The 136,127-nt window shown below is 50.4% G+C and overlaps 9 protein-coding genes, 2 long non-coding RNA genes, 1 other non-coding gene and 1 pseudogene across 20 annotated transcripts; 5 read left to right on the plus strand and 8 right to left on the minus strand.

Annotated features, from left to right (window-relative positions):
• Positions 1-13,053: 13,053 nt before the first annotated feature.
• On the minus strand, positions 13,054-26,295 carry LOC124100389 (uncharacterized). Its single transcript, XR_006854270.2, has 2 exons — positions 25,334-26,295; positions 13,054-20,329 (listed from the first exon to the last, which is right to left on the minus strand). It is a non-coding gene; the product is annotated as an uncharacterized LOC124100389 (long non-coding RNA).
• On the minus strand, positions 16,409-16,483 carry Trnaa-ggc (transfer RNA alanine (anticodon GGC)). Its single transcript has one exon. It is a non-coding gene; the product is annotated as a tRNA-Ala (tRNA).
• On the plus strand, positions 26,292-32,965 carry Mat2a (methionine adenosyltransferase 2A). The gene is made up of 9 exons (XM_046455886.1): positions 26,292-26,610; positions 28,058-28,135; positions 28,239-28,361; positions 29,157-29,269; positions 29,347-29,490; positions 29,859-30,077; positions 30,265-30,447; positions 30,594-30,727; positions 31,366-32,965. Exons 1-9 carry the CDS (start codon positions 26,307-26,309, stop codon positions 31,466-31,468), a joined length of 1,401 nt encoding a protein of 466 aa, XP_046311842.1. The 5' UTR covers positions 26,292-26,306; the 3' UTR covers positions 31,469-32,965.
• Positions 29,826-44,030, minus strand: Ggcx (gamma-glutamyl carboxylase). 2 transcript variants are annotated; one of them, XM_046455885.2, is made up of 15 exons: positions 43,905-44,030; positions 43,617-43,787; positions 42,446-42,604; positions 41,976-42,141; positions 39,909-39,987; positions 39,147-39,253; positions 38,274-38,437; positions 37,581-37,846; positions 37,271-37,402; positions 36,757-36,908; positions 36,202-36,371; positions 35,936-36,066; positions 35,511-35,658; positions 34,943-35,138; positions 29,826-29,972 (listed from the first exon to the last, which is right to left on the minus strand). In XM_046455885.2, exons 1-15 carry the CDS (start codon positions 43,945-43,947, stop codon positions 29,930-29,932), a joined length of 2,127 nt encoding a protein of 708 aa, XP_046311841.1. In that variant the 5' UTR covers positions 43,948-44,030; the 3' UTR covers positions 29,826-29,929. The 2 variants fall into 2 exon arrangements, with proteins under 2 accessions (XP_046311841.1, XP_046311840.1); XM_046455884.2 differs by lacking the exon at positions 29,826-29,972 and adding an exon at positions 33,924-34,690.
• An 8,563-nt stretch (positions 44,031-52,593) lies between these two features.
• Vamp8 (vesicle associated membrane protein 8) lies at positions 52,594-55,440 on the plus strand. Its single transcript, XM_046455920.1, has 3 exons — positions 52,594-52,724; positions 53,972-54,130; positions 55,111-55,440. The coding sequence occupies exons 1-3, from the start codon at positions 52,722-52,724 to the stop codon at positions 55,252-55,254; spliced, it is 306 nt and encodes a 101-aa protein (XP_046311876.1). The 5' UTR covers positions 52,594-52,721; the 3' UTR covers positions 55,255-55,440.
• Positions 55,441-57,404: 1,964 nt separating this feature from the next.
• Positions 57,405-64,290, plus strand: Vamp5 (vesicle associated membrane protein 5). Of its 3 annotated transcripts, none has more exons than XM_046455991.2 (3): positions 57,405-57,550; positions 63,346-63,483; positions 63,848-64,290. In XM_046455991.2, the coding sequence occupies exons 1-3, from the start codon at positions 57,548-57,550 to the stop codon at positions 64,055-64,057; spliced, it is 351 nt and encodes a 116-aa protein (XP_046311947.1). In that variant the 5' UTR covers positions 57,405-57,547; the 3' UTR covers positions 64,058-64,290. The 3 variants fall into 3 exon arrangements, with proteins under 3 accessions (XP_046311947.1, XP_046311946.1, XP_046311948.1); XM_046455990.2 differs by having other exon boundaries at positions 57,445-57,550; positions 63,283-63,483; XM_046455992.2 differs by lacking the exon at positions 57,405-57,550 and adding an exon at positions 60,517-60,741.
• Positions 64,291-64,604: 314 nt separating this feature from the next.
• LOC124100448 (uncharacterized) lies at positions 64,605-67,035 on the minus strand. Its single transcript, XR_006854295.2, has 3 exons — positions 65,723-67,035; positions 65,462-65,598; positions 64,605-65,069 (listed from the first exon to the last, which is right to left on the minus strand). It is a non-coding gene; the product is annotated as an uncharacterized LOC124100448 (long non-coding RNA).
• On the plus strand, positions 67,022-68,945 carry Rnf181 (ring finger protein 181). Its single transcript, XM_046455969.2, has 5 exons — positions 67,022-67,171; positions 67,942-68,072; positions 68,232-68,341; positions 68,487-68,561; positions 68,810-68,945. Exons 1-5 carry the CDS (start codon positions 67,086-67,088, stop codon positions 68,867-68,869), a joined length of 462 nt encoding a protein of 153 aa, XP_046311925.1. The 5' UTR covers positions 67,022-67,085; the 3' UTR covers positions 68,870-68,945.
• A 665-nt stretch (positions 68,946-69,610) lies between these two features.
• Tmem150a (transmembrane protein 150A) lies at positions 69,611-73,345 on the minus strand. 4 transcript variants are annotated; one of them, XM_046455965.1, is made up of 8 exons: positions 73,240-73,345; positions 72,808-72,962; positions 72,347-72,394; positions 71,968-72,054; positions 71,385-71,452; positions 70,981-71,108; positions 70,490-70,667; positions 69,611-70,286 (listed from the first exon to the last, which is right to left on the minus strand). In XM_046455965.1, exons 2-8 carry the CDS (start codon positions 72,870-72,872, stop codon positions 70,045-70,047), a joined length of 816 nt encoding a protein of 271 aa, XP_046311921.1. In that variant the 5' UTR covers positions 72,873-72,962; positions 73,240-73,345; the 3' UTR covers positions 69,611-70,044. The 4 variants fall into 4 exon arrangements, with proteins under 4 accessions (XP_046311921.1, XP_046311920.1, XP_046311922.1 ...); XM_046455964.2 differs by lacking the exon at positions 73,240-73,345 and having other exon boundaries at positions 72,808-73,176; XM_046455967.2 differs by lacking the exon at positions 73,240-73,345 and having other exon boundaries at positions 70,067-70,297.
• A 1,750-nt stretch (positions 73,346-75,095) lies between these two features.
• CUNH2orf68 (chromosome unknown C2orf68 homolog) lies at positions 75,096-81,773 on the minus strand. The gene is made up of 4 exons (XM_046455971.2): positions 80,185-81,773; positions 79,990-80,105; positions 79,132-79,283; positions 75,096-78,771 (listed from the first exon to the last, which is right to left on the minus strand). The coding sequence occupies exons 1-4, from the start codon at positions 80,289-80,291 to the stop codon at positions 78,649-78,651; spliced, it is 498 nt and encodes a 165-aa protein (XP_046311927.1). The 5' UTR covers positions 80,292-81,773; the 3' UTR covers positions 75,096-78,648.
• A 154-nt stretch (positions 81,774-81,927) lies between these two features.
• On the plus strand, positions 81,928-116,892 carry Usp39 (ubiquitin specific peptidase 39). Of its 2 annotated transcripts, none has more exons than XM_046455960.1 (13): positions 81,928-82,210; positions 83,158-83,227; positions 85,154-85,248; positions 86,821-86,957; positions 87,772-87,924; positions 95,330-95,555; positions 96,761-96,838; positions 98,928-98,995; positions 99,536-99,724; positions 103,308-103,450; positions 114,173-114,308; positions 115,692-115,778; positions 116,472-116,892. In XM_046455960.1, the coding sequence occupies exons 1-13, from the start codon at positions 81,943-81,945 to the stop codon at positions 116,517-116,519; spliced, it is 1,698 nt and encodes a 565-aa protein (XP_046311916.1). In that variant the 5' UTR covers positions 81,928-81,942; the 3' UTR covers positions 116,520-116,892. The 2 variants fall into 2 exon arrangements, with proteins under 2 accessions (XP_046311916.1, XP_046311917.1); XM_046455961.2 differs by having other exon boundaries at positions 99,536-99,676.
• LOC124100445 (large ribosomal subunit protein eL20-like) lies at positions 107,478-108,126 on the minus strand (annotated as a pseudogene).
• Positions 116,893-119,980: 3,088 nt separating the features above from the next.
• Sftpb (surfactant protein B) lies at positions 119,981-127,214 on the minus strand. 2 transcript variants are annotated; one of them, XM_046455962.2, is made up of 11 exons: positions 127,082-127,214; positions 126,656-126,783; positions 125,691-125,762; positions 125,251-125,376; positions 124,552-124,722; positions 124,262-124,351; positions 122,948-123,131; positions 122,670-122,830; positions 121,820-121,900; positions 121,321-121,398; positions 119,981-120,227 (listed from the first exon to the last, which is right to left on the minus strand). In XM_046455962.2, the coding sequence occupies exons 1-10, from the start codon at positions 127,140-127,142 to the stop codon at positions 121,336-121,338; spliced, it is 1,137 nt and encodes a 378-aa protein (XP_046311918.1). In that variant the 5' UTR covers positions 127,143-127,214; the 3' UTR covers positions 119,981-120,227; positions 121,321-121,335. The 2 variants fall into 2 exon arrangements, with proteins under 2 accessions (XP_046311918.1, XP_046311919.1); XM_046455963.2 differs by having other exon boundaries at positions 119,981-120,290.
• Between the last annotated feature and the right edge of the window lie 8,913 nt (positions 127,215-136,127).

The raw sequence follows: 136,127 nt of genomic DNA on the forward strand, positions 1-136,127 counted from the left end.
CTGTGATTCCTTCCATTGATTCTGGGGGCACCACACTGCTTTCAGAGCTTTGAGGTATGTTAGGACATCTGGAAGGACATCCTCTCCTTTTTCTTAATTTCCCAGTTTTGGGACTCTGGTCGTCCTTCCTTGGGTTCACAGCCCTGACAGTTACACAAGTCTGCATTGCTGTTCTGTCACATGAGATGTGCGAGGTCCACCCAGGAAGGCAGCCTTCAGGGCGCGTCTCCAGTGCAGGCACTTGGCAGATGGAAGGGGCTCAGGAGGAGGATGTCCAGGTATAGGGCCAGAGCGAGGCTGGTGGGACAGCTGCCTGAGGGGAGGGCCTGTGGGCAGGCGAAGGGGCAGATGCAGAAGCAGAGAGACCAGGGCTTCCCTCCCATGCCACTCTCTCCAGGGCTTCACTGGAACTTACCACTGATTCCCACCTAGAACCCGGAGAGTAAGGGAGCCTGGGAGCTGAGGTCCTCTGGGGGGCGGCACAGGGGTCAGGGAAGGCAGGGGATTTGCCTGAGGGGAAAAGCACTGAGGCTGCGGTGGGTGGCTTCGTGTAGCGCCCGGCACCACCAGCCCCCCCCCTCCCCGCTTTGGGGTGGGGGCAGTTAACAGGCAGTCTGGGGCTGTCGCTCAGCTGGTACAGTGCTTGCCTCACATGCTCAGGGCCCTAGGTTCAGTCCCCAGCCAGCCAGGCAAGGGTGGCACACACCTGTAATCCCAGCAACTTGAGAGGCTGAGACATCGCAAGTTCAAGACCAGCCTGGACAAATCAGTGAAACCTGTCCCAGCCCCCAGCCCCCACCCTTGCCCTCAGAAGTAAAGGTCTGGGGATGGTAGCTCAGTGGCAGTCCCCCCTGGGTTCAATCCCTAGTGCCTAAATAAACAAACAGACCTTTAAAACCAGCCCCAGGGAGATCACTTAAGCTCCGTCAGCCTCAGTTCCCTCCTGCAAGTTGGGGGCTTACTTCCTCAGGCTCCTGTGAGGAGTTACACCCCAGGCATGGTAAACACCTCCTAAGCACTCAGAGGTTTTATTTATTGTTAATGCTTCTGTAAGATGAGGGCAACATCCAAACCACAGCCACAGCGTTAATTTAAGGTCAACGAGCCAGTGATGATGCCTGTGCACTGTGGGCCTGCACACACAGGGCAAGGCCTGACCGCTGCTTGTTCCCCTCACACCCCCAGGTCCACCCCACCCCCAGTGTGCTCAACACTGTCTGGAGCTCATGAGCAGGTCAGCCTGGCTGGGCAGGAGCAGCCTCAGGAGACGCCAGCAGACACGGGTGGACACTCCTCTGCTGGGGTCGCATGCAGCATGCCCGGCAGGACACAGCCTACGCTGACCAGCACGTCCACCCCCAGGGATGTTTTTGGACCAGATCTGTGTCCTTTCCAGGGGCTCCTCTGCTCCCTTGTGCCCTTCCTGGTTTAGCTTGATCTTTGGGCTTCTGCGTTTGCATCTCTGCTCTCAGCAGAAAAGACCAGGCCTTCCGTGTCAAGCCCTTTACACCTGCAGGCCTTGCCCCCAGCACCCTGGGCCTGTGGATTAGCAGTGGGAGCCAAGGATCCACCAAGCAGGCCACCTGAAGGTCCTCAGGGAGTGGGTCATCCAGGACTTGGGGCGAGGCCATTGCAGTCCAGCTCAAGACCCTTCCTACTAACGCCCCAGGTTGCCTCTCTACAAGCCCCTGGAGTTAACACACACACACACACACACAAGCGTGTGCGCTGGACCCTAATACACGTAGTGCATCCAAACCCCTCTGGACCATAGCAAGAGCCTGAGGCCACGTCCAACTTCACTGAACTCTGACAAAGTTCTTGCCCTGGAGTCTCCCTCTACTCAGGTCCTTCTCACCTATGGAACAGAAGGGCCTGGCTACCGGGAGAGGCCATGGTGCCCAGGAAACAGATCTGCCCACCGGGTTTGGCCCTGGGCACCATACGCCTCCTCTGGGTGGGCCCTGGCTGGCACAAGCTTGTGCAAGGCTCCAGGCTAACCACCGACCACTCCAGGCTAATCAGCGCCCACTCAGGCCTGGCGTCCACACTGTCCTGGCAGGAGTCCGAGCACAGGCCCTCGCTCGCATGGGCATGGAACGCTGGCAGGAAGCAGGGACAGGAGAACTGGAGCCTGGGCTGATAAGCAGGTCACCCTGAGGCTCTGTCTGTCAGTGCACGTAGTTGGCTGCCCGGCAGGGTGCCCGGCCTGGCTGTGCTCACAGGCCTCAGATGGACCTGCTCCCTTCTATGCGGAGTCCGCTGGGATGGTTTGACTGAACTTCACATCTCTGCTCCTTCTCCCTGTCCTGAAATGGAAGGCCACCGAGTCCACCTGCCTAAGGGACCAGCCTGGGGTGCAGGCAGCCTCTGTACCACTGCTGAGCACTGCCTGGCTCTGCCCTCTGCCCACAGGGTCCCCATGCCCTGAGAGTCAGCAGGAAAGCTGGGTCATGAACTTGAGCCCTGTGCAGAACCTGGGAAGAGGGACATCAGGCTGGGGTTGTGGCTCAGTGGTAGAGCACTCACCTCGCATGTGAGAGACCCTGGGTTCGATCCTCAGCATCACACAAAAATAAATAAACAAAATAAAGATATTGTGTCTATGTATAAATAAAAAAATTATTTAAAAAAAAGGCCTCTCATAGCTGAGGCCCCCCGATCCTGCCCTTGTTGCCCACCAGCTCACCTCCCCCTCCTTCGTCCCTGGTGCTGTGAGGACATGCCGGGGCTGGGCTATGGCTCATTGGTGGAGCACTTGCCTCCTCATATGAGGCACTGGGTTCACCCTGGGCCTTCCCGCCTCCCAGAACCTCCAGCGGATCTTTCCCATCTCCACCTGGTTCCACCATCCCTGGCAAATCCCCTTCCGTACCTGCTGGGCTGGCCATCCTAGGGGCCCCCAAGCCAGTTGTGTGTCCCCTTTACGCAGCACCCTCAGCGGCTCTCTCGTCCCCTCTCATGGGCCAAGCCCCATCTTGAGGGAGGGGCTTCCTCTCAGTCCCCCGCCCTGGGGGGCTCTCCCGCCTCACCAGTTCATCATCCAGGCAGCTCCCTCACACTGCTGTCTGCAGTGTCCCTGTGTCACTGCAGTAAAACCAGGAGTGGCTGGTGAAAATGAAGCGCTGTGCTGGAGCTGTCGCGCTGTGCTGGGGCTGTCATGCTCTGTGGCTGAGCTCCGGCCTGTGTGTTGAAGTAGGATGAGAATAATGTCAGAGCATCGGGCATTGGAAAGATTTTAAAAATACATGGAGGGCTTTAAACTCCCACTCTCAGGTGTAAACTTCTCAAGTCTTTCTTAGTCAGAGACCAAGACGGGCGGTATGGACAGAGGGCCTTGCGATCCTCTGCAGACTTTGCCCGAGCCATATTTATACACAAATAGCTGAGCAATGGGGGCACCCAAAGCCCATTTTTGGCCTGTAATCATGAATTCCCTGGAGAATGGGCAGAAAGATAAACAGTTTAAAATAAGCAAATGACCCATGTGGGCTACAAGGACCTTTTCCCCTCTTAACAAGGACAGGAAGCCGCGCAGCCTCCCAAGCTCTCCCAGTGCTGCTCTGAAGCTCCGGCAGTGGGGAGGGAGGCTGGTGTCCTTAACCTCTCTGTGCGTGTTTCTTTTATCCCTATCCCACTGGGGGAGCCCACAGTTGAGGAACAGTGTCCCTGCCAGCGGTGTCTTGGAGCCCACGCACCGTTTCTGAGGATCCGACACGTCACACTGTGACCTATGCATCAGACCCAGGAGGGCCAGGCTTGAGGAACCAGCTGTGTGCCAAGGCCATACCAACAGGGACTCCATGGGGGACTGGCTCCAGAGAGTCCCCACGGTGCCCCCGCTTAGCTGGGTTTTAGAACATCAGCTGGAGATAGGGAATTAGGATGAGAGAGAGACTGGTCTTCAAGGAAGCACCAGGAGCCACTGGGATGCAGCATATGCATGCCCTTGGCTGTGCCCTTGTAAAATGCGGGGAATACTCAAGCGCAGGGAAAACTGCTGGAAGGAGTGCGACTCCACCCTGGCTCCAGTCCTGCCCTGATATAGCCCTCTATGAATATGGGAGCCCCAGCCTAGGTAGGTGGAGATGGCCTGCATTCTCTCTTGAATGCCTATCTATTTCCTAAATTACCTCTGTCCATGCCTTTTTCTGGCGGATGCTGGAATTCATTTTGGTAGGTGTGCCAAGACCCCCTGACTCAAGTTCCCCCTTCTCTCTGGGAGCCTTTCGGACCCTTCTCCAAAGACAGCTCTTCTCTGGAGACACTGATTAATGTGACTGTCCCTGGGCTAGAAAGGTGGCAAAAACAAAGATGCAAGGAGGCCAGCAATCAATAAGCCAGTTTCTTGGTTTGTCATCCTGAACTGTGCCCAGTTACGGAGCCCAGGGTGTGGCTCAGTGGTGGAGTGCTGCCTCCCAGGCTTGAGGCCCTGAGTTGATCCCCAGCCCCTGAGATAGAGAGAGACAGAGAGGGATATGGTTGTAAAGCAGACAGGGGCAGAGTTGCCAGGCTTGCCCAAGGTGGGCAGGAGCTCTGTGAGGCGGACAGGCTCCTGGCCTCCAGCTAGCCATGAAGGGTTTCAGATGATGCCAACGAGCTGGAGGAACTGATCAGTTAGTTCATTTAACAAACACCAATCACGTGCCAAGAAAGGTTCTGGGTACTCAGGAAGCTAATCTCCACCCTGGCAAGCATTGCAGTTGGACACTAAACAAAATACAGAAGAAAACTAGGTTCTGTGGGCAGGGAGGTGAAACGGTGCAGCCATTGTGGAAGACGGCATAGCGATTCCTCAAAGGATTGAACACACAACTGCCATTGGATCCAGCAACTCTAACTCTGAGCACAAACACTAAGGATTTGAAAGCAGAAGAATTTGAAAACATATTTGTACACCCATGTTCATAGTCTCACATTCACAATAGCAAACTGTGGAAGCAACTCAAGTGTCCGTTGACAGGGGATAGATGAACTCTCTCTCTCTCTCTCTCTCACACACACACACACACACACACCCCAGAGTATCATTCAGTCTTCAAAGGAATACGATACTGGTAGCTGCTACAATGTGGATTACACCCCCGAAGACTCCATGCTAGTGAAATTGACACTCAAGGACAAATATTAGCCAGGCGTGGTGGCATTCATTTGTGATCCCAGCAGCTGGGGAGGCTGAGGCAAGAAAATCAGGAGTTCAAAGCCAGCCTCAGCAACTTAGCGAGGACCTAAGCAACTTAGGAAGACCCTGTCTCTAAATAAAATATAGAAAAGGGCTGGGGATGGGGCTCAGTGATTAAGTGCCCCTGGGTTCAATGCCCAGTACAAAAAAAAAAGACAAATACTGTCTGACTCCACTTCAAAGAGCCCCCTAGTGTAGTCACATTTGTAGAGACCAAGGGGAATGTGGGGCCTTGGCTGGAGGGAGGGTGGTGGCCAGCAGCGGTCCATGGGCAGAGTTCTACCTGGGGAAGGGGCAACAATTCTAGAGATCAGAAAGGGCATGGCTGCCCCACACTGCGCCTGTTCTGGGAATAGGGGTGACGTGGTAAATTTCATGCCACATGTGTTTTACCCCCCAAAATTGAGTAAATAAACCTGGGAAGAAAGTAGGCTAGATGGTGTAGATGCTACGGAGAAATGAGTCTGGGTGAGGTGCCAGCCAGGTGTCAGAGGGAGTCCCACTGAGAGCCCACAGGTGAATCAGGGGCGGGGGACTGGGAGGGTAGTCCACATAAGGAAGTGGGTGCAAAGTTCAAGACAGGAACAGCTGCTGGGCCACTGCCCAGTTGGTCACGAGGACCTGCTGGCTTAACTTGGTGGCTCGTAGGTCAGTTCTGGTGGTACCAAGGACCCTGCTGAGCAGAGCTGGGAAGACCCTCTGGGCCTGGGGAAAGTCCGTGTGGAGGGGCTGATCTGGGTGGAGGTGCGGGGACAGTCTGGCTATGTCACTGTGGAAGGGTTCAGCTTCTTTCAGGAGCATGACCTGCCAGGCCACAAGGGCTGCATGTGACCATAGCTTCATTTATCTGGAAATAAAGTCCTGCTGGGACAGGAACTAAGAATTCTTTCTCCATGACCTCGGGGTGAGCTCTGAGAACACTGGGTCTTGATTTCTCATTACACTGCACTCCCAGCTGCTGGGTTTGGAAGAGGTCACTGTCATTAAACTTTTACAACTTTCGCCCCCAGAGGAGCCAGGAGAAAGGTGAATGAGAACTCCTCCCAGGCAGAAGGTGCCAAACCCCACGGAGCTTCCTCTTCATAAAACCTGTAGCCTCATGCCAGGGCATTGCAGGCCAACACAGCCAGGCGGCCAAATGCAGATCAGGCCGTGGAGTCCTCTTTACTGGGGGTTGGGGCTGGGGCTCAGTGGTGGAGCACTCGCCTAGCATGCAGAGGCACTGGGTTCCATCTTCAGCACCACATAAATGTAAAATGAAGATACTGTGTCCACCTGAAACTAAGAAATAAACATTAAAAAAAAAAAGAAGAAGAAGCTTTAATGGCTAGATGTGAAAAGATAGTGAAATGGAGTCTCTTCTTCTTGAAGCCCAGCCAGCCTGTGGCCAGTGCCCACAGAGCCATCGACAAGGCTCCAGGATACCTCTGCCAAGCTGTGCCGAGAGAACTCCTCTGGAAGGTCCTGCTAGGACTTGGTGTGTCTAAGCCACTGTGTTATGGAAAACAGCATAGGAAGTGGGGACAGGAGGTCTGAGGGTGGGACAGGAGGTCTAAGAACAGGATAGGGCGCTTTCCGCTTTGCTGCAGCATCACTAACAGCACCGACATACTCAAGGTGTACATCGTGACATCTGAAATAGGCTTCAGTGGTGAGGCGGTGGCCACGGTCAGGGTCACGGTCATGGCCATCTACCCAGCCTCGCGTGCTGTCTGCTATTTACCAAAGGTCTAGGGTCTCAGAGGCGCGCCCGTGGGTCCACCTCTGTGCAGGACACCCGTGTTGCCTGCCCCACCCAGAGCCACGCCCTGCCCTCTGTCCCTTGCTCTATGCCCCAGGAGACGCACCTGCTCATGGACTTTGACACCCTCCCTACCATCTGGAGGCCCAAGAGGAGCTCCCCACCGAGGGTCTGAGGGAGGGTGGAGGCTGACAGGTCTTCCCGCGTCAGCTCTGCAGCCTCCTGGTCCTGCCTCTCCCGGGGAGACCCAGACAGCTCTCCACAGCCCCACACCAGCCCAGCCCTCACTCTGTAGAGCTCCTGTAGTGAGTCCTGCGGAGGTTACCAACTGCAGAGTGCCTGTGTCTCCTGCCAGGACCCGACTGACACAGCCACTGACAAGCCGGTGACCCTGGGCAGGTCACGGGGGCCACACAGCCTGGATCTCTTCCACATCAGGGAGGAGATGAAGATGATGTTGGTTCTCACACACAGCTCCACAGGGGCTCATAATGGACACAAAGCACGATACAAACATAAGGTTGTTTTTAAAAATAAATGTGCTTTCTGAGTCTCACCGTTCCAGGAATGACTAAAAATGACAGTCTATCTTTTTATGTCAAGGCAGTGCTACAGTGTACAGGAACCTTGAGTTCATTTTCCAAAGTGCATGTGTGTTCGTTTGTTTTCCCCAGAAATATAGATTTATTTAGGAGCCAGGCCCGGTGGTGCACCTCAGCTCAGGAGGCTGAGGCAGGAGGATGGCAAGTTCAAGGCCAGCCTCAGCAACTTAGAAAGGCCCTAAGCAACTCAGTGAGACCCCCATCTCTAAATAAAATATTAAAAACGGCTGGGAATGTGCCTCAGTGGAAAATCACCCCTTCATTCAATCCCTGGTACAAAAAAAAAAAGGTTTATTTAGGAAAGCAGATACTCATTCATGGGAGAATGCAGGCCATCTTGAGAACGAGAGCAAGCCAGGCCTGCATGTGGTGTTTATTGAGCACCCAAAGGCTGACTGGATTTCACTGTGATAAGTGTGAATACAACAAGTGACAGGTGGCCCAGTAACACTTCAATCCTAGAATCTCTCCCAAATCCAGGAGGATAAGACAAGAACAGCTTTAATATTTTGTGCCCAACAAAACAAATGACAATGAAAAAAATTTATATTTTTTTCATTTTAGAGAAATAAAAATGGCTTTCTCACCACTATTGGTACCAAGAGGCAACTGGTACAGGAAAAAGGGCATCAGGGGATCAGCAGACCCAGGGGCCGGGGTGCAGCTCAGGCGGAGCAAGTGCTCCGCATGCGGGAGGCCAGTTCCATCCCCAGCACCAAAAAACGAGACAGAAAGGCACACGCTCATTTTAAGTGCCAGTTCTGACACACCCTGTACGTGTGACCTTCAACACAGCGGTGAACCTCTGCGGTGCCTCTTACAGGCCTGCGTGGGAGGACGGTCCTCCTCTTAGTTACACCTGCATTCAAAGTGTAGGATTTTGTGAATGAAAGAGCGCTATTTTTACTTTTTCTTCCTAACGGGGCACAGCGATAATTTGAAGCATGTACACAATGTGTAGCGATCAGATCAGGGTCATCAGCAGTTCCATCTCCTTTCCATTTCTTGTGTTGATCCTTCCAACTCCTCTCTTTTAACTCTATGTAAAATATGCAAGTTGCTGTGAACTGTAGTTGGAATTGGGATATTGGCTTTTCCACATCCTGTCTCTGATTATTCTTCCTGGCTAACGTGTGGGTGGGCCAGGCATGGAGGGCTGCCCCGATTTGGGACTCAGTGGGGATACACTCATTCTCAGGGGAAAGACCCCCCTGGTGCAGGGGCCAGGCAGGGGCCCAGGGGTCCAATTCAACCACAAGCAAGAGGCTTAGTCATGTGTGCTGGCTGCAGACCAGTGGTCCACCTGAGGTCAGGGGGAGTGAGGTGCATCTGGCCTGTGAGGTCTTGACCCTCCGGCCAGAGGGGCCCTGACCTGCAAAGAACGATCACAGAGAGTTGTACTTGCCAAACTGTACAGCTCACACGGGGCTGTTCACCACGGAGCATCTGCCTGGGCAGCACAGCAGGGAAGAGCCAGCCCTGGGAGAGCTGGGCAGGGTGGGGCCTGGCACAGGCACGCTGCAGAGAGGGCACATGGCGTCGGGCAAGCAGGACTGTGTCAGCTGACCGTGGCTGGATGGCCGGGTGCCATGCAGTTTGCATTCAACACATCAGGAAATAGAAAATCAAGAGTCAGGTCAAAGTGGACACGCAGAAAGGGGCAGAATAAAGTGACTTAAACAAAAGTCAGACTCTTTTCACCTTTTTTTTTTTAGAGAGAATTTTTTATATTTATTTATTTTAGTTCTCGGCGGACACAACATCTTTGTTTGTATGTGGTGCTGAGGATCGAACCTGGGCCGCACACATGCCAGGCGAGCATGCTACCGATTGAGCCACATCCCCAGCCCCTCTTTTCACCCTTTTAAGGAATATAGGCATGTGCAACTTGAGTTAAGATGGTGGCTTTACTTCCTTTCAAAGAAAAGTCCTTCCAGGAGTAAAACTTGTCCTCTCTTTAAATGAGGTTTACTTACCCTTTGGAACACTTTTGTTAGGTGGCTGTCCTGACCCTGCCTGTCCCAGATCCCACAGGGCCTCTGTGTGGCACCTTAAGAGTCTGCCACCACGAATCCCTTACTCCTCGTATTCTAGTCAGGAAACTTTGTGTACAAACACACGTGTGTGTGTGTGCACTTCCAAAACTCATCTGTGCTTACACGGTGTTAGCCCCAGAGTTTCAGAGAGGGTCAGCAAGGTGGCCAGCAGTAGGAAGCTCTGCAGCCCAGGCGTGGCCTGCTGGGTGTCCAGAGCCCCTGCACCACCTCCTGCCACACCAGGGGCTGTTTGTCTCAGGTCCAGGTTCTTGTTTGCCTTCCGCAGCTGTCTGAGCCAGTAAAAGAAATGTATTAGTTTGTTTTTCCGACTTCTCTCTTCTCTAGAATCTTGCTTCTGTACTTGTCAGGATGAAGAAGTCATGCTGGCCATTCTCTCACAGACATGTGTGTGTGTGTGTGTGTGTGTGTGTGTTTGGGGGCGTGGGTAGGAAGGAAGGTGTAATCTGAGATAGAAAACCAATTATTCTTCCTTTTTCATTTTGTATGTTCCCCTGCCTGACCATTCACTGAGATGTCCTAAAAGAGACATTTATTGGCACAAAGCTGGAAGGCCCTTCCCTGGGTGGGTGTCCTTCTCCTCCGTGCCTGGGAGTGCCTGTGGAGGTGAGACTCTGGGTCAGCACAGAAGTCTAGAAGAGGGGAGATGGTCAAAGGCCAAGAAGCTGGTCAGGGAAGGTGGGAGAGAAGACAGGTGGAGCCTGCAGGGTAGATGGGGGCTGGGAAGCAGCTTATAGTGGGGGTTCCAGGCAGGGGAGGCCCCAGGCAGAGCAGAAGGCTCTTGGTGTGAGGAGCTGCTGGAGAGGAAATGGGTGGATGCCGGTGAAGATAATGAAGGCAGGTCCCCTCGAGGTCCTGAGCCCTGAAACCCTGCTTCCCTCCAGCTGTGTAACGGCCAGGGGGAGCTGAGGAGGACTTGGCCACCACGACTGAGGTTCTGGACCTTATTCTACCGAAGCCAGTGAGTTTGGAGTGGGAAGAGGAGAGTTCTGTACGTGATTAGCTCTTGTTGAGGCTTCAGCAAGAAGCCCAAGATCACACAGCTTGTAAGTGCCGAGCTGGGACTCAACCCTGGCATGCCAGTGTTCTGAAGCACCACGCTCTGCTCTGCTGTCCCTCCTTCTTCCCCGAGAAAGCGACATTCTGGCTGGGACCTGAAAACTGAAGAGCGGTCAGCAGGAACAGGAAGGAGATGAGAGCTGGGGGAAGAGGCCTCTGTGTGGTTCATCTGAAGATGACACAGAGTTAAACCTAAATATTCAGCCACAGAAAAGTGTGGCTGAAAGTGACTATTCTGAGCCCCTCCTGCTAAGAACAGCCCTGCTTCCTTTCTTTGAGGTGAGATCTGGGGGAGGCTGCCCACTGGCCATTTCCCCTGGGCAATACAGACCTTGCTGCCAGGGATCTGAGGTTTCTGAGGGCCCATGGCAACGACTGCCTGGGAAAGTCCACAGGCGTCCAGGGCACTTCAGCCTTGGCTGACCCTCATCCCCCCTTGGCCTTGTTTCCCAAATGGACCCAACATCAATCAAGGACAAGAACTTAAACTAGGACCCAGCAAACAGCTGGCAAACTATTTTTAAAATCCAATTTAAAGTTGTCTATGTGTAAGCCCCAGCAGGTTTCTCTGGGGTTCTTTCAAATGGAAAAAAAAATTTAAGTCAAATAAGGTAATGTCTATTTTGATTCCCATCAGCAGAGTGCAGGGCCCTGCAGCTGTGATGAGCACTAATCCACTTAAGCACAAGCGAGTCAGAGCCTGGGAGTCAGGGCGACTCCAGAACCCCAGGGGAAAGGTCAGGCCTGCTGATATTTATCATGTTAACAGGTTAGCGTCTGGCTCTGTCCAGCACAGGAGAAGGAATCAGAGGCCCAAGTTAGTTACCAGTGGGGCATCTGGGATCTATGCATGCGTCATTCAGCTCCTAAGACCTCGAATTCCCTGCAGCCCTTTCCAAAAAAACAAAACTAAATAAAATTAGAGGACTCAGAAGAAACAAGAGGGATGGGGTTCAGGGCAGAGGAGACCAGTGAGGGCGCAGGGAGGGTGGGCGGCGGGCCAGGCCCAGCTCTCCAGGCCTGCTGCTCGGCCACGGCCTCCTCTTGTGATTCTGCAGTTGCCTGGATTTGGCCTCCAGCGCCAGCGAGAGAGAGATAAAGCCTCCTGTTCTGGGGCCAGCAGCACCACAGACCCCATAAGAACCGCAGTTTTGCTTCTCCTAACAAACACCCTTTCCGTACCCAGCAACCCTGAGGCCTAAAGTTAGAAATTGAACAGACACGTCTGGAGAAAGATTTCTGGTGTTATCCACAGGGCACCCTGCAAATGTCGAGCTTGTGCCTCACACGGTTTGTCTAAAGTAAACAAAAACAAAAACAAGCTTGAGGCTAGTCCAAAAGGACCCCTGGCTACTTGGTAGGGCAGACAGCCCCCAGCCCAGCCCACTGTCCTCACACTGTCCCTGCCAGTCATGCTCCAACCAGGCTCAGACTGGAGGATGCAGATGCAGGGGCCGGGCTGGGCCAGTGTCCGCGGGCATCCTAGGGTGTGCGGAGAGGGTCCTAGAGGGGAGCTTCTGACAGGGACTCTGTGACCTGTCGCTGGGATGGCATGGGACCCGAGGAGACGCTGCAGGAGGCTACCTCTGGAAAGGAGGCAGGAGCTGGGTCTAGGAGGGGACCTGTCTGCAGCCATACATGAGACAGGGCAGGATAGCCTGCCAGAAGGACGTGGAGCTGGGCGTGGCCATAAAGGTAGGCAAGACGGAGATGAAGGTGGATGAGAGGAGGGAAGGGAGCACGTGGCATCTAGGACACACAGGAATCAGAGCCACGGAGAAGGAGGTAGAAGCTTAGGGGTATACGGTGTCAGCCCTCAGGGGAGGTGGATCTGTCCCATTGGCTGGAGGGCCTCTTTCAGGAGCAGAAACAAAACCTATGAGAGGGACCTTGCTGGGCAGATGTTGCCAGGGCAGCTGGGCTGCGAGGGCTGGCTGAAGTCAGCAGCAGTAATGACTCGTGCCCCCAGGCCCTCCTGGCTTCTTTTGGTCACTCTCAGCTCCCGGTCACTTCCCCAGCTCAACCCTGAGGGTTAGGCTGTCCCTGGCACAGGAGCAGCCTCTTAGCTCACAATCTCCTTATGCTGAGCTCCCTTGACCACCTTCACTGGTGCTGCGTCTTGCAAGGCCACCTAATACACGTCAGACCCAGGCTCTGTCCTCCACCCAGGATCCGGTGATCAGCTGTGCACAGGGCTTCCTCAGCCCCTCCCTTCAAAACTGAGCTTGTGGTTTTCTGCCACCCTCTTCCAGTGGCTGACCCTGTCCTCCCTTCTGAGTCCCTCCTTGGGCCAAACCCGCCACCCAGGTGCCCACTAGTGTGGCTTTACAAGGCTGTCCAGGTCATGACAACCGACTCTCCCTGATGCCAGGGCCCCTTCTCCCCCTCCTTTCTCTCTCCACAAGCCTTGTCTACTTGCAAAGCTTTCTGTATTTTAATGTAGTCTCACATTCATCCGGAATAAACATTTCAACGGCAGAAAAGTGTCACAGTGAGAACATCACCTTCTCCCTGCCCCAGAACCACTCTGCAAAAGTCACAGTCCCTGGTTTTGTGGCCCTCCTGGGAAAGGTCTGTGTCTACTGTTTCAGTCTAACACAAATGGGGCTGCCGGCAGTGCCGGTCTTTTCTCAAAGCGCACAGTTCTACCCTGTCTGTGAGCCCGACCTTGCCCCCCAGGTCCAGGTCCGCTGGCTGAGGGAGCTGCCCCGAGCTCCAGCACTTTCTGTTCCTTGTTGTAACAATGTTGCAGGGGACAGCTTTGCACATGATTGGGGCCTATTTTGTCTGTATCTCCCTGGGGCAGATTCCCAGTGCAGAAGTGATGAGTCAAGAGCACAAATATTCAAATGTTGACAGACCTTGCCGATTGCCCTCTGGAAATGAGAAACTGTTTACACTCCGGGCAACAATGACCAGGAGCATCGGATTTCTGTTTCATCCTGCAAACATGGATGTTACCAAACTTTTGTTTGTCTTCCAATCTGACACAAAATGGAACCTCCTTTGGCCTGGCCCTCTTTGGACCCGGTGCTGGGACTGCATCTTCTTCCTCCAGTGGCTGTGCTTATTCTTGCTAACTCTTCCGATCTCTGCCTGCATGGCATGGTGGTTGCCGGCCAAGTCTGGGCGTGTAGTCCATTTCCCAGGCTCCCAGGGAGTTAAGAGTTTCACCTTTCTTTACCCAAGTTTGGAGACTCCGCTATCAAAGAGGATTGAAGAGTCCCAGAAAGCCCCAGGAAGGGGCTATAGTGGCATGCTTCTGTCCACTGGTATCTGGCCACTTGCTGGTTGCTCTTTGGTATCAAGATGGGGCAGCCACCACCTTCCTCCTGCCATTCTGTGATGACATCAGGAACAGGTGGCCAGGGACCCGGCCAGACCCTCGGCCACTCAACTCCAACCCAGAAGCTCTGGCCCAGGACGGCTGCTTCAACCTGACTATGCTGGGACGCTCTTCCAGAAAGAATTCCAAACCGAAGAGGACTGTGGCCTCCAAGGAGCTCACTCACAGAGTGCTGGGCTAGAGGGACTGGCCAACCCTCTGTACTGACCACTGTGGGTGCTCTGTGGTCATGATTACAGAGACTGTGTGAAGACATGGAAAATGCCAACGATGAGATGGTCTAAGTTTGGCTGGGACAGGCTTGCCTAGCATGCACGAGGCCTGGGTCTGATTTCCCTGCACCATCACCACCAACAACAAAGAGTTGCAACTACTATATGACTTACATTCACATACTCGTGTGTGTAGATGACAGGTGTGCACCACCACACCCAGCTTCCAAACTTGAAACAAGATTTTTATTGAGATAGAGTCCACAGACTTTTGTGGTGCTCAGAACTGCATAACCAGCAGCACTAACTTCACAACATTTCATTACCCCTCAAAGAAGCCTTGTACCATTAGTAGCTACTCTCCACTCCCTACTCCCTATCCCCAGCTCCACTCTTCTAACTTCCGAATGTGTGGATTTGCGTCCCCTGCACATGTTACACAGGAAGCTCTGGTCAGCATATGGTCTCCTGTCACCTGGCGTAATGTCTTCGAGGTTTATCCCTATGTGTGCATGTATCAGTACATCATTTCCTTTTTTTTTTTTTTAAGAGAGAGAGAATTTTTTCAATATTCATTTTTTAGTTTTCGACGAACACAACATCTTTGTATGTGGTGCTGAGGATTGAACCCGGGCTGCATGCATGCCAGGTGAGCACACTACTGCTTGAGCCACATCCGCAGCCCTACATCATTCCCTTTTTATGGCCAAATAATGTTCCATCGTAGGGATGGATTATCACATTTTGTTTATACGTACATCAGTTCATAGACATCGATTGTTCCCACCTCTAACTACTATGTAAAGCTTGGTATGAACATTTGTGCACAGGAGTTTCTGTAGACACGTTGTACCTCTCCCGGATGCAGGAGTGGAATTGTTGTGGGAAACAGACCCGTCCAGCAGCAGCAAGCAGCACTCAGAAGGAGAACTCCAAACTTTATTTTACACTAGTGGGCCCAGAGGAAAACAAAAACTCCCGATTCTGAGTAGTTTCTCACAACATTTATAGGTTATTGACGTCATCTTAGACCAATCCTATCCTTGGGGCTTTTTCCTCTTTTTAAAAAAATTCCTGGGTCTGAGGATGTAGCTCAGTTGGTAGAGTGCTTGCACAAAGCCCTGGGTTCAGTCCCCAGCACCACAAAAAAACAACAAAATCCTAATCTAGCCAGGGGTGGTAGTGCACGCCAGTAATCCCAGCAGCTTGGAGCCTGAGGCAGGAGGATCGTGAGTTCAAAGCCAGCCTCAGCAACAGCGAGGCCCTAAGCAACCCAGTGAGACCCTGTCTCTAAATAAAATACAAAACAGGGCTGGGGTGTGGCTCAGTGGTCAAGTGCCCCTGAGTTCAATCCCCTAAACCACCACCATCCCCCCTAAAATTCCTAAGTGGCTGAAGGCCTGTTTGGGTCTCTAACGTGAAGCACCCTCACAGAAACAGACAGGAAATGGCTTTTTCTTACAGGCCTCTGTTACATTTAAGAGGGACTGGCCAGACTAGGGCAGTTATTTACAATCCATAAAGTAGGGACTCCTGGTTAATTAGGCTTCCTGGAGAAAGGCTGAGAGAGGTGGGCAAAACTGACCCCTCCCCAGGCCTTGGTTTCTTACCATAATGTTTTGTAATTTCATTTCACAACCAGGTCTGGTTTTGCCACCACAGAATTGCTGGCTCATGGAACAACTCTGCCTAACTGAGAAACTCCCAAACTCTGCCCATTTCCACTTCCCCAGCAGAGTGCGGACGCTCAGATTTCTCCACATCCTCTTCAATGCGGGTTATGGTCCATCCTGTGGGTTATGGTCCATCTTTTTTATTTTAGCCATCTTCATGGGTGTGAGGTGGTATCTCACTGTGGTTTTGATTTGCATTTCCCCAGTAACCAATAATGTTGAGCATCTTTGAGTACTTACAGGACATTTGTCTGTCTTCTTTACAGACATGTCAGTTCAAATCCTTAGTTCATTCTTTAACTGGGTTATTTGTCTTTTAATTGTTGAATTGTGAGAGTTCTTTATATATTCTGGACATTAGATCCTTGTCTGACATAGGATTTGTATATTTTCTATGAGTCTGTGGATTGTCTTTTTACTTAGTTGTTGGTATCCTTTAGTGAGAGACACCTAATTTTTCTGGTTTTTTTTTATATGTGCTTTTCTATTTTTAATACTTATTTTTTAGTTGTACACAATACCTTTATTTTGTTTATTTTTATTGGTGCTGAGGATCGAACTCAGGGCCTCGTGCATGCCAGGCTAGCGCTCTACCGCTGAGCCACAACCCCAGCCCCTGTTTTTTTACATGTGCTTTTGGTGTTATATCTAAGAAATTAATGGCTACTCCAAAATCGTTAACATTTTCTGCTATTTTCTTCTGGGACTTGTACAGTTTTAGTTTTTAGACCTGAATCTTCATTCATTTTGAGTTGATTTTTCTTTCATGTTGGTGACAGAGCCCAGGACCTTTCATGTGGTACGCATGCCCTCTACCACAGAGCTATGCGCCCCCACTCTTGAGCTGATCTTTACATATGGTGTGAGGCAGGTCGAAACCCCTCTGTCACACCACAGTCCAGTTGTCCAGCACCACTTTGGGGGCCAGGTACCAGGAATTAAACCCAGGGGTCCTCAATCAAGGAGCCACATCCCCAGCCCTTTTTTATGTTTTATTTGGAGAAAGGGTCTCTCTAGGTTGCTTAGGGCCCTGCTAAGTTGCTGAGGCTGGCTTTGAACTCACAATCCTCACAATACTCATATCCTCCTGCCTCAGTCTCCTGAGCCGCTGGAATTATAGGTGTATACCACCTGGCCCAGCACTATATGTATTTTTTTGGGGGGTAACAGGGATTGAACTCAGGGGAACTTGACCACTGAGCCACATCCCCAGCCCTGTTTGTATTTTATTTAGAGACAGGGTCTCACTGAGTTACTTAGCACCTCGCCATTGCTGAGGCTGGCTTTGAACTCACAATATTCCTGCCTCAGCCTCCTGAGCTGCTGCGATTACAGGTATGCACCACTATACCTGGCTTCCAAAAATAATTTTTAAAAATCATGTTACCTGGGCTGGGGCTGGGGCTCAGCAGTAGAGCATTCACTTAACATGTGTGAGGGCTTGGGTTCGATCCTCAGCACCACATAAAATATATAAAATAAAGGTATTTTGTCCAACTACAACTAGAAATGAATATTGGGAAAAAATCATGTTACCAACACATTTTGAGTAGATATCTAAAAATTTTATTTTGTGTGCGTGTGTGTGTGTGTGTGTGTGAGAGAGAGAGAGAGAGAGAGAGACAGAGAGAGAGAGAGAGATATGCTGGGGATTGAACCCAGATACTTGTGAAGTTTTTCATTTTAAGTGTAATTGAAGTAGTTTTAATTTTCAGCATATTATCAATACTGGCATTTTAGGGCTGGGGATGTGGCTCAAGCGGTAGCGCGCTCACCTGGCATGCGTGCGGCCCGGGTTCGATCCCCAGCACCACAAACAAAGATGTTGGGTCTGCCAAATACTAAAAAATAAATATTAAAAAAAAAAAGACAAAATACTGGCATTTTAAATATTATAAACTATCACTTTTAATATAAATACCATAGAAATTTAATACTCACAAATTTTTTAGACTTTTAAAAAAAAATTTGGTACTGGAGGGTGAACCCACGGACACTTTAACCACTAAGCCACATCACCTGTCCTTTTTATTTTTTGAGACAGGACCTCACTGAGTTGCTGAGGCTGGCTTGGAACTTGCCATCCTCCTGTGTCAGCCTCTGGGCTGCTGGAATCACAGGCATGCACTACCGCCCCTGGCATCACCAATTATTTTTAAAATTTCTTTGAGTTAAAGACCAACAAACAAAAGTCACACAGCAGGCCATGCACGGTGGCACATGCCTATAATCCCAGCAGCTTGGGAGGCTGAGGCAGGAGGATCATGAGTTCAAAGTCAGCCTCAGCAAAACTGAGGTGCTAAGCAACTCTGAGAGACCCTGCCTCTAAATGAAATATAAAATAGGGCTGGGGATGTGATTCAGTGGTCGAGTGCTCCTGAGTTCAATCCCCTGTACTTAAAACAACAACAACAAAAAACAACCTCACACAGCAATCCAGCCCCTGAAATTGTTTTTTAAGCCAGGGGTGGCAGCAGTGCCTGTAGTCCCAGCTTTGAAGGCTGAGGCAGGTGGATTGCACAAGCCCAAATATCCTGGCAGCCTGGGCAAGACAGCAAGACCCCAAGAAAAATAAAAATAAAAATAAATCATGTTTGCTTTATTGTTAAGTGGTCTGAGTAGTAAACAGAGAGCCAGGTAAGACTTTTGTTTGCTTTAAAAGAGTTCCAACTTCAGAAAATGTTATTCAAGAAAACAGCTTTTTAAGTGAGGGTGGAGGAGGAGGGAGGGGCAGGGTCATCACCTGACAATGTCAGCAGACCTCCACCTGCAAGCCCTCTCCGCTGCCGTACTGTGGCCCACTGTGCTTCAGAATTGGTAAGCGGGAGGCCAGAGATGGGCGATCCGTAGGCCCTGCATGGCCCTTGCCTGGGCAGCTCCACCTCGCCAAGACACCTGTTGTCCTTGTCCAGTGTGTCCATGCCGTATACAATGCCCACCTGTTGGTCACTTAGCAGCAATACAGCTATATCCTTGAATAACATTTTCTGAAATTGGAACTACTGTATACTGTATACTGTACATTTTAAGATGGATTTTGGGGGATACTGGGGTGTGAACCCGGGGCCTTGTGCAGGATTGGTACATGCTATGCCGCCTAGCTAAGCCCTGGCCACTAAAGTCCACTTTTTTTCTATGGTCTGGTTTGTTATACAAGTTTTCAAGGCCAAAGCCTGATCAAGAGCCCAAGCTCCCTCTTCACAGAGAGGAGCTGGGCAACCTGGCAGGCCAGCTGACAAGCTTGGCCTCCGCCCAGAGCAGCAGGCCAGGCAGAGTGAGAGCAGAGTCCTCCCATCTCCTGCAGATTTACTATGGCCACAGCCCTGGCCTCACCAGAGAGAGGTGCACACCACCTTCCTTTCTGAGTACAGAGTCCTGCTTGCCCAGGGGTCCTAGGTGATGGCAGTTACGTCCTTGTCCTGAAGCAGAGCCTTGGTTTGAGGGATGATGTGTCAGAGGTCGTCAGGCACGGGCAAAAGAGCTGCCCTGATGGCCAGGGGCCATCTGCATCACTGCTGCCCCAGCTGAGGCCAAAGTTGCCCATCTCTAACTTATCTGGGTCATTCCAATCCCTGGTCCAGCGACATTAACAATCCTTTCCTGGTTAGAAGCTATTCAGGTCAAGATGCCGTTTATACTTTCCCAGGAATTGTAGATGTTTGTAGAATTTCTCCAGTAATTACAGTGCTGTCAGATTTCTGTGTAATTGGGACCATGACAGGGTACAGTGTAAAGGGGCCACTCACAGGCGCATACGATGCTTTTGCTGGTCCCATTCAGAGCCAGTGACCTGCTTCTGACCATCTGCCAAATGTCTCCCACAGTCACGTGACAGCAGCGGCACTTCTGCAGATCTGCTCCCAGTCAGCCAAGGACTGGGCATCATGTCACAGTGTCCAAGCTCCCAGGAAACCCTTGCAGGTTACATTTCCAACATCTGCATCGATCCCTGGCTTCGGCCCTTTGCCATGGACATAATCAGCCTGGCGGCAGCTCCCACCACAAATGCACTGAGGGTCTCCCTGAAGTGTGCCTTTTCAGTCTCTTTGGGGAGCTATCCAGAGTGGCCAGTGCAGAGGTCCTCAGAACCTGTGTTCTTCCAGCCGTGGGAGGCCATGACCTCTGCCGTCTGCATGAAGAGGTGCTCACTGGTGCAGGAATCAGGCTCCTCCTGGAAGTCAAGGTCACACAGGAAGTGCCCCCAGTGCAAGTCTGTCCAGGTAGAGGGTCCTTCTACCACGCATTCTACGGGGCTGCCTTCCTTGGGAAGTGCCATGGTCCCTCAGGACTGCACATAAAGGATTGCTACAGGCTAAATTTAGGGATAAGGCTTGTACTCTGCTCCCAGCAGAGAGGGTCTCGGCTTCTGTGGTCACCATGTCTGGCTGGCCCCCAGTCAGCATCCTCTGACTTATGCCTTTTCTGTCCTGGGTGCGGCCCCATCCTCCCTCAGGGCGAACCTGGGCAAGATGAAAAATAGGGATTAGATAAAGGAATTCCTTACTGTTTCTGCCCCAACATCCTCAGTTACCAGGGCACAGAGCATGGTCATCCTGTGGCTGCTGGACGGAGGTGAGGACAGTTTACAGTGGGAGGATCCTGAGATCAAGTCAGATATCAGTTACAGGGAGGTCTGTCCAAATACACTGATCCAAACACAAGGGAAAAGAGTCAACAGATGAGAAGGCAGGTCAGGGGGCCCAGGAGCACAGCAAGCAAAGCTGGGTATGGGAATGAAAGCAATAAACGGTCTTAGTGGGGCACAGCTGCAGGCAGACAGGGGAGCCAGAGCTGAGGGCAGGTCTAAAACCAAGTCCTCTCTCCAGAGGGGGTAGGTGTTCTCCTGAAGGGTCCCCAGATGACACATTGATTGTTGGGATCAGAAGGCTGGAAGAGAAGCTGCAGGCTGGCTGGGAAGTGCACCACAGCAGAGATGAGCCACCCCCCTGACACGGGACCCTGAACCAGGAGCAGAGCCATGCTCTCAGCAGCAGACAGGGTGCTGGACAGGCTGGGGCAGAAACAGTGCCAGAAAGTCCCTAAGCGGGGAGCAGCAGCCTTTGCCACAAGCAGACCTGGCTCCATCCAGAGGACTGTCTCCCGTGGAGGCAAGGAGACTGGAATCCTGGGAGATTCCAGTTCCTGCGTATCCCAGGAATGGCACCCCTCTGGAAGGCGCCATCTGCATCATGCAGCTCCCCAGAGGCCACACTCTGGGGAGCACAGCATCCTGTTCCCTGGATTTCTCCTCCGTCCACCCCTCCCCACCTCCATGGCCGTGGCTTTTCCCAAACTCACTATGCAAATGAATTTTGAGGCTGAACATCTTTTCATGTTTATTGGTAATTTCCACTTTCATCTTGGTAAACTATCTACTTGCAATCTTTCCACTAGTTTTCATTATATTTATTTATATTTTGGTACTGGGGATTGAACCCAGAGGCTCTTTACCATTGAGCTACATTCTTAGCTTCTTTATCTTTTTATTTATTTATTTATTTATTTATTTATTTATTTATTTTTTAAAGAGAGAGTGAGGGAGAGAGAGAGAGAGAGAGAATTTTTTTAATATCTATTTTTCAGTTATCAGTGGACACAACATCTTTGTTTTGTATGTGGTACTGAGGATTGAACCCGGGCCGCACGCATGCCAGGCGAGCGCGCTACCCCTTGAGCCACATCCCCAACCTATCTTTTTATTTTGAGACAGGGTCTCACTAAGTTGCTGAGGCTGGCCTTGAACAGAAATCCTCCTGCCTCAGCCTCCTGAGTAGCTGGGATGACAGGCTGCGCAGCTGCACAGTTCTTCCTTTTTCACTAATTGGTATTAACCCTTTGTCTGTCTTATATGTTGAAAACGTTTTCCCAAGTTGTCTGTCTTTGGATTTTATTTATAAAGTGAGTTTTCATTTTTATGTTGTTAAATCTTATCAGTCTTTTGTGGTTTCTATCTTACTTGCAAAAGTCTGCCAAGGTTATAAAAATATTCTTTTACCATTTTTCATACTTACAAAAATTTTAAAAAGCAATAACATCCAGCATTTGGTGAATTAGAAAATGATACTCACTCCCTACTGAGAATGTGAGTTCTGACAGCCATCTGGAAAGTTCTCTGGCTGCAATTACTAACAGGTAAGAATGTACATATCTGTGTCTCATCTATCCCATCTTGGAAATATTTTATTTATTTATTTAGTACTGGGGTTTGAACCCAGGGGCACGTAACCACTGAGCCACATCCCCAGCCTTTTTCTTTGTTTAACATATTTTATTTAGAGACAGGGTCTCACTGAGTTGCTTAGGGCCTTGCTAAGTTGCAAGGCCCTAAGCTTTGAAATTGTGATCCTCCTGCCTCAGCCTCTGGAGCTGCTGGGATTACAGGCATGCGCCACCAAGCTCAGCTACAGTCGAATACTTTACACACACACACAGAACATTGCTTCACAAAAGTACATGTGCAAAGATGGCAGGCAAGAAACAACGTGAACATCAACCAACGAAGCAACAGTTAAACCCATTGATGGGCGTCCACTAAGCACACCTAACTGCTAATAAAAAGAGTACACAGGCACAATGAGGCCGATTGCCACAGAGCTGTAAACAGTTACAATGGCAAACTTTATATTCTGTGTATTTTCCCACAATAAAAATAGAAGGAAAATGATTTAATATCCACAGTATCCCAGAGAGATGGTCATAAAAATTGTTAGGAGAAAACCCACATTTCTCTGAATTGTTTAGTGTGTGTTAAAAGGAAAAGGTGTGGGGGATGGACACCACTTCTCACTGCCTTGGGCAGTGCTGCTTGGTGTCTGCACAGGGACCTGGGCTTAGATCCAGGTTCCAGTCCCAGCTGCACCACGACTCCACAGTGACTTGGGTGGAGCACATGGGGGTTCTCATCTAAGACAAAGAAGGAACTAGTGCTGTGATGAGGGCACTAGACCTCACAACAGGGCCCCTCAAAAAGGTACCACTGTGTCTCCACTGCCCCCCATGCACTTCTCCATCCTGCGCTTCTTGACTGAGATGCAAAAGGGTTTGATTGTGATGAGAGAAAAATCACAGAAATATAAACAAAATACAAACAGCCTAAAGATGAAGGCTGCATACAGTCATTGCTTCTGATTCACTGGACTTGGCCTTCTCCTAAGGCCATCTGACACTCCGGACTTTGCCCCTAAAGGGCTGGCCGAACCTTGGAGACTTTTCTCCCTGCTCACCTTCACCTGGCAGCTGCTCTGAGACTCATAGCCCATCGCCTCCTTCTCCAGGCCTCCCACTGTGGCTATGCTCTTGGCTGTCCGCGGCACCATCTTCCTCTTCCTCTCTGGCCACACCAACAGCTTCTTGGCCTGCAAATGCTCTGTCTTCCTGAACTCTCTCCTTGACAGGCAGACAGGTAAGACTGTCTGAGCCCTGAAAACCACTTTATGCAGGCCCAGCTCTGCACTCTCAGGGAAGACTGCTCCCTGAGTGTTCTCTGGGTTGAAAAGGCTAGAGCCCAAAGAAGACAGGGAATAGATTTCCCCATGTGCTTTACACCATCCCACATTCAACAAGTTCATTAATGCTCACTATGGAACCAACGAAGGACCTCTACCAGTCTGTCTGGCCCTCGGGGCAGTAACCTGTGAAGTCAGAACAGGTGGCCTGCACTTTCTCCAAGAGGGCAGCTCTTAATACTGTTGATCACAGTGCCTTGCTAGAGACCAGCCGGCCTCCTCTCCTGGACCTCCCGGGTCACCGGGCCTCTTCCCTGCCCCACTTTCTTCTGCCATTTTTCTGCTTCCTTTCCTTCCTCTCCTTTTTTTTTTTTTTTTTTTTTTTAGTTACAGGGGACTGAACCCAGGGGCACTTGACCACTGAGCCACATCCCAGCCTTATTTTGTATTTCATTTAGAGACAGGGTCTTACTGAGTTGCTTAGCACCTCGCCATTGCTGAGGCTGACTTTGAACTCATGATCTTCCTGCCTCAGCCTCCAGAGTCACTGGAATTATTGGTGAGCCCCACCACGCCCAGCTGTCTTACTTTATTTTATTTTTTATTTTTGTAGTTGTAGGTGGACAGAATGCCTTTATTTATTTTTATGTGGTGCTAAGAATGGAAACCAGTGCCTCACACATGCTAGGCAAGCATTCTGCCACTGAGTTATAGGCCCAGCCCATGTCTCACTTTATTTTGATGGGAATCAATAACTTGAACTGTTGCTAACTATAAGAAATTCAAGGTAGACAACAGAAAGATAAACTTGAAGCAGCAGCCAAGCCACACTCAGGCCTTTAGAGTATGTAGGTTTTTTGTTTTTGTACTGAGGATTGAACCCAGGGGTGTTTAACCACTGAGTCACATCCCCAGCCCTTTTCAGTTTTTATTTTGAGACAGGTTTTCACTAAATTGCTCAGGACCTCACTAACTTGCTGAGACAGGCCTTGAACTCATGATCCTCCTGCCTCAGCCTCCTGGGTTGCTGAGAGTATAGTTGTGAACCACCACACCCAGCATATGTAGGGATTTTAACCTTTCTCCTAAGAGCACTTGAAAGCCAGTGAAAAGTTATTTGCAGGAAGAGCTAATTTTTTACAGCATATATTTTAAAAATACCTATTATGGGCTAGACATTGTGCTAAAGAATGTACTTCTATCATTTCATTTAATCCTTTAAACAAACCTATGATGACTATTATTGTCCCAATTTTACAGACAGGTCTGTATGAAGAGGGTCTTGGCAGAGGCCTAACTTCAGCTCCAGCTGGTAACTACCAATTACCCTTGCTAAGAGAAAGAGAAGTAGGTAAGTAAGTGGTGCAGCTGACTCTAATCTCCCCGGCAGGATCAGCCCAACAGTGAGGTTGGTAGCAAAGGGGTATCAGGAGCTAATGAGCTAATCATTGAATTTAATCCTTTTCTTCTTCCTCCCTATTAATAAAATAACCTTCTAATTACATTCTGGCTTCCCATATAGATTTTTCTGCAGGGAGATAATGCACTGACACTGACTAGTCTACACATGCACTTTATTGCTGTTGACAATGTTTATACTCATTGTTAATAAACTGGCTTTCTACTTTTTAAAAATGACGTTGAAACAAAGAAATTATCAAGTAGTTTTATAGTTATTTTTCTATGAAGGGTTAGTTTGAAAAATAAAAACCAAGTAAAGGGGCTGGAATTGTGGCTCAGTGGTAGAGCACTTGCCTAGCATGTGGGAGGCCCTGGGTTGGATCTTCAGCACCACGTAAAAATAAATAAAATAAAGGTATTGTGTCCAACTACAAGTACAAAGTAAATAAAAAAAAAAAAAAGTAAAAATACCATGTCTTTTGTGACTTAATCTTTTCTGGCTGCCCGCTTTGACCCTGATGATCTTAAGTCTGGGGAGCGCCCTTTCTTTTTTGTAAAAGCCCCTAGCACAGCCCACAAACCCTCATTTCCCTCCGCTCCCCACTCTCCAGAATTTACCTACTTCTCTGGTAGCAGGAGCTGGAGCCTGTCAGAGGTCTGTTCAGTTCATGAGGTGAAGTGCATCCTCCCATGATGGGAGCAAACTGTTCCGGACACCAGGGCCTGGTGTCCTTGTCACCAACGTGGGCCACTGTACCCTCTGCCCCTGCAGGGATGAGTGACCTTGCCTGGCCATGGCTCCGCGAGGTCCACATGACCCTGAATGAGTGAGTCCCACTCCCCACGGCTCCTTGGGGTCATTTAGACACCTGCCCCAGTGCCGCATGAGCAGCTCCGCCTACTTGTGGCTCCCTGGCAGAAACGACCTACCCCGCCTGTGTTCCCCGGGGCCACAATGACCCCTGCCCAGGTTGAGTGACCCTGCCTGGCCATGACTCTCCGGGGGCGACTCCTGCTCCTGCTGGCTCGGTCTGTTTTCTTTCTCCTTCCCTGTAATTCCGTTCATGGACAAGACCGGGACCAGCCAAGTGGGCACTGCAAAGCTAGAGCTTCGTGGAACGGCCGAGCGCGGTCGCGGGCCTGGGCGGCTTCTGGGAAAACTCAGGCCTGCGTTCCCAGCCGCTCCGAGCACGCGACCGAAGTGCCCAGCACGGTCCGCCGTCCCCTCGCCCACCGGCGGCCGCCATCTTCCCCCAGGCCGTTAGCCACAGCCCTCGGGCCTCGGGCGGGCACCCGCCTCGGTCCCGGCCGCTGGGGCGCGCGGCGCGGAGCCCCGCACTGCCAATACAAAAGCCGCGCTTCCAGCCACCGCCGCTGGGGGCGGTCGCGGACTCTGGCCTGCAACGGCCGGAAGGGCGGTGCCATGTCACGGCGCGGGGGACGGCCCCTGGAGCCCTGTCGCCGTTCGTCCCTCGTCGACAGGGAGCGAACGTCGAAGCAGTCCTCTCGCGTCTCTCTCCACCGGTCGTGACGGCCCCGGATGGCTGACGCCCGCCGGGGACCAACGCTCGCAGGATCCCCCCACCCCGCGATGGTTCTGCCCTGCGCGGCCGCACCTCCCCGCGCGCATGGGCGGGACCTGGGGCGGGGCCTGCGGGCTCCGCGCTATAAATATCGGACCGCGCTGCCCGCCGTCCTGCTCGCCTCGCCGCCGCTGACCGAGTGTTCTTCCTCGTCCGTGTGTTGCGCCTCCGCCGCCGGTCTGTCCGCTCCTCAGTGCCGCTCTTCTGCCGCCATCGCCGACATGAACGGTCAGCTCAACGGCTTCCACGAGGCGTTCATCGAGGAGGGCACGTTCCTCTTCACCTCGGAGTCTGTGGGGGAAGGCCACCCAGGTGAGGCGGGGGCGCGCCCCTCCCCCACCCGGTCGCGCGCCCGGCCCGCGGAAGATTCCAGAAGGGGGGTGGCGGGCTCTGCGGGAGGGCGGCTCCGCGGGCCCGCGGCGGGAGCCCTCCGTAGGCGGCCCGCCCCGCGCGCGCCCGCGGTGGGTGCGCGCTCCGCATTGCAGCCCGGCGGCGGCACGTGGCGAGGCCTGCGCGGGCGCGCGGGCAGCGCTGCGGGGGGACCTCCGCCAGGCCGGCGCCCCCGCCGCTTCCCGGCTTTGTGTGTGGCCGCCATAGTGAGCCGGGCCCGCGCCTCAGGAGGGCATCGTGTCCGCGGGGTGGGCTGGGCTGGGCGCGCCGCCCTTAAGCGCGACGCGCGGGGCCACCTGGGCCTGGCCGGTGGCGCGTTTTTCGGGCTGTCTGGAAAATTCGAGCGTGTTGGAGGTTACTCCCCCTTCCTAGAACGGGTGACGTAGGTGGGGGCCGAGGGACTGGCGCCGCCGAGCCTATTCCGGAGCCGCTCTGATGACACAGCCGGATGGCCGCTGGGTCACTCCTTTTGTTCGTGGCTGTTTCCTTTCATGGCTTAATTCTTTGAGTGTCCCTTGACACCAGGAGCCTGATGACACTGGCCAGATTGTCCTGCCACATCGTGTGCACGTGCCAGTGCGCAGCCACGAGTTCACCGGTGTGCGGTTGTGCTGCACCGATTAAAGGCTGTGGTGCCTGCCAGGGTTTGTTCTCCCAGGGCCCCCGGGACCAGGGTCTGGTAGGTGACAGTGGCGATGGACGAGAACATTGGAATGGTTAGGCTTGGAACTGTATTTCAGAACCTCTGGCTTTTTAGAGGTGGCCCCGAAGTCCTTGGGAGGTGTCAAGTGCACACATCATAATGGGTGGATGTGTATTGGATATCTCGAGGGTTCTGCTGGCTGACTGAGTCAGTGAGCTTGTGCGACTATATTAAGACCGCTGTGTCAAGTTTTTAAGTAACACGGACTCCTGTGTCCAGCATTTATTATTCAGGCAGACTGCTTCTGGTAAAGCAGTGCTTTACAAAAAGCAGCAGTTACGATCATACTTAATGCACTGAATGATTCACTTCAAAGTTTTTATGATGTTTCAAAATAAAAAAGTAAAATCTCAGTATTTTTTTTTCCTCTCCTAGCTGGGCACAGTGGTAAATGCATGCAGTCCCAGCGATCAGGAGGCCAAGGCAGCAGGAGGAGCACAAGTTGGAGGCATCAGCCTCCACAATTTAGGCCTTAGCAACCTTTTGAAACTCTGTCTCAAAATAAATGGAAATGGGGTGGGGCACAGCTGAGTGTAGATGTGGTAAAGCACCTCTTAAACCCCCCTTCCTTTTTTTTTCCTCAACAAAGTTTTTTTTTTCCAGTTCATAGAGAAAGGGGCATCCCATACTTCAATAGTAAAAGAAATTGATTTTTTTCCCCCACAGATAAGATTTGTGACCAAATCAGTGATGCTGTCCTTGATGCCCATCTTCAACAGGACCCTGATGCCAAAGTGGCTTGTGGTAGGTTCAGAACATGTGCTTGTTTATTGCCTGATTATAAAGGTAAAGTTGGGAGAACTAATTTATAAAAATGTTTTTTGTGTGTGAATCTCTCCTTTATTAGAAACTGTTGCTAAAACTGGGATGATTCTTCTTGCTGGGGAAATTACATCAAGAGCTGCCATTGACTACCAGAAAGTGGTTCGGGAAGCCATTAAGCACATTGGATATGATGATTCTTCCAAAGGTGTGTTTTCATTTTGCTTTTTTTCTAAGCTTATGTTTAGATGTAATGGTTGAAACTGTCTTCTAGAATGTTCCTAGTAATCCTTAACTCTGGTTATATAGATATAGTATGACGTTTTGGTATTATAGTCTCACTTTGCCGTGGAGGACAATGTTCTAAGACTAGCAGATGGCTGAAACTGACGAATATTTTTTCCCCGTAGATACTTGGCTACAGTTATGCTAACATAAATGAGGTACATTAGATTTGCAAAAATAAGATGGAAGTTAGTGTACAAGTTATAAATGTGATCTGACAAAATGTCTATTGTACCATAGATCTTAGCAATCCTGGCCATCTTTTCCCCTTCAGAACTTGCACTTGTTTGCTTTGAGACACACTATTGCTTTTCTTGGCATATTCAAAGTATTAGCATTATTCTTATGCTTTTGGGCTATTAAGTTTATTTGAACATAAAGCCACTGTTATGCCAAGACATTTCAATAGTTAAGTGATTTAGCCAGTGGGTAGCATGTATCTGGATGATGATTTATGTCCTGGGAAGGGAAGAGTTCATCACACTCAGGGCAATTTTTTTTTTTTTTTTTTTTTTTTTTTTTAGAAAATCACAAATTTCTGGAATTTTCCATTTACAATTTTGAGGTAACTGAAAGTGTGAGTGGAAGGTGAAACCATGGCTAAGGAGTTGCTACTGTATCTGATTTCTTCAGCAGTAGCAGTATTTAGAATTCCAAGTAATTGTGAACAGAGTGGGTATTGTGGCCTTTTGTTCTTAAAAGACATTTTTGTTTATAGGGTTTGACTATAAGACTTGTAATGTGCTGGTGGCCTTGGAGCAACAGTCACCAGATATTGCTCAAGGTGTTCATCTTGACCGAAATGAGGAAGACATTGGTGCAGGAGACCAGGTATTGTGAAAGGCTATTTATGTCTCTTCTAACATTAAATTAAGCTTTAGTGTTACATCACTGGCTCTTTTTTTCAGGGCTTGATGTTTGGTTATGCCACCGATGAAACTGAGGAGTGTATGCCTTTAACCATTGTCTTAGCACACAAGCTAAATGCCAAACTGGCAGAACTACGCCGCAACGGCACTTTGCCTTGGTTACGCCCAGATTCAAAAACTCAAGTAAGTGATCTTAAAGCTATATTGCCTAAAATTACTTTGTAGGAAAATCCATGAATTTGAGGACTGCCAAGAATAACATATTTGCTCATTATAATTTTCTTTTTTTGGTACTGGGGATCGAATTCAGGGGCACTCTGCCACTTCCCAGCCTTGTTTGTATTTTATTTATAGAGACAGGGTCTCACTGAGTTTTCCTTAGTGCCTCACTATTGCTGAGGCTAGCTTTAAACTCAGTCCTTGGCCTCAGCCTCCTGAGCCACCGAGATTAGACATATACCACCATGCCCAGCACTGTATTGTAACTTGATAGAGAACCAAGTACAAAACTGGTGGAATTAAGTGTTCTGATAACCTGTGTTTACTTCAAGGTGACTGTGCAGTATATGCAAGATCGAGGTGCTGTGCTTCCCATCAGAGTCCACACAATCGTTATATCTGTTCAGCATGATGAAGAGGTTTGTCTTGATGAGATGAGGGATGCCCTGAAAGAGAAGGTCATCAAAGCTGTTGTACCTCCAAAATATCTTGATGAGGATACCATCTACCATCTGCAGCCAAGTGGCAGATTTGTTATTGGTGGGCCTCAGGTAATGTCAGTTCAGCATACTCTTACTATTTTGAGTCTTTGGTTACTTGAAAAGTTTGGGTCACTATCACCTCTTAAGATTCTGGAATTTGCTTGTGAATCTTTAGTGGCATGGAATAGGCATTCTAATCTAGAACCACTTACTGGGAACGATTAGGCATAAAGTGACTTAAATCCTATAATTTCAGGGTGATGCTGGTTTGACTGGCCGGAAAATAATTGTGGACACCTATGGCGGTTGGGGAGCTCATGGAGGAGGTGCCTTTTCAGGAAAGGATTATACTAAGGTGGACCGCTCAGCTGCTTATGCTGCCCGTTGGGTGGCAAAATCCCTTGTTAAAGGAGGTCTGTGCAGGAGGGTTCTTGTTCAGGTATATATTCTTTTTATGTAATTGGAGTGGTAAACAGCCATGTAAGCGGGAGGGATATAACAGTAATAAGCTTCTTGCCCATTTTATACCAATGTGTACAAGTATGCATTTGAATTACTGACTGTTAACATTTGAATCCTTTTTAGGTCTCTTATGCTATTGGAGTTTCTCATCCATTGTCCATCTCCATTTTCCATTATGGTACCTCTCAGAAGACTGAGAGAGAGCTGTTAGAGATTGTGAAGAAGAACTTTGATCTTCGCCCTGGGGTCATTGTCAGGTAAAGATGGTAAAGCCTATTGCTAGTGAGAAGTAGAGGGTGTGGGTATGTGTGTGATACATACTACTTAGATATGAGGAGGTAAAGGTAGACTCCTCAAATGGGGAAACATTTTAATTCCAGAACATGCTGATGTTTTAAAATTGCCTTCAGGGAGCGTTTAATTGAGAAATACAAGTCACAGTGCTCCGTGGCTTATATTTATCACCCTAGAAAGTCTTTCACATTTAATATTGGGCTTTGTGCTCATCATACCTAAGGGTGTTTAAGAAATTAATACAGACAAGTGGGATGTTCAAGGTTCTACAAAGAAAAGAACCATAGTGGGCAGTGAGACCTTGGTAAGTATCCATGATCCTCAGATGAGCTTTTGACAATTGGAATTCCTCAGAATAATGACAAGTTTTCATATTTGTTGAGCCAGGGCCGGAAAAACAAGAACTGTAGTTACTAATAAGGACTGTACAAGGACTTTGGACACCAGGGAAGTAACAAACACTTTTGCCACAAACTTTTTTCCTAGCATACCCCAGAGAACTGAACTCATTTGCCAGAGCTCTTGAAAATGAGTCTTGCTGATTGTTTTGCTTTATTTTAATCCAATGCTACATATTAAGTTATGGACTTGTATATTCCAGGGATCTGGATCTGAAGAAGCCAATTTATCAGAGGACTGCAGCCTATGGCCACTTTGGTAGGGACAGCTTCCCATGGGAAGTGCCCAAAAAGCTTAAATACTGAAAGTGTTAGCCTTTTTTCCCCAGACTTGTTGGCGTAGGCTACAGAGAAGCCTTCAAGCTCTGAGGGAAAGGGCCCTTCTTCCTAAATTTTCTTGTCCTCTTTCAGCTCATCAGTTGCAGTCACTCTCTAGTCAATGACATGAATTTTAGCTTTTGTGGGGGACTGTAAGTTGGGCTTGCTATTCTGTCCCTAGAAGTTTTGTTCACCATTATAATGAATTTAGTGAGCATAGGTGATCCATGTAACTGCCTAGAAACAACACTTGTAGTGAATAATGCTTTGGAACTGAACCTTTGTGCCCTATCACCCAACCCTCCAGAGTCCTAAACACATTGACTTTCCTACCAAATGCTGAAAATATCCTTGTAATGTGCACGTAAAAAGTACTTGTAGTTCCACTATAGCCTGTCTGGCAGTGCCACAGCTCTCAGCATGAATTTGTAATGTCTTGAGCTCTATTATGAATGTGAAGCCTCCCTTATCCTCCCTGTAACTTGATCCATTTCTAATTATGTAGTTCTTTGTCAGGGAGTGTTCCCTACCCAATCTATCTTGCATGTAACGCAAGTTCCAGTCGGAGCTCCAGCCTGACATGAAAAATCAAAAAGGCAGTTACCATTAAACCATCTCCCTGGTGCTTATGCTCTTAATTGCCACCTCTTTAATAGCACCAAATCAAAATTTCTCCACCTTCAGCTGTCTTTTGGAGGACGTACGTAATAAGGTTTTCATTTATTAAACCAATCCTATGCATGGTTTCAGCACTAGCCAAACCTCACCAACTCCTAGTCTAGAAAAACAGGCACTTGGCACCCTTGTGATGTCATACAGAGAAGTCACAGGGCAGTACCTGAGGGTCTGTAGGTTGCACACTTTGGTACCAGATAACGTTTTTTTTTTCTTTATAAGAAAGATGAGTACTCCACACTGCACAATAATTCCTCCCAGGGTTTTAACTTTGTTTTATTTTCAAAACCAGGTCCAATGAGCTTTCTGAACAGCTGGTGTAGCTACAGAGAAACCAGCTTCCTTCAGAGAGCAGTGCTTTTGGCGGGGAGGAGGAAATCCCTTCATACTTGAACATTTTCTAATTGCTTATTTATTGTATTCTGGGGTATGGCGTAAGTACAGAGAAGCCATCACCTCAGATGGCAGCTTTTAAAAGATTTTTTTTTCCTCAACACCATGATTCCTTTAACAACATGTTTCCAGCATTCCCAGGTAGGCCAAGGTGTCCTACAGAAAAACCTTGGGTTAGACCTACAGGGGGTCTGGCTGGTGTTAAGTGAAGGGAGGGCAGAGCTGGTGCGGCTGACCGTGGAGAGAGCGGACTTGGCTGGCGTGGTACAGAGAAGCCAGCTTGTTTACATGCTACTCCATGACTGCTTGCCCGAAGCAGAAAGTGCCTTCCAGGGTCTATTTTTGGAGGTTTATTACGTATGTCTGGTTCTCAATTCCAACAGTTTAATGAAGATCTAAATAAAATGCTAGGTTCTACCCTGTGTTACTGTTCTTTAATTAAGTGCTGTGGCTACAAATAACCTGAAAATTGTATACATACATCTTGGGGCCCACTGGGAATCAACAAGTCTATAGATTACCATCTGGTTTGTCCACTATTGCCATCTAGACTGAAATGTGTCCTTGTTACAGCAGCCACCCACTATCATTTTTTCCCTTCTCCACATATTGGTGATGAATCCAGAACCTTTGCAGTAGGCTTTCCAAAACCTAAAGTTGAGAACAAAATCCAAATGCTGGGATCAGAAGAAGGATCAATCTAAAGCCAATTGACTAAAAGGCCAATTCTCAGAACAAACTAGACCTCATTATTCTTGGGACGTGGATAATTATACTGAACACTTTATGCCATTCTTGGTGGGGGAAATAGGTCAGGGACGTGGTGGTATACTGGCATGAAGGCAGCATCCTTGCCCATGTAGAGTACTTTTATTAGAAGTCTTCCAAAACATAAGGAAGATAGCTGAACTTTCTAAGGTTAAGGTATGAAGAATTAGAAAACCAGTTATCAAGTCAAATACCCCCCAACTCTTAAACCATTCAAGGAACCCTAAGTAAGACCAAGTGTTTAAATAGCTTGCACGACATTTTCTGCCTATCCTATGGGTCCAACCTGCACAATAAAACGTCTCCTGGCCTCAATTGAATTCCAGTGGAAAAAATTGACGGGACTTGATCTTAAAAAGCAGGCACATGCAATCCTAGCCATGCAGGAGAATCTCAACTTCAAGGTCAGCCTGGGCAACCTGTAAAAAGGTGGTATGGCTTGCCTAATTTGCTAAGCTCCAAGTGTGATTGCTGATACTTGGGTGTGTGGGGGGGAAGGGGGACAATAACTTCACTGGCTAATGGAAACCACTGTCTAGGCAACTGGAAAAAAGAAACCAGAATAAGGTAAAACCACTATACATTAACATTTCAGGCTTACTCGCAATGAATCTGGAACTACCAATCTACCCTTTATTTTTTGGATGTCTCGGGCAAATTACTTTGTTCACAGTTTGTATGGGGATAAGGGATACTACAGATTAAATATAACAACATAGGTACGTGTGTAACAGCATTTAGGAACATTAACCATTGCAGGGTTTTTTTGGGGGGAGGGGCAGATAACTGGGGATTGATCACTGAGCCACATCCCCAGATTTATTTAGAGACAGGGTCTACTGAGTTGTTTAGAGTCTCCTTTGCTGAGGCTGGTTTTGAATTACAAGATCCTCCTCCCAACTTCCTGAGGCACTGGATTACAGGTGTATACACCAGCATACCCAGCTGAGCTGGTCAGTTTTAACTCTTCCCCCTTTATTCTCAAAGGACATTTGACAACCTCCTCATGGCTCCTCAATCTTGGATTGAAATATATTAATTCCAAGCTGTAGGTCTGAATTAAAAAGAATTCCGGAGGGAAATAATGTAAAACAAATCTAAAAATGTTCTCAAACGTCCATTGCATAGATGCTGTGTCTGTGACTGGCTGCTCCCATATCTCCATCAAACATCCGGGTGCCCTAAAACTCTGAGTGCATAGGATCAGGATTTGTCTCAGGAGGATTGGAATTTGAAGACTCCCTGTTTGAAGGACTTGATTCACCATCTGTTTCAAAAGGGCGCCAGTTTGCATAAGTCACCTCTTGGGCCAGCTGCTCCAGGGGAGGGCGGCCTAATAGCAGATTTCTAAGTGAAATTCGAGTCATCAAGAAGCTGAAAAACAGGAGAAAAGCCACCCAGTCCAAACTTCTGTTCAACATATAAGTTCCAGCCAAAGCCCTTAGGGAACACCTAGCCCCTCTCCCCCAGCTATCTGAGAATCTCTCTGCAGTCCTTATATAGCCTGGCAGATACCAGGATAGGGGCATTGGCCATCAGACACAGGCTACTTCCTCTGTCTTTCAGGAGTCTAGTGTTACCCTCATGAAAGAAGTCACCAAGCTTGCAACTGTAGGTAGAACTCACCTGCGACGAAAGATGTACAGTTTTCGCAGCAAGAAGCGAAAGAGTCGCTCGTGGAAGGGGGTATTTCGCCGGCGTTGGATCTCCTGGAGCCTTTGCTGGCGTCTAAGAAAGGTCTGAACCAGAGGTGTTGGCTCAGGGCCCCCTTTCACTTCCCCTTCCAAAAGAGGCTGCAGCTCTGGAGGTAGAGGCCCCGTTTCTGCCCAGAAGACAACAAAAGAGGAATCACTGAGATGGATCCTGTCCCTGAGAACTCTTCACCACGGAGAGTTTTTTTTTTTTTTTGGTACCGGGAATTGAACTCAGGGGCACTCAACCATTGAGCCACATCCCCATCCTATTTTGTATTTTATTTAGAGATGGGGTCTCACTGAGTTGCTTAGCACCTCGCTTTTGCTGAGGCTGGCTTTGAACTTGAGATCCTCCTGCCTTATCTTCCCCAGCCACTGGGATTACAGGTGTGTGCCACTGTGCCCAGCCCAAATTCATTCTTTAATGGCTAGATCCTTACTCATGACCTTGATTTCTTGAAACCCAGGGGTCATATCCATCTGACCCTTCATACACTCACCACTTCCATTTTCCACCTTTTCCTTTAATTCTTGTAGATAAGCCAGGTCTTGCTCCAGTGCAAGCTCTGTAGTGTTGACATAAACGTACATGTAGCAGGAAGGGTCAGGTGATGTCGTGTGCACCTTATGGTACTCGCCAGCAGGCAGCTGAGGAGGAGAAAAAACCCGGCTTAGCCAGCCTGGTACACTGTCCACTGTCTCCTCATTCTTTTGGAGTCTAAAGTAACTGACCTCTGGGATCCTGGAGGAGGCTACTCAGAGCCAGAGACTGCGCCTGTGTGCACTCTGCCACTCTTAAGCCCCAGCGGAACCCCCTACTGAATTCCTGCAGCACCACTGCTGTGAAGCGTTTTCTGGTCTAATAAACCCTACTCGCCTAAACTGTCTAAAAGTGTCTTTGCCACTGTTAATCCCAGCAAAATACCTGCATTTTTTCTCCCTCCCGAAGAGTCTGGTTCTTCTCTTCTGCCACCAACTCCACAGTCACCTCCCCCTGCAGCAGCTGGATGCTAGTGTTGCCCAGGTCTTCACTCACAAAATTCTCCAGATGCAGCCCTGCCAAGGAAACACCCCACAGTAGAATGAACTCACTCCCTGCCAGAGCAGAGGTGCAGTTCATCCCCGTGGAGGGCCTTCCCACTGACAGAGGACCAGGGAAGGTAGCAAGGCCTCCCCCGGCAGGCTCCTTACCAGGGAAGTCTGCAATGAAGACCACCTCTGTGTGGTTGTCCAGGCTGCTCTTGATTTCCTGCAGCTTGGTTCTCCAGGGAGATAGGTCCATCAACAGTGGCTGCACCCAAGGTGTGCGCTGGAAGGGGGACCAGTCGGCCTGCACGATGTCCACACGAGGGTCAAAAAGCCTTAGGAAAGAAAGAAAGCTTGTTCCAAGGAGGCCATGACTGCCCACCCACTGCCACTTCTACTTCTGTTCCTTTCATCACTCCCAGGGAGAGGGGACAGGGTTTCCAGATAGAAGAAACAGCTGATGTCAGCATGCTATTGCCAGCCCAGGGCAGAGGGAAGAGTCTGCAGCACTGGAAGGAGGGGCTGGGGCTGCCTGTGGAAAAGGCACTGTAAGGGACCAGCAGCTCACTCCTCTCCAGGACGATGGCGCCCCCTGCTGGAAGCCACCACCAATGCCCACAACCAGACTGACCAGGATGTGCATATGGCAAGACAAGGCCGCCGTTCACCTCACTTCAAAGAGCTGTGTGCAATTTCCCCTTTCCTGCTCCCCTTGCCCACCTCTGCTGGAAGCGGTCATTGATGGAGACCCATATATCAAAGTAGATCTGGGGCTCAGTGACATTGTACTTGGGAAGCAGGCGGCTCAGGCAAGTGGCATACTGCTTCAGCATATCTGCGTGATCCTTCCATCGCCGGCTCTGTGTGAATACCTGACCCAAACCCCACATTAGTCCCACCTCACATCTTCAGCCTCCTGACAGGCATGCACTGCCCACGGCATGAAGAGACCCAGCCTGCTGCCCCTTTCTGCCAGAAAAAGGTCAGCACTTGCCTCTGGGGATGAACTTTTCATTGCTGGGCTAATGGTACTTACCTTGCCTAAATCTAGTCACAGTATAAAGAAGTGGCTGGCATTCTACCTCTACCCACCTAAGAAAAGGTTCAATCTGACTCCTGAGAAAGAGCAGAGACCCAAATTTGTTTTACATTTTGATGTGTGTAGAACCAAACCAGGCCCGAAAGATCAAGAGGACTCTGAAGAACAGACCGTCATTAGTGTCAGATGCCTCACCCCAGGGTTGAGGTAGCCCAGCTCGCCAGTAAGGCCATCACGGTAGGTGATCTTCACATGCTGGTGGGAGCGGGAGTGCACCATCATGTCCCAGGAGTAGCCATACAGCCCATTTGTCCAGTTGTTATAGCCCTAGGATGGCAGGGCCGGGAGGGGTGGGGGTCGGGTCAGATCAACTTGTCTCATGCCAATTCTTTCCTCTATTGAGAGAGGCCTACAAAACCAGTTCATTCTTTCCCACTTTATGATTTATGTCACCTCTGCCAGTTTCCAAGCCCAGCCCCTGCTACACGCACACTGCATCACTAACCTGGGTGAGGAAATGGGAATAGGGCAGAAAGAGCTGCTCCAGGAGGTAGAGCAGAGTGAAGGCAGCTCCCAGCTGGTGGCGCAGCCCTGGCTTCTGGGCTCCTTTGGCTCGGCTCCTCTTAGAGATGCAGGAAGCACTGGGCTGAGGGGCTGCCTTGAGAGGCAGCAGCTCTTGGAGCCTTTTGGGGCAGTGGGATATCAGCTTCCGAGGCCACTCAGGGGAGCAGAAGAGAGGACTGGTAGCCAGCATGACATAAGGGAACATACCTAGAAAAGCAGGGAGAAAGGATGCAGGATTGGCCTGAACCACACCCCTCCCTCAGGAAGCCTGTCCCAGATGCTCTACTTAAATCAAGCATTAAGCAGAACACCTGCCTAGCTTGTACAGGCCCTGAGTTAGACTCCTGCACCACACCCCCCATGCACACACACACACACACAAAAAAAAAAAAAAAAAAAAAAACGGAAAAGAGTTCTCAGCTACAGGATACTGGATGCTTACTCTTCCCAGAGACTCCTTACACAGCACACTGAGCCCAAAGCCCCAATGCTCATCCCATCCACTCCCCAATTCACAGTGACTGCACTGGGCACTGCTCAGCTCCTGGTCCCACCACTATTTCCCAAAGGATGCCTCTTCCTAGTCTCTCCCTACAGCCTCTGGCTCCTGTTCATCCAAGCTACAGATACTGACCAATGCTGAAGAGCTGGGAATTCATGCAGTGGAAGTAGGACACAAAGAAGAGGCCAATGGATCTTGAGGCATCAAAGAAGAGCAGGAAACCAGCAGAGAGGTCCAGCAGCAGCCCACACCAGTGCACCACCAGGAGGCTGGTCAGCTCTTCAGACAACACCAATCTGCAGGCAGGCACAGGGACCCACGTCACAGAATACTCACACACGAGATGCCTCACGGCCCTGTCCTTGCTGACACACACTCACTGGCGAGGCAGACCACCGAAGGGCCCGAGCCACCCCCAGATGCTACAACAGAGTTCTCCAACTCCTTCACAGGTTCGGGTGTCCCATTTTTTTCAGCATACACTATGTAAAAGACAAGGGCAGATTTCCTAGCACAAGATAGGCCTGAGAAATGTGTACTGTGGGGACAGGAGGTTCCTCGTGGATGTCATGAATGAAAAAAAACTTCAGGAAGTGGAAGAGGGAAAAATAAAGTAAAACAAGAAGAGGGGAGAGGAGAGAAATCAGAGGCGAACCTGTTTGGGACAGTTGGTAACAATGGTTTGCTTGAAGCTGGAGCAGTGGCTGTCCATCTTGGTGAGAGCTGGGGCAAAGGCGGGCATACTGCACCTGGTTCTGGCCCTTTCCTGTCTATTTCTTTTCCCTTCTTGCCCAACTGTAGCACAAGTCTCCCAGGAGCAGCTGGGACTTAATCTTTTAATATAATTGACTCTCCTCTGTCAAGCAGGGAGATGAGTGGACAAAGGAAGTCAAGAGGGGTGAACTTGGGCACAGTGGGAAAAGCACCCATTACTGCAGACCACAGGAGCCAAGTGCCTGCTCTGCTCCAGGCTCCAGCAAGGCCTCTACTCTGCCTGCCACTCACTTGAAGGGACTGAAGAGCCAGTGCCGAGACAGGTGCTCCATGGAGTAGCCTTCCACCCAGTCTGCATCCAGTTTCTTCACACCAGCAATGAAGTACACAATGAAGATCTGCATACACAACATGCAACACTCAAACAAAAAAGAACCTTGGTTTTCAGGGTTTTTTGCAGTGCTGGTGATTAAACCCAGGGCCTTGCACGTGCTAGGCAAGTCCTCCACCACTGAGTACACTGCAAGGCCTAAGAATGTTGTTGACTATTTAGTCATGAACAAAGTAAGGCCTGTACTCCCAAGTATCTGGGAGGTTGAGGCAGGAAGATCCCAAGTTACAGCTGGCCTAGAAAACTTAGCAAGACCATCTCAAAATAAAATTAAAAAGGACTGGGGGTGTAACTTGGAGGTGGAGCATCCCTAGGTTCAATCCCCAGCACCAACAGAAATAAGTTCTGATCTCAGTCCAGGACGCAAGGTACAGCAGATCCACTCCTCCACTGTAGACATTCACTCACCCAACAAGCAGCAGACCCCGAGGGAGAGGACAAGACCCATCCTCTCAAGAGGGCTCCTCAGCCCACACAAACAATACTCTTCCCTGAACAGGGTGAGAGAACTCCCAGAGTAAGGACTGGAGAAAATGGAAAGCCAGCCTGGCTTCCCACAAAGGGAAAGAGTCAACCCAGGAAGGCAGAGTATACACAAGCTGGCATGGGAAGGCAGGCTGCCCACAGTGGCTATCAGGAGCATCTGTCCTGAAGTCCTGTACCTGGCCACGTAGCACTGTATAGTTCCAAAGGGGCACGTGGGCATTCCTCTTACGGGCATTCAGAAGGCCGTCCACAGACCTGTACCAAGGAGTCGACATGAGGGAGGCCTCCTGGTCCAGCCCTGTCTCTCCCTCTCCTTTCCATGCTGACAAGCCCATCTACCACAGGAATACCTCCATGGCCTCCCTGGTTCTCTGGGCTATTCTTGAGACCCTTTAGAAATGTATGAGAAAATTCTGAATTTTTGGTTTTTTGCAGTGCTGGAGGTTGATCCCAGAGCCTCACACATGCTAGGCAAGCACTGTACCACTGAGCAACATCTCCAGCCTATTGTAACAGGTTTCTTTTAAGTCATAAAAGAAGTATTACTATAGCCAGCAATGCTCGCCTGTACTCCTAACAACACAGGAGGCTGGGGCAGAAGGATTGCAAGTTCTAGGCCAGCCTGGGCAACTTAGCAAGACCCAATCTAGGATGTAGCACACTGGTAGAGCACTTGCTTAGCACATGAGATCTTGGTTCAATCCTCAGTATTTCTAAACAAAAAAAAAGAAAGAAATATTACTATAGATTTTTTATTTATAATAAAGGTACATCCCAGTAAACTTACCATAACTTGAAAATATTATTAAGTTGAAAATGGATTTTACACACACACAACTTACTGAATGGTCTAGAGTAGCCTAGCCTGCCATAAATGTGCTCCAAACACTTCCATTAGCATACAGTCAGGCGAAACCATCTAGCCCAAAGCATGCTTCATAATCAAGTATTTTATCTCATGTCATGTAGTTCATTAATAGTGTACCAAAAGTAAAAAACAGGGCCGGGGACAAAGCTCTGTGGTACGGAACTTGCTCAGCGTGCATGAGGCCCTGTGTTCCAGCCCCAGTATGGAGAAAAAAAAAAAGTGAAAACCAGAATGGCTTTATGGGGATGCTTTTGTACTGCCACAAAGTAAAATACAGATACATAAAACAATAAAAAGTTTATTGCTTACTACTAGCTCATAACTGATTCTGTATTAATGGATCAAATTGGGGAAAAAGGCTAGGCTAGAAAATGACTGAAAAGGGAAGAATCTGAGAAGTGTTTGAAAAGTTAATGAGGAAAAATTTTAAATGTGCCTGCCATGCAGAAAACCCTCAGTAAATGATAGCAATTTTTTCAAAACGTATAAAAGTCATAAAAATGGCATTTCTCAGGGATATTCTGCCAAAACTGTGTCTTCATTCTCTGTGATCAGAGATAGACATTCTGAATGAATTTAAAGTTTTACAAAAATATCCTGGAGATGCAGCTCAGTGGTAGATCAAGTGCTTAGCATGTACAAGACCCTGGGTTCAATCCCAGGACTGGAAAAAGTTTTTTTTACAAAAGAAGAATTTGCATATGTCCATCAATGGATGTAACTTCATGGTTGTTCATGAGTTCAGTGTTTGCGATTTTGTTCATATACCCATCCTACTGACATTTCACGTTTGCTTTTCACTTAGCAAAGGGAAGACTCTGTAAGGCATCCACCCTGCCACCCTGACTCCAAATCCTTTCCCCCACCTCCCCAAGAGATGGTCACCTAAGCCAGAGATGGGAAGGGCTACTTCCTCCCAGGACAGCAGCCCTAGTGGACCCTCTCCTCCTGACATGATCTCTGCCTCACAGCAACGTCTATTTTTGGTTCTAACCCTCCCCTCTGGGCTCACACAGAGAAAGTCTGCTCTCTGTTTCACATGAGCACCCTTGAAGTATCTGAAAACAGCTAGGTCTGGTTTTGGTCTTCTCTTCTTCTAAGAGGGTTACAGGAAGTAGAAAGGTCAAGGCACCTGGGGAGATATGGAAAAAGTGAGGATGGGATGGAGGCATTGGGCCTTTTGTCAACCCCACTGCCCCAAATGGCTGGCCGTTGCCCCTCCCAAATTCACCCTAAAGTGTAACCTTGCAACCATGCTTTGCAAAACATGGTTAAAAAATATGCCTGTTGGGGCAATTTCTAGGACTCTGATGAGTCCTCATCTCTGGTACGCATCCTGATCCACTGACCCTGCCCCTATATTCCCAACTCATACCAATAGTGGTGAGCATCCATGAACGTCAGCTGGAAGGCCACCAAACCATACAGGTAAGAATGGTTGTTCCACGACGTCTTGTCCAAGAGAAACACATACCAGTATGGCAGCAAGAACAGCACACAACTCAGCCGGTAGCACAGCCCGAGCATCATGCCTAGCGCCCCTGGGATGCACAGGGAGCAGAAGTAAGGCCCCGGGGTCACCACAGGCCCAGCCATGACTGGGATTAAACAAAGTCATCAGACATCTTGTGATCAGGCAAAACTAAATGAAAATTACACACTATTTCAATATTTTGAAAAGAGAAGGTATGGATTCACACGAGATGACCTACAGATGTGCAGCATGAAAACTAATCATGCAGAAGTGAAACAGGCACCCAAGACTTGGACATTCACCAGTATGCTCCTTATTCTTTGTTTCTGGCAGGTCAGTCAATATTCCCATCTCTCCCAAGTTCCCCTCACCCAGAAACATGATGGTGTAGACAAGATACATCCAGTCAAGTGGCAGCGGGCGCAAGGTATCCAGCAAGGGGAAGCGGCAAACGTCCAGTCCATCCAGGTATTTGCGATCCAGTGAGCTGAGCCCCCGCTCCTGGGGAATGTCCAGCACCATCAAGAATGCTGTAGAGGCAGCAGGAGAAGGGACTGTGAAGCTTCAGCTAGGGTAGCAGTGGAATACAGGAGGACAGCTAAGTATACCCAGCCCCAGGGCCAGCTTTTCTTACCTTGGTTCTACCATTCACTCAACAACGATCACTGAGCCCTGTCTGTGTTGGGTGACATTCCAGCTGTGTGACCTCAGACAGCCCCGCAGCTCAGAAAGTCAATGCCCCATTTGTGAAAGAGGGCTCATAATACTTCATAGTGTTAGAGATGATTGAATGAGAGAAATGTACAGAATGCTATCAAAACCGATAGGTTCCAACAGTTATAAGGATCTATCCTACAGAGCTACAGAAAATGCTCTGGGGGTCCTTTGCTGGGGTACTTAGCAAACAAACAGGTAAACAGAAAAGACTGATCAGATTAGGAAGCCATTTGGATTAAGGCAGAGTTTCTAACCCTTAAGGCCAGTCCTATTTTGGTCTGGGTATCTGCTGGGATGGCTGCCCTGTGCATTACAGAACATCCAGGAGCAGCCCTGGTGCCTGCAGAGATACATGCTACCTATTGCTCTGGCTCCAGGTTGTGACACATCTCAGACATTGCCAAGTCTTCCTGGGGAGCAAAACTTTCCCCAGTTGAAAGCTACCAGACTTGGGAACCTTGGCACCTGTGTAGCCTATTCCAAGGACATGTGCTGTCACTCATTCCAAGTCCTGGGTCAGACAAAATGTTCGTTTCTTGTTGTCACTCTTGCTTTCTGTTACTCTAAAGTTAGTTTTTGGGCAACTTAATGCCACAAACAAAATGGGTCCCTACTCCTCTGCCTCTATTTCATCTAGCCGCATATGAAAGCTCCTCTGGCCACCAATCCTACCTAGAGGGGGCAAAGCCAGCCAGGTTCGACCCTAACTTCACGGAGACCTCCCACTCGCCACCGTCCTCTGCTCTCAAAAAGCGAGCTAGGTATGCAAGCAACCCAGGGAGGCAGCGCTGTCCTTCCCGCTTCGCACCCGCAGCGTGGCCTCACCAAAGAGAACCCGGAAGACCGCCAGGCTGGCCGGATCCGTCGGTCGATTGAGCAGGGTCACCAGCCTCTGCCAGCTGGACAGGTCCGTCCACTCGAAGCCCAGGAGCGCCGCCATGCGGCAGGCCTGCGCGGGCGCCGCGGCCTGCGGGGGACCGTCCTTCTGCACTTGGTCTGCAGCCGTGAGCGCACGAGTGAGCGAGGGGCGTCGGCCTCTCCCCGCCGCCCCGGGCCAGCGCCCGGCTCCCGCGGGCCCTCCCGCCCTGCCCGCACGGGGGACCCCGAGCCTACCCGAGCCGGCCGGCGCCCGCGCGGACCGGGCGCGCACTGCCATGACCAGCCCGCCTGGAGCCGTCCGACACGTCGGCACCGCGCGGCGGCCGGAAAGCGTCGCGCTGTCGTGAGGGGTCCACGCCGGCGCTACCGGGCGGCCGTTCCTCTGGGCGGGCTTGTGGGAGGGGAGAGGGCCCGGCGGGCGTGAGGGCGGGGCCAAGGCGTCCGGAGGCCCCGCCCGCTCCCGGGGCCCTTCCCACCGGCCGGCGGCCCCAGCCTCTACGGACTACTGCGCGGCTCAGCGCTCGCGGTGGGGGGCGGCGGCCCCCACCGCTGACCCCGGCCCGAGGGCGGGACGGCGGGCGCTGCGGGCCTGAGCGCTGCGGCCCTGGGCTAGGCGGGCTGCCCGCCTCGGGCTACCGCGGCCCCTTTGCACCGTCAGAAGTCGGGGCCCCAGAGGCTGTTGACCTGATGGTGCGCAGCGATACTGCGGGCTGGAATTTCGTCTGTCGAGTTGCCGGTGCTGGGACAGGGAGTGTTCCGCCAATGAGCTACCCACACCCCTGGGCGTTTTTAAATAGAGAACTTTGTTAAAGGAGTGATTTTTTTTTTTTTTTTTTGAGATTTTTTTACTTATAGGTGAACACGATATATTTTATTTTTATTTGGTGCTGAGGATGGAACCCAGTGCCTCACGCATACTAGGCGAGCGCTCTACCCCCAGCCCCTAAACGAGTGATTTTCAAAACATCAATTTATTAAAATACAATGAGATTATTAAGGGTTTACGCAAATTTTATTGAAAAATAAGTATATCTTCCATAACAATTTAGATTACTTTCGTTTTGCATTCGGATCTCTTTAACGTTCGGTTTCGTTGAAGAAAAACTACATTCTCTCTCGTATCTGCTGCATTTTGTCTCTTGTGAAATAACTGAAGATTATGAAGGAAACCTGGCCTTGCCGGCATTTAATTGAAAAGGGAAGATCATTTTAATAGCCTTTTAAAGTAATTGTGAATATTCTTTGATATCGCACCTAAATGTACAAGCACTATTTTTTTGTTTGTTTGTTTGAGTACTGGGGATGACACCCAGCCTCCTGCATGCCAGGCAAGCCATCTACACAGACCTATATCACAGCCCCTTGGGTTTTGTTTTGGGTTTTGTTCTGATGCTGCGGATGAGCTCAGGGCTTCAGCATGCTAAGCCTGAGCCTTACCATAGAACTCCAGCTGCATCACACAGATGGTAATCTTTTAAAGATCACTTGGAATATGGAATCTGAAGCCATGTCTATAAACTTTAGGCTCCATTACATTAACATCTTTGGATGGACATTTTACTCACAGGTGATATTTGTAACAGCATATGTATTGTCATTTGCAAAACATTGATTCACTGGATTATACAAATTGTCCAAATGTTGACACATTTGGTTGATACCAAAATTAATATGAGCAGCCAGTTGTGGTGGCTCATGCTTGTAATCCCAGTTTACTCTGGAGTCTGACCAGGAGGGATCACAAGTTTGAGGCCAGCTTCAGCAACATAAGAGTCTGTCACAAAATTAAAAAAAAAAAAGGCAGGAGAGGCAAGGCTGGGGATGTAGCTCAGAGCTGCTTCGCTAGCTTGCTCAGTTGCCTGGGTTCCTCCCCAGTACTGCAAAAAAGAAATAAAGAAAAAGCAGTAGCAGTGGGAACACAATGACTATCACTGCTGCTACCAGTCTTCATTCCTTCCAAATTACCCACCATTACCCACTGTTACTTTTGCATCAGTACAAATGTCAATTTAATTAAAAAGGCAAATATGTCAGTATTATAGTGGCTTTGTCTTTGGAGATCACAGGGGTCCTGGGCCACACTAAGCACCATTGACCACTGTCTTAAAAAATGGCAGGGGTAGACATAAAAGTAGGAGTTGCTAGGGCCAGATGTGTTTGGCAGCTGGAATCCTGCTGTTGATAGAGCCTACTACCAGTTCATCATGACAGGCAAGGCAGACCAAGTCACTTCAGAAGCCATACACCTTAGGAAAATGGTTGCTCTCTCTCTCTCCCTCTCTCTCTCCCTCTCTCTCTCTCTCTCTCTCTCTCTCTCTCTCTCTCTCTCCCCCCCTCCCTCCCTCCCTCTTCCTCTCTCTCTCTTTCTTGACAGTGCTGGGGATTGCACCCAGAACCTTGCATATGCCAGGCAAGTGCTCTACCACTGAGATCACTGAGCTACATCTCTAACTCCTCTTTGTTTCTTTTCTTTCTTTCTTTTTTTGGACCAGGATTGAACCTAAGGGACCTTAACCACTGAGCAACTCCCCAGCCCTTTTTTATGTTGTATTTAGAGTCCAGGTCTCACTGGTTGCTTAGGGCCTCAATAAATTGCTGAGGCTGACCTTGAACTCATGATTCTCCTGCCTCAGCTTTCCAAGCCTCTGGGATTACAAGTGTGTGCCACTGCACCCAGCCTCTTTTTCTTTTATTTTGATTTATTCATTTATTTATTTATTTGGTACTGGGGATTTAATCCAGGGGTTCTTTACCACTGATCCACATCCCCAAATCCTCTTTATTTTGAGACAGGATCTTGCTGAGTTACCCAGGACCTCACTAAATTGCTGAGGTTAGCTTTGAATTTGTGATCCTTCCGCCTCAGCCTCCTGAGTATCTGGGATTACAGGCATGCAGCAACATGCCCAGCCTTTCTTTTATTTTGAGATAGGATCTCCCTTAATTGCCCAGGCTTGCCTTGAACTTGAGATCCTCCTTCCTCAGCCTCCCCAGTAGCTAGGATTATATCTGAGGCCACAGGTTCCACCACCAGCATCACAAAAAAATTCCATTAAGTTTAGTGCTTTGATCTGTTATGTGCTAAGGACTGGACAAGTTACACAGGGCGAAAAATGACTAAATTGTGGCCTCTATCCTTAAACTAGGAGTTTAAGGGCAAAGGAACAGGACAATGATAAGAAAATATAGAGGGGCCAGAAAAACTAGCTGAGTAGTTGGGTCCTGGACAAGTGTGGGATCCAACACCGAACACGGTGCTACAGAAACAGTCGGTGCTAACTGAGTGTAGGAAGTCAGAGATACTAAGCGAGGTGAGGGCAGCATGGAGGAAGGAAGGAATGAGGACTGGGGAAATCAGGAACGCTTGTTCTGAAGTAGCAGTGCTGGCACTGTCTTTGAAGGTAGGTAAAATTTTGAGAGGGAAGTCAAGTCCTTCATAGTCCTGGATGAACTAAGCGCTGTGGGTACAAGAAGTACAAGGCTGTTCAGCCCCTCTCCCCTCATGTGCACTCTTTACTTAGCGGGTGCCTGGACTCCTGCTCATCCCCCAGATCCACTGAACAAAGCCTTGTTGCATTAGTGTTCATTTATCCATCAAGTGGTCCCAAGTTAGGAAAGAAATTTCTTGGTGATTTTTCTAATAAAAATTATCCGTCTGCAACAATTTTTTTCTCTGTGGCAAATACTTGCATCAGTATCCAAACCGTTGAGTAAGTTGTCAACCCTGTGTACGGCTTATGTCATGGGCCACAAGGTGAGGGCATAGCCCCTGCCTGCTGTGAGGGGAAGCCCTTAAGGCTGACTCTACTTCTCTGAGACAGAGTCTTGCTCTGTTGCCCAGGCTGGCTGCAGCCATCTTCCCACCTCAGCCTCCCAAGTACCTGGGACAGCATGCCCAAGGCCGACTGTATGAAGTGGGAGACGACAGGGAGACTGCGCACCTGCTAAGGCTGAACCACAGAATGTCCCAGTAGACTTGGATGACACCTCAGGGGTACACCGCCAACCTGGGCCATAGGGAAGAAGACTGGGGTGGATGCCAAAAGCCACACACCCCAAAATTTGGGTCATTGCCTTTTCAGGCTATAATATTCCCTCCCATTTCTCATTCCATTTTCTCTGTAAGCCTCCTTTTTCATTTGTAAAGTACTTCAGCAGAAATATGGATTATGTAGTGTACTCATCTACATGACTTTTTTTTCCCCCCCTTTCCGTTTTTGAAGTTCTGGAGATGGAACCCAGGGCCTTTGAAAGTTGTTTTCTTTTTTGGTACTGGGGATTGAGCCCAGGGGCACTTAAGCTCTGAGCCACATCCCCAGCCCTTCTTATAGTTTGTTTTGAGACAGGGCCTCACTGGGTTGCTGAGACTTTGAATTTACAGTCCTGCCTTGGGCTCCTGAGTCCCTGGGATCACAGATATGGCCACCATTCCTGGCAAGAATGACTCTTAAGGCATCTTTCATTCTCATTCCTGTTTGCATACCAGGAAAGAGAAGCTCCCAGCAGGAAATGGAGTGCCCAGGACAACACAGCAGCCTAGATCCAAAGGTACCCAGCTTTCTGGCCACCAAGGCATTGCTTCTGTGGCCACAACAGACCACCTAGCATTTTTTTCCTTACAAAGCAGATGAAACCATTCTTTCTGGAGTAGAGCTCTCCTGGCCTCTAAGGGAGTCCATGGCCATTTCTGGTCGTCACAGAGGCTGGCTCAGTGCCTTATTGAATGTGTCACCTTAGGGGTCACATCAAGGTGGCCTCCTGATAAGGCGAGCTCTGTAGTGTCTGCACAGGTGAGAACAGACCTGCAAGGTCCTACTCTGTGAAGACAATAGGCTGCAGGCCCAATTGGGGCACTCTGGACAGTTTCTGCTGCAGGTGGATGGGTCCAGGACAAGAGTCAGCTCCCTCAAGGACATCCTGTCTGTCCGAAGCTGGCTATGGGGCCCACGCTCTGGGGACTCCTTAGCTCTTGATTTGGACTCCCACCCTGGAGGCTCATCCTCCATTTCTTTCTGTTCCCCTCATCCACGCTTTTCTGGTCCTTAATTTCTTGGCACTTTTCATGTCCCCAGCCTGCCATCTTACACTCAGCAGTTGGAATTGTTTCTCGTTTTTCTTTTTGTGTGCTGGGGGTTGACCTCGGGCATGCTAGCCACACAGTCTGTCACTGTGGCCCTAGCCCCTTGGAACTCTGTGTATGGGGGTGGGGGCAGATACTGAGGATAATCCCAGGAGTGCTGTGCCTCCAAGTTACATCCCCAACCTTTTCTCTCTTTTTAATATTTATTTTTTAGATGTAGATGGACACGACACAATGCCTTTATTTTTATGTGGTGCTGAGGATGGGACCCAGGTCCTGCCCATGCTAGGCCAGTGCTCTATCACTGAGCCACAATCCCAGCCCCTCCCAACCTTTTCTATTGTGTTTTGAGATAGGGTCTTGCTAAGTTACCCAAGCTGGCCTCAAACTGGTAATCCTCCTGCTTCAGTCTCCCAAGTCTCTGGAATTATGGAATTCTTAATAGTAACCACAATAGCCAACATCTACTATACTACTTTTTTTTTTTTTAAGCATCAGGCACAGATGATGAGGTATCTGAGGCTTAGAGTTATTATACAAGTTTGTCTATGGCCAAGTAAATACTAATCATAGATCAGCATGTCCAATAGAAATATGATTAGAACTACAATATAATGTATAACTTTAAATATTTTATTAGAGAACATAGCTTGCCTGGTATTTGAGAGACCCTGGGTTCAATCCCCATCCAGTACGGTAAAAATAAATAAATAAAAAATAAATTTTTTTGCCGGGTGCAGTGGCACATGCCTATAATCCCAGCAGCTTGGGAGGCTGAGACAGGAGGATCAAGAGTTTAAAACCAGCCTCAGCAAAAGCAAGGTGAAGCAACTCAGTGAGATCCTGTCTCTAAATAAAAATACAAAATAGGGCTGGGGATGTGGCTCAGTGGTCAAGTGCTCCTGGGTTCAATATCCAGTAGCAAAAAAATAAATGAATAAACTAAGAATAAACAAGTATTTTTTATTTATTTTTTTTTTTTACTATTCATGTAATTTAAACATTTCTACAAGCCAAATTAAAAAGTTAAAGCTGGGCTCAGGGGTGCACTCCTATAATCCCAATGACTGAGGAGGCTAAGGCAGGAGGATTGCAGGTTCTAGGCCAGGGCAATTGAGCAAGACCCTGTCTCAAAATAAAATTAACAAAGGGGCTGGAAGTATAGCTCAGAGTTAGAGCACCCCTGGATTCAGTGCCCAGTACCAAAGAAAAGAAACAGGTGAAATTTATTTTATTATCTTTTACTTAATTCATTATATCCAAAACATTTCAATAGGCCAATCAATATATAAATTATTGAGGTTTACATTTTTTTTTTCATACTAAGCCTTTGAAATCCGGTGCATATTTTACACTTACAATACACCTTAATTTAGACTGGCCACATTGCAGATGTTCAACAGCCACATGTGGTTGGTGACTACTGCTATATTGGACAGCAGCAGTGTGGAGATTAAGGATTCTAACCAGGGCTGGGGATGTGGCTCAAGCGGTAGCGCGCTCGCCTGGCATGCAAACGGCCTGAGTTCGATCCTCAGCACCACATACAAACAAAGATGTTGTGTCTGCCGAAAACTAAAAAATAAATATTAAAAAAATTCTTTCTTTAAAAAAAAAAAAAAAAAAAGGATTATAACCATCTCCACCTGGCCATGCTGCAGGCTTCCTAAGGATAGTGAAGTAGGCAGCCACAATCTCTGCGGAAGTAGGATGTCCTGGCCACCAAAGTTCATGTCTGGATAATCCAGTAGCCTTATAATTCAATGGGGACTACATTATAAATTTGAACTTATTGATTGATTGATTAGTATCAGGTATTAAACTCAGTGGCACTCAACCACTGAGCCACATCCCCAGCCCTATTTTGTATTTTATTTAGAGTCGGGTCTCACTGAGTTACTTGAGTGCCTTGCCATTGCTGAGGCTGGCTTTGAACTCTCAATCCTCCTGTCTCAGTCTCCTGAGCCGCGCCCCCGACTGTGTAAATTTGAATTTATTAAAGCGTCTCATGTTAGATGTACAGCTCAGTGGTAGAGTGTGTGCTTAGTAGGCACCAGGCCACTTTAATCCCAGTGCCAAAAAACTATTCTTGATGTTTAAGGGGGTTAGAAGGCATCTGGATGACATGGCTTCTCCTTTGGCAGGGTCAGTCAGTTGTCATTTTGGTGGACATACTTGTAGTATAAAATGACTCTTTCAGGCCCTGGATGGTGGCGCATGTCCATAATCCCAGCAACCCTGGGGGGATAAGACAGGAGGATTGCAAGTTCCAAGCCAAGCCAGGCAACTTAGTCAAACCTTGTCTCTGAATAAAAAATAAAAAGGACTCAGTGGTAAAGCACATCTACGATTAATCTCCACTACCATGAAAATAAATAGTTAGATAGATAGGGCGAGGATGTTGCTCAATGAGGATGTAGCTAAATGGGTTGTTATGGGTTCAATCTTCAATGCTGCAAATAGAAACAAAAACAAAAACCCTCTCTCCCCATGAGCACTTGAGTCTTGCCACTTGATGGGAAAATCAATCTGTAGAATGTTCCCTGCCCCACCCAGTACTGGGACTGTTTTGCCACTTGAGGTACATTCCCATTCTTTATTTATCGTGAGAGTCTCACTAAATTTCTGAGGCTGAACTCCAACTTGCTATCCTCCTACCTCAGCCTCCTGAGTAGCTGAGATTACATAGTACAATCTTATTTAGAAGTGAAATTCCCTAGTGTAATCTTGTTCCTGTTTGTTTGTTTATTTGTTTGTTTATTGATTGATTGATTGATTGATTGTGCTGGGGATTGAACCCAGGGCCTTGTGCATGTGAGGCAAGCACTCTACCAACTGAGCTATATCCCCAGCCCCTTTTTCCTGTTTATTTTTAAATTTTCTTTGGTTTCACTTGAAAGGGAGGGTGATGCTCAGTTTTAAATGTTAAAAGTGTACAAGTTGCTCTGTTACAGTTAAAACTGAGCGGGCAGTGGTTGGGATATATAGTTCATTCATGAGGGCCTGGGTTCAATCATTAACACCTCAAAATAAATGTACACAAAGGAAAAAAAATGTCTTGAAATGGGTCCAAAACTTATAAAGGCCTTTAAAAAAAAGTATTTGTTGGAGAAGCTGACATCCCCTCTCAGAATTGGGATTTCTTTTGGGAAGGACAAGAATATTGGTTCCCTCCTATGTGGCCCTGTTCTTGTTCTTCTGTCTTGATAAACACCATCCAGGAAAAGTGGATTTTCTCTGGCCCAGAGCCAGGTCGGTGGAAAATTCCTTTGCCCTGGGCCCCCTCTGTGGTCCACAGGGCAGTCATCTGACCACTGCCTGGAGATCAGTGACCCTGCAGGGAAATGCACCCGGCAAGGCTTTTGAGGGGTGACAAGCCCCCATTTCCTGAGCGTCTCCTCCTTTCTCCCGCAGCGGTGCTAGGCACCCCCACATGCCTCTTTCTGCTCCTGCCACCACTGTTTGAGCTCAGCCTCGGCACCTGCAAAGGCCGAGGTGGCCGTGCTCTGTCGCACAGCTAGTCGCCCCGGCTTGCTGGCCTCAAAGCCCTAACTGACAATCCAAAGAAGTGTGGGGATTTTAGAGCTTTCGGTCCAGGGAACCGGGAACAGGGTCGTCCAGCAAGAAAGCTTCACACCTCCATTCTCTTTCCAGCTGACCCCAGGGTGCTCACGCGGATCCGGGTGTCCAGCGCTGGCATTAGTATCCCCGACGCCAAGGGAGACGTGGACCTGGGAGGTTGGCCAGACCCTTCCTTTCTCCCGCGGGAGTCGGAAAACCCCGGGCGCCGGGGAGCCTGGGCTCGGGAGGAGCCGCGGCCGCCGCCTACCTGGGGACCTGCCTAGGTGTGGCCTCGCCGGGATGCAGGGGGCGGGGGCGGGCGGGCTGCAGCAGCAGGAAGTGAGAGACGGCCGCGGGCAGCAGGAAGCCGACGGGCGAGTTCTGCTGCCGACAGACGCGGCCGCCCAGACATGGTGAGCGGGCTGGGGGCCGGGCCGGGGCGCGGGCCCGGGGCTGGCCGGGGCGCGAAGGGCGAGCTGGTGGCAGCCAGAGGCTGGGCCCGCGCCGCCCGAGGCCTCCCGGCGATGACAGCTTGGCCGCCAATGCCCTGCGTCGCCTGGGCGGGGGCTCCTGCTGCTCGGCTGACCTCGGCTGGACCCGAGCAGGGCTCGGTGGGGGTGGGGGTCGGAATTCCTCGGAGTCCGCCAGCGCCCTCCCCCCTCCCGCTCCAGCTGGGCCTGGCCGGTGTTGTGACACCAGGCAGCCAGCGCCTCTGCCACTCCGGCTCAGATTCCAGGGCAGGCAGGGGTAGTTTCTCCCTTTGGCCTTTCACCATGACCCTGTGCAGACGCCCAGTGGATTCGTCGGTCCCCTGAATCGAAGGATCAGCCCCTTCTCTTTGAATAGGAGGACAGCCGAGCGTCAGGACAAGAACCAGTTGGTTCTCCTGATAATCTGGCCCAACCCTCACCCTGGCATGTTTCTGGAGGCCCACGGGACAGACCATCAAGGGGAGAGCCTAATACTGTTTTTCCTCCTTGTTCAAAACCCTGATCTGAGGCCTCAGCACAAGCAGGCCTGCGCCAGGGAGGCCTGCTCCCCACTTCCCCAGTGCCCCGTGACAGGCACTGTTTTCCTTAGTATCTGCATGAGCAGAAGGCGCCTGTACAGCCTCCCTAGTGGTGGGGACGCTGAAGTGTGGGCAACTGCAGCGGCAGTCCCTGATGGGGCCTTGCTGGGTCTCAGCCATGGAGCTAGGCTCCCTGCCCCAGGGTCCAGGAGCAGAACAGCTCTCCCACTGCTGCCTGGAGAGGGAGAAGGGCTGGACCAGGGAGGGCTCCTACGCCAGAGCCCACTCTAGTGAGAACCTGTGAAATGGAGGAAAGGGGTGACTCTGGGAACTGGAAAGTGGCATTTGGCTGTGCACTGGAGGGTGACACTGTACACCAGCTCTAGGGCCCCAGAGTCCTCACCAAGCACCCGGGGAACGAGTCAGTGGCCCTGAAACTGAAAAAGAAGGTTGGTCCTCTTTGTCTAGCTTCAGCTCACTTTCTGGGGCTTAAAAATGCACTTGTGTTTGATGACGCAAGCGATACATGAAAACATTCTCTCTGTAATCATCTCAAGCATTGCAAAAAACTGGAATCCACCCTGCACTGTACCTCCTTGGCCACTTGGATCCTCCTCCTCTGGTCTCACTAACCCCTATGTTGCCCTCCAGGAGGAGGCCGGTGGAGGTAGGGGACATGACCAGGTGCGGAACCTGCAGAGTGAGGTGGAGGGAGTCAAGAATATCATGACCCAGAATGTGGAGCGGATCCTGGCCCGTGGGGAAAACCTGGACCATCTCCGCAACAAGACGGAGGATTTGGAAGCCACCGTGAGACGGGGAGCCTGCTGGGGAGGGAGGTTCTTTACTGTTCTGGGAATTGACATGAGTCCCCAATTCTGGTTCAGCACCACTCCAGATTGGTTTGGAGTCCAGGAAATGGTCCAGTAACTGGGCTTGGGGAGGAGACATTTTTTGCCACAGCTCAGTCTTTCCTCTGAAACCGATTCTCCCTTTGATGCCTGCCTTTGAGTCATTTTGGCCTGGAAAAAGTATCAGCTTTGGGAAAATCCTCTGGCCTTTGGCCTTCCCAGGAGTTATTAGGTGGGGGTGAAAACCTCCTAGAGTCTTGCTGAGTCAGCCTTAAAGAGAATCTGGGAAGAGCAGTGAAACCCTTTGAAGCTAGGATCCTTTGTCTGCAAAGGCTGGAATACCTCCACTCATCTTGTTAGGCCTTTCCTTTCCAACTAGGGGCCCAGGCCAATGGCTTAGGGAGAAAGTCATTTCCAAGTTCAGATGAGGCTGCAGCCTCAGGCCCCATGACTCTGGCTTTTCAAGCTTGTGTGTGGGATGTTTATCGCTCCTTGGTCTCTGGAGACTGAGTGCCCCTCTGCAGCCTCATCTAGATACAAGTGTGCAGGTGCAGCTGGGGGAAGAGGAGCGCCCCCTACTTCCAACCCTCTGTACTGCTCTGGTCCTCCTTCCAGCTTCCACAGCTCCCAGGGGACAAGGAGTCCTGGAGCAGGGGGTGTACTCACCTGGAACCTGCAGCCCTCAGCCCCAAGGTCTGCCTTCCCAGAGACAGACTGCTGCTAGGTTCACATCAAGAGCAGGGGGACTCCTAGTCCCTGACACATTCAGATGGAGGGTCCCTGGAGCCCAGGAACCTCAGCTTGAGCCTGGCTGTGACCCTGCTATCAGTGGGTCTGTGAAGGTGGGAGGGGAGGGCAACTTCTGCTTCACAGCTGGTTGCCTCTGAGTATGCCCAGTGGGCAGGCCCCAGGCCCCTCACCTGGCCTTGTCCCTGACAGTCAGAACACTTCAAGACCACGTCGCAGAAGGTGGCACGCAAGTTCTGGTGGAAGAATGTGAAGATGATCGTGCTCATCTGCGTGGTCGTGTTCATCTTCATCCTCCTCATCGTGCTCTTCAGCACGGGTGCCATCCCCACCTAGGCTGCCCTGCCCCGCTACTCCAAGGAACGCTACCCGGTGAGGCCCCTGCCACGCCCCAGGAGCAACTTGATGCCCAGAAGGCGAGAGCTGGACTGGTCCCTAGAGCTGCTTGGGAAGACCCAGAGGACCCTGTGTGTGGCTGGGAAACTGTTGGTGGCTGGTGGGCAATAAAGACCTTTCAGTGTCCCTGTGTGTGAGGTGTCCTCCCTCCACAGTTAGCCCTGGGCCTTGCATTCCTTCCTCCTGGGCTGCCCTCTGGCCAAGGCTCTGCTGTCCAGGCCCAAGCTGCTGGAGGGGTGGAAAGCATGTTTGCAGAAGGAAGGGGGGGTCCCTGTCTTTTTTTGTTTTATTTATAGTGCTGGGGACTGGACTCAGGGCCTCCGTGTGCTAGGCAGGCACTTTACCACTGAACGACACCCTCAGTCCTTTATATTTTTTATTTTGAGACAGGGTCTTTCTAGGTTGCCCAGGCTGGCCTCATCCTTGCACTCCTCCTGAGTCGCTGGGATATTGGCATGGCCACCACATCAACTTTCTTCATTCCACCCTGTTCTATATTGTCACAGTTCTCAAGAACAAGAATTTTCTTGAGGATCTTGACATAAGGAAAATGCAAACCCTTCACAATATCTTAGAGTGACCTGTGAGACTCAGTGTCCCCCTTGGGCCCTGCCACGTCCCTTCGTTCCTCTCCTTGGAAGCGCTGGCTGAGTCATGAAGCGCTCCTGAGCAATGTTAGGCCGGGTGGAGGGCCTCCTGGCTCTGCTGCCATTGCCATCTATCTCCCTTCTATGGCCCTGTTGTAATCCAGAGCCAAAAGTTGAAGGAATTAGCCTGTTTTCATTTTCTGGAAGTTGAGCATTCTGTTTGTCTTTTGTCTGTCCCTTCCCTGAGGTTGAGCAGGCCCTGGGTCTTGGCTGTTCTGAGGGGGTGAGCATCTCTCCCCCACACCCCAGGCTGGGCACAGTCAGGGTCACAGGACAGGCCTGTGGCCCTCCTTTCCCTGCATGCACAATGAGCTTTCTGTCTTCTGATCTTCCGTCTCCCCACCAGGTCCCACTGTCCCTGGGGCTCTATCCGGTGCCCAGTCGCCTGGTGGGTGGTAGGGTTCCTGTCCTGTTTCCTCCATAGCCTTCACAGCACTGGAAGCAGCTTGTTAGGAAGAGTGGGGAAGGGGTTGGATTGAGAGGATTGGGACTGATTGGAAGTCATATTCTGGAACATTCTCTGAACTCTGGGAAGGCAGGCTTCCGGAGACTGCAGTCCTTACTCTCCTCAGTGCACTCCTGGATGCACCATCTAAGCTTGGGACGCAGGCCCTGCACAGTGGAGTGCAGATCTGTGCTCACTGAGGCTCGGAGTGGGGATGTTGGGACTGGCCAGTTATGGGTCAGTTACTTACCAAGCTGGCAAATCCCCTCCTGTCCTGTGGGGATGTCTCCAGGGCCCAGCAAGGAATGGATAGGGGCAGGCACATATGTGTGATGAGTGAGTGAATGACACCTCCCCGTTAAGCCCATGAACCCACTTCCTATGCCTCCTGGGAGGGCCACAGTGCTGCTATGACCACTGTGCCACTTCCTATAGTGGGCTTCAGAGGGGTGGCCAGCATGCAGATTCACCTAGTGCAGGCTGACTAGAGATAACCTAATCCACCAGGAATAGCTTTACCACCAGGAATAGTCCAATCTACCAGAGACACAGCCCCACTCACCAGGCACAGCCCACCCATCTAGTATAGCCCCACCCACCATGTATAACATACCCACCAGGAATAGTCCCACCCACCAGGTATAGCCCATCCACCAGGAATAACCCTTACACCAGGTATACCTCCTTCCACCAGGCATAGCCCACCCACCTAGTATAGCCCCACCCACCAGGTATAGCCCTTCCACCAGGCATAGCCCACCCACCAGGTATACCTCTGTCCACCAGGCATAGCCCACCCACCAGGTATCTCTGTCCACCAGGCATAGCCCCACCCACCCGGCATACCTCCACCTACCAGGTATACCTCCACCCACCGGGCATAGCCCACCCGCTGGGCATTAGCCCCACACAGCAGGCTCACCCCTATCCACCAAACTAGCTCCCTCCGCCAAGCACAGACCCGTCCATCAGGTGGCATCCATATTCCGGCGCCGGCAGCCCGGCAGGAGGCGCCCCGCGGACCTTTGGTTGTCGCCTGCCGCTTTGGATTCTACCAGGTCTGGGTCGCGCCTCTCGGAAGGTCCAGCGCCGGCCCCGCCCTCGGCTTCCTCCGGGGCAGCGGGCGCGGAGCAGCGCGGCGATGGTGAGGGTCCAGGCGGGCCAGGCGGGCCGGGCGGGCCAGAGTCCCGGGCGGGGGCGGGGGCGGCGGGACGGTGCCCTGGGCTGCGCTGCCCATCTGCCTGGGCGGCGCGGGCGGACAGGGTGACCCGGGCTGGGATCCCGGCGGCTCGACCCGGAGAGTCACTTAACCTCAGAACCTCCTTTTCCGCACTGTGAAGTGGGGTCGGCAATACCCGCCTTATTGGGACCTTTGGCTGTTAAAGACGGTCCCCTGGTCGACCGGGAGCTGGGAGCCACCGCGGGTGGAAGGTGGTGGCACTCCAGCCCGATGGCACTCCAGCCATCCAGGAGAGGAGCCAGGCCTGGCCCCCCCGGGGGTGGGAACCTGAGAGGCCGAGGTGGTAGAGGCTGTTCCAGCCCCTTGGCTAGTGCTGGAGGACACATCCCTTGGGAGAGAGAAGAGAACTTGTTTACTGTAGAAGTTCCACCAACGTTATCGGGTGGCCCAGGCCTGACTCCTCCTAGCCTCCATTCAGTGACATCCCTGAGTTGTCACCCCACTCCTGCTGCAGACTCTGGGCTGTCCTCACTTGCTTCTCCAAGGCAAGGGTGTCAGGGAGGGCAGGTCCCAGGCTCCCACCTCCCCTGGGGCTCCTGGGAAGATGGAGTCTTGGGAAGCTGGCAGAGGTGTGATGGAGGTGGCCCGGGCAGGGTCAGGATGCTGGATGGCTTAGTCTCCAGGGACCTGGAGGCAGGAAGGGGAAGTGGGGCAGGAAGGTTAGACTGAGCTCTGGGGCCACCAGGAAACTGGTGCTCTAAGCGCCGGGACAGAGCCAGAGCCCATTCCTGAGCTCACAGGGCAAGAGAGCAGTCAGGGCCAGAGGAAGCTTCTGGCTGCCCTTAGCCTCGGGGAAGAAGGCAGGGCCAGGGCAACTTACTGGGGGCACTGGGGGACCTCGGGACTCTCCCAGGTCCCTCTGTGTCAGAGGTGTCAGAGCCGGGGCAGGCTTACTCTCCTCCACCAGCCACCTCCAGCCCCATTCTTCTTCCACTCTTGCCCTCTCTGTCCCTAGCTCTTCCTTTTCTTCTTTCCATCCCTTTCCCTGGCCTTTCCTCCTTTCCCTTTTCTGCTCCTCTTCTCCGTGCCTCATTCGATCAACACAAAATTTTTCGGGCAGTTCCTCTGTGCCAGATGTGGTGACAGTAAAGGGATTAAAGCAGGAACAAAGCCAAGATGGGAAAGGTGGGAGCTGAAAAGCGATTGCCTGCAGCCAGTCACCTTGGACAGGCCCCAGAGCGTCTGGGTGCCGAGCCACAGGCCCCTCAGAGACACACAGATTGGGCTGGCTGGGGCAGGTAGGCCCTGGACCTCCTTCACCTGATCGGTGTAGCAGGGGTTATGCATGTGATCCCCAGGGGCAGGGGTGTGCTCAGTGGTGGAACCCTTGCCTATCAGGGTGAGGTTCTAGGGCTATGCGCACACACATACACACACCCCTGGGTCCCAGTTGGTTCAACTCCCAGACTTTCTACCTACTGGCTTGTGACCTTCCACAGGTGATTTAACACCTTTGGCCAAAGTCCTCATAAAACTGGGATAGTAAAACTGCATTCAGTGGGTTTTCGTGAAGATGGAATGAAATAGAGTGAATGAGCAGCTGGCAGCCTGGTGCCTAGGCCAGGGCACATGTGCTCTGAAAGGCGGCCACGTTCCTGCTCAAGACTCAAGGGCCCATGACACCGGAGGTGATAGCTAGATGCTAGTTCTCATGAAAAATTCCCTATTTAGGTTAGGTACAACCAGGCATGGTGATACACTCCTGTAATCCCAGTGGGTCAAGAGGCTGAGGGAGGAGAGTCGAAAGTTAGTTCAAGGTCAGCCTGGGCAACCCACAGAGATCCTGTCTCTAAGTATTAATTAATAGGACTGGCACATGCCTGTAATCTCAGTAACTTGGGAGGCCAAATCAGGAGGATTGCAAGTTTGAGGCTAGCCTAAACAATTTAGCCAGATACTGTCTCAAAAATTAAAAATACAAAGGGTTGAGGAGTAAGTTCAGTGGTAGAGAACTCATCTAGCATGTGTAAAGCCCTGAGTTCAAACCCCAGCACTGCGAAAAGAAAGGGAGAGTGGGAAGAAGAAAAGAGAAAGAAGGAAGGAGTGTCCAACAGAGAAGAGTTTTATTGCTTGTGCATTTTGTGAAAACTAAGAGGATTTAATTGATTGATTGATTAGTACCAGGGACTGAACCCAGGGATGCTTAATCACTTAGCCGCATCCCCATCCCTTTTACAAAAAAATTATAGTTGTAGATGGACAATAGACTTTATTTTGTTTATTTATTTGTTTTATGTGGTGCTAAGGCTCTCTGCCACTGAAGTATAGCCCCAGCCACTGCCACCAGCCCCTTTTTATATTTTACTTTGAGGCAGGGACTTGCTAAGTTTTTTAGGGCCTCACTAAATTGCTAAGGCTGGTTTTGAACTCATGATCCTCCTGGCTCAGCCTCCTGAGCTGCTGGGATTACAGGTGTGTGCTACCATGTCCAGCAAGAGGTTTTATTATTTATTTATTTATTGTTTTGGTAATGGGAGTTGAACCCAGGAACACTTTTTATTTTTATTTACATATTTTTACATACATGTATTTAAATTCCCTTTTTATTTTTTATTTTGAGAAGGGTCTCCCTAAATTGCCCAGGCTGGCCTCCAACTTGCAATTCTCTTGCTTCAGCCTCCAAAGTCCCTGGGATTTCAGACATGCACCACCACAAGTGTAGTGCAGTTCTTAAGATCTGACTGCTAGACAACATGTGAAGGAAAGCTAGGGAAATTGGGGATACATTAATTTTAATGATAGTCATTTATTGAGCATTTGGTATGTGTCAGGCATTGTGCTAAGCTTTTTGTTTGGAATATATCACACAATCTTCAACTAATATTGTGAGGTAGGTATTGTTATTACCACCACTTTATAGATGAGGAAGCAGAGGATCAGCAAGGTCATATCCTCCGTTTTTGGTCACTGGGCTGGTGAGTGGCAGAGGCAGGATTTGAACAGGATACAGAAAGACCCTGCTCTTTGTGACTGAGCTCAGCGCTGAGCCAGGGAAATCACAAGACAGAACTTGCACCCGCCCATCCCCAGCAGATGGGAACAGGACTTCTTGGATACTCAACAAGATACAGGAGACAAGAGAGTTGGAGAAGGAGGTTGGTTGATTTGTCTCTCTGTGTTGTCCAACCTGATCCCAAGCTCTGGCCTCCAGCCTCAGCCTCCCCAGCAGCTGGGTTCACAGGTGCATGCCCCTGCACCTGGCAATAAGCCCAGTTTTTGTTTTTGTTTTTGCAGTGCTGGGGTCCAGCTCAGGGCCTGGGTGCTGGGCAAGTAATAGACTCCCCTAGGCCAGCAGGGAGGTTTGGGGGAGCTGCATTTTCAGAGGAGAAACTAAGGGTATGGGGCCTGGAAACGCCTGAAAGGGGATTTGAAGGTGGGGAATGTAGCTTGGGGGTAGAGCACTTGCCTAGCATGTGTGGTCTTGGGTTCTGTCCCCAGTGTGGAGGTGGGGTTGAGTGACAGACAGGAACATCTGTCAAGAACATTTCCTGCGTAACTGCCACCCTGTCTGGCAACAACTGCTACCCCTCCCCCTGGCTCCAAACCCCATGTCCTGCAGGCCCCTGGCAGGTTTCAGAAGTGCCTCTCCAAACTGCCCTTCCTCTCTGCACTCCTGCCCCTCCTCACCCCCAGCCTGGCAGGCCTCTCCTCACACTCCGCTGATTGCCCCTGTACCCCGCTGGCCCACCTCTCTGACCTCTCTGCCCAACTTCCCTCACTTTGATCCGTGGCTGTGGAGTCAGAGGGCTTCCTGACCTCCAGCGGCTCTCCTCTCTGACACTCGCTTTCTCCAGCCCACTCGGCCCCTCTGTCCTGCTCTGGTTCTTCACTGTCTGGGTGGTGTCCCTGCAAAAACAGGCTCAGTCCATTCAGAAAACACGTATCACGTGCTGTGTCTGCCCTTTGCCAGGCACTGGGTTGAGTCACAAATGAGGCAGGGCAGCCTGGACCCTGCCCTCCGGGTCCTCTCCAGTGCTTTCTCTCTCACATGCCAACAGAGACTGTGCACCTGGTGTCCTTTTACCCAGGGCTGAGCAGGACCAAAGAGCGATGAGCCCTGAGTCTCTGTTTTCTCTCAGGATAGATAGAGCAGGAAGGGGCCTCTCTGGGCTCGGAGAGGGAGACTGCTGCTGACTGCATCTGGGGGCACAGCCAGCTCTTAGGAGAACTGACCTGGTGTCACCCTGTACTGGAGCAGGATAGCCACAGCTGTAGAGTTCATCACACAAAAGATAACACCCAGTATCTTCCTGTCTCTAGCCATGTTTCTCATTTTTGAATCTTTGTCCATTCCCGAGCATTTGCCTTGGACTTCTGGAATGTGGAATAAGACTGCCTGGGAAGATGTGGCAATAGAGGGGAGGGGGACTTGGGAGAGGACACAAGCAAGCAGCCATTACTCTCCCAGTTTCCCCAGCCTGTGAGTGCACCCCACCACCTGTGGTTGCCAGACCCTTCTAAAGAAGGAGGTTGTTTGTCTAGTTCCTGGGTAAATATTTGACCTGTTTTGGTTTCAGATGCTTGTCTCTTGAAACTCCCGAAACTCCCACCGGGCTTTATAAGCGCACCAGGAGAACATCTCTGACCATCAGAGTTGTTTTTGGATAGGCTGTAAAGAACTGGCCAGCTCACCAGACCTGCAAGGGTCAGCGCTGTGCTTGTGGTGCAGAAGGAGGGCATGTCCCTGCTGTCTCCCTGGGAGCCTGTGGTCCCACTGGGGAGCTTCAGGGGTCCTGAAGGAAGAGGGGGAGGAAGTCCCCTGGGACCACCAGATCCTTTCCAATGCCAGAATGCCTGCTGAGGGCAATGGCCACAGAGCAGGCAGGAATGGGAGCTTGGTGACATTCTGAGGAGGAGACAGAAGAGGGACAGGGTTGTGGGGATGAGGGTTAGGAGGGGAGGGAGCTGAACCATCCCTGGACCTGCTCCTGGGCCTGGAGCTGATGGGGGATGGGGGTGGGGGTAGGGGGGGTGGAGGCTTCCTGTCCTGGTCCTTAGTCATGTGTGTCTAGTGCCCAGCTGGCTCAGAACCTGCACTTCCCTTCCCAGTCCTACAGAGTAGGCTGGGTTGGTTCAGGTGAGAGCTGCTGCCCGGGCTGGGAAATTCAGGGGTTGGTCTCACCTCTGTGCTGACTGGAAGGCTGGAGGCCAGAGGCTGAGGTTCCTCAGCAGGAAGGGGACTGATGTGGGCACTAACATGATGGGGGATGGGCAGGAGGCAGAACAGGCCTGACCAGCCAGAGGCCCAAGGAGGGGACCTGGGAGTCACTCTGGGAAAGCTTAGGCAGACACTGTGACATGAGCTGGTCCAGAACCATTTTTCTAGCCCTGTGAAGTGGCTCTCCTCCCTGTCTGGCTTGCCACCAAGTCACTTGTTTCTTTAGGGCCACCTTAGCCTGAGTTCAGTGGGAAGCCGTAGGAGAATGTGCACTGGGTAGATGCCACTTACAGGTCTGGGGTCCTGGGAAGCTCCCCACCTGGGGCAGCTCAGAGGAAGTGAGGCTCTGGAAGCCAGGCCTGATTTAGGCTTGGCCTTGATGGACCAGGGAGGAGCCCCACCCACCCGGAAGGTCAGCCCTTCTCTGCCCACATCTTGCCTTACGCGAAAGATGCTGTTACACCTTCCATGGGGGAAGGAGGTTTCCATCTTAGGGCCAGATGGAGCCTCATACAGCCCTGACCTTGGGCTTGGTGCCCAGGCAGGGAACGAGTTGGAGCGATGCCAGAGGCAGGCGGACGAGGTGACGGAAATCATGCTCAACAACTTCGACAAGGTCCTGGAGCGTGACGGGAAGCTGGCAGAGCTGGAGCAGCGTTCAGACCAACTCCTGGACATGGTGTGAGGCCCGGGCAAGCACAGATGGGAGGGAGAGCCTCTCAGGCTGTTCTCAAGGCCTCCAGGCCCTTGGTGGAGGCCTCTGGGTCTCCTGAGGCACCCTAGCCTAGATGTGCAATGGGTAGGCCTCACACAGTAAGAAGGCCTGGGTCTGAAGGTCGGGGGCTGGCATTGCTAACCGGGGTGAGCCGGGAGGGCTAATAGCCAAGGGCTACCTAGTGTCTGAGACCAGAAGCAGACCAGGAGAGTCCCAGGGCAGTGTGTGAGGAGGACCAGGGGACCAGGCTCTGCTGGGATGGACGGGAGGAGTTGGCTCAGAGGCCCCATGGGAGCCACTAATTCCCATGTGTCTGGGGTATCCACAGAGTTCAGCCTTCAGCAAGACAACCAAGACCCTCGCCCAGAAGAAGCGCTGGGAGAATATCCGCTGTAGGATCTACGTGGGGCTGGCGGTGGCAGGTGGCCTACTCATACTTTTGATTGTACTGCTGGCCATCTTTCTCCCTCAGAGCAGTGGGGACAGCAGTGCCCCACAGGCCCAGGACACAGGCATTGCCTCAGGGCCTGGGGACTGACACAGCAGGCCTGGGGGAGAGGCTGAAGGGCTTCAGTGGTCAGCTCTGGTCTCCAGAGAACCCTGGTGTTTGTCCCCTTCTGAGCCACCCCAGTGACACCAAAGGGCAACCCTGAGACGTGCACCACTGCACCTCCCATCTTGCCACAGACTGGTCCTCAGTGGCAGCTTGCCGCACCAGCAATACCAGGCCAGCCCCACTGGAGCTCAGTAAAAGCCACTGTCTGGCTAAAAGCTGGTGTGAGTGTGTGTGTTTCTGAAGCTCCTCTGCCGCCACCCTGGGGCTGTTTAGCCTTCCACCTGAGGGGCTGCATCCCTCTTTTATCTTCCCTGCTTCTTCCTTGATCCAACCCTGTTCACCTTTCTGGAGTGAGAGTGCAAGGACACAGTGTTATCCGGTGTCCTAGGCCAGGGCCTAACTCTGGGAATACAACGAACCAGCTCCGGCCACCTAACCCGGAAACCAAACAGAAACAGGACGGGGAACGGTGAAGAGCAGGAAAGGAACTGTAAGGGGACCCATGTCCTTAGCCCTGTCTTTGAGGGGACAACTGTGACTCTGAGGTTTTATCAAAAGGGGAATGAGAGCAAGGGTTTGGGGTCTGCACAGCTGGAGGCTTTTCATAGCTGCCAAAGCAGTGATCTCTTTCCTTTTTTGGCATGAGGAATTGAACCCAGAGGGGCTTAACCACTAAGCCACATCCCCAGCCTTTCTTAAAAAAATTTTATTTTGAGACGGTCTCACTAAGTTGCCTAGGGCATAACCAAGTTGCTGAGGCTGGCTTTGAACTTGTGATCCTCCTACCTCAGCCTCCTGAGCTGCTGGGATTACAGGTGTGTGCCACTATGCACAAGCCCAAAGCAGGTGATCTTGATCAGGTGTGGTCTGTCCATCATTATCTCAGGATTGGTCAGGCAGGCCTTGTTGAGATAAGGAAGGTACTGTTGCCTGTGGGTAGGGGAGTGAGGAGCTTGGATTCATCACAAGATGCTCATCAGATCACACTTTGTTCCTGGAATCGAAGGTGACATGGAATAAAGGAGATGGATATAAAATGTAGGCAGAGATGCAAAGTCTTCAATCCTGCTTTTAGGAACCCTTTGGACATTTGCAGTCTCTCTCTCTCTCTCTCTCTCTCTCTCTCTCTCTCTCTCTCTCTCTATATATATATATATATATATATATATATATATATATATATATCTTTGTTTTATTTTTTTAATGTGGTGCTGAGGATTGAACCCAGCGCCTCACGCATGCCAGGTGAGCACACTACCACTTGAACCACATCCCCAGCCCCTGGACATTTGCAGTCTTAAGACTTAAGAGTCTTAAGTCCTTGTTATAACAACAGTCGTCAAACCAGAACCTTGAGCCTGCTTTCCTGAACATCAAATCTATTACCTTTGACATCTTGGGAAACTCAGAGGGACTCTAGGTGGGAGGACAGTACTTCAGAGATGTTTTCATGAGGTCATCACCTGCAGCAGTGGGGTCCCAGGAAGCTCCCCACCTGGGGCAGCTCAGAGGAAGCTGAGGTTCTAGAATCCAGGCCCAATGGACCAGGGAAGAGAAAAGAGGGATGCAGAGTCAGATAGACATTTCCCCTCTTAATACTCCCCCTCCCCAATTTCACTGCCTATGTTCCTTCTTAAACTTTAACACCTGCAGGAAGGCTCCTGTGGTACTGCAGTGTAGGGTCACAAAGAAGTTCGTCCTGTAGGAAAGAATCCAGACATTTCAACGTTCCAGAGACACATGTGGCCACAGGCATGGAAGAAGGAAAGAAGGTCCCACACACTGTGGAAGCAGGGCAGCCTCTGCATGGGCTACTTAACTGCAGCTCAAACTCAAAAGTGAGTGGCAAGGGAATTAGAGGTAAAGTGTGTAAAATTAGCAGTTCCTTGTTAGATAGACTGCTACTGACAAAAGAAGAAAAAACTCAGAGTTTTGTGACCTTTACTCACAGTGTGACACAGTGAAAGTACACTTTCACTGGACTTATCACCGTCTTCCTCTTCTGGGAAAGATGGAAGCACCATTTACAGACTGTGTCATTTTGAGTGAACCCTTTTTTGGCACTGGGGATTTGGTCCCAATTGTGATTTACCACTGAGCTACAACTCCAGCCATTTTATTCTTTTTTAGTTTGAGACAGGGTCTCACTAGGTTTCTGAGGGACTCCCTAAATTGCTGAGGCCGGGCCAGTCACTTCTGAAACTTGCGTTTTACGTAATTAAAAGGGCAGAAGAGAGGCTGAGGGAGTAGCTCAGGGGAAAGCACGCACTTAGAGGCCCTGAGTTCAAACCCCAGCAGCTAAAATCAATACTGCATGATTGTGTTTAGCTCCCAGGACTATTGCAAGGATCACTGATACTATTTGTAAAACATCCATCAATGCAAATAATCCAGTGCAATGATTCTCAGCACTGCCTCGCCTTAGAATCACCTGCAGAACGGACACACGCCCCTCCGCAGACAGGCTAGTTTTAAATCTTCCCGAAAAGAGCGCTACCCGCTCTTCTGGGGGGGGGGGGGAAATGATATGCAGCCAGGGATACAAACTAGTAACTTAGCTCAAGAAGCTGCGCATGGGGCTAAGGTAAACAGCCCCGAGCAAAGGTGAGGCTGCCCGCGTTCATCGCCAAGCAAATATATCGGAAGCGCAGGAGCTCTTCCTCGCGCAGCGAGGAGGTGCAGATTCCAGCACCCGCACGTTGAGACGGCGAGGCCACGAGCGGTGGAAGACCGCAACCGCCCTTTCGCCTCCACGACTGAGACCACACCAGAAATTCCCGGGAATTCCTTCTTCCTCCGATCCCATTGGTCGCAGTCTTTGGTCACCTGACTCGTCCTACCAACCAGAGACGGCAGAATCAGTACTTCCGCTTTCTGTATGTTAACCAACCACTACGCCCGCCCTTCCAGTATCCTGATTGGCTGGCTCCTCCCAAGTCGCCAGTTTATTGGCCAGCGCCTCGGGGCCGCGATCCAGCGGGTACGAGGGCTGTGTCAGACCGCAGCGGCCATGGCGTCCTATTTCGACGAGCACGACTGCGAGCCGTTGGACCGCGAGCAGGATGCCCGAACCAACATGCTGCTGGAGCTCGCAAGGTGGGCGCGGGCCGGCCGGGGCGGGGCCTGGGGGGCGGGGCGCCGAGGGGAAGCGGCCCAGCCCACCGCGGCTCGGGCCCAGGCGCTCCCGGAGGGCCGTGCGTGGCCTGGGCTACTCCCCCGAAGTGCCGGGGTGTTCGGATCAGCTGCAAGCCAGTCCCATGTGCTTTTTATCTATAATGAGCGCCAACTGTGTACAGGGTAGCTGTTATTACTGCTAGTTGGGAATTGAATCCAGGGTCGCTCAACCACTAGCTACGCTCCTAGCCCGTTTTAGTTTTTATTTTGAGTCAAGGTCTTGCTAAGTTGCCTAGGACCTCACTAAGTTGCTGAAGCCGGCATTGAACTTACATCCTCCTACCTCAGCCTCTCTGGTCGCTGGGATTACAGGCGTGCAACACTGCACCTGGCCCTTTTTATTTTTAAAATTTTGTGTGTGTACACACACACATCACACACATTTTTTGGTACTGGGCACATTTTTTGGGGATATATTTTTGGTAGTGGGGATAGATCCTGGGGTCTCAGGGGGATGCTGGAAAACACTCTACCACCCAGCTATACCCCGAGTCCCTCTCTCTTGATACAAGGTCTTGGTAAGTTACTGAGGCTGGCCTTGAAAGTGTCATCCTCCTGAGTTTTGGGATTACAGGATTGCTAGTGTCTGGGTACCAGGCTGGGCAGGGTATTTGTGTGTTTGTCCTCAGTTACTTTGGGGGCAAAGAGGAAGTGTGGCTTTTCTTGGTTCTGACCTTGCAGCCTCCTCCCAGGTCTCTCTTCAATAGGATGGATCTTGAAGACTTGGGACTGGTCGTAGACTGGGATCACCACCTGCCTCCACCAGCTGCCAAGGCTGTGGTGGAGAGCCTCCCCAGGACAGTCATCAGTGGCTCTCAGGCTGGTGAGAACATCACATCCTTCTGCTGTCGGGGCAGGTCTGCAGACTGTGGTCTGGCCCTTCAGAGTTCCAGACCCCCACTGGGGCAAGCCTGCCCTTCGGGAGTGGGAGCTGGGTGGGGAAGCCTGCAGCCGCTCTCCTGATCAGCACTCCCTCCTCAAGAGCTCAAGTGCCCCGTGTGTCTTTTGGAATTTGAGGAGCAGGAGACTGTCATTGAGATGCCTTGCCATCACCTCTTCCATTCCAACTGCATTCTGCCCTGGCTGAGCAAGGTACTGCTTCCTTCCTTCCTATCATCAGTTCTTAGGGTTTTTTCTGGGATCAAAGAACAGTGGAGTAGGGGTTGGGGAGCTGGGGAGGGTGATTAGCTTGTGAATGAGACCAGACTTGGGCTGAAACATAACCTACTTTTCCCAGACAAATTCCTGCCCCCTGTGCCGCCACGAGCTGCCCACTGATGATGATACATACGAGGAGCATAGACGAGATAAGGTAGGAGCTGGTGAGGGCTATCATGGGTCCTTGGCCTGGCCCCGCTGTGCTCATTCTCCTCCTCAGCAGGCTGGGCTAGGCCTTTGGATTCCCTGGCTTTGGCCACCTTTCCAGTGATCACTAAAGGAACAGAAATCTCAAGAATGCAGAAGCTAGGGGCCCAACATGAGATCCAGTCCTGTGGTTGCTGCCCATCCCTCCCCGTGGGTCTTCAGGCTGGCCCTGCCTGTGTTCCCTCTGTCTTTCAGGCTCGAAAGCAGCAGCAGCAGCACCGCCTGGAGAACCTCCATGGGGCCATGTACACGTGAGGCAGCTGGGCTGAGTGCCCACCCTCCACAGCGTCTCCCTCCACACCTGAACCCTCATTAAACGTGTCTTTGCCCACCTGCGACTGCATTGTTCACAGGCTGGGGCAGGGGCTGGTGTCCTCTACCAGGTCCCTGTTGCTCTTGGGTGAGGTGGTGTTGAACAGCAGAAGGTGCCAGGCTGCATTTCCCTCCCCAGCGGCCTGTCTGGACTCAGGGTGGTGGAGCTCAGGTAAAGAGCCTGCCACCGGGCAGCCAAGGTTTGGCCTGTACGGGTGGTTGGAAGGCACAGTCTGCCAGGGCCTGTACCCCGCAGCTATTTAAAGCTGATAAACTAACCTGCACTTCCCTCCCCCCACTGCAATTTCTAGTTAACCTTGGAACCTTCAGTTAACCTTGGAATCCTAGAGTGTTCTTTAGCACCAGAGAGAAAATTGCTTTTAACATTTTAAAAGTTGCTCTGTATCCTTCCCTCCCCATATCCCCCTACCTTAGAATCAAAGTTCAAACCAGACTGAGTGGGGGAAGGAAGTGAGGCTGTCAGGCCAGGTCAGGACTTTAGACAGTTTAGAGGCCCAGGAAGGGTTTCAAGCTCTGATGGGTCTTTGGATAGTGTCTGGCATCCTTGGTTCCTGACAGCCCTGCTCTTAAAGAGCTGTGTATATTCTGGGCTCTCTCTGGGGGCAGGGGTTAGGGAAAGCCATCCGGATTACGCTCCCCCTTATTCCAGAAGAGACTACAACATGCAAATTAGAATTCTTTTAATAGATATAAAAAAAGTACTAAAATACCCATGTGGTTCTGCTGTGTTATTTGCCCTAAAGGAAGTGAGGGGCAGAGTGAAGATCCAGTGCAGCTCAGGGGCCCAGGGCGGGCCTTCCTGTAGGCTAAGGCGTGCTCTTCCCATCCCTAGACTCATCCTCCCTGCTGTCCCCAGCCCCCAATTCCTGCAGCAGGAAGCCCCAGTGGTCTGGCTGTGGCACTGGGAGAAGGCACCTGAGGGCTGGCTGGAGGGGAGGACTGGCTGAGCACAAAGCAGCTCTGCGGCACACGCATGGCCACTTCTCCCAGGCGAGGACGCCCAGATCCCAACAGAATACTTTCTAAAAATGGTTTTTGGTACAAAGTAAATGCAAAGATGAGGGGTGCTGCAGAGCTGGCCAGCCCCCCTCCAGGACTCAGATCATGGCGATGCTCTCGGGGGCACAGTTGAGGTGTGTGGAGGTGCTGCTGCTGCCCGAGGACTTGCAGGCCCGGCCAGGGACAGGCTGCAGAGCGGCCACCAGAGTGTCTGAGGACACTGCCCCAAACTCATAGCTGAAGGTGCCATAGAAAATGAGGATATCTATGACGAACACCCACTCACACAGGGCTGCCCCATGCTGTAACTGGGAGCTCTCGTGGACAAAGAAGACGCCACCTGGAACACCGCTAAGGAAGGGCTCAGGAGGCTGTGCGGGGACCTGGCAGCACCCCTTCTGCAGTCCCACACATTGATCAGGCTGGGACAAGGGTCAGGCCTCCCCATGGACAGTGTGGACTGGAATCTACTAGGCCCACCCCATCTAGGAGGAGAAAGGAACTAATGGGTGAGTTCCTGGCCACACCGTCTTAGAAGGATACTGAGGACCAGGGTGACGAAGGCGATGGCAGCCAGCACACTGCGCAGGTAGGCCACCACCAGGTCCAGGGGGGTGGTGGCTCCATGGTAGGACAGGGCACAGTGCAGGCAGACAAAGAGCAGTCCTGCAGGGAAGGCCACACCAGCTCCCACGTAGTGCAGAGGCTTGGCATGGTCCACCTGACAAGGCAGAGGCCCATCGTAAGGTCCCCCCACATCCATAGAGCTGGCGCCTGAGTCCAGGAGTGCTCTACCAGGGAGCCATATCCCCAGCCCTTATTTTTTGAGATGGGATCTTGCTAAGTTGCTGAGGCTGGCCTCAAACTTGAAATCTTCTTGCCTCTGCCTCCCAAGCTGCTGAGATTACAAGTATGTGCTAACGTGCAGGCCCTCCTGTCCCTCCCAGCCCCTCTCCTCCACCTCCACCTTGAGGTGGTGCCCCTGCAGGCAGTCAGGCCCTACTAGGGGAAGTCCATAGGGTGTTGGGGGGCACCTGAAAGTTGCCAACCACCACGAGGCCCGCGGCGTTGGTGCAGCCTGTGATGAGCGCTGTGGTGTTAACCCAAGAGTGCCGGCTCTGCTCCAGGAGCTGCCCATACCGCAGGAGGCAGATGAGGGCCACTGGGAGAGGAGACACTGCTGGGGCCAGCCTGGCACTTCCCGCCAGTCCTGCCCCTTCCAAGGCCCTTCTGAGGGCCCAAAGGGGACAGACAAGGCTGGGACTGGCAAGTAGCTGGGGTGGCAGTGTGGGAGCTGGCCTTTGGTCCTCAAGAACAGGAGAGCTGCTGCCCCTATGGTCTCCCCTTGGAGGATGGCTGAGGAGCAAGGGCTTCTGGGCCTTCCTGAAGAGTGTAGGGGCTGACTGGACTGGTGAGGTGGGGCTGAGGTACCACTCACCCATGAAAGCTCCCACGTTCCCAATGAGGCTGAAGAGGCAGCTCTCGGGGGGGTAGGTGCCGCATTTGCTGTGGAGGGAAGGATGGCATGAGGCAGCAGCACTGGCCAGCCCCTCTGTCCCCTGCTTCCTTGGTCTGCCTGCTCCTCAGTGGGCAAAGCACTGAGTGATGAGGAGGGCTAGTGAGCCCCATAAACACTGGCCCCAGACTGAGCCCCCAGCAGAGCCCTGTGTGGAGCAATTAAGGGGTTCCCTGGGGTACCCTGGAGTGCTGGTGAGCTGAGTCCCTGCTAAGGCCTCTGGCTGGGCAACCAAGGATGTCAGCTTAAATCCAGCTGCCTACTTACTGTCTCTGACCTGCCCAATAACTCTGAGCCTCAGTTTCCTCACCTATAACAGAAAACAGCAGCCTCCCTGCTGGGAGAATTAAGGGGCATCACACACAACGCCCTCAGCAGAGCCAGCTCCTAGCAACCAAATGGTATTAAGTAGTTCTTAGTATGATGATTATTCCTGTGACCCAGGGACAGGCCTTGGTCTAAGGGCTTTCTGGAAGTCTGGGAGGATTTTGTCTCCCTGACTTACCTGATGAGGGGGACATCGTCCAAAGTACAGCAGGTCTTGGGGCCCCCTTGCTCAGCAGGGTCAGGAGAGCAGGACTCGTTGTAGGACCTGGCAGGCAGGACACTGAGTAGACTGGGGGAGGGGGTGCCCTAGGCCTCGAGGAGGACCCGCTCCCAGACCTCCCCAGCAAGGAACCAGAGCCTGCTTCCCAGAGCCTGCCTGAAGCAGAAGCCAGAGGGGTGAAGGGATGGTGGAAGGTGGGCAGACAGGCAGGAAGCTGTGCCTGGGACCAACGTCAGAGAGCGAGGCCCAGGGCCTGCGCCCAGCTGTGCAGCAGAGGGCCCAGGAGGGGACAGATGAAGGGAGCTCTAGAGCGAGCTGCCTGCGGAGCACTGCATACCAGTTCTCCACGGGACACACGTGGCGGTTCATCACGGCCATGGCATACCTGTGGGAGGAGAACCGTCACCCTGTGGACAGTCCCTCCTGGCCCAGCCACCCCCTGCCTCTCCATCTTGACTGCTGGCCCCATCCAGGCTGTCGGCCTTGCTGGGGACTTGGGCCGGGATCGCGGCTGGGCTGAGGCTGGGCTGAGCGTTGACTACACCAGAGCTGCGTCAGGGCCCCAGCTGGAAACCCTCTGGAAACTGCCCTGGCTACAGCCTGTCAGTCGGTTCTTGCGCTGCCCGGCAGTGGTGCCAGCTTGTCCAAGGGGCTGTGTGCCCAGGCACCAGGCCAGGCTTTGGAGGCAGCCAAAGTGACCCTGGGCACCACCCTGGAGCCTACTACAGGACAAGGGACATTGTGTGTGCCATCAAGCATCAGGTCGCTGTCCCCCGCCCCCCAGCCCCTCTTACTTACACAGTCCATATGCCAGTGATGGAGAACGCTGACAGGCTGACAGGAAGGAGGATCCAGGCGGTCATGAGGGAGGGGAGCCAGGGTGGTGGAGGTGAGGGGCGGACAGGAGGCAGGTGGGGAAGAGGGGGCGGGCCACAACCATCAGCTGCCCCGGCCTGGTGGGGAGAGAGATCGAAGTCCAGGGTCCCCTGCCAAAGCAGGGGAGGGGCGGGGGAAGGGAGGCGGTCCACACCTCGCCCCGGCCCGGTGGGCGTGCAAACTTTGGGCTGCGCTCACGCCTCAACCTGCAGCTCTCGGTACCCGCAGGGCCCCGGCGTGCCGCGCGACTCCGCGGGCAGCGGCTTCGGCAAGGGACCCCTCCCTCGCCCGAGGGCCGCGGGGCGCCCAGGGCGCGCGGGGAGAGTGCGGGGGCGCCGGGAGGGGGTTACGCACCGCGCGAGCGCCGGCCGCCGCGCCCCGCTAGGCCCTCGTGGCGCGGTCCTGGGCTGCGGCCCCCGGAGCAGCCCCGCGCGTTTAAAGGGCCGGCGGCCCCGCCCCACCGCCCCTCCGCGCCGCGCCGCCCGCCGGGACCTGCAGTCCGCGCCGCCGGGACTACAACTCCCGAGCCGCCGCGCGCCGCCGAGGCGCGTCCGCACCGGCCGCCGACCCTGCCGACCCCGCGCGGCTTTCCTCACGCGCTCTCTTCGCACGCATGAGAACACCGAAAGCCGGCCAGAGGTCGCTGCGTCCAGGCGCTCCCCGACTGGTCAGCACCAGGGGGTGTGCGCTCTGAGCGATCCACCAGGTGCAGGGTGGTAGGGGTTCTGGTGGCCAGGTGTGGGAGTCAGGAGAGGAGGGCCAGCCCCAGGCCCCGGGAGGAGGAGGCAGGGTTGTGCGGGCTAAGCTATCCACTAGCGTCACCGTAACGTAGAGGCCAAGGACATTCTTTTCATGACTGAAAGGCAGGAATGCTTGCTTTCACATACCGCAAGTGTGCCTGGGTCTGCCTGAAGGCAGCCCGGCCTGCGATGGCACTGCTGGGCGGCCATGGAGTCAGGTCACTAGCCGGTCCAACAGGGACGGCCAGCGCTCAGGGGCAAGAGGCGGCCACATAGGTGAGGCAAAGGTTATGTGCACAAACAGGGCCCCAGAATGCAAGGAAACAGCAGAAGAAACTGCAATGGCGAAGAGAAACCTTTTTGGACCCCACTGGGGGTAGAAATGGAACCTACACCCAAAGAAGGTGGACATGGGGAGTCCTTTTCCGGCTCACATCAGGAGTAGGAGTTAAAGCAGGGTCAAGAAATAAGGCTGCATGGTGGCCTAAGCCTGAAATCCCAGCGCTAGGGAGGCTAAGGCAGGAGGATGGCAAGTTCAAAGCCAGCCTCAGCAATTTAGTGAGGCCCTAAGCAACTTAGTGAAATCCTGTATCAAAATAAAATACAAAAGGGGATGTGGCTCAGTGGTTAAGTGCCCCTGGGTTCAATCCCTGGTATTAAAAAAAAAAAAAAAAAAGTATGGCTATAATGTGAAATAAAAACTAGTGTGGCTGTGGCAGATGTAGTGGTGCCTGGCCTGTGACCCTCCTGACTCTGGAGGCTGAAGCCAGCTTGGCCAACTTAGGAGACTCTTGTTTCAAAAAACAAAAACAACTCAAAAACCTGGCTGAACTAGGGGACATACAATCAGACTACCTTTGGCTGGTCCCAAGGTCAAAGGGGTGCCTGTTTGTCTTTATTTATTTAGCAGCACTGGGGATTATAGCCAGTCCTTCATTTTTGAGACAGGGTCTCACTAAGCTGCCCAGGCTGGCCTTGAACTTGTGATCCTCCTGCTTCAGCCTCCTAGGTTGCTGGGTTACAGGTGTGGCCACCATCCCTGCCAAGCTTCGTGGTTTTCAACACTTACTGTGCTCCTGTTGAGCTGGGTCTGCACCACTGTCCAATCACCAGGCTGAGAGGACTCCTCAGATTCAACTGGCTGTTCTAATATGACGTGGGGTATAAGGCATTAGCATTCTGGAGCTGTGACACTGGAGGCACTTTTAGGCTTAATATGACAATCCCAATGCTCCTAAACTAGAATAAGTCCAAGCTAGAGCTCCCTACTACAAAGGGTCTCCTTCTGAGTACCTGGTGGGGCAAATCAGATGTTTCCAAAACTCTCTTCTACTGCTAATGCTGAGTAGGCCTAGCTGTTGTGCTCTTAAAACAGGCAAAACAAGAGGAGATGCTAGAGTGACTTCAGGGCAGGAACTAATCTCCTCTGCCCACATAACACAAATGATTTCACAACTCTTGACAAAACAGTGCTGTAAACATAGTTTATTGGTTTAACAAAATACTGCTTTTGAAAAGTGTCTCCCATCTGGGACTTTCAAATAGTCTGTACACTGTTTTATTTACCCACAACAGCAGATACACTGGGAGCCAGAAAACACAACCAAAGCCTTTTCACACCTGGCACCTCAAAGCAGCCAGTGCAACCTGCCAGGCGGAGGAGCCCTTCACTCAGCAGGTCCTCACTTCTACCTCACTCCAACTCCTGGGGAAACTTGGGGTGGGTACCTATGGCTTCTTGGTCATGTGATTCCTGGAGGACAGGACAGGAATTTAGAGGAGTTAAAGTATGTCAAATACTGGTCAGCATCCCATGGTGATTTTCCCAAAGGCTGAGACAAGAGGGGACTCCATTCTCATTCCTCATTTAAATTGTGAACCATCAGGGAACCCAGCACCCTGAGTTCATGGATCTTGCCAAATTCACAGCAGGTTGGGCACTCACCACCCAAGGGCTTCCTCCTATCCTGTGGACTCATCTCCGATTGGCAGTCTCCTGTCCAGAGAGGCTCTTCCTGTGAGTGTTAGCCTACTGGCTGGTGGGGCTTGGGGTTCCCACCTCACACAGCTTTCCTTTCCTTTCCCTGTGCTGCACTCCAAGGCCTCCTGCTTGCCAGTGGGCTGCAACTCCGGCTTCACAGCTCACTGAAGCACAGTTCCAAGACCTTGCATGATGGCTACCTCCTCTTGGTAATCACCCTTTGTGGCCCAGGAAACAAAAGCTTTAAAATTCGGGCTTAACCTCAGTTAAGAACAGAGGGAGGAACACTCCATACCCAATGGACATGCCTATCAGACTTTTCTTTAAGACAGCTGAGAACATATCTACTCAAGTGAGTGTTGCTTCACTCAGGCTAAGATTGCTGCCTCAGCACTGACCGGCAGAAGGTACTCCTCTTGTGGACAGCTCTAGAACCTGTGAGAAATGCTGTGGACATGCTCCTTCAGGCAAAGCATGAGTTTCTGAAACAGGTGCAAGCTGTCTGGAGGCAGGTTTACATAAGGTGGATAGCACCATCCTGGCCCCAGATGGACCATGGTGGCAAGCAGTGGGGCCGAGCTCTGGGGCAGACAGCAGTATCTGCTCCAGCAGGGCAGCTCTGAAGGACCACCTCTCACTGAAGTACAGGCCTCAGCGCTTTATTTAGTCACTGCAAAAGTCATACATGCATTAGAATGCTGTCATGGGTAGAAAATATATGTCCTTGATAAACAAAAGTTCCTAAAGAAAAAAAGGGTAAAAGTAAGGACTTTCTATCCTCCTCTGCCTTAAGGGGCCTTTGTGAGACCCACATGACAAACACACAAAGGGACCCAACAGGCAATCACTAAACACTGCCTTCTTTTACCTCTTCCCTCTTCAAGAGACAGGAATGGTGCCGTGCCCCCCGACTCCTTTTGGGGCCTTCTTTCTCTATGTTCTATCATAAAACCAGGAAACAGGCAATCAAGCTGCGAGAAGACAGATACCGCCTCCCTCCCAGGGAGGCAGACTTCCAGTGAGAGCCCATGTTTCAAGTCACATATCACTTGGAGAGTTGGAAGACTAAAAAGACTGGTCCTTTCCCTGCAGGAAGAAGTGGGTAGAGTCTGGAAGGGCCCCCTTGGCCCAGGTGCTGGATGGTAGCTGACATTCTAGGTCCAAAGGCACTTTATAGCTAGATGCATAAGTAGAGGTCAGAGACTTTCTCCTCTAAAAGCAGAACTGAGTCTGGGACTAAGGTTTAAGGCACTTGGGCTAGCAATGTAGGTCTGGAGCACAGGCCCCTCTAACTTACCACCGTACTCACTTCCCAGTGTTTCTCTGATACTGCAAGTTGTGGCTCATAGTGTTTAATGTTGTAATAGTGCAGTTGAAGTAGCTGCCTCGCCCCATTCTCCAGGGGTCAGTTTTCAGGGGTGCAGGACACAAACCAACAGTGCCCTTAGGTGTTCTTTAAGAGATGGAACAGTCAGACTGATCTTGAGATCCTGTTTGTATACAGAAACCCCTGGGGATGGGTATTTTGGTTTCAGGGACTCAGTGCTCACAGGCTCACTTACAGTCCACATTTGGAGTCACTGATGTTAGTTTGATTTGCTGGGAAACCGAGGTGCTTTGGAGCTTCAGTGCACAGGATGTCTTGTAGACTTTAGACCTTAGCCTCCCCACCTCCTCCCCACCTCCCAAAGTGGTGCTGGGGACTGAACCCAGAGCCGGGTGCATGCTAGGCAGGTACTCTACCACTGAGCTGCACCCCTCAGTCCTCTTGTCTAACCCTGTGTTAGAATGGAGCTCAGTAGCAGTGTGCTTGCCTAGCATGCAAGAGGCCCTGGGTTTGATTCCTGGGACCATTCCAAAAAATAAAAATTCTCTACATACAGCATATTGGCAGAAGGCTTTATAAACCCTGGCTCTCCCTAAGGTCTCTGCTACTAGAGCACAAGGTTCTCTAATCAAAATTCTCAAAAAATTTCAAGATAATAGGCCAGCCAAATGGGCCAACATACTATCACTGGGGCTCTACAAGACTCTTAGTTGTATATTTTTTGGAGGTAGGAAAGGAAAACATGTGGGGCAGATAAGGGGCTAATTTTACTTTTTCTAGTATGGGCTTTCTTCAGGACTTTTTTTTTTTTTTTCTGGCTACTGGGGCTCTAAACTTATGCTGATTTCCACTTTGCACATACATTCAAAACTGTTCTGGACTTTAATACCTTGTTTTGACAATTCCCCTTTAGTCTGAACAGAGAATAGTCTATTCACAACTGGGGATGGGATCAAAAGCTGGAATTGCTTAACTCTAACTAAAGCAGGATTCACTGAGATCCCCAGATTTTACAACAGCATCTTTTTCCTAGGTGGCCTATCTAAACAGCACAAAGCAGTGGAGCATGGGAAGAAGTCATGCAAGGGGAAGAGAACAAGCTTCCAAGCAGGCCTCTCCCATCTTACTGGTGCCAGAAATATTCGGAGAACTTGTTAGAAAGGTAGATGCCCAGAACTCCCCACCAGCAAAGCCCTTAGTTGTGGAGATGCATAGTCATGTCAAGAGATGGGGTGAAAGGAACTGATGGGTTCTACCTGAGGCAAAAAGAACAAAACTTAAGGGGCGGGGAGGGGGGGGGGTCTAGGAAACTATGGTGGAAGCAGAAACATGAAAGAAAACGATAAAGTAACAAACACGGCTCATGGCGTGAGTGGTCAGGCATATGACTTCAGTGAGAGAGCAAGAGTATTGGCAAAAGGCTTTATAAACCCTGGCTCTCCCTAAGTTCTTAGCTTCAAGAGCACCAGGTTCTCTAATCAAAATTCTCAAAAAATTCCAAGACAATAGGCCAGCCAAATGGTCAACATACAAGAAAGAATTGCTGCAAGGGAGGTGGGCTAGGTGTAGCCCTGCAACACCCCTGTGGAGGCAGCAGCTTATAAGGGTCTCAAGATCAGACAGACAAGTCCTAGCACCGCAATGTACGGTGGGCTCCCTAGTTAGAATTCATCCAAGTGCAGGATTCTGGCCTGGAGAGAATGCCTTCCACCTGGTCAGTGTCGGCTCTGGCGTTTGGCAATCTCCTCCTGGATACGCAACTTGAGGGCCTCTCGCATGGGCAGATCCAGAGGTGTGTGTGCTGACACTTCCTCACTCACCCTTCCTGGGTCATCGTCCTACGTGGAGGAAGAGTCAGGAAGCTCAGGGCCTCGTCTCTTGCAGAAAGGCAACCTTCCCTGTCCCCAGACAACACTCTCACAGAACTCCATTTGGCTCAAGGCTTCTTGTCAGTACCTGTCATTTCTCAGGTGTCCCCTGCAATAGTGATTCTCAACTGGGGGTCACAATGATGATTCTCCCACTGAGAATCACCGAGACAGAACTGAGATGTGCTCTTGAGCATCGCCTGGCAGTTCTGTGCTCTCACGTGGGGCAATCTTCACACTGGCCCTGAGGCAAACAGTGGCGCTGGGTCTGGAAGTGATTTCTACCACAGCCCAGGACCTTCAGGTGGCAGCTGTTTCCATGAGGCGTACCTGATACACGATAACTGATGTGACCTCTCCATTGTCCGACTCGTATTCTAAGCAGAAGAGCTGATGGCCAGAAGGCTCCAGCTCGGAGCCACCACTACTGCTGCTTTCACCGGACTCCTCACAGTCTGGGTTGCCTGGGTGGGTAGAACCATCTGTAGGGATGAACCAGAATGAGAGGGAAGAAGGGATGCTGCTGAAGGGCCTGCCCACAGAGATGATGCAGGAGAACACAGGGAAGAGAGCCCTGCTCTTCTGAGGACCCCTGTGCTCGTGTGCGCTATGCTTCCAGCCAGGAGGTTTCTTACCCTTGGTATCCCTGCTCTGGGCTGGCTTGATCTTTTTACAAGGTAGATGCACAGTGCATATTTGTCCAGCAATAGGACTGGGAGGGAGTGGAAGAATGGATAGAGCTCTGCCTGGGTTCAAGTCCAGGCTTTGCTGTTTAAGAACTCTGAGGTCTTGGGCAAGTTACTCTACTTGTCTACGCCTGTTGCCAACCAACAATAAGGAAACCTGAACAGTTCTAATTCGCATTCAACGAACGGATCTACACATGACCTAAAAGCATTTTAAACAACACTTAACAAGCTCAGTGCCACAGGTCAATTACGTGACTTGCACGTCACAAGGAAGCTGGGCAAAGGGCCATTTCTCTGGACTCCTCCGTAATTATGTTCTGGTTACTTATATTTGTGCCAGGCGTCTCTGCCGGGCAGCGGTGACACTCGCACACGACTCGGAGGGACGGGCGGTTGGCAGTCTCCTCGCCGGCTCGCAGGCCCCTCCGACCGCCGAGGCTGCAGCCGGGCCGCGGTTCTCTGGGAGGCTGTGCGGCGGGCGGCTCGGGCCTTGGCTCACCTCGGCGCCGCGGCAGGTACACCTGCAGGTCGGGCTTGCGCGGCCGCGTGGGCGCGGGCGTGTGCCGCCTCCTCGCCTTCTCCTTGGCCTGCTTCACCTTCTTGTCATAGTCGTCCCTGCGGGGAGCCGGGCGGGAGTCAGGGCCGGCGGGCCGGGCCGGGCCGGGTCAGGGGTGGTGGTGGGGCGGGGCGGTACCGAGCGATCTGGTTCCGTCGTATGTGGTGCACGAAGCCGTGGCTCATGTCCAGCCGCCCGCCGGGCCGGCAGCAGAGCCTCGGCCCGGGGCCCGGCGCCGCCTCCATTCGGAACGGCGCGGTGTGGAGCCACCGCCGGCCGTCAACGGTCCAGCCGCGGCCCCGATCCTCGCCAGGCCCGACTTCCGGCTCGAGGCTCGACTTCCGGCCCTGGGCGTGCGGCGCGGCGCTGGGCCCCCGCGGCTGCCGAGGAGCAGTTTTCCTTGGGACGCTATTAGCAGGAAGCGAGGGTGTCGGCCCACAGCGGACCACAGGGAAGCCCAGGGAACAAAAGGGCTGAGGCGGCGTGGCTCGGTGACAGCGCGCTTGCCTGGCACGGGCCAAGCCCCGAGTTCAGTCCTAGTGCAGAAAAAAAGGGAAAATTCGGAAAAATGCAACCCACGTGGGAGCACCCCACGTGTCACTCTTCCTGTCGCACAAACTGTGACGTTCCTTCACCAGCTTCGAGTCCTGGCAGGACGCCCTAACCCCGCTGTGCACTGGAGTCACCCAGAACCGAGTGCTTGCTTCAGGCCGCGAGGCAGCACTGGGATCGCGCAGGCTTTCGGGCCCGCAGCCTGCACGGCTCACTGGTCTCTCGCGTCAGGCTCTCACTTCAAAGGTCAAAATCAGGAATTCATGTTAGAACAGGAACAAACCGTGGCCCATCTCCGCGATGGAAGCTACTGCTCAAGCAAAGAATCGAGCAGTCTGTACCCCTGCACGACACGGCCAGAGCCCGGATCCCGGAACACCGATGCCGGGCAAAAGAGCCTAGCTAGAGAGCGAGCGTAGTGGGGCCTGGGCATTGCGCTCCAGGGAGCACGGCCACTCTAGGGGACAGCAGGTCAGCAGACCGCGTGGCCTCCCTGGCGTACAAGGACAGTTTCCCTCTTTTCCTTGCGGGGATGGCTTTGCAGGTGCAACCATATGTCAGAATTTAGCAAACTGCAGACGTTAGACCTACAGCATCTTCCCTGTCAACGAACCGCAGTGGACCAGTTCAGACAGGCAGGCGGAACTGCCTGCGCCCAGCGTTGTAAGACCCGCCCAGCGTGTGTGAGACCCGTGAGACTCCCAGCCCCGCAAACCCCCCACACCCATAAAGACGGGCAAAGGAGCTCGAGACAGCCGTGGGGTCTTCAGTGGTTGCATGGTGAACACTCCTGGCAGGGCGTTTGCAGTTTCATGATACCAAGAACCCTCTAAATGAGGAATTGTGCCTCCAGGTACCCGCACGGAGGGGTTAAGGTGGCATGCATATAGCTCCCTTTTCCTGTGAAGGTCTTGTTACAAGGTAGATGCACAGCACACATTTGTCCAGCAATAAGATTGGAAGGGAGTGGACGAGTGGACAGAGTTCTGCCTGGGTTCAAATCCAGGCTTTGCTGTTTAAGAGCTCATCAGCCTCCAAGGCGAGGAGGTTGCGCGAGGCAACCTCCGATGGCGGTTTCGAGGCATAAAGTTCCAAGTACAACTGCCACTATCCAGAAAACGCAGTACCGATAAAACGTCCCTGTCTCTTAACCAAGGAGAGCCAACAGGTCCTGAGGTCAGGCAGCTCCGCGCGCCGCACCTCCGGCGCTTCCTGGCGCGTGAATTGTCTCCGCCGGCGACTCGTAGAGCGCGTCGAGCTCGGCCGCTCCGAGGCTCCTGATTGGCCCCGTGCCGCGCGTTCGGCGTCCAGGCGCCTGCGCGGGTTGCTGGGCTGGCGGTGGCGATGTCCAGCCGGTCTAAGCGGGAGTCGCGGGGCTCGGCCCGCGGGAAGCGCGAGTCCGAGGCGCGTAGCAGCTCGGGTCGCTCAAAACGGGAGCGCGAGCGCGAGCGGGAGCCTGAGGCGGCCGGCTCCCGGGGCAGCCCGGTGCGCGTCAAGCGCGAGGTCGAGCCGGCGAGCGCGCGCGAGGCCCCGGCGCCCACCGTCCCGGCGCCGCGGGTGAAGCGGGAGCGTGAGGCAGACGAGGACTCGGAGCCCGAGCGGGAGGTGCGAGGTGCGCGGGGCCGGGCGGGCGGGCGCCACCCGGGCGGTCTGGGGTTTCCCTGCGGCCCCGCCACTGCTCTGCCGGGGTCGGGTCCAGGCGCTGCCGCGGCGAAGACCGCGCTGGTCCAGCGGCCGCCCCTTAGCAAATGCCCAGGGCTTCCGCAGCCACCGTACCCCTCATAGGGCCCTGCGGTGCCTACTGCGGACGGACGGGTCGGCGCGCGCCTGAGACTGGCTGTGTCCCGCCCGCAAGGTGGACGGCCTGGGAGACTGTTCTCCGTCGGGCCCTGAGGTTCTGCCCGTGTGGGCCACAGGCTGGCGGCCTTGGCTCCGGGCTTAGCGTGTGGGTGCAGTGAACAGCAAGGGGAGACAGGCTCCAACCAGCTCTAGAAGGTGCGAGTTCTGTAGGCTCTGGGCTCTTTGGTCAGGCACCACACCTATGCAGTTTCTCTTCCCGGAGCCTTGTGGGAGTGACTCTAGGACGGACACCCCTGCTATATTCTGGCCACTGCTGTTGCTTGTTAAACAGTCTTTTGTTTTGGACCCAATGCCGAATGTGGTCCTTCAGTATCCATGAAAACTGGTAGGCTAAATTGTTAAAGGTTAAATCTGTGACATGGATCCAGACAAGTGGCACATTTAGGATATCCATACACACTTTAAACTGTACTTGTGCATTGCATTGGCCTTATCTTAGCACTTGTGATATAGTTCACGAGATCTTCCATGTCTCATTGAATTTCTTTATGTAATGTATAAATGAATCTTGTTGGTTAAATACATAGCAAGTACATTCTTCCAGCTTCTGGCTTGTTCCCCTAGTGGACTTTTAAAAAAGATGATTTGCCATATAAGAAATTAGGATTAGATTTTTCCATTTCTTTGTTTCTTAGCACTGGTAGTTGATTCTGAATATAGGGTTGTCATTTTCAAAACCTGCAATGATTTTCCTTTTAGCAAAGAATGGTCGCGTGGATTCTGAGGATCGGAGGAGCCGCCACTGCCCATATCTGGATACCATTAACAGGTCAGTAGGATAGAGAAGCTGAGGATGGCTTAAGAAAAGTGTGTGGGGGGGTCTACATGGAAAATTCTTTGGATTGAACATCAAACAACACTTTACTCCTTTAAAAGCTTTCTGCCAAGAAAATTGTGTTTCTTGCAATATTTGTTAATGTCATTTTGGGGGGGCGTCTACTGAAGAATGAACCTGGGGCATTCTACCACTGAGCTACATCCTTAATCCTTTTTATTTATTTACTTAATTTGAAACAGGGTCTTGCTGAGACACTGTGGGGTTCAGTAAGTTGCTGATGCTGACCTTGAACTTAGCATTCCTAATGCCTGAGCCTCCCAAGTTGCTGGGATTACAAGTGTGAGCCATTATACCCTATTTAATCTTTGTTCTTCAAATATAAAGTGGCAGAAATCATTTTCTTTTTTTAAAAGGTGGGCATATACATAAAGAGCTTTTAGCTTATTCTTAATTTGTTTTTTTGAAATAAGAGGACACATATTATACTTAAAATAGCAATAACAAATATTTATTGAGCATTCTTTGTATATCAGGTATTATTCTCGATGCTGAGAATTCAACAGACTTAATAGTAGCGAACGTAAAGTATTTACTACTAGGCATGGTAGCGTACACCTGAAGTCCCAGCTATTTGGGAGGCTGAGGCAGAGGATGGCAAGTTTGAGATCACCCTGGGCAACAGATCCTGTCTCAAAAATGAAAAGGGCTGAGGGTGTTGTTCAGTGGTAGAGTGCCCCTGGGTTCAACCCCCAGTACCCCCCACTCCCCGCCACACACACAATTGTCAGTAGTTACAACTGCACTGTACAGGATCATTTATAATTCATTAGAGAAATCCCAATGTCACTTGTGGGTTTGGTGGAGGTAGAGTTTTTTTTTTTTTTGTTACTTTCTGTCCAGTATTCACATGCTATTACTTGACACTTGAATACATAATATAGTTGTAGGTATTCTCCTAAAATCTTTCAAGTTTCCCCCTTATTTTTATGGAGAAAAAGAATTTTTTCTCAGGCTGGGGTTGTGGCTTAGAGGTAGAGCGCTCGCCTGGCATGTGCGAGGCCCTGGGTTCGATCCTCAGCACCGCATACAAATAAGTAAGTAAAATAAAGATATTGTGTCCAACTAAAACTAAACAATAAATAGTTAAAAAAAAAAGAATTTTTTTCTCTTGTAAAATGGTGTATTCAGTCTGTTTATGTCCTCTCATCTCCCAGAATGCCGTGGGGACCCTACTATAGCCCTATATCTACCTTTCCCTTCAGAGAAGGTCATGATAATGAAGGGTTCTTAACTGGCTACAAATATAATCATCCCTTGGTATATGGAGGACCGGTACTAAGAACCCCCATGGATACCAAAATCTGTGGATAATCAAGTCCTTTAAATAAAATGAATTGCCATGGTATTTGCATGTGATCTATGCTCATCCTCCTGCACACTTTAAATTATCCTAGGTCACTAATTAATGCTGATATAAGTACTGTATAAATAGGTACCATACTGTATTGGTTATGAAATAATGACAGGAGAAAAATGTCTGTATTTGTTTATTACAGATATAGTTTTTGTTTTTTCCCAGATACTTTTGATGTGTTTGGTTGAACCCACCAGTGTAGAACCCATGGATAAGTGCACACTACTTCTATTAAGGAAAAGGGTCATGGGCATTATGTGTCAGGTGCAGACACCTCCACACTGCCTTGGGCATGGTAGCTGGAAATGGAGAATGATTAATGCGCTCCACAATTTACAGTTGATTCTAAACCATTCTCTGCAGGGTTCTATGGGACACGTGGAATCTGGGGCTCTGTTTGGGTCCCTCTTAGACTTGAAGCCAACACAGCTGTTTGGGGCCCTCCCAGACACTGACCTATTGATTATGTGGTCTTTTTTTGTGTGTTGTTTTGATTCTTTTAGGAGTGTGTTGGACTTTGACTTTGAGAAACTGTGCTCTATCTCCCTTTCACATATCAATGCATATGCCTGTCTGGTGTGTGGCAAGTACTTTCAAGGTGAGTGAATATTTTCAGAGCTATCTGCAGGTCTTCTTTTATTTTATTTTTTTAAGAAAGCAGTTTGTTCTTGAGAGTCATGTCTTGTAATCCCTCTTTGTTCCAGAAAACCAATAAAAAGGTCTGTGGTCAGAACCTGAATACATCTGAGAGGGATAGAGGACTAGTTCTGTGAAAGACAAAGACTTTGGATTTCTGACTTTAATGTTTTCTGTACTTATATCTTTCCTTTTTTTTTTTTTTTTGGTACCGGGGATTGAACTCAGGGGTACTCGACCACTGAGCACATCCCCAGCCCTATTTTGTATTTTATTTAGAGTCAGGGGCTCACTGAGTTGCCTAGCACTATGCTGTTGCTCAGGCTGGCTTTGAACTCACAATCATTCTGCCTCAGCCTCCTGAGCTGCTGCGATTAGTGGTGTGAGCCACCGTGCCGGCTACTTATGTCTTTCTTGTGTGTGTGTGTGTGTGTGGGGGGGGCGTCCTGGGAATAGAACCCAGGGCCTTACACATGCTGGTAGATAAGCGCTCTCCTACTGAGCTATACCCCCAGCACTACTTTTGTTCTAAGGACTTTTTTATTCTGTTTTTTTCTAAAAATTTATTTTACCTCATTCAGACTAAGCAAATACTGTGCACATAGTATGGCAGATGTTTCAAACAAGGTATAAACTTCATTCTTTGCTCCTACAAGGAGCTTATGAGAAGTCTGGTTTTGACAACAATTCGTGAATCCTATAAGACCAAAAAGATTCCTGCTAGACTGTGTGTCAGTGAATTAAAAATAGGGGCAGTAGGAGCTGAAAAAATGCAGAGGTCTGACTGGGGGTGTATGTTGACTTCATGGAGGAAGTGAGGCAGAACTTGAGCTGGAAGGACATGCAGGTTTTTTTTTTTTCTCCCCTTTTGGTACCAGGGATTGAACTCAGGGGCTCTCAACCCCTGAGCCACATCCCCAGCCCTATTTGTGTTTTATTTAGAGACAGGGTCTCACCGAGTTGCTGAGAGCCTCACCATTGCTGAGGCTGGCTTTGAACTCATGATCCTCCTATCTCAGCCTCCCCAGCTGCTGGGATTATAGGTATAGGCCCAGCTGACATTCAGGTTTTGAACGGAGCAGGGGAGGCAGATCCTAGACAGCAGTGGCTGCCTGAGTGAAGTGCACAGGAACGGGACAGTCTGAATATGAACAGTTGGAGGTTAAGGACTGGGTGATGGGGCTATCACAGGGCATGTGTATTTACCTACATAATGTCAGATATCATCATAGATAGTCCTAGTTTCTGATACTTAGGAATCTAGCTCTTGTATGTGTGTGTATATATTTTGTATTGAAATCAGTTTCCCCAGCCTCTTTCTTTATGCCATCCAGAGAGTGAAGTAACTAACATGCTGTTGTTTTTTGCTAATCTTTGTGATGAGAGAGGCTCATGTGGAGATTCGTTTATGGATGGTGTAATACTTTGTGCTGCTTTTAACATGTTCCAATACAAAATAAGGGAAGGAGGAGCAGATCTTGTCTGTGTCTTCCTTGGGCCTGCCCCTCTTATAGTCTCTTGTCCTTCCCTATAGGCCGAGGTTTGAAGTCTCATGCCTACATCCACAGCGTCCAGTTTAGCCACCATGTCTTTCTCAACCTCCACACCCTCAAGTTTTACTGCCTTCCAGACAACTATGAGATCATCGACTCCTCCCTGGAGGATATCACGGTGTGTGTCTGTGTCTAGGGAGGCTGGCTTGGGGCAGTTTTGTATGTGTGTGGTTCTAGGAGTTCACATATGCTAAGCAAGTGTTCTACCATTAAGCTGCATCCCCAGCCCGTTTTTAAATTTTGAGACATAGTCTTACTAAATGGCTGGGGCTGACCTTGAACTTGGCATTTCTCCTGCGTCAAGTCTTCTGAGTTACTGGGATTACAGTCTGTTCAATTATACCCAGTTGAGGCAGATTCTTCTGTGAGCCAACTCAGGGTTCCCTGACAACTACCTCACCTGTAATCAGGGAGAATCTGGATAGATGGAGAAACTGGGATAAATTTGAGGTTCCAAAGGGAGTTCACGATGACCTCCATCCAGTCTGTAACTGGGAGTATTCTGCTCCCACCGTCCACTCCCAGGGAGTCCTAGAGTCCCCAGTCCTGCCTAAGGGGAGGAGGTGCTGCACTCCTAAGCTAGGCACACATGCCATACTGGGTAAGGCTCAGGCTCCTGCTGTCTCTAGAGATCGAGTGTCGTACAGTGTGACAGCCATTTATCTTGGAGATGGTCAGACATGAGGTTGAAGAGAAATGTGGGATTTATTGATTTGGGATACGGAGAACCCCTTGTTGACCAGCAGTGTGGAGAGGAGCTGTGCTGAATTACTTCGTCTTCATCCTTGTTGCTTGTGGGGTCTTTTTGGGTGTGTGGGAGGTGCTTATGACCAAAGCATTTTTGGTTTTTGGTAGAAATTACTGTTCTGGATGTATCTTCTGAACTCTGTTTATATCTCAAAAACAGTGTAGGATTTTCTTTTTCTTCACAGTATGTGTTGAAGCCCACTTTTACAAAGCAACAAATTGCAAACTTGGACAAGCAAGCCAAATTGTCCCGGGCATATGACGGTACCACTTATCTGCCGGGTATTGTGGGACTGAATAACATAAAGGCCAACGACTATGCCAATGCCGTCCTTCAGGTAGGATCCAGATAGGAAGGCCGAGGGGAGGGGGTGAAAGACATTGCTGCGTTCTTGCTGAGTGTGGTCAAAGGGCCCAGACGTTGGGTTTGGCTAGGAGCTTCCCTTGAGTATTTGTTCTACAGTAAGCCAAATTTTCCTTTTTCTGCTCATGGGGCTGCTGCCAGATGCTTAGGCATTTTCCAGCTTTTTCATGGCCTCTGGAGTTGCTGGGGAAGGAGGGATAGAATCCATGTTGCCGGGAAATACCAAATAAGAATTTTTCTTTCCCCAGTGCTGAGTATTGAATCCAGGGAAACTCTATCACTGAACTATATCCACAGCCCTTTTTATTTTTTATTTTGAGACAAGGTCTCACTAAGTTGCCTGGGCTGGGCTTGAACTTGTGATTCTCCTGCCAGCATCCCAAGTTGCTGGTATTACAGGTGTGGCCTCTGCATCAGGCACATTTCTTTTTTATGGTGTAGATGTTCATTATGTTTTTATAGAAAATTTAGAAAATGTTGGTAAGCAGAATCTCACTTCACCAAGAAAAAATTGATTTAAAAAATTATAGACATAAACAGGATTATTGAAGGGAAGGTATATGAATTATAAAGTAAAAGCCTTATTCCTTTCTCTCCTTAGTATTCTGTGCTGGAGTACTTAACAGTATATAGTTCTAGAATTGTTGTGACTAAGGAGGCTGAGGTGGAGGGTCACAAATTTGAGGCTAGCCTTAGCAACTTAAGGGGCCCTTTAGCAACTTAGACCCTGCCTCAAAATAAAAAGGACTGGAGATGTAATTCAGTGGTAAAGTACCCATGGGTTCAATTCCCAGTCCCCAAAACAAACATGGCTGGGGTTGTGGCTCAGTGGTAGAGCACTTGCCTGGCACATGTGAGGTATTGGGTTTACTTCTCAGAACCACATAAAAAAATAAAGCTATTATGTCCATCTACAACTAAAAAATATTTTAGAAACAAAGAAATAGAACTTTTTCTAAATGTGTATAGCATAATATTCTGTCATATGGTAACATGATTATTTTGCCGTAAAATCTGACGTAGTCCACATTGTCTCTTGTGACCAGTGGGCAATCTCTTCTCTTTTTTTAGTTGTAGATGGACACAATATCTTTATTTATTTATTTTTGGGGTGCTGAGGGTCGAACCCCCTGCCTCACATGTGCTAGGCAAGCGTCTACTGCTGAGCTACAACCCAGCCCTGCAGTACCTTCTGACGTGTTATTTTGCACACACACATTTCCCCTCCTGGTTTGTTTGTTTCTTGGCGGTGGGGCTGGGGGGTGAGTGCTGAGGAATTGAACCCAGGGCCTTGCTGCCCCTAGTCTTTTTACTTTTTGTGACACGTTTTATTATATTTATTTTCTATATTTTAAAATGTACATAACTGTTTATGAAGCAACATAGTATGTACATGTCTCACTTTTTTTTAGTGGTTCAACTCAGGGCCTCTTGCTTGCTAGGCAGGGGCTGCACTGCTGACCTACATCCCTGGCCCCTAGGCAGCATCCTTAATGATTACATGCTATTCTTTTTTATTGAGTTGGAATTGATTCACCCATTCTTATACTAGTGAACATAGGATCTAGATTCCAGATATAAGTGTTTTGAACAATCTCTAAACCCACCAGCAACCCCAAAGAGCCTTCTTTCATCTTGTGTTGTCACTGTTAGCATTGAGAAAATTTTTTTCTATTTTATAGGTATCTTTATTTTATATATATATATGTATATAAAAAATATATATATTTTTAGTTGTAAATGGACATAGTACCTTTTATTTGTTTATTTTTATGTGGTGCCAGGGATTGACCCAGTGCCTCACGCATGCTAGGCAACTGCTCTACCACTGAGCCACAACCCCAGTCCTAGGTATCTTTATTTTTAACTTAGGTGTTTTGGATTACTTCCGACCTTAATTATTTGTGTGTATGTGTGTAATTTATTTAAATGAATAGGTCGTAAGTACTCTTTTCCCTATTGTTTCGGCTTATTGAGCTTTATGATATATATAAGAAAACCATCATTTGGTTTTATTGTACAGGTTGCTATATTGCAAGTATTTTCTTGCAGTTTTTAACTTGGCCTTTAAATTTTTTTTTTTTGTCTTTATAAAAGATTACTAATTCGGGGCTGGTGCTGTGGCTCAGTGGCAGAGCACTCGCCTAACATGTGTGGGGATCTAGGTTTGATCCTCAACACTACATAAAAATAAATAAATAAAGGAATTGTGTCCAACTATAACTAAAACAATATATTTTTTAAAAGATTAGTTTTTACATAAATTAAGTACCTAATTTTACATAAAAAAACAGACATCTTGGGGGGAAAATCGAGTGTGATGTTTTCAATTAGAAAAGCCTGAATTTTAGAAGACAAATTGTGTAACGCAACAAAGGCTTCCAGAGAGGGAGATGGATTCCTGCTGTGGGTGCAGCAGGAAGAGGCTGAACAGCCACTTCCAAGCCAGGGGCAGAAGGGACTCCTTCCTCCCCAGGTGTGTGGACTGCCAGTGCCTGACAGAGCTTGTGCTCTGACCCGTCCATGCCCTACATCCTGGGGCTGCTTGTATGGGAACAGGAGGAGACCTAGGAAGGGTTTTATATTTGGTTCTTTTCAGTTACTCATGACGTGGAGTGTATTCTTACCCATCACATGTACATGGAGTGTAATTTCTCATTCTGGTGGTTGTACATGATGTGGAGTTTCATTGGTTGTGTATTCATATGTGAACATAGGAAAATGATATCTGAAAAATTCTACTGTTTCTCCTATTAGGATTCCCACCCTTCCCTTCATTCCCCTTTGTCTAATCCATTGAACTTCTGTTCCCCACCTCGCTAGTATGTGTTAGTATCCACATATCAGAGAGAACATTCAGCCATTGGTTTTTGGGGATTGGATTCTTTTACTTAGTATGGTAGTCTCCAGTTCCATCCATTTACTAGCTAATGCCATAACTTCATTCTTCTTTATGACTGAGTGATATTCCATTGTGTATATATGCCACAATTTGTTTATTCATTCATCTATTAAAGGGCACCTATGTTGGTTTCATAGTTCAGCTTTTGTGAATTGAGCTGCTATAAATATGGATATGACACATTACATTACCGTATGCTAATTTAAGTCCTTTGGGTATATGTTGAGGAGTGGGATAACTAGGTCAAATACCATTCCAGGTATTCTGAGAAATCTCCACATTGCTTTCCAGAGTGATTGCACTGGTTTGCAGTCCCACCAGCAATGTGTGAGTGTACTTTTCCCCCACATCCTGGCCAACATTTATTGTTACTTGAATTCTTGATAACTGCCATTCTGACTGGAGTGAGATGAAATCTCAGTGTAATTTTGATTTTTGCAATTCTCTAATTGCTAGAGATGTTGAGCATTTTATATATATTTACATACACACACACACATATACACACGTGTATTTTTTTTAATTTGTTGAGAGATCATATTTCTTCTGTGAAGTGCCTGTTCAATTCCTTGCTCATTTATTGATTGGGTTATTATTTGTTTTTTTGGTGTTAAGTTTTTTGAGTTCTTTACATATCCTGTGGAATAATGCTCTGAGGTGCAGACGGCTGTGATTTTCTCCCATTCTCTAGGCTCTCTTTCACGTTGTTTGCTGTGAAGAAGCTTTTTAGTTTCATGCCATTCCATTCTTTTTTTCTTTTTGGGCAGGGGGCGGTAATTTGGGATTGAACTCAGGGACACTCAACCACTGAGCCACATCCCCAGCCCTATTTTGTATTTTATTTAGAGACAGGGTCTCACTGAGTTGTTTAGTACCTCACTTTTGCTAAGGCTGGCTTTGAACTCATGATCCTCCTGCCTCAGCCTCCTGAGCTGCTGGGATTAAAGGCGTGCATCATCATGCCTGGCCCATTTATTGATTCTTGATTTTACTTCATGTGCGTTAGGAGTCTTGTTGAGGAATTCAGTTCCTGAGCCAACATGATGGAGAGTTGGGCCTACATTTTCTTCTATTAGGCACAGGGTCTCTAGTCTAATGCCTAGGTCCTTAATCCACTTGAGTTGAGTTTTGTGCATGGTGAGAGATAGGGGTTTAATTTCATTTCTACATATGGATTTCCAGTTTTCCCAGCACCATTTGTTGAAGAGGCTATCTTTTCTCTAATGTATGTTTAGGGTGCCTTTGTCTAGTATGAGATAACTGTATTTATCTGGGTTTGTCTCTGGTCCTGTATTCTGTACCATTGGTCTACGTGTCTGTTTTAGACCTAGTACAGTTTAAAATCCAAAACATTTTCATGAAAGGTTGGTGATAAGCATAAATTTAAATAATTGGTGCAATATTTAAAAATATTGGAAAATCATGGCTGTTTAAATTCTTTAAAGGAAGTGTTATCTTGGTAAAAGAAAGGGATGGAGTTATTATCTTAGAGGGAACAGATACACTTAGCTCAGAGTGCTACAATTCATTGCCAGGTGACTGTCCATAGAAAGCCAAGGACCCAGAAAAGAGGGGACAGGTATTCATTCCTTGTTCAGCACTCTGATAAAGAATGTTTCAGGAAGTCTTTCTAAAATATCATTCAGAACTGTGAGTTAGATCCCAATTGCGGCTGTCTGTTCCCCTTGCCAGCCTCCCCTCCCCGTATGGTTCTCCTCTCAGAAGTAAAATTAGGACAGGACTACGTTCTGACAAGAAGGGTGGAGACCAGTCCCAGGCACTCCAGTGTGGGTCCTGTTGCCAGCCCCGCTGGAGACCTGTACTCAGCTAGAGGAGATGTGATCTGCACGATTGTTCTTGGGAAAGTCTGGAGTTCAAGAACTTTATGGGGCCATCTTGAGATCAGATAAGCTCAACATCCAAAAGTATCCCTGGATTTGTTTTCTTCTGATATCTTTTGTCCTTGGGATCAGGGCCTCTTTTGCTGGCACCTAATAATTCACAGTGAGGAGTTTGATCATATAATCCTTTGCACTGAAGGGTGGCGTTTTTTTTTTTTTTATTATTTTTTGGTAAAACATTTAAAAATTTAATTTTTTTTAAATTTTTGATTGAATCCTGGGGCACTTAGTCACTGAGCAACATCCCTAGATCTTTTTAAAATTTCATTTAGAGACAGGGCCTTGCTAAGTGGCTTAGGGCCTTGCTAAGTTACTGAGGCTGGCCTTGAACTTGAAATACTCTTGTCTTAGCCTCCTGAGCAGCTGGGATTACAGGCGTATGCCACCGCTTCCAGCACTGAAGGGATTTGATCTGCCACTGTCTTCGTATGAGATCCTGAAAGCATTTATAATTGATCAATGCCCACCATTCTTGAAAGCTTTCAGATAACTCGTTCTGTCAACCACCTCCATGGCAGAACATCATAGTAGAAGATGCCAGCTCACGGCAGCTGGGGAGCAGTGCGCTAAACTTTTTAAATGTATTTTTACCATAAAGAATTATGTAGCTGGGCGCAGTGACCCACGCCTGTCATCCCAGCGGCTGAGGAGGCTGAGGCAGGAGGATCAAGTTCAAAGCCAGCCTCAGCAAAAGCGAGGCACTAGGCAACTCATTAAGACCTTGTCTCTAAATAAAATACAAAATAGGGCTGAGGACGTGGCTCAGTAGTTGAGTGCCCCTGAGTTTAATCCCTGGTCCCCACCGCCTCCACAAAAAAATAATTGTGTAAAAGCTAAGTGGGGGAAAGGAAGGAGGGATGAAAATGGGAAAGACAGTAGAAACTCCACATCGTGTACAACCACAAGAATGGCAAGTTATGCTCCATGTGTGTATGATAGGTCAAAATACAGTCTACTGTCATGGATAACTAAAAAGAACAAATTTTTAAAAATGGAAAAAACAAAGAATTGTGTAAAAGAATGTAAAGGCCTGTCTATTCTATTTGGTGATGGTTCCTGGTGTGGTACCTAGTTCCTGGAAAGGTCATTTTCTTAGGTGGAGAGAGATGTTTCAGACTCCTCCTCCTATAAACTCTCATGACTTTGAAAACTATCATGGGTAGGATGGTTAGTCCTGGCTTTCTGAATCTTAATTCTCATGGGTGAGTCTCTTTATTTATTAAAATATTAGGTGAACAAACCCTCTTTTGGTGATGTCCCCACTGAAGTAGAGTTGAGGGGACCTGACTCTAGTCTCTCTCTGAGGCTGCCTGTCACTAGATGTATTGAGCCCTGAGAGCACCTCTCTCTATAAGGTGGATAACTGAGAATTAGGGTTAACTTTATCTATACTTCCCTCTTTTTGAGAGTAGTTCTCCTCTTTAGTAATTACTGCCTGAGCATCAAGCCCGTGTTCCTTTAGCTGAGCTTGTGCTATATGTAGCTGGGCACGGTGACCCATGCCTGTTATCCCAGCGTCTGAGGAGGCCTGATCCCCTTAAGGTTATGGTGATCTCCAGGTCCCAAGACCTCCCTGCCTGGACCTATCGTAGTTAGCAGAAAACCTCTGTCCTCTTTCCTAAGTGGGTTGCCAAGGGAAAGTGTTCTGGGACTCATGAACCCATTGGGAATGATCCAGGGTATACTCTGCTTGTATTCAAGGTCTGTTCTGTGGTCTCCCTCCCAGTTCTGAGCTTAGATCAGCAACCATGCCTTTCTTCCTGAAGCTTGCATGACTAGTTTTTCTCTTTTTGCCTGATGAAGTCAGATTTGTTTTTTTGAGTGTCTGTTTTTTTAAATTTTTAAATTTCAATTCATCGTACACAAATGGAATGTAACATTTCAATTCTCTGCTTGTACATGGTATAGAAACGTACCATTCATGCAATCATACATAATGATGTCCATCTCATTCCACCATCTTTCCTACCCCTGTCAGATTTGTTTTTGTTCTAAATGTCTGGCCATTTTTCACCATAACAAGTACATTCAGTTTTATGTGCAATTGCATGGTTTTATTAGAGAAACATCAAATTTTGTGATTTTCATATTTTTTTCCTTCAGGTTTTTTGTTTGTTTGTTTGTTAGAGCTTTATAGTTATACATTGTAGTTAGTTCATTCTGCCAAACTCATACATGCATGGTCACATTATTTTAGTATGGTGTCGAGAAGTGGGGGCTAGTGTTCCCCAGATAATTGTCTCTACTCTAGTCAAAGGAGGTGATGAAAGAGTACATGGTTTTTGGCCTTTAGTACCTCGTGAATTTCAGTATTGACACAGGTCTACTTACAGTAAGAAAGGGAAGTATTGAGTGGCAGTAGATAGCGATTTGAATACCTTTTTATTAACTTCTCTGTGATGTCCATATCTATTAAGTGTCTGCAGAACTGTATTCTGGAACCTAGTGTGAAGGATATTTCTGTAATATCATGTCTAGATAGGATTCTCAAAGGGTCTGTTTCCTTTGGACTCTTCAGGCTGGGCCCAGCGACCCTGCAGAGGGGCTTTGGATTAAGTACAGTGTTTGATTTCCAGGCTCTGTCTAACGTTCCTCCTCTCCGGAACTACTTCCTAGAAGAAGACAATTACAAGAACATCAAGCGTCCTCCAGGGGACATCATGTTCTTGTTGGTCCAGCGTTTTGGAGAGCTGATGAGAAAGCTCTGGAACCCTCGAAATTTCAAGGCTCATGTCTCTCCCCACGAGATGCTCCAGGCTGTGGTCCTCTGCAGCAGGAAGACCTTTCAGATCACCAAACAAGGTAAGGAGCAAGGGCTGGAGGGAGGCTCTGTGGCAGAGCATTTGCCCAGCACCACAGGCAGAAACACAGGTCAGAAAGAGGTCATCTGTGTTTCTCTGACTTGAGGACAACAAAGCTAGTTTGAGGAAGAAAATGTACTTCTGCTTTGCAGTGAATCTTGATGATAGTCGTGAGTGAGTGAGTAGCTTGGGTGGGTTCCTTACTCCTCTCTGCTCAGAGTCCCAGAAGCTGAACAGAAGGCCAGTCTTGTTTGGTGAGGTGGACTGTCTGGTGTAGGGAATGCCGAGAGGCTAGGCAAGGCAGCAGCCCATGCTGAGTCCCTGCCACCTGTGCTTCTCACCTTGTCAGGTCTCCACATGGGTCCTCTGATGAACCTCAGGTTGCTGTCATCTCTTTGGGCCCAGGTTGTCATTGCCTTGTGAATAAAATAGCTCTTAGTACCTGGATCTTGGGTGCTGTCTGCTAGTGTGTACATCAGTTTGCTCAGCATGCATTTGTGGGGCTAGACTTTGGAGCCACAGGGAGCTAAAGGCTAAAGGCAAGGTAGTTGCAGAAAAAGGTAATCGCAGGGTGTTAGGCGCTGCGGTAAGAAAGGGCAGAGTGTGCTCTGGAGGGAACACAGACAAGGACCCCAGCTGAACAGGGGGAGGCGGGTTGTGGCAGGCGTTCTGGGTAGGAGCATAGAGGTACTGGATCCAGGCTGACTGCCTGCACTTAGCTGGACCTTGGATTCTGGGGTCAGTGGAGAACTGAGGTGGAGGCAGGGAAGGAAGGACCAAATTCCTGGTTTATGTGCCACTGTGGGAGTTGCGATTCTCTTCTGTCAAAGGTGGGGGCCAGTGAAGACTTCTATGTGAACATGTGACAGCAGACTGGGGAACAACTTAGTGGCTTTTAAGAGTCTCAGGCACTTAGGAAAGGAGAAGTAAGGCATGATCGGTGAGTAGGTAAGGAGTGGGCCCAGGCCCCTTGGGGACTTGGGGTGATAGGAAGTGACACCCACACTGGGGTGGTAATGTTGGCTCATTCCCAAGGGCAGAGGTCATAGTCTCTGAGCACGTGGTGGTGGTAGTCTGCGGCCTGGCCAGGAGCATCTTGGTCTGAGGGCCTCTTCTGGGAGTGGGTAGCAGGACTGCAGCGTGGCCGGCTACAGGCTTCCCCTCCTGCCTCCAGTTCCCTCATGTTCCATGCCTCCTTTTCCCCAGGAGACGGAGTCGACTTTCTCTCCTGGTTTCTGAATGCTCTGCACTCGGCCCTGGGGGGCACAAAGAAGAAAAAGAAGAGTAAGTCTTGTTGCTTATAAAACAGCTGTTTTTCTTTGCTGGTCCATCTTTAAAAAACTACAACTTCACGTCCTCTTGTTCTTAACTGTTTGTCTCTTTTGTGGGGAGAGGGTTGGGATTTATTGTATATACCAAATTTTATTCTTGAATAGCTCCTGTCCATAATTTTTTAATGTTAGAATGTGATAATTATGCCCAGTGGTATTTTTCTTTTTTTTTTACTTTTTGTGGTCCTGGGGGTTGAACCCGGGTTTCAGGTGTGCTTAGCAGGTGCTCTGCCACTGAGCTGCAGCCCCAGCTGTTCCTGTGGCAGAAGTGCCTGGAAGACAAGTCAAGTGAAATGCAAATCCTGGACATTCTCACTAGTGGGAGCTGAGAGAGTCTGGTAGCAGAGAGTAAAGAGTGGTCACCGGAGGCTGGGCCAGGGTGGAGGGTGCACCTGGACAGGAGGAGAGCATCTGATGCTCTGTGTGTAGCACGGTAGGGTAACTGGGCAACAGCACTTCACTGTGGGTTTTGAAATAGGCAGTGGAGAGAATTTGGAATGTTCTTACACAAAGAAACGGTAAATGTTTGAAGTGATAGTTATACCAGCTGTCCTGATTTGATCATTACATACTGTATACGTGTTCTAAATTGTTACATGTACAATTATTACGTGTCAATTAAAATTTCTTTTAAGATGCAGGTGCACCACAAAAATAAAAATAACTTTTTAGGTAAACTTGTCTGTTTCACTTCCTCACATGCTAATCTGATTTATTCCTGTTTATAATAAGATTTTTTATCAGGAATGGATACAACAGTGCCCCAGAAATCCTGACCCAGTTTCAACACGCAGGATAGCATGTTATGGACCCCCAGGCTCTTGCCACTGCAAGCACTAATGTGGGTGGTGGCCTGGCCTTTGAGTTGAAGGTTAGAGCTGATTCACTGCCAGTTCTTCACGCTTGTTGGACCTGTACTTGGAGGCAGGAGGCTGGCCTGCTGGGGTCCCTGCTAGGGTCCCAGACCTAGAGTCCCTGTGCCACTCATTGTCTTCACTGGCTTAGGGGTACCTGCACATCTATCAGCTCAAAGGCTGCAGAGCTGGGCCAGCCATTGTAGAGACCTAGGTAGACTTCTTGACTTCTGAGTTGAGGGCCCTGGAGGTGTCCTGCGGGCCTTGTACTCTCTTACTTGAGGCCTGCCCCACCTGGTGTCTTCATCTTGTGCATGTCTTCTGCTTCCTCGCCTTATGTCCTGGGAGGATTCTAGGACCCAGTGTGCTTGATCTCTCTTTGCTTTGCTTCTACTCTTTTTAAAATATTTTTTTGATGTTAATGAACCTTTATTTTATTCATTTATTTGTATGTGGTGCTGAGAATTGAACCCTGTGCCACACACATGCTAGGCAAGTGCTCTACCACTGAGCCCCAGCCCTAGGCCTTTGCTTCTGCTCTTGCCCATATCTTAGTCTGTAGTTTTGCTTTTGTGTCCAGTGTAGACTGGACTTTATTTCCCTTGTGGGCAGCATATAGTTAGGGCAGTTCCTTGGTTGGGCCCTGTTTGCTTGTGAAAATACACAAACACACACACACACACACACACACACATACACACATTCAGTACAGGGAATTGAACCTAAGGGTACTCAACTACTGTGCTACATCCCCAACCCTTTCTTTATTTTTTATTTTGAGACAGGGTCTCACTAAGTTGCTGAGGCTGGTCTCAAACCTGCAATCCTGCTGCCTCAGCCTCTCGGGTTGCCAGGATTGCGTGGATGCACCACTGTGCCCGGTTGCTTATGAATTTTTTCTGAGTCATGCATCTTCAGGCTCTGCGAATCATTCATCATTTCATGCTTCTCTCATGGGCCAGGCCCTGTCTTGGAGGGCCCACGTGCCTTGGGGAGGATACACATGTGATCACTTCCACAACAATTATGAAAGTACCGCATGGTGTCTATTTCCCAGGGAAGCTTCTGTTTAGGGAGGGCTTCTTTGGGTCTCATGCTGAAAGTTGCAGGTTTATTTCAGAAATTGCGATGTGTTTCTGACATGCTTCCCAGGCTCACAGTGTTTGTGCTTGCCTTTTGTTTGTGCAGCGATTGTGACGGATGTTTTCCAGGGGTCCATGCGGATCTTCACTAAGAAGCTTCCCCATCCTGATCTGGTGAGTGGGTGGAGCCGGTCCAGGACTGATCTGTGTTGCCTGAGTGGACTTAGGAGAAGCAGAGAGACACTTGGAGGATAGAGCTGCCCAGAGCCTCTGCTCAGGCCCCTGTGGGGTGGCTGTGGGCTCTGGAGGCAGGGGATGGGGAAGCATGCTGGAGGGAGGGCCTGGCCCCGAGTGTGCTGGTGTTCTGAGAAGGCTCAGCCATGCCTCCCCTGCTGTCGCAGAGCCTTGGGATAGTCTGTCTATGAGCAACGTACCCAGAAGAGGCTGTTTTGTTTGTTTGATTGGTACTAGGGATAGAACCCAGGGTGCTCCACACTGAGCTGCACCCTAGCTGGTTTATCTTATTTTGAGACAGGGTCTTGCTAAGTCCAGGCTGGCCTCATTCTCCCAGGCAACTGGGGTTATAGGTGAACGCTACCACACCTGGCGAGCTGTGGATTCTTGAATAGTGTAGTCATGGACACTGCCCAGACTCTGGCACCTGCTCTGTGTGCTCATAGGCCTTCCCTCCTGTTTCTTCTTGCCTGTTTCTAGCCAGCAGAAGAAAAAGAGCAGCTGCTGCACAATGATGAGTACCAGGAGACGATGGTGGAGTCCACGTTCATGTACTTGACGCTGGACCTTCCTACTGCCCCGCTCTATAAGGACGAAAAGGAACAGCTCATTATCCCCCAGGTGCCGCTCTTCAACATCCTGGCCAAGTTCAATGGCATCACTGAGAAGGTAGCCACGTGTCCTCCTGTGCTGCCAGGCTTCCCTCGCCCTCTTGACTTCCTCATCTTCCTGCTCCCACCGCCTAGGGCGGGGGCCTGTGGGCAGTGCTCTTCCACTGGGCTGTACCCCTGCCCATCATTTTCTTTTTGTACTTGAGCGTTGCCACTTGTATGTGATGCATTTGTTATAAAGTGTGTCGTTTTGATCAGGCTCCTGGATTCCCTGGAGTCTCGGCTCTTAACTCACGGTGCCCCTTTCTGTATCTCTTCTATCCCTCCGAGTTCCCGCCTCAGATGTGCTTCAGAAACTCAAAGGCAGGAAAACAAGCCATCTCTCTCTCTCTCTCTTTTTTTTTTTTTTTTGGTACTGGTATTGAACCCAGGGGTGCTCTATCACTGAGACACATCCCCAGCCTTTTTTTTAGTTTTTCTTTAAGCTTACGTAATGTCAAGATTCCCATGAGACCTTAGTATTGATCTAAATTTATTCTTTTTTTATATATTTTTTTTAGTTATAAGTGGACACAATATCTTTATTTTATATTTATATGGTGCTGAGGATTGAACCCAGTGCCTCACGCATTCTAGGCGAGCGCTCTACCTCTGAGCCACAACCCCAGCCCCTCATTCTTATTTTAATAATACTAGCGTGGACTAGTACAGACAGTTTCTTCTGGCTTTAGCTTTTAAGCAGGTACAGAACCATAACATGTTTACAGATGATGTACAGAACTTTTAACTAATTGATTAATAGTGGTGGTGATTTTTTTTTTTTTCTGTCCTGGTACTGGAGATTGATTGAACCCAGGGTGCTCTTACTATTGAGCTGTATCCCCAGCCTTTTTTATTTTCGTTTTCCTTTTTTTGTGGTGCTGGGTATTGAACCCAGAGCCATAAGCATGCTAGGCAAGTGTGCTATTGCTGAGCCATGTCCCAGCCCTGCCCTTTGTATTTTTTATTTTCAGACAGGTCTACTAAGTTGCTGAGACTGGTCTTGCCCTCACCATTCTCCTGCCTCAGCCTCCTGAGTCATTGGGATGATAAACACGTGCACTGCGTCTGTCACAAAGCTGTTTCTTAGTGTTCTAAACCTTCATCTGGGTGATGGCTGCATGCATGTCGCAGAACGGCATGGGTTAGGACCTCATTCCTTTTTGAGGCCCAGTTACATTCCATTGAGTGAACATGCTGTATTTTGTGTATTCATCAGCTGGTGGGCTTTAGGCTGGTTTTCACCTCTCAACTGTTAGTGCTGATGTCAACACTGGTCTGCAAGTTTCTATGTGGGCGTGTTTTCCCTTCACCAGGACACATGTTAAGAAGGGGTGCTGCTGGGTCATGTAGCAACTCTGCATTCATATGTTGGAGGAGCTGCAGACTGTGTCCCAAGTGCCTGCACCACTTTCTTTACACTCCTACCCGTAACTTATGAGGGCTCTGTTCTTCATGTCTGCACCAACACCTGTCACTTCCTGTCATTGATTACAGCTAGTTTTTCAACAGACAAAGGATCTGAAAGAACACTTCACAAAGATGATATACAAATGGACAACAAATATATGAAAAGATGTTCAACAGTAATCAGGGAAATACAAGATCATGTGTCATTTTAACGCTGAGTAATATTACATTGTGTATATATACCAGTTTCTTTATCCATTCATCTACTGAAGGGCATCTAGGTTGGTTCCACAATTTAGCTATTGTGAATTGAGCTGCTATAATCATTGATGTGGCTGTGTCCCTATAATATGATGATTTTAAGTCCTTTGGGTATAGAGCAAGGAGTGGGATAGCTGGGTCAATGGTGGTTTCATTCCAAGTTTTCTAAGGAATCTCCATACTGCTTTCCATAGTAGTTGCACCAGTTTGCAGTCCCATTACAATGTGTGAGTGACTGTACCTTTTCCTCCACATTCTCTCCAACACTTACTATTGCTTGAATTCTTGATAATTGCCGTTCTAACCAGAGTGAGATGAAATCTTAGAGTAGTTTTGATTTTCATTTCTCTAATTGCTAGAGAAGTTGAACAGTTTTTCATATATTTGTTAATCGATTGCATATCTTCTTCTGAGAAGTGTCTGCCACATCTAATTATTTATGTGTGGTTTAGGTCTTCCATTTCTCTGTTGATCATCTGCCTGGTTTTTCTATTATTGAAAGTGGGGTATTGACATTTCCAACTTTTTTTGGTGGGGTGGGTACTGGGGATTGAAGCCAGGGGCACTTAACCACTGAGTCACATCCCTAGCCCTTTTTATTTTTTTATATTGAGACTGGGTCTCACTGAGTTGCTTAGGGTTTTGCTAAGTTACTGAGGCTGCCCTCAAACTTGTGATTTTCCTGCCTCGGCCTCCTGATTTGCTGGGATTACAGGTGTGCGCCTCCACGTCCAGCTTGTCTAATTTTAAATGATACAGTGGGGTGGTCCTTGGAGGGGTCTGCTGTTCCTTCCTGACCTTGCTCCAAAGGAGGAGGCTGTCACTGGTGCTTTCTTTTTGATTATTATTAGAATTTTACTAACTTCAGCATTAATTTGATAATTTTTATTTTCTCTTTATTAAGGATAAGAATTTATTAAAAACAGATTCATGTCCACCATGTTTTGGGTACAGGAATTGAACCCAGGGGAACTTAACCACTGAGCTTCATCCCCAGCCCTTATTTGTATTTTATTTATATACAGGGTCTCTCAACTGAGTTGCTTAGGGCCTTACTGTGTTGCTAAGGCGAGATTCTCCTGCCTCAGCCTCCGAGCGCCACCACGCCTGGCTCATGTTCTCCAGCTTAAAAGCCCCTTGGGCTGGGCAGATACCCCGTTCCTTTCCTGAGTAAGACCTTAGGAAATATGGCCTGGCAGATGCTTTGACCCATAATTCAGGGACTTTTTTTTTTTTTTTTTTTTTTGGTGCTGGGAATGGAATCTGGGCCTCATGCTTGCCAAATACACACTCTCATTGAACCACACCCAGCCCAAGTTTTGGGATCTTTGAAGAGGGAGAAGTGTGGGAAGATGGTAGCCACCTCTACTAGATATGTGTGGTGAGGGCTCCTCACTGTGGGAAGGCCAGGAGGTCCTGCCTTGCTTGGTGGTCACCAGCTTCAGCAGGGCCTCTTTCCTCTGGCTGCTTGGCTTCCTAGGTAGTTGGTGCCACGGCATTGTGGTCGTAGTTGACAGAGTGATCATACACTGACTGAAGCAGCCCATGGTCAAGGTCTTTTTAATACCACTCAGCTGAATTGCTGGCCTCAGCCAAGTATCTTCAGAAGTCTAGGTATGAGGCAGAATTATAATTAAAAAAAAAAACACAATAACACATCCAGCAGCTTGGGAGGCTGAGGCAGGAGGATTGTGAGTTCAAAGCCAGCCTCAGCAACGTATTGAGGCCCTAAGCAACTCAGTGAAACCCTGTCTCTAAATAAAATACAAAAAAGGGCTGGGGATGTGGCTCAGTGGTTAAGCACCCCTGCGTTCAATCCCTGGTACAAAAAAAAAAAAACACAAAAAAAACCTAGAAACAAATAAATGAACTCATGTCCCTGCACCAGCACCTGCGGAACTCTGGCACTAATGCAGTAATTCCATTCTCAGGAATATAAGACTTACAAGGAGAACTTCCTGAAGCGCTTCCAGCTCACCAAGCTGCCTCCCTACCTGATCTTCTGTATCAAGAGGTTCACCAAGAACAACTTCTTTGTGGAGAAGAACCCCACCATTGTCAACTTCCCTATCACGTGAGTGCCTTCTGCCTGGCTCCCTCTGAGGGGCGGGGCTCTTTCCCCATCCTTCTATCGTTACCTGTGGACTGCCTGTGTTGGGGTTGCCAGGAGCAGAGCCTGACCACTCTGCCTGCCTTGGGTCTCACTGGGGGGGTGCTGATCTTGAGGGACCGTGAGAGGATGTCTGCCTGCAGTCAGCCTGCTCTTGCCTCTGGATGCTGCGACTCGTCCTGCAGCACAGGGAGGAGTCACTGGGGCTGCCTGGGCTCTGTCTGCTGCTCGCCTGGCAGACTCTGGCACCGGGGGGCTTTAGGCTCCAGATGGCCTGCCCTCATGGAGTCTGCCCCTTCTCTTTTCTTCCCAGACATCGACATCTAGACTGCCCAGTTTCCTCCTGTGGATGTGAAGTTGTGCCGTTTAGATTGTCATTGCAGTGTGTTTTTATGAAGCATTGCACTTGAATGGGAAATTGGGAGGAGTTATACCCAAAGCTTCTAGTTTGCTGCCTTCTAACTTGGAAAGAGCTGTTGGGAGGTACCTTGGGGGTCTTGAGTACACAAGAGATAGGGTTCTTCTCACTGCAGAGAAGTCTCTGAGAAGGGGAGGAGGCTGCCCGGGATCGGACCAGGCCAGGCGAGCAGGTGCAGAGAGCGCTGGGCATAGGGTCAGGGAGACAGTTGCGTGGGCATATGATGTCCAGCTGGGTGGTCGTTTCTCAGGTGTTACTTCTCAGTCTTTATTTTTCTAAACTTTCACAAAGGAGTTTGGAAGCTGTTAGTGGACAAAGGCTTATCTCCTTGTTTCTTTCTCCCTCTGCCTTCTTCCATTTCCTAGTCCCCCTGTTAACACAGGACTGCCAGTTTTTTCCTTTGAAGATAGTTCTAGTTGTTAGCTCTGTGTAGTGTTTAAGAGAATGATGTCTAAAATTCAGAGGCCTGAGTTCTGGGCTGCCCTAGTGGTGACCACAGAGAGGTCATCTGCCTGTTTTCTGCATGTATTCTCTCAGCAACTCAGTGAGGTCCTTAGCAATCTTGTGAGACCCTGTCTCAAAATAAAATAAAAAGGGATGGGGTTGCAGCTCATTGGTAGAGTACACCTGGGTTCAGTCCCTAGTACCACCACCACCACCACCACCAACCACCCCCCAAAAAAGAAAATTACTGTGAGACAGGATTTTGCTAAGTTGCTAGGTTGAACTTGAACTTGCTATCCTCTTGCCTTAGTCTCCTGAGTTTTGGGGATTGTAAGTGTGCACCACCACACCCTGCTGGGATAACTTCTTAACGATAATTCCAAGGGAATCTTTTTTTTCTTTTCCACTCTTTGTCTTCCTGTTCTTCACTCATATCTTGTTTGTGTGACAAGTAGAATCAGTGGGGGACATGAAACAGATTTCTGCTATCTCGAATGGGACCACAGAGACACTTTCTTTGAAATTCTGTGGATCAGGTTTTTTTTTTTTTTTTTTTTTTTTTTTGTAATACTTAGTTGTATTACAGAATGCATTTCAATTCATCATACACAAATGGAGTGCAACATTTCAATTTTCTGGTTGTACACAGTGTAGAGACGCATCATTCGTGCAATCATACAGGTACCTAGGATAATGATGTCCATCTCATTCCATCATCTTTCCTACACCCCCAACCCTTCCCCACCCTCCCCTTTGCCCAGTCCAAAGTTCCTCCATTTTTCCCATAGCCCCCCACCATCAGCATCCACTAATCAGGGAAAAAATTTGGCCTTTGGTTTTTTGGGATTGGCTTACTTCACTTAGCATAATATTTTCTAACTCCATCCATTTACCTGAAAATGCCATAATTTTATTCTCTTTTAATGCTGTAGTAATATTCCATTGTGTATATATACCACAGTTTCTTTATTCATTCATCTATTGAAGGGCTTCTAGATTGGTTCCACAGTTTAGCTGTTGTGAATTCAGCTACTGTAAACATTGATGTGGCTGTGTCACTATAGTATGCTAATTTTAAGTCCTTTGGGTATAGACTAAGGAGTGGGATAACTGAGTCAAATGGTGGTTCCATTCCAAGTTTTCTAAGGAATCTCTATACTGTTTTCCAAGGTGGTTGCACCAATAGGCAGTCCCACCAGCAATGTATGAATGTGCCTTTTTCCCCCGCATCCTCACCAACGCTTATTGTTGCTTGTATTCTTGATAGCTGTCATTCTAACTGGAGAGAGATGAAATCTTAGAGTAGTTTTGATTTACATTTCTCTAATTACTAACATTGTTGAATACTTTTTCATATATTTGTTGATGGCATGTATATCTTCTGAGAAGTGTCTGTTCAGTTCCTTGGCCCATTTACTGATTGGATTGTTTGGGGGTTTTTTGGTGTTAAGTCATTTTGAGTTCTTTATGTATCCTGGAGATTAGTGCTTTGTCTGAGGTGCGTATGGTAAAAATTTGCTCCCATTCTGAAGGCTCTCTCTCCACCTCACTGATTGTTTCTTTTGCTGACAGGAAGCTTTTTTTAGTTTGAATCCATCCCATTTATTGATTTTTGATTTTATTTCTTGTGCTTTAGAAGTCTTGTTAAGGAAGTGGGTGTCTAATCTGACATGATGGAGATTGGGGCCTAATTTCTCTTCTATTAGGCCACAGGGTCTCTGGTCTAATTCCTAGGTCCTTGATCCACTTGTTGAATTTTGTGCATAGTGAGAGATACAGGTTTAATTTCATTTTGCTGCATATGGATTTCCAGTTTTCCCAGCACCATTTGTTAAAGATGTACATTTTTGGTGCCTTTGTCTAGGATGAGATAACTGTAGTTTTGTGGGTTAGTCTCAGTGTCCTCTATTCTGTACTATTACTGTATGTGTCTATTTTGGTGGCAATCCCATGCTATTCTTGTTACTATTGCTCTGTAGTATAGTTTAAGGGCTGGTATGGTGATGCCTCCTGCTTCACTCTTCTTGCTAAGGGTTGCTTTGGATATTCTGAGTCTCTTATTTTTCCAGATGAATTTCATGATTGCTTTTTCTGTTTTTATGGGGAATGTCATGAGGATTTTGATTGGAATTGCATTAGATCTGTATAGTGCTTTTGGTAGTATAGTCATTTTTACAATATTAATTCTGCCTGTCCAAGAACAAGGGAGATCTTTCCATCTTCTAAGGTCTTCTTTAATTTCTTTCTTTAGTGTTCTGTAGTTTTCATTGTAGAGGTCTTTCACCTCTTTTGTTGAGTTGATTCTCAAGTATTTTATTTTTCTTGAGGCTATTGTAAATGGGGTAGTTGTCCTAGTTTCTTTTTCAAAGATTTGTCACTGATGTACAGAAATGCCTTTGATTTGTGGGTGTTGAATTTTATATCTTGCTACTTTGCTGAATTCATTTATTAATTTTAGAAGTTTTCTGGTGGAATTTTTTTGATCCTCTAGGTATAGTATTGTGTCATTGGCAAATAGTGATAGTTTGAGTTCTTCCTTTCCTCTCTGTATCCCTTTAATTTCTTTGATCTAATTGCTCTGGGTAGAGTTTCAAGGACTATGTTGAATACAAGTGGTGAAAGAGGGCATCCCTGTCTTGTTCCAGTTTTTAGAGGAAATACTTTTAATTTTTCTCCATTTAGAATGATGTTGGCCTAGGGCTTAGCATAGATAGCTTTTATGATGTTGAGATAGATATGTTCCTGTTATTCCTAGTTTTTCTAGTGTTTTGAACATGAAGGGGTGCTGTATTTTGTTTAATGCTTTTTCTGCATCTTTTGAGATGGTCATATGATTCTTATCTTTAAGTCTATTGATGTGATGAATTACATTTATTGATTGATTTCCATATGTTGAACCAACCTTGCATCCTGGGATGAACCTCACTTGATCGTGGTGCACTATCTTTTTAATATGTTTTTGTATGTGATGGCCAGTATTCTATTGAGATATTTTGCGTCTTTGTTCGTTAGGGATATTGGTCTGAAGTTTTCTTTCCTTGATGTATCTTTGTTTTTGGAATCTGGGTGATATTAGCCTCATAGAATTAAGTTTGGAAGGGTTCCCTCCTTTTCTATTTCATGGAATAATTTTTTTTTTTTTGAGCCTAAGAATCAAGTTTATTTGGCTAACGCCTGGGGGGGCCCTGAACCTAGAAGAAGGTGTTGGGCCTCTTGGTGGTGAAGCGTGGCTTGTGCTGGCGACGCAGGACCCGATGGGGCAGCGGGAACTTGATCTTGGAGTCGTGGAACCGCTTGACCGCCGGCCGCCGGCACTTGCTGGCCGCAGTCTCCTCCACCTTCATGATCTGGATGGAGTGGGCCTGGGCACGGTGCCGGGCGCCCATGTCTCGGTAGCACTGGGTGACAGTGCCCGCGGTGGTCAGGTCGCGGTATTCTCGGTACATGTTGTGGGTGCCACTCCGGGAGTCGTAGCGCAGCCAGATACCAAAGTTCTTCACCCGCAGCGGGGACTTCTCAAACACCTGCCCACAGTAGACAATTTCCCCTGAAGACTTCTTCATCTTCTTTAGCTGAGATACAAAATATCAGAAGCGGGACTTGGCAACAACGTGATTGGGTGCAAAGATTCGCATTCGGTAGAGAGGTGGGGTGTGGCAATTGGGGGTGGGCAGGCAGCGGCCCACCACCTTGTATTCTCGAAGCGTGCCCGAGGCCTTCATAGCGCTCTCTCTGCGATCGCCGCCACCCGCAAAAGGAAATCATTTTTTGTTTGTTTGTTTTTGTGGTGCTGGGGATTGAACCCAGGGCCTTGTGCATGGGAGGTAAGCACTCTACCAATTGAGCTATATCCCCAGCCCCTCATGGAATAATTTGATGAGTATTGGTATTAATTCTTTTTTGTAGGTCCTATAGAATTCAGCTGAGAATCCATTTGGTCCTTGGCTTTTCTTGGTTTGTAGGCTTTTGATGGACTCTTTTATTTCCTTGCTTAAAATTGATCTGTTTAAATTGTGTACGTCCTCCTGATTCAGTTTGGGTAGATCATATGTTTCTACAAAGTTGGTGTCATCGAAATTTTCTGTTTTATTTGAATATAAATTTTCAAGATAATTTCTAATTATCTCCTGTATTTCAACAGTGTCTGTCATAATGTTTCCTTTTTCATCATGAATTTTAGTAATTTGAGTTTTTTCTCTCCTTCTCTTTATTAGCATGGCTAAGGGTTTATCGATTTTACTTATTTTTTCAAAGAACCAACTTTTCGTTTTGTCAATTTTTGAATTGTTTCTTTTGTTTCAGTTTCATTGATTTCAGCTCTGATTTTAATTATTTCCTGTCTTCTGCTTTTGGTGTTGATTTGGTCTTCTTTTTCTAGGGCTTTGAGATATGTTAGGTCATTTATTGACTTTTTATCCTTTTAATGAATGAACTGCATGGAATGAACTTTCCTCTTATTCCTGCCTTCATGGTGTCCCAGAGATTTTGATATGTTGTGTCAGTGTTCTCATTCACCTCTAAGAATTTTTATTATCTCCTCCCTGATGTCTTCTGCTATCCATTGCTCATTCAATATCATGTTATTTAGTCTCCAAGTGTTGCAGTAGCTTCTATTTTTTATTTTATCATAGATTTCTAGTTTCATTCCATTATGATCTGATAGAATACAAGGTAGTACCTCTCTCTCTCTCTTTTTTTTTTTTTATTTGCTGAGTTGCTTTGTGGCATAATATATAGTCTGTTTTAGAGAAAGATCCAAGTGCTGCTGAGAAGAAGGTGTATTAACTCATTTTGGTTGAAATATTCTATATATGTCTGTTAAGTCTAAATCATTGATTGTATTATTCAGCTCTATAGTTTGTTTAGCTTTTTGTTTGGAAGATCTATCCAGTGGTGAGAGAAGTGTATTAAAGTCACTTATTATATTATCATATTGTGATCTGTTTGACTCTTGAACTTAAGAAGAGTTTGTTTGATGAACATAGATGCTCCATAGTTTGGGGCCTAGATATTTATGAATGTTATGTCTTGTTGATGTATGGTTCCCTTAAGCAGTATGAAATGTCCTTCTTTATCTCTTCTGACTAACTTCGGCTTGAAGTCCACTTTATGTGATATTTGGGTGGAAACCCCTGCTTGTTTCCGAAGACCATGTGAGTGGTATGATTTTTTTCCATATTTTTTTCAGTATGTGGATATCGTTCCCTATGAGATGAGTTTCTTGAAAGCAGCATATTGTTGATTTTTTTAATCCAGTCTGCCAGTCTGAGTCTTTTAATTGATGAATTTAGGTCATTAACATTCAGAGTTATTATTGAGACATGGTTTGTATTCCTGGTCATTTTTGTTTATTTTTGGCTTTTAATTTGAGTTTGTTTCTTTGATTGGATTTTCCTTTAGTGTACTTCCTTCCTTTGCTGATTTTCATTGTTGTTTTTCATTTTCTCCTCATGGAATATTTTGCTGGGAATATTCTGTAGTGCAGGCTTTCTCGTTGTAAATTCTTTTTTCTATCATGGAAAGTTTTTATTTCATTATCATATCTGAAGCTTATTTTGTTGGATATAAGACTCTTGGTTGGCATCCATTTTCTTTCAGAAATGGTATATGTTGTTCCAGGATCTCCTGGCTTTGATGGTCTGGTTTGAGAAATCTGTTGAGATCTAAACTGGTTCCCCCTACATGTAATCTGAAACTTTTCTCTTGCACCTTTTAAAATTCTATCCTTATTCTGTATGCTAGGCATTTTCATTATAATGTGCCTTGGTGAGGATCAGTTGTGATCTTATTTATTATCTATTTATTTATTGTGGTGCTGGGGATTGAACCCAGGGCCTTGTGCATGTGAGGCAAGCACTCTACCAACTGAGCTATATCCCCAGCCCATCTGTTGTGATTTTGTACATTTGATGTCCTGTAAGCCTCTTGTATTTGATTTTCCAATTCATTCTTCATGTGGGAAATTTTCTGATATTATTTAATTGAAGAGACTGTACAGCCCTTTGGTTTGTATCTCTCTGCCTTCCTCTATCCCAATAAATCTTAGATTTGGTCTTTTCATATTGTCCAATAATTCTTGGAGGTTCTGTTCATGGTTTCTCACCACCTAAGCTGTGTGGTCACCTTTATTTTCAAGTTATATATTTTGTCTTCTTTACCTGAGGTTCTATCTTCCAAGTGATTTTAGTCTGTTGTTGATGCTTTCTATTGAATTTTTTATTTGGTTTATTGGTTCCTTCATTTCAAGGATTTCTGTTTTTTTTTTTTTTTTTTTTTTTTAAGAATCTCTCTCTCTTTCTCTTTTGTGGTGCTGGGATTGAACCCAGGACCTTGTGCATGTGAGGCAAGCACTGTACCATCTGAGCTATGTCCCCAGCCCCTCTATCTCTTTTCTTTTTTCTTTTTTTAATATCTATTTTTTAGTTATAGATGGACACAATATCTTTATTTTACATTTACGTGGTGCTGAGGATGGAACCCGGTGCCTCACGCACACTTGGCAAGCACTCTACCATGAGCCCCAGTCCCCACCCCTCTCTTTTACTCCTCTCCTGTCTCTGTGTTGGGGTGGCCAACTGCTGCCTGTATTTGCTCTCTTGATTCATTCTTTCCTTTGCAGACGATTTTAATTATCTACATTCTGAACTCCGCTGACATTTCATCTGCTATGCGGTCAATGGAATCTGTTAGTGCATTAGCTGGTGTGTTTCCGGCACTTTCTTCCCTTGTTTCTTTATACTGTCCGGGTGTCTTCCTCTCCAGCAGTGTGGATTTGAGGTATTACTGTTCCTACCTTGTAATCTTGTAGTGTCCCTGCAGGTCACCCACACCTTGCCTGCAGGGACCTGGGCAATGGCATTGTAGGTCCTGGCTCTTGTCGGGGAAGGCCACCCCACATTCACTGGTAGATGGGGGTGCAGAGCCCGTGGTGCGTGCACAGTCACTTTGCCCCTACCTTGCGGCGGTCTCTGCTTCTCCCTGGATGAGGTGTTATTTCAGAACTGGCCTTCTGTGAGTGGCCACAGTCACCAGCCTGTTTCTGGTAGCGGTGTGGTGTTGGCTGCAGGGCAGCCCTCAGGGAGGACTGTGGACAGCCGCCTGCTCAGTTACACAGAAGCTCCCTGCCCGTGGTCTTCCATGAGGGCCGGAGCATGTTTGTTTCCCCACCAGTTGCATTTAGTACTTTGGGATTGACTTCAGCAGTTTACCCTTCAGAATGTTGTCTGGAGCAGTGAAGGAATGGATGGCTTCCTAACTTGGCAGCCTTTAGGGGCATCGCTATGTGTAACGAGTTCTGGAAACCCATTCTTTAATTACTTCACACATTGGAATTACTTTGAGAATAATGCGGTGTGGTGATCCAGACATCCCTCCTTCTCAGAAGGACCCATTTTGTGCGTCAGTCTTCTGTGTTCTATTCGTGACACATTCTCTGTTGGAGAATCATCCGTTTTCCAGTGGTGGATGGTGCCCTCTGGTCACTGGAGATGGAGTTTTCTGTGTGCAGGTTTCAAGTTTCACGTTCAGCTATCTAGTCCACAGGAGACTGTTGTTCAGCTGGATCTGTTGTTATGGTGGGAGATGTACTTTGCTCCTTTGCCCGCTTTCTGAGCAGTTCTGGTCCAGCCTGAAATGTGAGAGTAAACACTGCTGGGTCACCCAGCTCTAGATGGCAGTTCAGGCTGAACAGGAACACCCGGGAGTCCGCTCTTGGCAGCCTGCAGGCAGATGCTGTCTAGCTCACGGACTCTCTTAGGAGGATGCGTGTTAAAGTCAGGTTTCACAGTGTGTACTTCTGCTGGCTGGCTGTGTAGTCTACGAGATGCCGTCTACCATTAGAAACAGCTCCCTGCATAGAGAAAGGTCCAGAACAAAGCCACACGCTTGTTTATTACCATGTGGTTCATTTTTAAAATCCCTTTGTGTTATTGAACTGTGGACACCCTGGCGTAGACTAAATTCAGAGGAAGAAATGTAACCGGACGTGACAGGCTAGGGATGCAGAGCTCTTAATGAGTGTGGGTGAGGCCTTGGGTCAGGCACTGGACATGCCACCATTTGTGGTTTCTTGTGAGTCCCCCTCGAGATGGCACTGCTGTGTTTTATGTTACGAGTGGCAGCATCGGAGATTGTTTTCAGAGATTAGAAATGTGATGTCATCTTATTTGTGCCTTGTATTTTATGAATATTTTGCAGGTTCCAAAATGATCTATTTTCCCTAAAATTACATAGCGTGTTGATTTTCTCTCTCTCTCTCTCTCTCTCTCTCTCTCTTTTTTTTTTTTTGTGTGTGTGTGTGGTGCTAGGGATTGAACCCAGGGCCTTGTGCATGCAAGGCAAGCACTCTACCAACTGAGCTGTATCCCCAGCCCAAGCATGTTCTCTTAATATTCATCTTAACTGCTGGGCACAGTGGTGCACGCCTGTAATCTAGCACATGGGAGGCTGAGGCAGAAGTATCATAGGTTGGAGACTGGCCTCAGCAATTTAGCAAGGCCCTAGGCAACTTAGTGAGATCCTATCTCAAAATAAAAAATAAAAAGGACTGTGATATAGCTCAGTGATAACATGCCCTGGGTTCAATTGCCAATACACCCACACACACCCACACACACAAGAAATATTCCTGTTAACCGTTCTGTTAAACTGTTTGAAAGTTCTTAATAGTTGACAATAAGCATTCTGGGTGGGGCACTAAGGACTTTAACACTGACCTACATCCACAGTCCTTTTTAAAAAATTTTTTGAGAAAGGGTCTCACTGAGTTGCTGAAGGTCTCGCTAAGTCGAGAGACTGGCCTTGAACTGGAAATCTCCTGCCTCAGCCTTGCGCATTGCTGGGCTTCAGATGTATGTCACTGTGCCTGGTGATAGTAGGTGTTTATTATAGCACTTAATTTGCAATAAAAAAACTGATAGAATTCAACACAAAGTCCAGGATAAAGTTTTATTCTAGGTATCAGTTTTATTCTTGATATCAAGAATGCTGTCCACATTTGAATGTGAAGTTTCAGATATTAAAAACAAATCTAATGTCTCTGAGTCCCAGTGGGAGGAACCTAGTCAGTTTCTTTTGGCAGTTGGAATGGAGAAACTTGGAACCTATGGGTGGTCAGGGTGTGGGTCAGGTGGAGGAGAGAAAGCCAGGTGCAAGTGAGAGGGAAAGTGCTAATGGCAGGAGGAAGCAGAGCAGGGCAGCGGCTCCTTGGACCCTGCTCCTTCCTCAGTGCCTGGCTTCAGGTGCAATTCCTGTCTGAAACCTGAACACGTTCCCTTTTGTGCTGAAGCTACCTTAGTGGGTAGTTACTTGTAACCACTTGGCAACTTACTTGATTGAAAGAAAAACAAGAAAGTGAGGTCTTGAAAGTAACTAGAAAGTCTGACACTCTACCTGGGTGTCATACTGAGACTGGGTGGCAGGTGGCAATGTCCATCCCATGTGTGGTGCTGCTGTAGTCCTGCGGCTGCATGCCAGGTAGGTGGCTCACACCTGCCGTCTCACTGCTCCTTGCGCTCCTGGAGGAGACAGTGATCCTAGCCCTGGTGATGAAGATACTCATGGTGTGGCCCTGAGGCTCGTGGCTGAGCTGAAGCCAGGGTTCTCGAGGATGTCGGCCGAGTCAGGCCTGTACCTAGAAGATGCTTTTCCTTCACAGTCTGTCCTTGTTGGCAAGTTTTATGATGCCAGCTGACCTAAGCGTCCAGGGCTCTTGGAGGCTGCCCACAGCTGGGGTCCCAAAATGGTCAGCAGCTTTGTGGCCCCTATGTGGACAGTCCCCTTGACTGCAGCTTGCTGTGTTGTTCTGCTTTGTCTTCCCACCACAGGAACGTGGATCTGAGAGAATATTTGTCTGAAGAGGTCCAGGCAGTGCACAAGAACACCACCTACGACCTCATCGCCAACATTGTGCACGACGGCAAGCCCTCTGAGGGCTCCTACCGCATCCATGTGCTGCACCATGTGAGTGGCCAGCGCCTCCTGCAGGAATGGCGTGCCCCTTAGGCACGGCCTGCCCTTGGGACGGCATTGAGCATCAGTCGGTGGTTTAGGGCGGTGGGCACGCTGGGGAGCTTTTTAGAACCCTGAAGCCTGGGCTCACCCAGGTCCACCAGGTGGGGGCCAGTGGTGCTGCTGGAGGTCCCACGGTGCACTGGATGCCCTGCCACAGAGACTGTGGTCCAGAACGTCCCGCCAAGGTTCAGAGACTCTGGCTCCTGGAGGTGGAGAGAGGCATGGTGGTGTAGGTCTCTGGAGGTTCTGGTGAGCAGCCAGGGTTGAGACCCTGTCCCCACCAGAGCCCCAACTGGCAGAGTGGGTTCTCAGTCCAGGCGTTGGCATCCCTGAGTGCAGTGGGACTGCAGAGGCTCAGCCTCCTCAGCCCACGGAGCTAGAACCTGCACTTAACAGACCTGATCTTTAGGAATTCAAACTTCAAGAAGCACTGGTTTAGAGACTTTTTTTTAGCTCACGAGTTTGTGAATTTGTCTCAAACTGAAAACAGAAAACATGAACTGAAATATATTTGGTATCAGATTTTTAGCATAAATTGTTCTAATCCGATTAGCCTCTTGGAATGTGGGTTTAACAATCACTATGTGTGTTTATCAGTGCTATTCTGAGTGCTAGGACGCATACCCAGTGCTTCCTGTATGTCTCATTTCTGTCCTTACACACAAACCCAAGGCAGATGTAGTCTCTCCTCTACAGATAAATCAAGGCTCAGCATTGAGTAATTGTCTGAAGTCAGCAGAGCTGGGATTTGGTCTTTGGCCTCAGAGCACAGGCCATGGCCAGGAGCCCGGGGCTGGCTTGCTTGCTGTCCTCTGTCTGCACTCTTGGAGTATCCAGGAGGTCTGCCCTGTCTGTTCTGTCGTGCTGCTCTCAGACATTGTGAAGGTGTAGCAGGAGGGCTGCTGCAGGAGCTGCCTGGCTTTGGAGCACAGGGAAGCCTGTAGTGAGGTAGCCTCACTGGCATTGCTGGAGCTGCAGGCCAGCGTGGCAAACAGTGACCCCCAGAAACACTTCCCTTGACCTTCTTTGCTGCTCTTCCTGGGGGAGGTTCTCCTCCTAGCCAACTCTGGCCCCTCCTGCCTGAGTGTGTCTGCTCTGTCATCCACACAGGAGGAGACAGCGAGGGTGAGCATGAGAGGCAGCCTCTTCCTGCTCTTGGCATCTGTCCAATTTCTTCTTAGGAGGTGGGCAGGGGTGTGTGAGCCTCTGCTGCAGGAGTCGAGATGGCTGAGTCCTGCCCTCCTCCCTTTGCCTCTGTGGCAGGGAGGGTCTCATGGCTCTGGGGTATGGTCCCTTCCTTCTGCACTGACCCAAACTTTCTGCCGTCTGCAGGGCACTGGCAAGTGGTACGAACTGCAGGACCTGCAGGTGACGGATATCCTGCCCCAGATGATCACACTGTCAGAGGCCTACATTCAGGTGGGTGTGGGCAGGGTGGAAGTGGACTGAGAGGGAGCCCCAGGAGGTTCTGAGAGAGGCTCAGCTGATTACCTGGTCCAGAAGGTCAGTCAGGTTTTCAGAAAAGAAGAGTAGGGGAGTGTGAGAATCTGTGAGTGAGCAAACCGGGTTGCGTTTGTGGCCAGGTCCCCGAGCTCTGCCCAGGGCCCCGGCACAGCCAGTCAGCACTGTGCTTTGTCCATCTCTGTTTTGGAGTGCTGACTGTGTTATTTTGACTGCTCCAGTGGAGTGAGTGCCTGCGGGGCAGGGTCTTCCTTTGTAACTACTCTAGTAGTAACAGAGGGAAGACTGAGATGTGAAAAGCCGTGCCTTTGTAGAAGAGAAGGAGTGAGTGTCCGAGAGGTGACTGTCTCCTCTGTGGCTTCCTCCTGGGTTGAGACTTGGCCACGCCTCTTTTGGGCTGTGGGGTCTTTTGGAGCCTGGGATCGCTCCTAGGGTCTTGGCATTTGAGTCATGCTCTATACCTGAGCTGCACTCCCAGCCCCTGTGGGTCCTTTTTTAGAAAGGAGCTTTGAATGGAAGGTAAGAAGAGGAGAGGCTGGGTGGGGTGGGGGAATAGGGACTGAAGGAATGTCCTGGCCGGTGATGGTGGCCGACGCGTGGTTGGGTGCCAACTGCCCACTGCGGATGGAGAAACGTCCTCTTTCCTGACAGATATGGAAGAGGCGGGATGCCGGGGAGACCAACCAACAGGGGGCGTGAGGCGGGCCAGCTTCCCCCTGAGGACAGCCCAGTGAACAGGACCGAAGTGGAGCCGAGCAGAGGCAGGCTGCAGGTGCCATGGGTCCTGGCTACACCACACATTGAGGGGCCCTCCACCAGTCCTGTAGAAAGCGCTCCTCCCTCCTTCCTGCCGTCCTCTCAGCTGCAGCAGGCTGAGTGCTTTGCAGGTGGCTGTCCTTTCTCTTTAGCAGCTGGTGCACTGAAGGGTGGATGATTCCTCGTAGACGTCGAGCCTCAGGGTTGTGGGAGTCATATCATGAAGCCAGTCACGCCTTCTCCTCCAGGGAGGTAGTTCTCTGTGGTTCCCTTAGGTCCTATGGGTTTTTGGATGGATTAAATTCTCTGTTTTTAAGCCAGCCTTCTGTCCTATGTGCGTCACCCGCTGCTGGCGGATGGAGGCTGACTTGCCTCCTTTCCCGTCTTCACTAACTGCCTGTGCTGCGGCCTGTCATCTGGCGGACACCCTCCTGTCTCCTCCTGCCCACTCAAAGGTGGTGTCACCTGGGATGCGTTTTTCTCTAAGTCTGGAAGTGACAAGTTGTTACTGTGCTGGACTCGAGGCTGGGTGGGAGGTCCAGACTGCAGCTCAGCCCTCCGAGGGAGTTCTCAGAAAGCCTCGGCCAGGCCAGCGCAGCGCCCAGAGCAGGACTGCCAGTCGGGAGCTCAGGCAGACATGGCCTTGCAGGTGGGCCTGGCGGCTGGACCTGGGTGCTGCTGCAGGTCCACGGGAGCAGGGAGCCTTGTACACAGCTGTGGGCAGCCAGCCGCTCCCGCGGAGCCACAAGCACGCTTGCTGTGCCCGGCAGTGTCCTCCTTCCCCTACCTCGCTGGCAGCCTTGGGAATCCTGTTGAGGCTCATATCTTCCACTGTTAGAAGCGGGGATCCCTTAGGACCCCCCTAGGCCTTCTCCTCATCGTTTACTTTCTGGGCCATTTCAACTCTGCCTGTGGCCTCGCTTGTCATGTTAAAAGCATGATTCATGAACAAACCTTACCCAGAACTTCTCTAAGGTTTGTTATGTTTTGTTTTAGGAAAAACGTTTTCAGACTGGTTTCAGACTCAATCCTCCTGCCTCAGCCTCCCTAGTGGCTGGGATTACAAGAGGGCACCACCACACCTGGCTAAATTCTCATCTTTAGAGCCAGCTGACTACTTGATACAGTTTTGGGTGTGTTAAAATCAACTCACACTGAACATTTTCAAAACTGAGCTTGTGTGGTTTTCTCTCAAACAGCCCCTTTCCAGTGTGTCCTGGGTGAAAGATCCCACCACTCCTCGTTACGTCAGCTGGAGATGGCCCAGGAGTCACCCTGGACAGCCCTCCAGCCCCTCGTCTGCTGTTGCTGTGTCCTGGCAGTTTCACCTGTCATCTTCTGCCACCCTGTGGGTAGCAGGGGCTTTGTGTAGGTCCAGCTGGGCTGGGCCCAGTCAGGCGAGTGGAGCCATAGCACAGTCTGGTCAAAGAGGGTTTCATTCCAATGATTCATAACGGTAGCAGGTGGGAGTGACCAGGGTTTGCCTAGTGGGAAGAGCGGCAGACATGGGAGGAGCCGCTGTCTCTAGTTTGAGAGCGCCTGTGGCCTTGCTGAGAATTGGGGCCAAGTGTGGTTCCAAACACGTGTAGAACATGTGCACCTCAGAATACTAAAATTCTGCTTTGTAGCACTTGGGGAAAGCCATTCGCAGTGGTGTCCCTCTAAGGCACCCTAACAGGACTGTCCCTGGAGGGGAGGGTCAGGTGGGGCCACTATGCCCCTCAGCAGCTGTGGAGGGAGAATCTACTAGCACCACCGGAGTCTGCCCTTCCCGTGGATCTGCAAAGCCCTCTTCTGACGAAGCCTGTATGTCAGCTCTCCAAGGAAAACCTAAAGGGCTCTTTTCACAGCAGAGGCCCAGAGAGCCATTTGGAAGTGAGGGGTGGTGAGTTGCTGACTGGCAGGTCTTCGCTGGACAGCTCAGCTTCCATATGCGCTCGCACTCCTGCTTGTAACTGAGTTCTTGCACAACAAAGGTGGAGGTTCTGCATTTCTGCATAACACATCTGCCCTTCTTGTGAGCAAACAGTCTTCACCTGTACCCAAAATGAGACGCAGTCCTGGGGGGGGGGTCACTGTCGTTACTCCCACATCCAGTCACCATCATACTGTATCCTGTTATCTGAAGATGAGGTTATAAAGTTAACTTCCAACAACTTGTAGCTGCATAAAGATGGGAAAACGGTCACAAACGGTCAACAAGTGGATCATCGTGTGTGTATAACATGTAAGTGGACAGTAAACACAAAGCCAGGCACAGTGGCACACACCTGTGATCCCAGACTCTGCAACTTGTAAGAGCCTGTGTCAAAAGAAGGGCAGGGGATGCAGCTCAGTGAGAGAGCACCCTTGTTCAGTCCTCAGTCTTGGGGAAGCCATTTTCTGAGTTCTCTCCTCCTGCTGGCCACTCCACCTGTCTCTTGTCTCAGCTGGAGTTAGCCTCGGCTTCCTCGCCAGACCTGAAACACTTAACACTCTGTCCTTCAGCTGCTGCTGCTGCTACTTCTGCTTCTGCTTCTGCTTACTCCAGCACCGTCCTCCCAGGAGGCCCAGGATTGTGATGAGTTTACCAAAGGCTGCCTCCACTCAGATGCAGAGGCCTGTGTCTCATGCCTGGCCCAAGAGCAGGATGCGCAGAGCCTGTCCTGGTGCCTGAACAGTGGGGTGGAGGAGGCCCAGGACAGACTCAGAAAGCCCCAAGCCAGAGGCAGAATGTGCATCCTGCTGTGGGGTCCCTCAGCTCCTGCAGTGCCTGGGCTCCTTGGGGAGGGGAGGGCACAGGTGGAGGCCAGGCAGGAGGCTGCTGGAAAGGCAGGAGATGGAGATGGGGTGCCTACTGGCTCAGGCGGGGAGAGGGAGGTCCTGGCGGCCCCCTCCGGGGGGCTGCAGCCCCAGAGCACCTCCAGGACAGGGCCCGGATCATGCCAGTGCATAGGGCTTTATTGGCAGTGTTAGGGTGTGGCCACGCAGGATCTGAGCCTGCCTGCACTGCCCTGCTGAGTTTTGAGCAGAATAGTCACAGCAGAAGGGCTGGGGCTGGGGCTCAGTGGTGGAGCGCGTGCCTAGCATGTGTGAGGCACAGGGTTACATCCCTGGCACCACGTGAAAATAAATAAAGGCACTGTGTTCATCTGTAACTAAAAGTATTTTTTTTTTTTTAAGTCACAGCAAAAATAAAATCACCCTTGGAACTTTGAACAAAAGTTGGGAAGTTCTTACAAAAAGATGAAAACCCTCTCTCATTTTGCTCTGGGGGGTTGAACCCAGGATGTGTTCCAGGCTACCTCCAGCCATACCCAGCCCAGAAATCCCTGTCCTACAAAGCAGCAGCTCGCAGGCAGAGTGTCTCCGACACGGAATTTTGCCCAGTCACCTCCCGTCACCCAGGGCATGGAGTATCCACCTTGCACAAGCCAAGGGTTTCCTGATTTATTTTTAAAAAGCCTAATGTAAGGATTTTGTGAGTTTATCAGAGTACATTATGATCCCATTTTATTCTGAATTTTGAACTTCTTGGAAATGTTGGCAAACAAGACGCTGGTCTTGAGCACGTGGGGGTCAGTGTGGACTGGCCCAGTTGCTCAGCTGTCCTGGAGCTGCAATGTTCCCCCTCCGCCGCCCTGAGCAGTGGGAGCTGGCTTGGCTCTGGTGCTGTGAAGGTCAGAAGCAGCCTCTGCAGACCTTGTCCAGAGGACACTGTTCTTGCTGGCCTTACTGAGCACAGAGTGGCTGTGGTGTCAGGCTGGGGCCAGGGCTGGACCACTTTGGCTGGTGGTCCACCAGTGTCACTTTGCAGGGGAAGGCGAGTGGGGTGAAGCTCCTTCCAGCCAGGGCAGTGGAAGGGCAGGGCCACAAGGAGCCTTGCCACGGTGGCTAGAGACCCTCACTTGCTTCCTCCTTTGCCCTAAGGAGGGGGACATCTAGGGGGGACCTGTATCTTGCCAGGGGACCCGCCACAGTTGATGGCAGAGCTGGGGCTGCAGCCAGGCCTCTTTCTGTTTCAGTGGCAGCTCTGGGAACTGGGGAATGCTCTGTCCCTCTCTTTGGTGGCCCCTCCAAGGTCCCTGGCCATCACTGGTGGGGAGGGATTTATTAAGCTGACCCCTGTGAGGTAGGTCTGTGTCCAGGCACGTGCCCCAAGTGCACGTGACACCAGGGCTCCAGGGTAGGCTGGGCTTCTTCCTCTCCTGGAGGAGGGTGGGCCTCACCGCATGACCTCGGCTGCAGCCCTCGCCAGCAGCCCTCGCCAGCCACAGGCCCTCCCTGCCTTCTTACAGAGCGAGTGGTGAAATGCATGAGGACCCTCCTGCTCTCAAGGTCATTGGGGCCACCCTCCATCCCATGTACTACCTTTGACTTGGGAAAGGATGGTGGGGGGAGGGGAGGGACTTCAAGCCCGTGGACTCAGATGGCTGTAGTGTTCCTGGCTCTGAGGGGCGGCAGCCTCTGGAGGCAAAGCTGATTCCCCTGAGGTTGGGACACCTTGTCTTGGCCTGAGTACATCAGGTCCCAAAGGCAGCTGGTCTGAAGGCCCAGGCAGAGCGGAGGAGGGCTGCTCAGGGCAGGGGGCAAGGGCTCTGAAGGGAGGGTGGCCTCCCCCTGAGAAGGGCCTCTTCCTGGTGGGGCCTGGCGCTGTGCCCAGAGCTATGCCCAGAGGTGGCTGGAACCGCCTGCAGGAGTGGCCACCTCTCACTGCCCCGTGGCAGCCCCTGCCCTTCCCTCCCCCACGTAGGTCAAGACTCACCTGGAGGCTGGGTCCTCAGAAGAGGGGGTTCTGGAGACACTGGAGGGGGCTGAACGTGGTGGCACACACCCCCAAGGCCTGCCACAGGGACAGAATTGGGACTTCAGTGCCTCACTCCTGGCTCCGGGACATAGGGGCAGTGCTGATCTGCCTTCTCATGCCACCCTAGTGTGACTTAGTAGACCCAGGCCACTCCCCGAGCCACTGCCTGCAGGCCTAGAGCTAAGGAGGAGGCTGCTGGCCCAGGACACCCACCGGGGCCCTCGCCAAGCACACTGGCCAGCGGCTGCAGGCCAGCAGCTGTAGCCCAGTCAAGGAGGGCTGCAGCTGAGCCTGACACAGCCCCCATCTCCCATGACACTTTCTCGGCTTCTTCTAGGCCAAGGCCTGTTCTGCATGAGAACACAGGCGCCTCATCTTGGCCCATGTCACTCCTGATCCAGGAGAGTGGGGGCTCTGGGGGCTTTGAGAAGTCCTGGCCAGCTACAGGGGCAGGTACCTGGCAGGTGGTGTGGGCATCCCAGCCCCGAGGCGCCAGGGCCAGCAGCTGGGGCATGTGCTGCTCCACAAATTGCTCACACTGAGGAAAGACAGAGGCAGGGGGTGACCCAGGCCTGAGGCAGCACCTCCCTCCTCAGAGTCCTGGCTCCCGCCTTTCTGGGCCTCTTCGGTTCCCTCTGGGCCCTGGTGCAGGTCCAGGCACCAGCCCCCAGCAGCTCTGGCTGCTGGGAGCAGAGCAGAGGGTGTGGAATAGAGGGCTTCTGTCAGGGAAGACAGGGGCACCGAGAAGGACTGGCAGAGGCCCCCACCCTCTCCATGTGCAGGTGACTAGTCTCAGCTAAACTGCCCGAGAGATGGGTGGGCAGGGCCAGGGTCTCTCAGGGTCCTCTCCCAGCTACAGCTTTGGCCTTGGTCACTTGGAGTCTACCAGGCCCTGGCAGATGCTGCCCAGCACTAGGAGTATCCTGGGTACCACGTGGCACACCTGGGCCTCCCCTACAGCCAGCACTCCTGGGCAGGGCTGAGAGCTGCATGGGCTTCCCTGGGCAAGGCCCTCCTGGGCTGGCAGGACTCGCCTGGCACTTGACCCAGGCAGGGACTCCTGGTCCTGGGAGTTGTGGTCTTTTGTCCAGAGAAGACATCTGACCCTCAGCAGCTCTGGCCTATGAAGCCATCACAGACCACTGTTTCCAACCACGTCCTGGATGCCCGGCTGGGCTCCAGCCCAGCCCATCCTGTATCTCTGGCCACAAAGGCTTTCTGGGCTCGGCTGCCCACGGCGGACAGGACCTGGGCCCCGTGTCCCTGGAAGCCAGCCTGGCTGCGCTGCTCTGGCTGGCTCCTCCTACCTTCTCCCTGTCCAGCCAGGAGCGGAGGCAGGCCTGGCGCATGGCCTGTGGCGTGGCCTGCTCACTGCTGTTCCAGGCCTGGGTGGTCACGGACACGCAGAGCTGGCACTGGGAGGCTGGCGGCAGCCATTCGTTGGACAGGGAGCCCAGAGCAGGGAGGGCTGCAGAGGAAGCAGTCAGGTCTGTCCTGCAGAATGTCTGGTCCTGTCCTTAGACCAGAGAGGGAGGGAGCGGCCTGGGCCGCAGAGCCTGAGAGGGCAGGGTGGGCGGCGACTCACCTGGGCCAGCGCCATCTTCACTGGAGCACCGGAGGACCAGGCCGCAGACCAGCTGGGGCAGCATGCGGCCCAGCAGTGCGTCCAGAAGGAGAATGGTGTACTGCTTGGCTAGGCACTGGCAGATGCCGCCCACCACCAGGGGTACCACATGGCACACCTGGGCCACAGCCACGGCCAGCACTCCCTGGGGCGGGCCGAGAGAGGGTGATGTGGGCCTCCCTGTCCCAGCGTGGCCTTCCTGCACATGCCCTCCCTCTAGGAGGGAGGGTGACTGCAGGTGAGGACGCGAGAGGCAGCTCACGAGGTGTACATGGGGGCACTGGTCAGAGTGCTCTGTGGTCAGAGCAGCAGTCGCGATGGACCCGGGTCTGGCTCAGACTCAGTGGAAGAGGCATGGCTTGCCAGAGAGGAGGGCATCGCCACGGTCACTGCCTGGCCAGCTGGGAGCCACGCCTCCTCCCTCCTGACCAGGGCTCACTACCCTTCCCCACAGGAACCCCTCAACAGCAGATGGCCCTACCTCTAGCCAACAGGCCCCTGTTTGGGGAGCCCCTGGGAAAGTTAGCTGCTTTCCTCCTCACCCCGACTCCACACAAGCTGGGGCAAGCTGGGCCCTGGCAGTTCCCCAAGGTCACATGTCACCCGCTTGCTCCTAACCACAAGGTAGGTGAGCCAGCATCCCTGTCATCAGGGTCCCACTGGCACTGTCCCTGGCCGGGCCTCCTTCCCTCCTGATGGGTGAACGTCCTTGCTGCTTGCCCATAGCAGGAGGGAGGGCTCTGTCCTGTTCCAAGTGCTGCCCAAGCAGCGGGTGCGCTCACAACAAGGCTAGCCCCTTCCTCCTCGTGGTGCTGGGGTCAGACCCAGGCCTTGCGTGCCAGGCTCCTCCCGAGCCCCAAACCTTTCTCTTGACTTGGCTTAACGGTGTCTCAATGGGCCATACCAACTCTGTTCTCCAACCCCTCGGCCAAGCTTGGGACAGCAGGAAGCTTGTCCACTGCTGTAGTCTCTCAGTGACCAATGGCCTGCAGGACCCCATTTGGGAATGACTGGTGAAGCCAGAGGGCAAAGGCCACTGCTGATGTGGAAGATTTCAGGCTGGACATGGCAGGATGGGCACCTATCTGTGGGGACTCTCCTACTGAGAGACTGCAGTGTCTTCCACAGACAGCTGGGACCCGCCACAGTTAGTGACCTGCAGGAGTGCCAGGGCACAGTGGGACCTGAGCCTGGGTGGGTGGGCGGAGCATAGGTGGCTCTGCTTAACCTGGCGGCAGTGAGATGGAGCTCCTGCGTGAGGCCCTGGCGCCTCACCTTGGGGATCATGGTCTGCACCCGCTTCATCAGAGTCCTGCAGAGCCAGCAGAAGGGCAGGGGGATGGGGAACTGCTGCTGGGAGAGCTCCTGGGGAGAGAGCCAGGGAGGTGGCTGTGGCTGGCCGAGGCCACCATCCTCTAAGTCTCGCCTCCCCCACCCCCGGCTCAGGCCCTGCCTGGAGCTCATCTGTCCCTGGCTCTGCCCCTCCAGGCCCAAGTGCCTTGGGTCTCAGCTGCCCCTCTGGCCCTCTGCACCCCAGCTAACTGGCCATGGCTGGCCTCCCTCACCTGTGTATGAGGCCCAAGCCTGTCCAGGAGGGCCCCTGGCAGCACGGGGAGGGCCAGCTTATCTGGCAGAGCGTCCAGCACAGGGTCAGGTGGAGGATCTGGCATCCTAGGCTCCTGCTCAGGCCGCCTGTGCTGGCACAGGCTCAGGTGCTGGCAGATGACCTTTGGGGTCTAGGGCACAGTGCAGGTGAGGGGCTGGTGGCCTGGAGGGAACCTCCTCCCACTCAGGCTGGCCCCAGGGCTCAGGGCCTAGAGCCACTCTTTGGGCTTGGAATGGTGGGGGAGCAGGCTGGGTGCGAGGGGAAAAAGGGCAGAGGTGGGGTGTATGGGGATGGGGTGTCTGGGATCCTGTGTGAGTGAGCATGAGCTCACATGCAAGGCAATGTGCGTGCACATGGGGTGAGGGCAGGCCTAGTGTGTGCGCACACACGGGTGAGAGCAGGCAGGCCTAGTGTGTGTGGGTCTGAGCAGGTGGGCACCCTCCACCTGCCTGGCTGAGGATGCTTCGTCTCCTCGTTGGGGGTGAGTGTGTGTGGTCTGAGGTTCTGTGTGTGTGTGTGTGTGTGTTTGCCTGTCTGTCTATCTGGGGTTCCATGGTGCTGTTGGAGTTGCCTGGGGTGCTTTGGGTTGGGTGATTGGTTGTGGTGGCCCCGGGGGCCATGTTGGCAGAGCAGGTAGGTGGGAGGTCTGGGCGCTCACGGTCTGGCTCTGGAAGTAGTCAATGACCAGGGGGAAGTAGTTATCCAGCACGTGGTGGCACTGGGGCACGAGCAGCTTCAAGGGGAGGACATCACACTCACGCTCTAGGAATTTCCGAATGGTTTTCTGGGAGGAGGGAATGGAAGGTCAGCTGGCCTCTCTGAGGCCTGTACCTGCTCCAATCCCACATGGCCACCACCCAGGGCAGACTGATTCCACTTCTCCCTGGGCATTGGGACTGAAACTGCCAAGGAGTAAACGGTTGGGCACATGGAGGGCTTCTCCCTGCCCAGGAACGACCATTTCTGGCTTTGGCCAAGCTCCATGCTATGGCTTGGGCCTGGCCAGGAGGATCTTGGTGCCTCAGGCCTCACCCTCAGCCTGGAAATGCCCTGAGCTGCCCCTCTGCCCACATTCCTCCAGGATCTGGGCCTCATCACCTGGAAAATGTTCTCCTTGGTCATCTTTGTGAGGATGTTGATGATGTCCTCACACTCTTGGCACAGGTCATCCTGGGGAGGAGTCCCAAGGTGGGGCCCATGAGTGGGGAAGTGCTCCCAGCTCCATGGAATGAGGCACTCTCAGACACAGGCTGAGGGGGCCTTTTAAGGCGCAGACAGCTTCCCACTTCATCCTGCCCAGTGCCACTCATTGAGCCCATTGTCCATCTGTCTCTCTGTCCATTCATCTCTCCATCCATCCACCCATCCATCCCATCTATCCATCCCACTTATCCATCCACCCATCCATCCATTCACTCATCCACCCATCCATCCTATCTATCCACCCATCCACCCCATCTATCCACCCATCTACCCACCCATCCTATCTATCCATCCCACTTATCCATCCATCCATCCTATCTATCCACCCATCCATCCATTCCATCAGTCCATCTATCCACCCATCCACCCATCCACCCATCTATTCTATCTATCCACCCATTCATTCATCCATCCCATCTTTCCATCCCACTTATCCACCCATCCATCCTATCTATCCACCCATCCATCTATCCCATCTATCCACCCATCCACCCATCCACCCATCCATTCTATCTATCCACCCATTCATTCAACCATCCCATCTATCCATCCCTCTTATCCACCCATCCATCCCATCTATCCATCCCACTTATCCATCATCCATCCTATCTATCCACCCATCCTATCTATCCATCCCACTTATCCACCCATCCATCCTATCTATCCATCCCATCCATTCCATCCCATCCCATCCATCCATCCATCCATCCCAGCCGTCCTTCTTTGCCCCATTCTATGCCATCCTCCCCAGTTCCATCTCATCCCACCCACCAATCCCATCACCTATCAGGGCTCCAATCCCCTTAAGCCCATCCAGCACCTTCTTCCCAGACCTCCAGGACATTGTGGGTGGTACTCACGGCTCCCGCATGTCCCCAGACTTCCTGAAGGCAGTGTCCCAGGGCCTTGCACTGCAGTGCTTGCTCCAGGCTTTGACACCAGAACTCGGGGCCCTGGGCACAGGCCAGGGATGAGGTGGTCTCCACAGCTGCAGTGGAGGCCAGAGCAATCTTGGTCAGGACCCAGGATACACTGGTGCCTGGACTTCACCCAACTTTTCTCATGCTCAATTTTTCTGGGAATTCATGGCCAACAGACATGTGGGACAACTCTGGTTCCCTACTGCAGAACCCACCAGCTCTGTGACCTTGGCCAAGCCTAGGGGCCTCTCTGGACCTCAGCTGACTTGTCCTTAAGTGAAGATTATGGATGGACTTGGGTTACCTGGGCTCAGAGCCAGGCTCAGTGAGTGGCAGGGGGCTCTGAGAGGAGGGCACGGGACTCACCAGTGCTGGGGCCACAGAGGGTGGGCAGCAGCATCCACAGCAGCAGGCGTGACGTGGCCATGGCCCCTGCAGCAGGGCGCCCTGCTCGGGCGGGCTTTTATAGCTGGGGAGAGGGCTGGGGATGGGCGTGGGAGCACAGGGAGCAGTGTTTGCCTTCCCTGGAGAGCCCTCCACGCCTGGTCAGCCTCTTCCCAGCAGGACACGCCCAGGACCTCCACCCGCCTAGGCCTCCTCAGGGCCAGCTGCTGCTCCCTTTGCCCCTGGCCCAGGCACAGCTCCCTCCAGACAGGGGGGCTTTGAGGCTCCCCCCATCCTGCCTCTCTGGGCTGTGGCGGGAAGCCGAGCAGGCCCCTGTTCCCCCTCCCACCCGGCCTCCTCTGCTCTTGAGCAATGTTCTCAAAAGCTTCCTGCCTGGCTCTTGATCCAGGTAAGTGCCGGAAAGGCACATCCTGGGCCACCTCCCTCTCTGCCCTCCTTACCCCTCCCTAGAACCCTCTGTGCACAGATGGCTGTTGTGGGGCAGAAGAGTTCACACCAGGAGTCTGAGGTGGGCGTGAGGCTGAGGCACTGGCTCCCAGAGGTTCTCAGCACCGTCCCAACAGCCCCTCAAGGCGGGGGGCTGGGCACGGCTGGTGGCTCAGGGGACAGTCCTCTGTGTCTGCAGATCTCTCCAGCTGGGTCTCACTGGGCAGGGCACACTGGAGAGAAGGCCCAGAACCTAAAGTGGGCAGGGGCCGCTGCAGGGAGGGAGGGATCATCTCGATGGCCCTGCCACCACGGCCCTCTCCCCTAGTCCTGCCGGGGGCCCTCTCCCTACCAGAGGATGCCTGGCACCTCGAGCGCTCACGGTGGCAGGGCAGGGCAGGAGCCAGCCGTGATGAGAGCTGGGCCCAAGGTGGTACCATGACACTCGAGGTCACTTGAGCACCCTGTAGTTTCTGTTGGTCCTGAGCCCTTGTCACATGACAGGCACAGTTGCCACCACGGAAGCTAACCCAGTGTGTGGGAGTTCCTGACCCAAGGCTGGGAACCCGAGGCCTGCAGAAACCCCAGGGCCGTGGACCTGCACCATGCTTGTACCTGGGTGTGGGATCCAGGGGCCGAGTACAGAGCGTCCTTAGGGGATACCCAGGCTCCAGCCCCTCACCCAGAGCAAAACCAAACAGAATCCCACAACACACCAAATAAGCAGAGCTGCGTTGGGTCTGGGTACCCTTGGGACAGGTGGTGGCCCGTGGCTTCCACCCGACCCTCCAAGGGTCGGATCTCTGGACTCACGGCTGCCTTCCAGGAGCGCAGCCGAGGAAGCGCACCAAGCTACCTGTGGACGGCTGCCCGCCTGCTGGCCGTGCCAGGCCGTAGTGCCTGGTGCTCCCTCAGGGCACAATCACCACAGGGCTGGGCTGAGGGTCCTGGGCACAGATCTGCCTCCCGGACGGCTGCCAGCCTGGCCTCTCTACTCCTCACTGCAAATAAGAAGAGAGACATGGTAAAGGAAGAAAGGCATCGAGGCCCCTGTGTGATAGCAGGTCCTTTGCGTGTGCTGGGCCGCCCTCCCCTGAGGACCTGGGCCTCTGCCCTCCCTCGGCACACTCCTGCCCTCAAGTTTATGTGAGTGTGGTCTCCAGAGCAGCCTTGGGAAGTCCAAGGTGAATGCCAACCTGGGGCCACAGGAGAGCCCTCCTGAGCACAGCCCCGTCCTCCCATTTAGTCTTGTTTCAAAAGGGACTTCTCTAGAGGATGGGCAGGGAGGCCTGGCAGGATGCTCAGTTTATGAAGAACTCCTGCTCCTTCATGCATTGACTGAGAAATGAGCTGGGAGGTGGAAGGACATAGTCAGTGCCCTGGGACTCTGATCTATGGGGATCCGGGAGTAGTGGCCACAGCAGGAATCCCAGCCATTCTGGAGGCTGAGACAGGAGGTTTGCAAGTTCAAGGCCAACCTTTGCAACTTAAGTGAGGCCCTGTCTCAAAATAAGAAATAAGAAGGGCTGAGGTTCAAATCCCAGTACCAAAAAATTCAGAGCCCTGGGTTCATCCCCCAGCACCACAACACCAAAAACCAAACAGGAACCTACAGGGTGGGAGTAGGTGGGGAGGTGGGGAGTAGGTGGGGGATTGGGCTCCACCCACGCCTGGAGACTCAAGGTGTGGGTTTGGCCTGGTGGGACCAGGAGGAGGTGCTCCATACCAAGGGGTCCTGTCCAGCGAAGGCCTGCAGGAGAGCACTTGGAGCTGGCCAGGTTGAGTGGTCCTCACTGGCTGGGGAGGCAACTGGAGCCCACTCCACACAGCAGGTCCAGATGGCAGGCAGCTGGTGGACCGACAGCCAGCCCCACTCTCCAGCTCCTGACTACTTCTGAGCAGCCCATGGGCCCCAGACCCTGCCCTGTCTGCCTCCTCACGCCCAGCTGAGTCTCCCAAGGGAGGAGCTGGCAGTGTCTCTGACCCTCCTCGCATCCCCCATTCTCTGCATTCACCTGTGGGCTGAGCTGCGTCCCCTAGGAGGAGTGAGGAAGGGACCTTGTTTGGAAATGAGTGTTTGCAGATGTAACCCGGTCACGATGTGGCTGTGGGGCCCTGGTTCAATGCCCGGGGCCCATAAGAAGGAAATGTGGACACAGAGTAGTAGGTGACGGTGGTAGGGAGACTGGGAGACAGGGCCACAGCTGGGGAGCGCAAGGATGGGCATCCAGCAGGGCTGGGCCAGGCAGGAAGGGCTGCCCAGAGCTGCCCGCCTGCTTCAGACCCATGGACTCCGTGAAGAAGACTCTCCTGTAGCCTGCAGCCACCCAAGGCGCTTCTCAAACGTGCCCTCAGGCCAGCCTCCCTCTGATCCTCCACCCAGATGGACCCCAGGGGATGACCTGGGGCCAGGACAGACCTGGCACTGACCCTCAGTGTCACTGCTGTGTCTCAGGGGCACAGCTAAGAGGCCTGATGGAGCTGGCTGGTGTCAGGTGCACAGGATTGGGGTGACCAAAGGAAGCTGCTCCGTGGCCTCCTCTGAGCTAAGGACCACAGCCTCCCTTTCATAAAGAAGTAGAAATATCATTGTTGGGTGCTGGGGTGGAACGAGGGCTCGACCTGCACCTGCCACTGAGCTTCATCCCAGCCCCAAACCTATGGCCTCTATGAAACTCTGCCTTGTGGACAGGTGCCCAGTGCTTGGTTGCCACGGAGCACGAGGCAGGCGGAGAGTGCTCGCTTCACGGAGCAGTCCCCGGTTCTCCCAGGAAAAGCCCCAGGAGGCAGTCACAGGCTGAACCACCTCTGTTTTCAGAGAACACTATTATTTTTTTTTTATTATTGTGGTAAAAACACAAAACGGGGCTCGGGGCTTGGCTCAGGGGTACAGCACTTAGTGGGTACATGCACTTAGTGGGTACATGCGAGGCTCTTGGCTCCACCCCCCAGCACTCCAAGGCAAAACAAAAGCAGAAGCAAAGCAAAACCTCACACAACACAAAATCTATTGCCCTAATCATTTTTGTGCGTGTGGTTCTGCAGAGTTGAGTGCGTTCACACCCTGTGAGCTAGGTCTCCAGAACTCTCTCATCTTGCAAAGCGAACCCCCCCGCCACCGCCAGCTCTCCATGGCTCCTTCTCCCCAGCCCCAGGGGACCTTGGATGGAACCTGGGGTCTCACACATGCCAGGCACGTGCTGAACTGCTGATCCACACCTCAGTGCAAGGCTGTGTCCTTCTGATTGTCTTATTTTGGAATTCCGTTAACTGGGTTTGGATGCAAGCTTCCTTGCACCCTGGATGAGTCCTACTGGTCATAGTGCACGGCTCTTTCTACCACTGCCCTGTTCAGTGTGCCGCAATCTCTGCTTCCACGCTCCTCGTGCAACTTTCTCCTGAGGTCGTCTTCCGGCTTCGTCACCAGAGCAACCATCTGATTTACAAGAGCTGGTGAAACCTTGGTGTTAGTTCTTCTGGTCCAAAAGAGCCAGGTGCCATGAGCCATCCCTGGGTGGTGTGTGAGCTATGCGCAAAATTGGAGCGATATGAGGGGACAGGCCTGGCGTTGCACGCTGACTGGGCTGTGCCTCATAAGGGCGCCTCTCCTCTAGTTCTGCCTGTGTCCCACACAGCACCTGAGATGGATGTGACTTGCCGAGATGTCAATTAATCTGCTGACCACAAGACATCACAAAGCAAGACTCCACCTTTCGAAACCTGATGATCCCCTGCAGACGGAGTGGGTGTGAGGAAGGTGGGTGCCAGGAGGGTGGCAAGGAGTAGGGTGAGCTAGAGGGAGGCATGCTGTTGTGAGGGTTTCTCAGGCTGAGGAAGGTCCTCCTCAGAAAGGGGGAAGGAACCCTCAGGCGTGAGATGTGGAGCTTTAGAGGATGCTCAGGGGCGGTGGAGCAGACGTATCTGTGGGAGGAGGATGGTGGATGGTCAGGCTGGGCTCCCTTGGTTGGAGGCCGGGCTGGTTTTCAGCCTGGAAGTGTGAATCCTTGAAGTCAGTTTGCCTGGGGATCCTGTAGGCAGGCAGTGGTGGGAGTGCACAAGATGACCCTTGGGGGCCCTTCCAGTTAGGTGTCAGGGTGGGCAATGCTGGGAGCCATTAGCCAAGTAGGTATGACAATTTCCTTGCCAGCGTACCCCATGTTGCTGACATGTTGCAGTGACATTGAATGTAGGTGACCTTGCTCAAGGACCAAGGCAGATTAGGGCGTTCCCAGTTTAGGTTCCAGGTTTAAGGTTTAAGATTATTCCTGCTGGGAATAGGGCGTATCCTGCTGCCTGAGTTCCCCTTGAGTTCTCACGGGATTTAGACAGTATATTTTGGAGATAGAAGCCCAGTGGAGGTGGATTTGGGCAGAGAACGTGGATTTGGGAAGAGAACGTGGATTTCCCCAGAACGTGATTGTAGACGGCTGGTGTGAGTTCGGGAATAAAGAGTTGCTGTTTGAATCTACAAGCTGTGTGGTGGCTCGTGATTGTGTGCCCAGCCAGACTGCGGCATTTGTGCCCAGCCAGACTGCGGCAGGCATGTCACCAGAAGGAGGAAAGAAATATACCCAGCCGCCTGGGGTTAAGAGGAAGGAGACATGTGACCTGGAGGTATCAGATATTAGAGTTTCCTGGTGATTCCAAATCTGTGTTCGGATGAAACTAAGAAGGGGATGACTGAGATGTTCTGGAAGAATGCAGGGTGAAGGGGTCACCCCAGGGGGCAAGGGTGGGCGTCCATACATCACCTCAAAAGGGGATGTTTGAGTTGGCTTTTTGGGGAGTTCCCTAAGGCAAAACAGGGAGACTGGGAGAAGTTTGACCCAGTTGAGATGTGGTGAGGGAGAGCTTGGTGAGGGTCTCCTTTAGGGTGGGTTACCGCATTCTACCTGCCTGAAGAGGTGGGGTGATAGGGAATGTGTATATTCCAGGGAATGTGGCGAGCCCCAGCAATGCGTTGTGTGAATTGTGAGGTAAACTCGGGGCCATTGTCTGATGGCAAGGAGAGAGGGACCCCGAATCTCAGGATGATATCTGAGAGCAAAACAGAGGCGACCATGCATGCCCTTTTGTTGGTGGTAGGAAAAGCTTCCCCCCATCCTGAGAAGATGTCTACAAGGATGAGGACATAGAGATACCTCTAGACCCTGGGCACGCGTGTAAAATCCAATTGCCAGATGGCTGCTGGGAATTGTCCTCCAGCCTGGTGGGCGGGAAAGGAACCTGGCTTGAGAGGGATGTTTGAATTGTTTTTTTACGGCCAAATTGGGGTGCTGAAAGGGGAATGGGTGGGTCTTATTAAGCCCTTGTGCCACAGGTCTTTAATAATGGGCTTTAGGCCCTGAAGACTGCTAGTTGGAAGTTGAGGTTGACAGGGGAAATGCTGAGGGTCCTTAAGGTGAATTCTGACAGGGACACAGTGAGCCAGAGAGGGGGTGAAAGTGCCCAAACTTGAGGGTTTACCTCTGGAGGAAGAGAAGAAGGGGAGCCTGTGGACATGTGGGCTACTTCTGCAAGGGTGAGGGTAAAGAAGGGCTGGGGTGGAGTGTGATGGAGGCTTGGAATTTGGATGAGATGTCCCTTCCCAATAAGGGAATGGGGCATTGGGGCATTACCAGAAACTGGCAGGAGAAAAGATGGTGGTAAAACCTACAAGAGAGTGTGGGGGTTTTAAGGGAAAGGATTGTTTGTCTCCCTACCCTGACATGGGGGAACAGGATGGAACAGTATGTCCCCAAAACTCCGTCAAGCCTGAATAAGTGGCCCCTGTGTTTAAAAGGAAGTTAATCGGGCGTCCACCCACCATAATAGTGACTCCGGTGAAAGGTGATGGTGGTCATTGGGGAGGGAGGCCCAAGGTCCCTTCAGTCATCCGTTGCCAGTCCCAAAAGATCCAGGTCTGGGCTTGCGGCAGATCCAGCTCCCTTCAGGGGCCGGGGCAGTCCACAGCCCAGTGACCCCTTAACTGGCATTTAGGGCATGGATGCATAGGCGGCTGGGATTTGGGCACTCTTGTGCCCAGTGTCCCTCTGTCCCACACTTTAAATAGGGCCCAGGGGCCATCTTTAGTGGTGGGAGTTTGGCCAGAAATGAAGGGGCCCTTGGGGTGGGTCCCCGTAGAGCTTGTGCCAGCATCTGGGATTTTGCTTTCTGGCTGTCTCATCCCAGTTGTGGTACACCTTAAAGGCTGTGGCTAGGACTTCAGTCGTGGTCAAGGGTCCTGTTCCAGTTTTTTAAGTTTTGCCCGAATGCTGGGGTAGCTCTGGGAGAAGTAGGTCATTAGGAGTTGTCTGCCATCCGGGGTCTCAGGGTCTAAATTAGTGTATTGCTGGAGGCCTTAGTCAGTCTATCTAGGGGGTGGAAGCGTTCTCATTTTTGTCCTGAATGTTTCTTGGAGTTTTTCAAAGTTTACCGCCTTCTGAGCTGCCCGTCTCAGTCCGGCAATTAGGCAGGTGGAAAATTGTTCCCTCAGGGCTAATCCTGCTGTGGTACTGTAGTCCCAATTAGAGTCCTGGTCAGGAACTGCCTGGGCACCTAGTGGGTGGGCCGGGGTGGTTTGATGGACCTCGTCAGCATAATTATGGGCTTGTTCCCAGACTGCCTGCCTTCCTCTGGGAGAAGGGTACTCGCCAGGACTGTAAGGGTAAAAGAAACTGAAGTTAAAGTGTAAAAGTTAAAGTGTGAAAGACCGGGCATTGTAAAGTTTCTAAGCTGCAAGGTCTGAGTTAAAATGTAAAGGATTAGGTATTGTTAGGTTTCTATGCTATCTGCAAAACCTGAAATCCCTGTAGCTGTTAGGACAATACTGGAACTGCCCAGTAAATATTCCCACTGACTCCCTGGTTGTCTAATAACTTGGGACTCTGTGTAACTTGTCACGTAGTCATTTAGGCCCTAAAACCAATCAGTTTGAATGTGTACCCCATTTAGAACTGACGTATCACCCCCGCCCGACCTGTTCCCGCCAATGAATGAACTGATCATGTTTAGGAGTTGTTGTTCAATTTTCCCGCGCCTCATGATGATTTGTTCTGATGTATACAAAGCCCCCCGCCCTCCCCAAAAAGTGTACTTAAGCAGTGCTCAGCCCCCTGCTCGGGGCTCTGGGCTGCTTTCCCCTCCTGGGTGAGCCTGGAGCCTCAGCGCACTGAATCGGATCCTCAATAAATCCCCTTCTGCCAATCGCATGAGTGGTCACTTGGTGGTCTCTTTCTCCGACGCTTCGCCGGACCCTTAAAAGGACCATGTAAATGTCATGAAAAGTGAGACTCTAGGCTTGGAGCAAGTACTGAAATGCCTTTATGTAAGAGGCAGAGTTGGTGGTGTAGGTCATAAAATACAGAAGGCTCCTCAGCCACGCGGGGGAACAACATGGAGGATAAATCCCGCCTCCACGCCTTCTGGCTTTTGTGTAGTCCTTACCACTGCCACTCAGGCGGGGCTTACGGCCTGCCTCCCGGCTACTCATCTGCACTTCTTTCCTCTAACTACATCACATGATGTCACATACATAGAAAAAAAAGTGCCCATGGAATGTTGAAAATAATATAAAAATGCATCCAAACACTTCTTAAGAACCATGTGGTTTAATAAGATTTATTTTAAGTTGGGTAATTATATAATAATAAGCTGTACCTTTCTTCTTCTTCTTCTTCTTCTTCTTCTTCTTCTTTTTAGTTTTAGGAGAACACAATATCTTTATTTTGTTTCTATGTGGTGCTGAGAATTGAACCCCATGCCTCAAGCATGCTAGGCGAGTGTGCTACCGCTTGAACCACATCCCCAGCCCCTGTACCTTTATTCTTGATGCATATTTTCCTAGTTGCTTAAGTAATCTATAATCTTTAATTCATATGATAATTAACATATATATCTATTTGCTTCTAATCATTTTCCCTCAACAGGAAACACATAATTTGTGTTTTCATACATGCATTTTTCTCATGCTGTGATTGTACTAGTTAGAGATATTCAAGATAAATGTACTTTTAACTGAAGGTTAAGATACAACCATCAAGTAATCTTTAATTACTATTCATTGTCCAGGTTTCTATAAAATGACGAACAATATAATCTTATATACAGGGTATCCAAAGGCTTTGGCCACATTTTCATTGAGGTATCTCTTCTTATCAAGGTATAATAATTTGCTTAGATTCTAAGATTTACAGGAATTGCTCCAAAGTATAACCAAAAAGAATACTAGAAGGAGACAAAGAAATGCTTCTACAGAGAGGGAACAAAAATTGGAGAGTCTTAAAAGGAAGAAAGAAATCATCTCTGGGTAAAAAAAAGGACTTTATGGATTCAAGACTTTAATGATGAAAAGATTTTCTTAAATAAAAAAATCTTTATATGATTATCTAGAAGTAATTGAGTTAAAGATTTATGCATAACTAGATTGACTATAAGTATATAAAATGATCTGTTTTAGGATGTTTCAGGGTTTTCCCTGATATTATTATGCTGATATGAACCTGTTATGCTCGAATTCGGGACCCCCAAAAGACCACCAGAGACCAAGATCTATGTAAACGGCAAAGAGGTGTTTATTGTGAGCTAGCTCGGTCCTCTGTGA

This window comes from Marmota monax, unplaced genomic scaffold, assembly GCF_021218885.2.
Source record: "Marmota monax isolate L192 unplaced genomic scaffold, Marmota_monax_Labrador192_F-V1.1 WCK01_AAM20220418_F8-fsc00238, whole genome shotgun sequence".
Lineage (NCBI taxonomy): Eukaryota > Metazoa > Chordata > Mammalia > Rodentia > Sciuridae > Marmota > Marmota monax.

Bases quoted from the DNA above. Each gene is read 5' to 3' on its own strand.
- Rnf181 (XM_046455969.2), top strand. From the start codon at position 67,086: ATGGCGTCCTATTTCGACGAGCACGACTGCGAGCCGTTGGACCGCGAG. The intron at 67,172-67,941 runs GTGGGCGCGGGC...GCCTCCTCCCAG, and splicing joins ATGCTGCTGGAGCTCGCAAG to GTCTCTCTTCAATAGGATGG. The intron at 68,342-68,486 runs GTACTGCTTCCT...TACTTTTCCCAG, and splicing joins TTCTGCCCTGGCTGAGCAAG to ACAAATTCCTGCCCCCTGTG.
- CUNH2orf68 (XM_046455971.2), bottom strand. From the start codon at position 80,291: ATGGAGGCGGCGCCGGGCCCCGGGCCGAGGCTCTGCTGCCGGCCCGGC. The intron at 80,106-80,184 runs GTACCGCCCCGC...GGCTCCCCGCAG, and splicing joins CGACGGAACCAGATCGCTCG to GGACGACTATGACAAGAAGG. The intron at 78,772-79,131 runs GTACGCCTCATG...TCCTCCACGTAG, and splicing joins CATCAGTTATCGTGTATCAG to GACGATGACCCAGGAAGGGT.
- Vamp5 (XM_046455990.2), top strand. The intron at 63,484-63,847 runs GTGTGAGGCCCG...GGGTATCCACAG, and splicing joins CAGACCAACTCCTGGACATG to AGTTCAGCCTTCAGCAAGAC.
- Mat2a (XM_046455886.1), top strand. From the start codon at position 26,307: ATGGTTCTGCCCTGCGCGGCCGCACCTCCCCGCGCGCATGGGCGGGAC. The intron at 30,078-30,264 runs GTAATGTCAGTT...CTATAATTTCAG, and splicing joins TTGTTATTGGTGGGCCTCAG to GGTGATGCTGGTTTGACTGG. The intron at 30,448-30,593 runs GTATATATTCTT...AATCCTTTTTAG, and splicing joins GCAGGAGGGTTCTTGTTCAG to GTCTCTTATGCTATTGGAGT.
- Ggcx (XM_046455884.2), bottom strand. From the start codon at position 43,947: ATGGCAGTGCGCGCCCGGTCCGCGCGGGCGCCGGCCGGCTCGG. The intron at 35,659-35,935 runs GTATTTTGCTGG...TCTCCTCCTCAG, and splicing joins GGGAGGGAGAAAAAATGCAG to CTGCCTGCTGGCGAGTACCA. The intron at 35,139-35,510 runs GTGAGTGTATGA...TCTTCTGGGCAG, and splicing joins AAAGGTGGAAAATGGAAGTG to AAACGGGGCCTCTACCTCCA.
- Sftpb (XM_046455962.2), bottom strand. From the start codon at position 127,142: ATGGCCACGTCACGCCTGCTGCTGTGGATGCTGCTGCCCACCCTCTGT. The intron at 124,723-125,250 runs GTGAGCGCCCAG...ACTGTGCCCTAG, and splicing joins ACTACTTCCAGAGCCAGACC to ACCCCAAAGGTCATCTGCCA. The intron at 123,132-124,261 runs GTGAGGCGCCAG...GGCCCGCCCCAG, and splicing joins TGCAGACCATGATCCCCAAG to GGAGTGCTGGCCGTGGCTGT.
- Tmem150a (XM_046455965.1), bottom strand. From the start codon at position 72,872: ATGACCGCCTGGATCCTCCTTCCTGTCAGCCTGTCAGCGTTCTCCATC. The intron at 71,109-71,384 runs GTGAGTGGTACC...CTCCTCTCCCAG, and splicing joins GAACGTGGGAGCTTTCATGG to TGGCCCTCATCTGCCTCCTG. The intron at 70,287-70,489 runs GTATCCTTCTAA...GCGGTGTTCCAG, and splicing joins CTTCGTCACCCTGGTCCTCA to GTGGCGTCTTCTTTGTCCAC.
- Usp39 (XM_046455960.1), top strand. From the start codon at position 81,943: ATGTCCAGCCGGTCTAAGCGGGAGTCGCGGGGCTCGGCCCGCGGGAAG. The intron at 87,925-95,329 runs GTAGGATCCAGA...TTTGATTTCCAG, and splicing joins ATGCCAATGCCGTCCTTCAG to GCTCTGTCTAACGTTCCTCC. The intron at 115,779-116,471 runs GTGGGTGTGGGC...CTTTCCTGACAG, and splicing joins TGTCAGAGGCCTACATTCAG to ATATGGAAGAGGCGGGATGC.
- Vamp8 (XM_046455920.1), top strand. The intron at 54,131-55,110 runs GTGAGACGGGGA...TGTCCCTGACAG, and splicing joins CGGAGGATTTGGAAGCCACC to TCAGAACACTTCAAGACCAC.